Here is a 144,179-nt window from a genome sequence, read left to right as displayed (position 1 = left end):
CTAAACACATACTAAAAACTGGAGTAGCTGTAAAATATCGACATCACACGATAGGTAAATAATGGATTTTAGTACTGCAGAAAAATAATGTCAAAAGGTACTGGTTTAAAAAATTAAGATTAAAGTTAATTAATCAACCTGTGAGGTATAAAATTTGGTAAGTGTTATTATTAATAAAATAGTTTGTTTTATTTATGTTGTTTTATTTATTCCTGCGGAATATTACAAATTTGTATGTTATATTGATAAATATAATCATAAATGCGGGAAGTTTCATAAAGCTTGAAAGTAAGAAATAATTCTTTTTTATATTTTTTGGTATGTGGTGTCTTGTTTTTGTTTGTTTTGTATTAACACATACCGTTTTTTATTAAATAAAATAACTCGATTACATTTTTTTAGTTTTATACAGTTTTTTTCACAATATTTTGAAGTTACTTGCGTTCCAGTTATACCAACTTATTTCTTTGTAAAATAAAATAAACTACTTTGAAATTAAAATGACAGACACATTTATCACTGTCAAGAATCTTCTCGTTGGACAGACTATACCACTTTTCGTCCCTCTTTTTATATAAGTTCATGTGTCACGGCCTTGAATATTTACTCCCAGCGCGCGTAAAGAAGTTTCACTTTAAACAATCCATCTTCTACCCGGAACTACAGCAATATGCCAAAACACCAAAGTAAAATATTGACAAGAAAAGCTTGTTTTGATCCCGAAAGTCATTGGCATGAAACTATAGTGGACTTGACCTACTAAACTGGTTTCTATAGGGCCCACCCACGCGTTCCCTGACGAGAATCTAGAGAAAGTAGGGGAAACGGGGGTTACGTGGACCCTTTGTGTATTGATTTTTCATCATTTTCAGAAAAGGAAGTTGAATTTGTAAGAGTAGCTCAAAGAAGGGTACTTTTATAAAACACAAACATCTATATTCTAATTGTTCTCTTTTAAATATGTTTAATAATGATACGAATTCTGATTCACAATGGTGTGTTGACTTTCTTGAAAAAATATGGGTTTTTTACCACTAGAAAAATATTTACAAAATAAAAAAAGTAATTTTTATAAACACCATAAAACCAACTTGTCAGTGGTATATTACTAGTAAAACAAATTAGTTTCAGGAGGTATATCATCTCTGGTCAGCAGAAGCAAAAATAAAGAAAAAGAAAAAAATATATCTAAATACAACTATTCAAGAACTTTTTCGTTTTTAGCAGATATATTTATTATAAACCGATGATATTTTGTTAAAATAACACTATATGAAGTCTAAATTCAGTTAACAATTACTACCTAATCACAATTAATTAAAAAAAAAACGCAAAAATGCAAAATAAATTTGATGTCTATACACAAAGGTATATATGTATACCAACTCTGAAATTCAGTACAGAATTCAGCAGCGCCTCAAGAGCATTCTGAAAATTAAAAGACAGGCTTTTCTACAATCATGACTTGAGCACAAAAACGAAACTTGTGTACAAGCCAATAATAATCCCCACCATTTTATATGGAAGCGAAACATGGGTGTCGTACCGCAGGCATATGAACGCATTAAACAAGTTGCAACAGAGACACCTGAGACAACTGTTAAGAATGGTACCACCATGTCTCAAACGTATCGGTCCTTGAAAAAAACTAGCTGCGAGAGTGCTGAAGTCATAATTACTAAAATCCCACTTAAGATGGGCTGGTCACGTATGCAGAATGCAAGAAAACCGCCTACCGAAATCTCTTCTTTACGGTGAGCTTGTAGACGGTAAGAGAAAACCGGTGGACAAAAGGTACAGGGATATTTTTCATGAAAATTTAAAGATAAGCATGCAAAATCAGTGGGAGGAAGCAACGAACAATAGAACGCAATGGAGAAGAATTGTAAACTCAGTTAACCACGACAATCAAAAAGTAAAAAAGCAAAAAAACAATGAGATTTTCGAATGTCCGGAGTGCGGAAGAAAGATAACATTACCTATCGGACTTTTCAATCACAGAAAAGCTCATAAAAGAAAACGCCTTGCGTAACCATCTTCTGATGCGTGTCTAATACTCGTCAGCGAGTAATGGCAGTGAAGTGGATACCACTTCTGTATTATATACATATTATTTTATGCTAAAATCAATTAGAAACAAAATAACGAACATTTATTAAAACGATAAAAATACTCTGGAACGTTTAAAATTTATGTATTATTTAAATTAACCCTTTCTTTTGTACAACTTTTCTTTTTTCCTTTTTTCCTTTAGAAAAAGATTCCTGAATTTTCCGACAGAAATATATTTAAATTCTACCGAAAAACTTAATCTTTATTCATTTCGTTCTTTGCATGATAAAGTTTGAAAAGTCACTTTCGTCCGTCGCGGAAGAACTGTTTTATTTTAATTTTAAAATTTCATCTAATTGTATTTAACAAGCTGTAACCGAGCTCTATCTAACAACGATCTGAAATTCTAAAGTTTTTCGACTCTAGAAACTCTAGGTTTCGGAATTAATAAAGAGAATTGGGACGGTTTTCGTTCTGTTACAAGCTGACACGGCAGACTTTTTTCTATTCAAAATTCCATAACTTCCATTTATCATTTTTTATCTTTTGCATGCAATTTTTTTATTATTTGGATTTTTTTGAGAAAAAATCAATTGAAGGATTCATAAAAAAATGTTGATATAGTCTATAAAATGAATAACTTTGAATTTTGACCGTTATTTTTTACCAACGCCAACGTGGCAAATATAAAATCCCTCTGTCAAAAAAGTTACTGATATTCTTTAAAGTGAGCGCCTGAACGAATCAGATCGGTAAGTCTTTTTACTTTCGTGAAATAGAAAAGGAAAATAATACAACAAGTGACAGTTAAACTCTTCTTGCAAAAATCAACACGAAATGTCGTAATTATCAATATTAAAATGTCATCAGATTTTGACATTTCTAAATATCAGACATTGCCGTCTCTAAAAGAACAGCCTTAAGATTAATATTAAATTATTAATGATAAGAAATTAATAAATATGTTGTAGAATACATGGAAAACATATTAGAGAACAACGGCACAGACTACAAACACGTAAACGTTTACGTACGCACGCGCATTTCTTATATTTTTACATGTCTGAGTATATGATCTAATTTAACAAAAAAACATTCTAATTTAACAAAAAACAAACAAAAATCATAGAAAAAAGGCGTCAGAGGTGGCTATAAAATAAAGACCGCTGTCATTTCATATGTAAAATTATTCTAATTTTTTTTATTTTCTTAAGATTTAGGTTCAGGAAAAACGCTGATTAAGTTTTCATTTGGTTTTTCATTATTTTTTTTTGGTTTAAAAAAAACGTTTCGGCTAACATTATAGCCTTCATCAGTGTTGTGTCATATGAAAAAAATAGTGTCAAATATAATCCAAAAAATTACTTATAAAATATTCACACCACACACCACATAATGTTTACTGCAATTAATAAATTAATATAAACTTGTCAAAAGATGGCCACATATTTTTTAAAATTATTATTCTTAACACTAAAATTATCTACATTGACTATGGAGTACGATTTTAGTCATAGTCAAATATAAGGAATAATTATGTTAGCGTGACGTCATAAATCTCGCTCCGAGGCTGTTCTATTAGAAACGGCAATGCGTCAGCATGGCCAAGGTATGGCCGCAAGTTGCTAACCTAATAAAATTAACACTAGAAAAGCCCGCGGGAACTGTCAAATTCAAAGTTATTCGTTTCACAGACTATATGCTCCTTCCTTAAGAGTCTATTACGCTGTACTTTCGGGGTCGCCCTCAGGGGTCGGGTAAAGCGGGTGTGTGGCAGAAGGAAATATATATTATATTTCAAAAATCTGCCTAGGGTTTAGCCCGATCCTGTCGTGTTAAGCCACACCTAAAATTCCAAATACACATTCTTTGATTAAGGCTTGATTAAGGTTTGCAGAGCTTCAGCATTTGCCACAAAATAGCGAGAGATTTGTTACAAACCCATATAAATTATATATCACTGTAATCAGAAAACTTCAATCTATTTCCGTATTGTAACAGAATTTTAAATTATGGCTTTATTTCCGAGAAAATTTAGTCCAAACATAAGGAATATTTTGTTGATGTTTGACCATCAAAATCTCAAAAATATAGAAGTTGTTTAAGTGCTACAATACGGATATAGTATAATCCTTTATCTTTAATTTCCTTCTCCATTTGTGTAAAAATACCTAGCCAGTTTTACATAAAACGTTAAATGCCGAACGCTTATTTTTCCACTTTTTCGGACTAGTGAAATGGACCCTTAATATTTTTATTCAAAGGCTGTAAATAGAAATATTAAATAAATAAATACGTCACAATTATAAATGCGGTCGAAGAAGGCGTGTGTGGGTGAGATTTACGTGTTAATTTAACTAATTGCATAAGTCATTAGCGTAAAACAAGCTACGATCGAGGAATTATTGCTGGTTGCACGCACCCCGAGCTAGATTGAAAATCGTTGCAATATTTTAGATGTAAATGCTTCGGGGAGTTGGGAAAAAACGCAATTCCATTTAATATAATACCGTGGCATGCGATGGTACTGCGATACGGATTTATTTTGATTATTATGTATGTCGTTAAAGGATTACGAGCTTTCTTGTGATTGATGAATGTAGTAGGAAGTAGAACACCTAACAATCATTCATGAAAAAAAATATTAAATTTATTTTCCATTGAATGACATTTATGTTCCATTAAATGCTGTCTGTGTTCCATCGAATTAAACTTAGATGCCATTGAATGATACGTATGTTCCATTGAATGGTTCTCATTCCATTGAATGGCACTCATATCCCATTGAATATTGTATATATTCCATTGAATGCTTTCAATGTCAATTTGACTTGGGTGTTTCAGTAGCGTTTTTAGTGTTTATGTGATTAGAGCTTTTTGATATGCCCCTTCCTTAATATTTTTATTCACAGATTGAATGACATACACATATTCCACACCTAAAATTCCAAACACACGTGCTTTGATTAAGGGTTGATTAAGATTTGCAGAGATTCAGCATTTGCCATAAAATAGCGAGCAATTTATTACAAAAAAATACAACATTATATATCAATGTAATCAAAAACTTCAATCATCAAAATCTTAAAAATAAAGAAGTTGTCTAAAAATGTCCAACCAAACCCTTTATCGTTAATTTCCTTCTTCATTTGTGTAAAAATACCTAGCTAGTTTTACATAAAACTTTTTGTTAAATGCTTATTTTACTACTTTTCTAGACTAGCGAAATAGGGCATCTATTCCATTGAATGATGAATGCATTACATTGAATGATGCATATATTCCATTGAATGCTAAATTTGATAAGAAAAAAATAACACAAGTTGGTTTTCTAGACAACAACCTGTAATTTTAAATTCCCAATATATTGATCTAAACAAAAACCAGCACAGTGATAGGCGAATCCCACAAAATAAATTCTGGGTATTATAAAACTTTTATCAGTCATTTTCTATAGCCACCATCACGCAAAGTTCCTTGATATATATAAAATTTATATGATCGAACTCGAAAACAAATTTAAGACAACGAGATATATTTTTAAAAAAGGACTCTTTAATTCCTTAATTTTCTTTGATATTTGGGTTAGGGTATTTTCAAGTCTTTTATTTTCCCCCAGTTTGATGAGAGAGGGAGTTTCCAGCCATAGCAAATCAATTGGACATAAATAACTTATCCGCTTTAGCGGTTCAATACCGTTTTATATTCGCGGTTGGTTTTGATTTTAAATTCTTCGTTTCTGTAAAGTTTCTTCATTGACGATATCTTTTTAAATAAAATTTATTGTTTTATTTGTAATAAAAATATCAGGTGTATAAAAGATATCTCATATTCTTTTATAAAAAAACGAGAGTTGAATATCCTGGAAAGTTGAATTATTGAATGTTATTGTACCCAACAACGCCTTAATTATGCTCTCCTTAACGCCTTAACATTTTTTCGGCAATTTTATTATTATTTAAAATTGTCACAACAAAACACGATGCCTAGTTCGGATTCTTTTTCACTTATTAGGTATACTATATGTATATGTATATGTATATGTACAACCACATATTAGGTATACTATATGTATAGAGATAAAAATATTGTCCCTAATTCGTGGTACGAAAATTGTTTTTTATGACAATGAGCAAACGAGTAAAATTTCCTGTGCGCAAAAACCGTTTGCGCATTTCTCGTGTTTAAACAGTGTAATAACTGGGCCGGTCAGGCGCTGTGCACAATTTTAGAGGCCATAAGTGGGCGTGCTATGTGCGCAAACTAGTAACGTTGATTGAAGGAAATACGTTTGGTTGATTGAGTCCCCCTGTTCTTTCAATGAACGCTAGTAACCTAACTAGTGCGCGACTCCGAAAATTGGAACCAGGAAAAACAATGCTTTTGACGATAAGTTTATAATCTGTATAATCTGTGGCCCAACATAGCTGCACGCGTGGAGCAGAGCGGAACGGACAATAGAAAAAATACGCCTCAATCCGCCAGTATGTGGGGCCACTTCAAGAACCACAAGAATCAAACTCTGCTGTTCTGAACTTTAATAAAAGAGAAATAATAATAATATAGAAACTGTCCTCATACCAAGGTTTGTAGTATCATACACAAAAAACATGCCACATTTATATCGTTCAAAACTGAAGAGGTTTTTGTTAGTTTAGCAGGACCCCACCCGTAGGTACTAAGGTCTCTTGTTGCAAGTCTCGAAGCTAAAGTTGAAAGTTTGATGCCAATATACTTAGATTATAAGTTATTCTATGAGTTATTCTATTTATTGTTTTTGTTTGCTCTTTTGCGAGTAAAGGGGCGTCCAGACCAGATGAGCGAGCAGGAGCTAGCAAGAATTCGGGTATGTTCTATGGGAACGCTTAACTGGTGTGGACGGCTCTGCGAACGAGCGAATGGTTGCTTGCTCGCACTCGACGCTGTTCCACGCCGCCGCCGCGCCGTTTCGGTACATTCGTCGTCGAAAATTCACGCTATTGCACGTTCGGTTTGGACGGGATTTTGTTTACCACGTTTGCGATCGAATATCAAAAATGGAATGGCCGAATGAAGTTGCTTTAGAACTAATAAAGAAGTACAAAAATCGCTAAGACCCGTAAGGTTATAGCTAGCCTTTCTCTAGGTGAAATTGCTTTTAGGTAATTCGTATCACTTTTCATTATTTTTGTCAATTAAATCTAATAAGGTATTAAAATCTGTAAGTGACCCCCGACAAAAGTTCTTAAATTTTCCCGAATCTTCTGTTTCAACATCGTTTAGTAAACTGTTACCACCATGAGAAACTCGATTTTTAAAAAGAGTTATGTTCCACCATCTCCTCTGCAGTCGTTTTCTCTTTTGACGTTTCAACAATTTATAAAATACAATGAAAGACGCACAAGCAATAATTTTTTCCGACATTATAAACATGAAGTGCCACACACCGATCAACGCCGAACATACAAATAATCGCTAGGTCTGGACGGAAGCTGATTATATAGAGAGCAGCAGAAATCACGAGCGAATTTGAATACATGTTTGCTCGCGCTCGTTACTGCTCGCTCATCTGGTCTGGATGCCCCTTAAGATATTCGCCTGCGTGCACGGTCGAAAAATGTTAGTACACTCAACAAGGTAAGTATACTCACAACTCCCTTATTCTCACACTGAACCACAAGGATCGGCACGAATGGACAGAAGCGATTATATTTAGATTACTTTTAAACTAAAATTATTCACAGCATAATCGATTCCATTAAATACATACACAACATGTTATATGATATAATTCGCAGATGAAATAAATAAGGAAAATCTTTAGCACAGAATATTACAACAGGCAAACAAAATAATATTATGCTTTAATTAACACTAGTTAAATAATGAGGAAACATTTACTTTACCTTTAATACATTCTTTGTCACAAAACTTACGAACTAAAATAACATCAATGCGTCTCAAAGCTATTACTTAACAACTATATTATCCCGGGTCGTCGCCTGATTTCCCTCTCCTGGTTTTGGGAGAACAATATTTTATTTATGTATACAGAGTGTCCTAAAATTGAATGTTTTGAATTTAAAGAAATATGTTTATTTTCAAAATAGGTGGTTCATCTCAGCTTATAAAACTTTTTGTTTTTTTAATTTATTACTTTTTCACCATTTCAAATTACACTTTTTCAAAATGTCCTTCAAATCCTTCAATTTAATAGCTGTTAGTAAGAAGTTTCACTTCAAATATGCGTACATAGTGCCCACACAATTTTTTTGGATATAAAAGTGATATGAACTAAAATTTTAAGAATTTCCTTGTTTTATTACAAAAAAATATTTCTAACCATATTCTACTTGGAATAAAACTCTCTTCGACAAGACAAATATAAATTCTCCCCCAAAGAAACACTACTAAACCTTTTGTTTAATGTTTGCGCCATACAGAATTCCCCTGGAGGAACAATTCTGCCTCTACGCGGTTAAAACCGGTATTTTTCTCTTGAAAAGAAAAATGTTTTTCCTCGGTTTACTTTCCGACATTTCTACTTCTATAACTCCAACTCCATAGCCCGCTCTGACTTTTTTCCTGTCTTGCTAAAACTTTTAATTACCGCACTAAGAGAAACTATTAATCGGGAAAACTTTGAAAAATCCGATTAAAAAACGCTCCCGTAGCTTCAACTTCTCTCTCTCTCTCCTGGAAAGTTCATACGGAAAAAGGATAAAAAAATCTGGAGAAAACTTACCGGAGTTTTTGTTTGACTGGTGAAATTAAAAGTTGTGGAAAGTTGGAGATTTTTCAGGAGTTAAAAGAAGAGTTGGTTGGTACTGTGTTTAAATACAAACAACATCTATCATGTATGAATGTTCACTACAGGGATCTTGTTAAACAGGAGGAGATACAAGTTAGTTAAAAAATAAAATAAAAGAAAGTCGGATTAGTTACTGTTACACCATTTATATCTCAAGAACTCTCTCTCTCTGTCTTTATTCCTACAAGAGGAATGTAGTGGTCAGGTGATGTGTGAGATTTGTCTCCATAATTCCCTGTCTTGTGCTTCATGCACAAGCGTGTGCAGTAGCTTGTGGGTGATCTTTGATAGCTGGTCTATGGTCTATCCATCGGGAGGGAAAAAATATCTCGTGTTTAACATGCCTCTCATATGTATTGGTAGGAAATTGAATTCTCTACAAAAAAGGTCTTTACAATTTTTTTGTAAACCTCACCGTTCGAAAGTTATTAAAGGCTGAAGTTTCATTATTTTAAGGCACTTTTCTTTTTTCTTATGAATTTTATAATTCGTGAACAAAAAATCATTATGATACGCGCAACTCATAGTAATAAATTCACTGCTCTATAAAAACGATTTCTTATATACAGGGTTGTTCACCACATACGACACGGAGTATTGTAGCTAAACGACTAGATTTTTACAAATTGTAAGTTTTGGGTTCGTTGAAGGACTATTAGAGCTACAATTTCAAAATGTTTTTACAAGATACAGAGTGTCCCAAATAAATCAATGTTTAAAGCTAGTAATTATTTAAAATCAATTTTTAGGCACTCTGTATAAGGTAGTATAATTTTAATTATTGCAACACAATAACTAATCAATAAATAAACTTCAGTAAATATTTTGTATTAAAAACTTTGATATCCTCGGAGAAATGAAGCCTTAAAATTTATACTGCAATTTCGCAAAATTGAAAATATTTCAAAAACGGTAAGGTTTAAGTATAATAAACCTTAATCAAATTTACCTTTATTTTAATCGTAGAAACTAAAAATGCAATAATATACAGGGTGTTCCATTTAAAAAAATAAAACTTTGATATTTTTTATTTATTTGGGACACTCTGTATCTTGTAAAAATATTTATAAATTGTAGTTCTAATAGTCCTTCAACGAACCCAAAACTTACAATTTGTAAAAATCTAATCGTTTAGCTACAATACTCCGTGTCGTATGTGGTGAACAACCCGGTATAGTCGATTAAATTAACCCTTTAAAAGATATTTATCATCAAACTTCAACACCAATAATTTTAACAATTTTTGAAATAAAACAATTAACAATTCGAACAATTTCAATTTAATTTATGAGCTAGGGGAAAATTGGAAAAAAAGTAAAAAAGTTCGTATTGTATACAGGGTGTAGAAGTTTCATATTTATTTTGATTTTTTCCTGAAGTAACGTCAATATTTGGATGAAAATTTGTATCTGGGAGTTTTATAGAGGGCACCACCTACCTGTTTTTAACTGGTTTGAAGAGTAATAACTTTTCGTCCGTACCTGTATAAAACTACTGAGTAAAAAATATACATTTACCGCGTTTTTTATGTAAAAAAGGTATCTTGGTAAAAATCGCTATGAGTAATATGGTTCTCCAGATATTTGGAATCTAAATTATCAATACTTGTCGTCCTTGACATAAATTTTAAACATGTTGACCAAATAGTTATTAGACAGAAATCATAAATTTCAAATGTTTTAGTGACAAAAGTTCAACAGAAACTGTTTTATAATCATTTGTTCGAAGATAAATTTATGATTAATTTAAAAAAATAAAAATTTCTCAAATTTATCATTTTAGTGAAATAACTATCTACTCAACACGTTTCTTTTTTGTCAATAATGATATGTATTGACTATTCCCATCCTAAATATCTTGAGAACGGTTGCCAAACCAAACCAAACCAAGACACATCTTTTACGAAAAAAAAAACACGGAAATATATATTTTTTCACTCAGTAGTTTTATACAGGTACGGACAAAAAGTTATTACTCTTCAAAACAATTCAAATACATGTAGGTGGCGCCCCCTACAAATAAGACTCATATTGACAACAAAATCAAATTTCTCATGCCAAAAAACTCCCTGACACAAACTTTCATCCAAATATTGACATTACTTCAGAAATTATTTGGAAAAAAATGAAACTTCTACACCCTGTATCTTCAAAACTAAGCATTTTAGGACAAACATTTATACGAATTTTTTACATATTTTTATCTGCAGAATATGTTGCCCAAGTTTTCGGAATACAGTTCGGGCCACCCTGTATACAAAAAATCATTTTTTTCTGTGTTCTATTTTATGTTCTATAGAATTTATAAATCCTTCTCAACCATTTTCCTAACCCCCATATAGGCACATATAAACGTTTTTCTCTTTTTTCGGTTCCCCCTTCAGAACTTTTTCCCTCGCAATTTCTGAAACAAAAGTAAAATCCTTTTCGCCTGGTTAACTTCCATTCTTCTCCTCGATGGAAAGTATACTTTTCTTACTTCAGCTCGCACGATTTACTAAAAATCTATATAGGTCACCCTCCATTACTTTTTTCACCCGTTTCAATAAAACTCCCTCTAGAAAGCGATTCATTCGATCTAAAAAACCGCTAGCCGGATTTTTTTTAGAACCGATTTAGGAGTTAGCGTTTGAAAGTTTAATTGAAAGTGAGATAACCAAATTTTAAATTTTTTGTTCAGGCGTCTGAAGAAGTTAGTAATGTATGGCTATCGCTTCTTTGATTTTAATGAACATAACATAAATAAAAATTAAAAACAAATAAAAAATAATCATATACAGAAAGTTTAAGGCCCACTTGCACCGTATGTATAAACATTGTTTAAAAGCTAAACAGTGATTAACTATAATATTTTATTTGCGCCATTACATGAACATTGTTTATAGTTATTTATCTACGTCAGTGAGTTAAGAAGCTCTTAACTCACGCATTTTCATTACCGCAAATCCTTGTTTAGATGACTACCAACTACCAAAGAGAAAAACATATTTTGTAAAACATTTATTTTGCACTAAATTGTTATAAGTACCTTTTCATTTCAATAGTTGTGTATTTTTTTCGGGGCACCATTTTTCATATTTAGAGTATGTATATTCATACTTCTGTTTCGATCTTGCTGGAAGCAATCCAGAAATGGCTCTGAATGCCTCTTCTTCAGTGTCAGAGGGAATACTTTCCGAATCGCTCATTTTTTAAACTAGTGACATAAATATTATTTACTGTCATATTGACATTGCCATGCATGGTCTTATTTGAGCAAAGGTATTAAGGTAATTGATTTTTAAGATAGGTATATAGTTAAGTACAATAATTTTTAAAATTCATTGTGTGTTTTTATAGTTAGACGTAGATAAAATATTGTACAATACACGCGAGTTAACACCATGAAGATACTTGTGTGGTTACTTGCGACTTTCACACGCTTATCTTAATGATGCTGTTAACTCACTTGTATTGTAAATATCTATTAATCAATGTTTAATCTTAAACGGTCACATTTGGAGTTTAAATTTTAAACGTAGATTATCTAACTTCATTATTCTGTGTTATGTTGTCATATTCTTTGACCCTTTTGCTTTTAGTACTTTTTTAAGCTTAGTTTTTATTTAAAAAAAATATATAACGTGGATTTTGATGAAAATTACATTTTGGAAGATGATTTGGATATCTCGAAATTATGGATTATGGATCCTCGAAACATTTATTTGAAGACTACCTTTAACTATAACTATTTTGACGAAATGGACGAATCTAAATTTTAGCACTTCACTTTCTTTCTTATACGGACACATGGTCAAGTTTTCTTATTTTCTTATTTTTCGTCTGGGCTAAAACTAACACAACTGCCTCTCTTCTTTTTAATTTCATCGCAATCCATGCTTTGAACTTATTGTTCCAGGATTGAAGTTCCAAGTTTCCAATTTTTTTTTCGCAAAACATAGAAATTTACAAAAATGTTTCAATAATTCCACTCATTATGTGGAATGCTACCCATCAGCTTAATAACTCTTTTTGAGTTGATTATGTTTCTAATCGTCGTAAAAAATGAAGCAAAAACGGAAACAGTTATCTAGTTTTAATCATCTGCTGATGATTATAACTAAATGATTAAGGAAACGCGCGTCCAGTATTAAAAGAATGATTTGGTTTACTGTGTTGAATTCGTGTATCATTTCGCTGTATTGTGTAGGTAACGAGAACCTATTTATTATTTTTTATTTATTTTGGGTTCTTTCCTGTTAGGTCTGATAATGCTCCTATGAGCAATGTTGAATTAATTGAAATCAAATGTTGAACCGGGAAAAGAACCGGGAAATCCCGGTACCGAATGTACCGGGAATTCCCGGTTCTTTCGAGACATCAAAGAACCGGGACTCGAAATTATTAATAACTAAACGTATTAGTTATATTTTTTTCTGTTGTGTTTTATAAGCATTTGCATCTTTAATTGAAAACCTTATTGTTTTTTCAAATTTAGTTAAGTTGGTTTCGAGGTTGGTTGATGTTTTTTGATGTAATTTTTAAGCTACTTATGTATTTTCGTTTTTTTTTGCTTGTGTTAATTATTTGTGTTCATGTTTACTTTCTCACGACTTAATAATTTGATATTATTTTCGTTTGAAACTCAATTTTTTATCGGTTTTACTTTTTAGAACCACCCCTTGCTTGCCAATTGACGAAGTCCACAATCGTTCAACGAAAATATTTTAGTACGGTTCCGTAAATTCTAATTGATACTACCAATTATATAGGGTTCAGATCTTTTTGGCTATCACAGAACCGGGCCTAGATAACAATAATTAAAAGAATATTTTTTGTTACATGAGAAAGTCCTTTGATACTTTCTATCGGTCGAAATCAGACTCTTCTAAATAAGTAATGTTGATATTTCTAATTGTTCTTGCTTCTTTTCTCTTTTGATGTTCTTATAATATTTTTATGTGTTAATAGATATTTACATTTTTAATTCAATATTTTAGGGCTTTTGTCTCAAATTCATTTAAGTTGGTTTATGTTGTTTGATGTGAAATTTAAATTACCTATACCTTTTTTCTTTACTCGCGTTCATGTTAATTTTTTCATGACTGATTGCTTAATAATTTGATATTATTTTTATTAAACATTTTAATTTGTTATCCATTTTAATTTGAAAAACCATCCCTTGCTTTCTGATTGATGAACTGCACCACCATTGAAAAAAAGTTAGTCATTACCGAAAGAACCGAAAAAAAACTGGAAATCTCGTTTCCTAAGAGAGGCGCGATACCAAAATTCCCGGTTCCGGAAACCTTATCTGCGGGTGATGTTAACTAAGCACTGGGGTGAATTAGCGTTTTATTTTGCGGCTAAACCAAAAATTCAAGGCCCTAACTGTGTATTTTCATTGAATAAAATAATAAGACTTCTTTCAGCTCAGTCAACTTACGTTTCCTTCCGAAATTTTGGCAGCCGCCGTCTTGTCTTGTGCTGCGATCTGAGCAGAAACCTGAGCTGCTGCGGGCTGCACGAGCACGGCCGCGGCGGGCAACCCCACGAACCTTTCCCCGAAATACGACGTCGTTGCGAGATTTTACCCCGACGTCCACAGGAGTCCAAAGGTAGCCTAATCCACACCTTCGAGACGACACAACCGCGACAATACAATATTCTACTACACACGAACGGCGCCGCTCGTTGTTGCAAGATTTGGTGAACGCTGTGCGTTGACGGGTTAGTCCACGTGACGCGTGAGTTGAGAGGACAACGGCGACGAGCGACTGGCAACGTTGCGCTCGAGTCGGTGGCGGTTCGGGCACTGTGAAGAAGCGCCGCGCCGGCCGACGTCGTTCTGCGCGCGTCGCCATGGAGACGCCGCCGGCGGTGGCGCCGTGAAGCGGCGTCCCTTGCAGCAGGAACGACGACGTAAAGGGTGGAGGGGGAGTGGGGTGGGGGACACGCACCGCTACGCACTTCTTCTTCTTCTTCGGGCTGGGAGAGGGTGAGAGTGAGGAGAGATCCGGATCGGGCGTTGGAGTGATGCAAGTCTGGAAAGAGAAGGATTTCGGGACTGATGATGGACTGTATGTTAATTTGTACCTAATTGGAGGTTTTGTAATATTACAAGGACCTTTTACCTTGATTTACAAAATGATTCAATGAGAAGAATCTCAGTCTGCGGTTTCTAGATGTTTTTGTCAGTAGAAATCTTTTGATACTACTGTATATACATGGTGAGTTTTCTACGATATTCTCTCTGGGGATCTTGGAAACCACTGGAGGTAGAGAGTCGGGTAAACGGTGAAATAATTGCAGGCTTGTGGGGTCATAAATATGCACCTTTCAGATTTTTGAAAAAGTTCGTGGCTTACTAGATATTTCGAAAAAAACAAATTTCGGTTATTTTAAAAATTGTCTCTAATTCCATTATAATCCATTTTAGACAAAAAGTTTTCAGATAAAAGTTGTAGATAATTACATCCTTAATGGGATTGTGTCTCCATTTTTTTCAAAAGCCTGTCATTTTTGACGTAGGACACAAACATATGTTTTTTTAAATGGAAACCATAGTTGGCCATGACTTCATAAAAGCGCCATTTTTTAAGCTTTTCAGCGATATTTAATTTCCCCTCTTCCTGGAAGAAGAAGTAAGGAAACAAGCCAATAAAGCTGCCGCAATATCAGGACATCTTAAATATCCCATATGGAAAAACAAACATTTGAGTACAGAATGTAAGTCAAGAATATACAAAACCTGCATACGACCAGTGATGACATATGGTGCGGAAACCAGAGCTGAAACATCAGTAACAAAGAGAATCCTACGAACTACTGAAATGAAGACCTTAAGAATGATAACTTGATACACATTGAGGGACAGACAGAGAAATGTAGACATAAGAGAAAAGTGCCAAACAAACGACGTTGTCAGATGGATAAGGCAGAGAAGAAGAGAATGGAACCAGCTGCAGCATGTCAATAGAATGGGCCCCGACAGAATGGCCATAATAATTCGCAACAACGTACCCCATGGCAGAAGACCTACTGGACGACCACCTAAACGTTGGCAAGACAGTTGGCAGTCAACCTCGCAAGAGTTGCTTAGACGAGGAAACAGGCGATACGCCTTCTAAAAGAAGAAGAAGAAGAAGAAGAAAAAGTTATCGAGTTCTAACCCTGTAAATATTTGCACTTATTTAAGACTCATCCTGTATAGACTTAACTCTAAACGACTGATAATTCCTCAAGGAATAAAACGTTTAGCTTTCCGAAAACTGAAAGTGTGAGATCCCGAGTTTCCCATACCCTCCAGTCGCTTCGTCGCGAACTAACTCGAAATTGTAATGAACACACTCGAGTTTCTCTCTCCGTGCAAAATGACAGTAATTTACATAAAAGACAGATTTAAACTACTGTTGTTCGTCGGGTCTAATGGCGGCAATCTAAAAACACTAAATCTGCCTAAGCACTGTGCGCCGCGCTCAGCTAATGAACAGTAGCTATATAGCTTCCAGCCAGTTGCTGCAACAAGACAACAGGGTCAGACTTAATAGCTCCTTTTTATTTTCAACTTCTAGTCCGATTTTCTGTCTTTTATTCAATCTTTTACAGTTTCAGAAGTAACAAACTTCTTTTATTTAAGTTTAAAAGCTCATTACACCAACACAAGTCGTTTAGAATTGGAAAAAATATAAATTTTAGTGATATACCGGGTGCTTTTCAAAAGTGACACCACTATAACTTTTTTATTTCTTGAGATAGAAAAACGTTATATAATTAAATAACAGTTATAATAAACATTGTTTGTCACCAAGGAATAAAAGGTAATGAAAAACCAAACGATCTAGCTAAAAGAGGAGCTAACACTCCACTAACTTGACCAGAGACGTTCTGCTTTCCAACTGGAAAACAACTTAAAGCAGAACTCAAGAACCTGGAAGACTCCATCCACAACCTGGAATAGGAATCCTCCAACGGCCAAAGATCAGGGCCGGCGGAAGGCAAATGTTGAGACCGGGCAAATACCCTATCTGGCGCCCCCCCCCAATAGTTATTATAATTCTCTTTTTTTTCAATACTATCCTTGAACTACAATTAAGCATATTTATGCTACTTTAAAAATATATTTTCACTTAAAGATACTTCAAAATTCTTCTCTTCTTTCAATCTTAGTCTGCGGTTGTTGTTTTTTTTTAATTAATAATATACTTTTGCAATGTTTACCACAAAAAAAGAGTAATAGTTTTGGCAGAAAGTTTCCAAAATGGTTCTCTAAAGAGTTTGTTCACAAATTAAAACAAAAGGAACACTTCTTTAGAATGTTCAAGAAGCATACTACCGAAAAAAGTACTGTGCTCTGAGATCAGAAACAAAACAACTAATCAAAAAGTGTCGTTCGGAATACTTGGGGGGATTGAGACTGGCATTCAATCCAATCCTACTGAGTTTTGGAAATTTATTAGGGATAAACGGCAAAACAGCGCTGTAAATTACAATTTTAAGTATGAACAAAACGAATTTAAAGACGAACAATCTATAGCTGAAGCATTTGCAAAATTTTTTCAGGACGTGTATGGTGATAGTAGCAATAATTATCAATTAGATCCTGATAGTACAAGTATGCTGCCAGATTACGGATTGGATCTCCTGTGTATTGGTGAGGTCAGTGATGGTGATTTTGGGGAGGCAATCGCGAGTCTCAAACCGAAAGCCTGGGTGGGACTGGATGGTATATCCGCATACTTTTTCAAGACCTACAGTGAAATACTTACGGAACCATTAAAGATAGTAAATAAATCATTGCAGAATAACTATTGTCCTGATCGATTGATACAGGGTTGTATAACTCCGATACATAAAAGTGGTAATACAGGTCTTATCAATAATTATCTATATCAAATTAAATATAGCTAAATGCAAATAGTGGATCACCAATTTTGTCAAAATATTCGGTTGACAATTGTGAACTGGAACTGCTGGAAGAAATAACAGACTTGGGTGTGCTTTTTTCAAAGAAATTTACCTTCAATAAACACATTGAGAAATTGTATTCTGAGGGAATGAGAAAGCTGGGACTTGTATTGCGCTGCAGCAGTGAGTTCAGCGATATTAACACCAGAATATTGCTATTTAACTCATTTGTTGGGTCTAAACTAGAATATGCCTCTATAATCTTCAACTATTTTATTAAGTATCGTTGTTAATGTTATTGAGAGTTCTTCTTTTTTATTGTATATTTATTTTTGTATTTTTTTAATTTGTATTTACTGTACTGTTGTCATGGGAATATTTTTTCTGTTATAAATGCAGTCTAAATAAATGATTTTGATTTTGATTTGATTTTTTTTGTATACTGGGTGCATTTCGAAATTGACTCACACCCCGATAACTTTTTTATTTTTTCTACATAAAAAACGAGATTTGGTATGTTAGTATATGGACATAAATTAGGATTGATTGACTATTCAATTGTTTTTGGCCACTTCCTGTTTCACCGGAAATGACTAAAACTTGACACTCTGAGTAGAATGACATCATATGTCAACTTTTGACATTTTCGTTCAAAAAACATTATATTTTAAATTTCAATATAGAGTGCCATGGATCTGTTAAAAACACTAATTTTTAAACAAGGAACCTTGGAAAAATAGATTTGATCTAATGTTTCTTGTCTAATGTTTTTCGTGTCTTGTCCTGGCCGGTCCAAAAGATGCCAAAATCGTATTTTTAATCAAAAATATCAAAAGATGACATATGTCATAAAGTAGAAATATACCGAGGGTGCCATTTAAAAATCGAAAGTTGTAGTAATTTCCGGTGAAACAGGAAGTGATCAAAAACAATTGAATACGCCAATTAATCCTAATTTATGTTGTATATTAACATACCAAATTTCAAATTTCGTTTAGTTATAGGAGTGACCCACTTTTGAGACGCACCCGGTATATAGAGTTATGAGAAATAGAATTCCAACTTCGGTAGTCTCGCTCTGGTATAAGTGATCTTTGAAAATATTAGTACATATTTAGTTTCAAGCAGTTGCATTATTTTTCTATTAGAATTTAAGAGAATTTTCTTTTCTTTTTCACAATCAATTATTTCGTGCAGAATCAGTTTACGATCAGATGAGGTTCAGCCAGTGGTTGAGATGCATTCCTTTATCTTGCTCTAATGAGAAAATTCTACGATTCTGCTACCATTTTCGATGTATTAATTGGGAAAATCAAAATCACCAAAAGATGGATATATTTTCCGACCACCGTTAATAAATTAATTTAACTAATGAGGCAAACTTCTAAGCTTTTTTTTGGATAATAATTTGTGATAATAAGGATATCGAAATCCTCTTCAGCTTCTTGCGAATGAATATTTACCACATATGTACCTATAATGTTAGGGTACATCAGCCATTAATAACAAATAAAAGGGTAGTAGAAAAAGTGCGATTTTGCGCACTCAGTCTAAAACTGTCAATTTTGCTGGCTCTTGACCCAAAACAGTTTGTTTAGAGAAAATTTATAAAAACAAGAATTATAGAAAGAAAGGTTATTTACAAAAAGTTGATAGCTTTTGAATTATAAGTAAAAGACCACGAATAAATCAGATTTATATTTTTTTATTTTATTTTGTTTAAGATTTTTCCACGAAAATGAATTTGCAAATCCTAGTTTCGAATAAAGCACCCAAAAAACATATAGAATGGAAGAAATTAAAACTATCACAAAGTTTTCGTGCAAAGGATTTTTTGAGCCTAATTTCAGTAAACTATAATAGGATACGTCTAGGATATAGTAGTGTTTATAATATTTCGTCAGATATTCTTCCCGATGTGGTGTGGTAATAGGTAATATTTTATTGGGAAAATTGATAGTACCGATTAATTATTGATCTGGCCATTCGTTACTTTGTTTAGATTACTGTTTTTAAATATTTTAGTTGCCGTCGTGGCGCCCCTCGTACAAGGCGCCCCGGGCAAGAACGAGGGGAATACCAGAACACCTTATCACTGAGTGCGCCGGACAGCAACCATTGATGCTATAAACTTTGGTACGACTGATATCGGAGATGGAGAACCTCCGTAAAACCGTCTCAGATACTGGCTTTTGAGCTCTGAGACTGTATGATAAATTATAACTCAAGAATATATAAGGTCGCGGTGATTACCTTCCCCACTCCCCATACAATCTACATCTACATCTCTACACAAAAACTCTTATTTTTTTCATTATATCTAATCTAGTTTTAACCTTAATCTGGCCTATCAATGTAGATTAAACCATTTTATCAGGTCTGACCAAGAAAGAAAAAATCGAACCGAAATAAATAAATAGATTGTCCTGGATTTTTCCTGAACCCTTATAGCAGCTTACGGTCCTGTCCCTAGGGATAACTGTTATAATTATAGGGATAATATTTCGTTTCTATTCATTATTAAATAGGAGAGCCCGAGGCGAAACCATAGCTCCCTTGGTCAGACTAAGCTAATATGGATTAGGTCTTGTAAATAATTGAGGTATAGGATCAGATTCAGGTGGCCTCTGTATTTATTTATCTTACTAATCGAGTAGATCATGTAATTTTAGTGCGATGTGGAGGGTTTTATAAATTGTTTTATTTAAAAGATAATATAATAAGTTTCTTTTGAATGAATTAAAACTATGAATTAAAATCACAGGCAAGCATAAATTCGATAGGGGCTTTTTCATTGGAGATTCATGGAGGATCTTATCAGTCTAAAGGGGGCCCTACACCCAACGATTTGGTCTGCATACCAAATTAATGGCACAATTTAGATGTTAAAACCAATTTGTCACTCTATAGTCTAGTACAGTTCCAGACAAATCTGTGGCCTGTGCAATAAAAAATATCCAGCATATTTAAAGATTAACTAAAAGATCAAAGACTAACTAAAAAAGTTGAAACAAAAGCAATCAAATCTCTTTCTTGCAATTTCATATCAACAGGATAGTGAGTTGCAGGTAGTGGCTAGATGCTTGATTAAATAATAATTATGTTTCGTTTATTAAACAATAAAATATCGGGATTTTTCACTTTTTCCTGCCATTAAAGGCTAAACACTAAATAAACTTGAAATTTTGAAATTTGTGATACTTCTAGAAGTATCTTTGAAGATCGGTGAGTTAACCACTGTCAAAATAAAAGAATTTTGACTAGCGCTAATTCATAAACTATCAGATATAATTATTAGATAAATTGGCAACATATGGTATGTTTTCTTAATGACTAAAATTAAGATTCTTACTTTATATACAACAAAGTTACAGGGTAGGGTAAAAGAGCCGTGAGTTGCTTCTTCGAGAAGAGGGCGGTACATCAAATATTATCTATTCATATAGATAATATTTATTCTGTATCATTACAGACGCAATTATTATCAAAATATTATATCCAAACTAAACTAAAGTACTCCGTTGTGTGAACTAACTTGTGAAAAATTATGTTTTTATATTTGCTGGACATTCCACAAGTATTGATGTAAAAAGTAATATTACCACGGTAATATTACCGCAACCTAACCTGCTCATCTTTCTGCCTACATATTATAACAAAATCTACGTACCAAAACTAAAGCTGAAAATGTAACTGCAACAGTTAGAGACATCTATACAGTCAGAGTTCATCTATGAAACTACAAGGCATCATCCAAAGTATTTATAGTCTATCCCAAAGAATATACCTAGCTAGAAAAAGAATGGACTCTGCCATACTGAAAAATCGTCCTACATAAGTGGCGCCATCTATTCAGTAGGGCTTGTTTTAAATGGATCGAAGCGCGGGCTTTTTAAATGAGCGTATTTATTAAATTTTACTCTAAAATAATTAAATTTGATTATTAAATCTTATTTTTTACACAAATTCAACAATACTAATAACAAGTATCTTTGTGATGTGTAAAAAATAAGATGTAACAGTATAATTTATACAACTATTAAATAAAATTAAAGCCAAACATGTTTAAATATTATTTATTATTTAAAGTTTTTATTTATAAGTTAAATATTTAAACATCGTTTATTATAATAAAACAAGACCAACGTAATACGCCCAAAGTTTTGTAAATGGAGTAAATATAAATAGGTACTTAAATGATGGCAAAAATAAAAGACTTACATTATATTTTTAGGGCCACAAACAAAAGGAATTGTCTAATAAAAACAAATATAACAAATTATAGTTTGAAAAACGTTTTGATAATGATTTTTGATAATATTATGATTGGCGCTATGACAACGACAATATTTTTTGAGAATTTGACAATAGTATGACAATGGCCGTTGGAAACTATGGAAACTACAAAAAAAAAATCTGATTGAACGCCATCTGGCAATAACTAGTAGCAACTTCTTAACCTAAAAATTAATTGCACTACCACCTAGCGCCCGAGGCTGGAACTATTTTATTTGAAACTTCCGTGGAAACGGTGGAACCGCTTTTGCTATTTCACTTTCCGGCCCCTGAGTGTATCCATCGACAAGATCCTTGACAGTGATAGATGTGTCTGTCATTTTATTTTCAAAGTAGTTTATTTTATTTTACAAGGAAATAAGTTGGTACAATTGGAACGCATAGCAGAAAATTAATATATTTAAAATTTGAGTGACAAGTGATTACTTCAAAATATTGTGAAAAAAAACTGTATAAAATTGAAAAAATCTAATCAAGTGATTTTATTAAAAACAATTACACTATGTGTTAATACAAAACAAGCAAGGGTGTATTTTAAAAAACACCACATACCAAAAAAAGATATAAAAAATATTTCCTGCTTTCAAGCTGTTTTTCAAGCTCAAGCAACTTCCTACATTTATCAATATAATTATTCAATATGATATTATTTACCTATTGTGTGCTGCTATTTTACAGACACTTCAGTTTTTGGTATCATATACAAGATAGTATATACAAACTTTATTTTTGGCTAATACAAATCTCTGGCAAACTGTCTCTGCACACCGAATATTAAATGTAAACTATGGTCTGACTCTGACTAGCTTAAAAAATGTTCTTGTCTTTTTTGTAAAGTTCTTACATTTTGAAATAAAAAAATAACATTTTTTTAAAAGCCGTTTTTTATAAATTACCAATGTTACCATAATAATACCGGTAATTTTACCAATTTATAAATTACCGGTAATTCTACATTACTATCTGTAGATAGTGTACTGTAGATACTGTAGTGTACTGTATCTGTAGATAGTACTTGCACAGGACTGCAATGTATTGCAGTCCTCTGCAAGTCATCCACATTACACGTCCCATCGCAAAAGAATATTGTCTTACATATTAAAATCATATACGATCGAAATTTTGACTATTTACATTGAGTCTGTATTAAAAAGCAGCCAAAACAAAAATTTTTGAACCACCCTCCCTCCAAAAAGTAAAAAGTGCCAATTTCCTGAAGAATTGAAGGTAAAAAGTAAATTTTTAATTCCAAAACCTGAAAAGATAAAAAGCCTAAATTATTTTCCCCCCGTTACGTAATACCAAGCCTGCCTTACCAACGAAAAGGAAGAAAAAGTAATGGAAATGACAAAAAAAATGGAGAAAAAATTAACCCAAACCGGGATATTAAAATGACGCGAATCGAAGGAAATTCCCCTGCTGAAACACGAAACTGGGCCCTTCATTATCGTTTGCTGATGACGTCATTGGTCGGTTTTTGTTACCGAAAAGCTTGCGGAAAAGTTGATTGTTAATTATTAATTTCGGCTCCCCAGCGGAATAAGACGTAAATTTTTCTGCGTTGCAGAAATCGCAACCGGAAGATTTCATTTTTTCTTGTGGAATGTTTTGGAGGGTGAATCGGAAATTGTAATGTCCCAAGCAGTATAATTAAAACTCATGTCCAAAATCTCAACTCCCGTCAAATTACCCCCGCTCTCATACTTTGCCAGTCGTAAATGGTCCACTGGAAAAACTTAAATTCGAAAATTCGTATAATAACCTAGCCCGACCGTTTTTGAGAGATAAATATGACAGTATCCTCCAATGAAAATGCGAGTTACGAACTCTAAATTCTAATTCTGAGCTGGCAAATGAGTTAGATGCTTTACTTAGACCAGGGTTTCTTAAACTTTTGCAGTCACGGACCACTTTAGCAATTTGTACAATTCCACGGACCCCTATCAGAAATAATAGAGGAAAATAAAAAAGTGTAATTTACATAAAAAGAAAAGGTTTATTAGTAGATTTATTACACGTAGACTAGTAAATTAGTGAGAAGGATCGTGCTGTTTAGCCTCAATGAGAACGTTAAATTGTGGGGTTATCTTCGACAAGGCAAGGCGCATATCAACTACGTTCAATCGGTTGCGACTTTTTGTTTTTATTGAGACCAGAACCGAGAACCCTGCCCCGGCAAAGGTACGTAATAGCAAATGGTATCAGAACGGACATAGCTCGCTTAACAAGAAGAGGGTAAGCTTGACGTAAAGAACATCAAAACTCGCCTAGATCTTTTGCATGAAATTCAGCTTTCAAAACTTCTATTGATCTCATGTCAATTAAGTCATCTTTAATAAGATCTTCATCGCTGATATTATCCTTGTCGATTATAAATGGACTCCGCACCCACGTTTCATTTTCAAGCGATTCTAAGTTAAACTAGCCTTCAAAAGAAGTTTGCAATGTATCCGAATGCTTAGACACCTCTTTCTGTAGCATTATTGATATCGTGTTGCCGTCACATTGTGTTATTAACTCTTCAAACATCGGAAAATTTGCAAAGTTATCAAATTCCACCCTCCTTATCCAAAGTGGCAGTTTACATATGAAACCTTTCAACCGTTCAGATGCATCCACGATGGTCACCGCAGAGCCCTGAAAAGACAAGTTAATTTCATTCAATTGAGTAAATATATCTGCCAAATACGCCAAATATCTGCCAAATATCTGCGCAAATCTTCACTCTCAATATATTCAGAAAGTGAATTTCGTTTATCTTTTAGAAAAATTAACACTTCTGTCCTCAACACTTCTGTCCCTTTGACAGCCAACGAACTTCTGTGTACTAAAGGAGTACTTTATAATCTGATCCCATTTCTTGACAAAGTCTTTTAAACAGGCGGTGACGCGGTGGTCTAAGGCTCTTGCTCTGATGAAGTTAGTTATTTTGACACATGTAGACATAACTTCCTTCAGAAATGTAGGTAAAGTCCGTGAAGTCAAGACATGTCGATGTAAGACACAATGAGTTATTATGACATGAGGAATCACTTTCTTGACCAAAGCCGCGAAACCAAACGTATTTCCAAGCATTGCGAGAGCTCCATCGGTGCAGATACTACCAAGTTTAGTCTTCCAATCTATATGTTGTTCGTTGAAAAACCATTTTGTCATTTAAAAAACATCTGAAGATTTTGTAGTCTCCAAAAGTGAATTGCAAAAAAGAAACTCTTCTTTAATACTACGTGTGTCTTGTACGTAACGGACAAATACCAAGAGTTATCTAGATTGTGATACATCGATGATTTCATCCAATTGAATGCTGAATGGAAACAGTGAAGCAATTAATTCTTCAACAACTTGTAAAACATTTGACGACATTTCAACAATATTTACAGTTAACTGACGTAATGCGGAGCGCGGAGCCCCTGATACACATGCTATGGGCCCCTAAGGGATCCGTGGACCCCACTTTAAGAAACCCTGACCTAGACCGTTATTCAGAAGCTAAAAACCTATCGATGAAAATATGTATGAAAACAAGGTTGGTACAGTTTCAAGTTTATTATAGTGATTTTCTTAGCCGCGTATTGTACAGATCGTTACCCAGTGTTGCCACAAGCTTATTTTTCATCGGGATAGATTATCACGAGATAACGGGGTTAAATTGTTTTACAAAGAGGTAGATCTACCCCGAATGGTGTATCTGTGGCAACACTGCCGCTATCACTTTTCCTCTCGCTAGCTCGCGCGGCACGGCCATTCCGCGTGAATCTCGCGACCGTCATTCAAGGCCGTGTGTCACTAAATAATGAAGTTTCACTTTAAAAACACCTAAGTTGAACCTTAAAAATATACAGGGTGGTCCGAATTGTATTCGGAAAAAATCGGCAGTTATTCTGCAGATAAAAATAAGTAAAAAAGCTCGTATAAATTATGCCCTAAAATGCTTTTCTTTTTACTTTATGTCCTAAAAAGTTTCATTTTTATTTCGATTTATTCCAAATAATTTCTGAGCTTACTCATATCTCTTACTTATATCTGCATGAAAATTGGTGTCTGAGTAAATAGATTACTAATACTTAAAGAGGGCGCCACCAACATATTTTTAGCTGTTTTGAAGAGTAATAAATTTTTGTGCGTACCTGTATTATACTACTGAGTTTAAAAGTATACATTTTCGATATTTTCTAAGGACTTCTAAAGGTCTCTTGGTAAAAATTGTTATGCGTAACCCTTTTCAAGATATTTGGGATGGAAATAAGCAATGCATGTCATTATTAACAAAAATAAATATGTTGACTGGATATTGATCAATAATGAGTCTCAAATAATCAATTTGAAATATTTTTGTGCCAAAGATTCAACAAAAACTACTGAAAAATTCATGATTAGCTTAAAAAAAATAAAAAGATCCCAAATTTGTCATGTCAATCAAATAACTATCTAGTCAACATGTTTATTTTTTTGTCAATAATGACATGCATTGACTATTCCCATTCCAAATATCTCAAAAGCGGTTGCTCGTAGCGATTTTTACCAAGAGACATTTTTTACGTAGAAGGTTACGGAAATGTATATATATTTTACTCAGTAGTTTTATACAGGTACGGACGAAAAGTTATTACTCCTTAGATTAGTTAAAAAACATATAGGTGGTAGGAGTCATATTGATATCGAAATCAAATTTCTCATGTCAAAAAATGCTCAGACATGATTTTTTATCGAAATATCGAGATTACTTCAGAAATTATTTGAAAAAAAAAACGAAATAAAAATGAAACGTCTATAGTGTGACCAACGGATCTGTAGCTACGGGGTATCGGCAGGGGAACGCAGTTGTAAACAAAACACGCCCAATTTCATTCATAAAATAGGCATGGGTGTTATATGAAAATAATGTGTATCATAAATATAATACTCAGATTAATATTTTTTTTTCAAAAAACTTTATGCTGTTTGAATCGTTACTGTTGAGTTAGCAGATAAACACTAGAAGCTTTTATTAAAGCTCCCTTAAATATTTTGAATCATTTTATTATTGTGTTGTTAATATAATAGAAGAAAAATTACAGCTGGGGGTTGGAACCTTTGGTGTTACACAGCAAAATAAAACACTAAATCAGTACAATACACCAAAACACTTTTAATTTTACACTGGACGCACGTTTCGCTAACCATGTCTGCCATCAGCAGATGATCAAGACTGAGTCTTGAGGTATATTTATTTATATATCTGTACTAACTATATTTTTTTCTATAATACATAATTTTAGATATAACTATTTCCAGCAAAAAAATCTTGAAAATAGTTAACTTTGGAAGCGCAAACAAAACATAATTTTACTCACCAATAGATCCAATATTGCCTATTACACCAGATATGGTATCGCTCCGCCAGCAGTTTTTAAAGGTTAGGTCATTATCTACCCATATGTTTCATCCAAATAGATAATACTTGGCTATATTCTCGAATTTCGCGTATATATTTATATCTCTCTCTGCAATATAATGGGCCGCTCCATTAATATTTATCAGTTATTTTGACATTTACGCCAAAAAAATTCATTTGATTTTAATAACCCCCTAAGCATTTCCCTGCAAAAGGAAAATTCGATTCTTCCTGCAATTTTTGCAAAAGCTTTCTAATTGTGGGGACGAGTTTGAAGAAATATCCGCTCAAATTTACGTTTAAGCGGCAACTTAAGCGAACTCTCTGTAGCTTCTTCATCGCAAACCCTATTATGAACACAAGGAAATAAACCAAATGAGATCAAACTTGATATTAATAATTAAAAACTACGAACGAAAAACATTATAACAAGATAACAAAACAATAAAACACAACTTAACTATCAACTATACGAAAAATATAGGAATAAAGTTTAGGATAACCGGTATAAAATAATGAAATAAAGCAATAATGATCAAAAAATGACACCGCCACTGGATATTTCAATAGTATTCAATATTCCTACTCTTTTCAGAAGAGACCGTGAAGTTGGGGATAAAGCAAGCGAATAGGAAAGGCGTAAAAGCCATGGCAACCGCCTGGTAACAAATCCTGTGACGTACTCTCGCCAATCATGTTCGATGAATAGGCGGCCATGCGCGGCGATGCCGGTTTGCCAATGATATCGTTGAAAAATCTTCAACTTTCATAATAAGCAGATTATACAGAATGAAAGAAATAAGTTATTAAATAAAACATATCGAACAATATGAACTGCGTTAAAATTCCTTAGTAATATACGTCAGAATATATGCTAAACACATTATATATAATAAAAATATATTAAATTTATAGTTTATGTCTGGCAATTTTGCAATTTTATAGATAAACGTGGCAATATCGATTTTTTTTTCTCGCATTCCTTCCGTAGCTTCAGATCCGCTGGTGAAACAGTACACCCTCTATGTCCGGAACGAAGCATTTTAGGACATAAATTTATACGAACCTTTTTACTTACTTTTATCTGCAGAACATGCTGCTGAAGTTTCCTGAATACAATTCGGACCATCCTGTATACAAAAATATGAGCTACGAAGTATATATCACAGACAGAACAAAATGCATCCTAATCTATATTCTGATAATCTAACTAGACATTGAACAAAATTAACGTTTGTGTTCTTTTTTTTTGTAAAATGTAAGTAGTTAAAAAAATAACTTTTAAGATAAAATCTACAGGATGCATCTAAATAACTTGATGTGCCGGTAATTTCAATATGAATTTTCCTTTTTGAAGTAAATGTCAGCCCATTTTTTCTTTAACAAATATATCATTATTTAATTAAAAACCTCACTAAATTCGAAATTTTAATCTTTTTGAACACTGATTTATATACATGCATGAGAATTCTAAATAAGGGAATTGCTATTACAGCTAATGGATATAAAAAAAAACATACATGCAATTTTTTAATTTATGTTTTATTTCAAAAATCGTTTAAGCAGTGTGGTCATAACCTCAAAAGTAAATAAGTCAGTGTTAAAACCCTACTAACAATTTTGAATAATATTTAATCGGTAAAAGTTCAATGCAAATTTATACAAGCGCATATAAGATTGATGTACTACACCTAACACAATACAAAATTAGGTCTATTTGAATACATACAAATAAAAAAAAAAGAAACATGAAACAGTGTATTTACAAAATATAATAATATAAGAAAGAATGTGATTGAGAGATAAAAATGTTTTGGAGATAGAAATATAATGATATTAAGTAATAGTTCAGAAATTGACTTGCTCTGTGTGATATTCTTGTCTTCTTACCCAAACTACTGGTATGACAGGTACCAAATAGGTGGGTCTTGGTTGTGCAGGGGACGGATGATCACTAATGCTTACCTATAACAAGCCAGAAAAAAATATGTTAATAAAAATGTAATCAACAAAAAAAATACATAAAATAAATATCAAAATTAAACAATTACGTACAAGCAGAGATCATAAAGAATATAACCGATACCAAATAAACTTTTAGATACGTCATCGAAGGCGCATTTATTAAATTAATTGGTGTCAACACATATTCGGCACCGGGCTGACTAACCGGAATTTAAATTTCCCGCTGGGAAATCAGGTGGTAGCCCTGAAAAAAATTAAAATTTAAAAAAAAATCATCCATTTACTTTTAGTGTATTGCCATTTTCACCAATCGTGTAACTTTTTTATTTATAAAGATTTTCACATACTGTCTGCGAAGAAAACATAGCAGAAATATGTTTTGAAAATTTCTAATGGATTTCGAGATATCGATTTTTGATTTAAGAGTTCTAATAGCGCGACCACTGTCGAACACGAACTCAATTCCACTTATTTTTACCAAAAGTACAAGTGTTTCTAACTTGCACTTAGAAATTTACAAGCTATAGGAAAAATTACAACGACTCGTTAATAAATAAACAAATAATGTATCACTAGACGTAATTAAATCGTGAAGCTGAATATATGATGTACACTATCTATAATTTTAAGTACTGATTTGGTACTGATTGGGACGACCGGTCGACCGCGACGAATCTGCTATATCCGCTTCCACGTCTCTTGCAATGTGCACAGTTTCTCGGTTTATTTCATACGTTTGGCAACGTTTTTACTGTTCTCTCTTTGTTCAATACATTATAAAAGCATTGTACTCTTCTTACATACGGAAATCTCGACCCAAGACCTCTTAGTATATTATTCTGTCTAATAAAATAATTCTCATAACCTTCAGCAATAAAATATGAAAAAACTACTGACAAAGAAATAAAAAACACAATTTTATTTATTTCTTTAACTATAACACTACAAAAGATCACTTTGTTATACTCTTCAGTTAAACACTTGCGGGCGAGATAAGAGACCCCGAACAATAATTTAAAATTAGCCTTTTTTCGTCAGGCACGAATAAAAAAGATGGTGGCAGAGGTCACAGTCCGGCCACGTCCATTAATCTTTCCGAGATATTTACGAAATATCCGATATCGGAGCATGTTTTTGATCGGCGGGGTAGTTTTTGCCATCGAAACGTAGCAAAGGCCCAAGCGCAAGACGTTAGCAGATACGCCCTTATTTAATTCTGGGGATGATTAATTTGATCCGCTACTGTTTTTCTTTAATTTTTTTAATAAGTAAAAATTGAGAAGATTATCCGTTCTACAGCAGCAGTCCGATTGCTTCAGTGAGACTGACAGGTAAGAGGACGTGTTGATAAGTAGTTGCAATATTATGAAAAATTTTCTACTTGGATTGCTAATTACTAGAAAAGAAATTCCCCCAGCAAATAAAAGTTCTAGTAATTTGTTCCTTGCAACAATTTCCTGTCAATTTTTTTCTAGAATCTTTTTAATAGCAATTTTTTCCTAGTAACTTTTCTTTAGTATTTTTTTGAGTACCTAATTATTATCCTTGTGATTTTTTCCTAGGATTTTTTTCTAGCAATTTTTTTCTTAGCCATTTTTCCTAGTAATTTTCCCCAGCAATTTTTTCTTGACATTTTTTCCTACTCTACTTGGATTGCTAAAAGTTGCCAAGAAAAAAAATGCTAGGAAGAAAGTTGCCAGGAAAGAATTGCTAGAAAAAAATGCTAGGCAAAGAATTACTGGGAAAAACTTACTAGAAAAAAAATACTAAGAAGAATGCTAAAAAAATCGCCAGAAAAAATTGCTAGGCGGAAAATGATAAGAAAAATGCTAGAAAGAAATTGCTAGGAAAAATTGTTAAAAAAATTACTAGAAAAAAATTTGGCAAAAAAAAATTGCTCGAAAAATTGCTAGAAAAAATGCTAGGCTAAGAATTACTGAGAAAAAATCACTAGAAAAAATTGCCTAGAAAAAATATCTAGGTAAAAAAATTGTTGGGAAAAAATTGCTAGGAAAGAGTACTGGGAAAAAATTGCTAAAAAATCCTTAGGAAAAATTGTCTAGAAAGAATATCTAGGCAAAAAAATGCTAAAAAAATTGTTGGAAAAAAATTGCTAGGAAAGAGTACTTGAAGAAAAAAATTGCTAAAAAAAATCACTCGGAAAATTTGCCTAGAAAGAATATCTATGCAAAAAAAATGCTAAAAAAATTGGGAAAAAATGGCTAGGAAACAGTACTGCGAAAAAAATGCTAAAAAAATTCCTAGGAAAAATTGCCTAGAAAGAATATCTAGGCAAAAAAATGCTAAAAAAATTGTTGGAAAAAAATTACTAGGAAAGAGTACTTGAAGAAAAAAATTGCTAAAAAAATCACTAGAAAAATTTGCCTAGAAAGAATATCTAGACAAAAAAATGCTAAAAAAATTGTTGGAAAAAAATTACTAGAAAAGAGTACTCGAAGATAAAATTGCTAAAAAAATCACTAGGAAAATTTGCCTAGAAAGAATATCTAGGCAAAAAAATGCAAAAAAAATTGTTGGGAAAAAATTGCTAGGAAAGAGTATTGGGAAAAAATTGCTAAAAAATCCCTAGGAAAAATTGCCTAGAAAGAATATCTAGGCAAAAAATTCTTGGGAAAAAAATGCTAGGAAAAAGACTACTTGAAGGAAATTACATTATTAAGATTATTAAGTGATACTTTCATATAAGTAATAGTATTTTGGTGGCATGAGAATGATTCAACTGGGAACTTCCTATCCCATTTATAGGAACCATATTCAAATATCCTATCCCGTGTGGGTTCGTTTTCTATTAGTTCGCATTTAAAAAAGGACAATAATTCATATGACCGAAACGCTGTGTAAATATTTCAAGTTAAAAAAAAGTATCAGTCTCGGTGTTAGCGAAAAATTCTTGTTATATTTTTCTTTGTTACTTACAGTTTTATTAACAAGCTACTAAGGTCTGTTCTACACTATTTTCACTCTTTGAATTTTTCAAGAATTCCCTAATCATTTTTTCTAAACCCATAAACATTTCTACAATATTTTTTCAAAACCCTGTCCAAAGCACGTTACATTTTAATTTTTATCTGAAAAACTCCATCAAGCTTAACTAAAAAAAACGAATCCTGTCACAGCCTAAAACCGAAACTCTTCATCCCTTTATTTCATGTCTCGAGTGCCCCACGCACTCGACACCGAAAAAAGGGTTATTAGCGGAATAGCAACCCCCCTTCCTACCATGCAAACGCATACAGAACGTATAACACCACCACCGGCGCCCCAAGGGCTGACAAAAGATGATGACGGGAGTGGAAAAAAATCCGTAACGTCGCGTCGCGTCTTTTGAATTTTTATGCACACGTTTCATCCCATTGTTTCCGGCCGTGTGAGAATGTGTGCGTGCGTCTGCAAGGGCTGTAGGTGCAGGCAGAATAGGCCCTTTGATTTCTCTGAAGCAGATGAAGGGAGAGGGAGGAGGATTTTAGGCGAAAAATACTAGACTGGAGTGTTTTGGCTGGTTGGAAACAGGAAGGAGATGCGAGGAAAGGGAGTACTTAAGGGAGAAAGCAAATAGACGCTAATCACGTCGATCCTTTTGATGAGGAAGTTGAACGGGGATGTAAAAAAGGGGAGTTTTATATAGCGAGACATCTGTCAACTAAATACACTGAGAAGAAGAAAAGCGGTCTTTTACGCTGGGGTTATTTCAAACCATTTTCAAACATCAAAGTTCAAAATTGGGAAATAATACCTTAAAACATTAAAACACAAACATAATTTACACTTTCACATCACAAATAAACTTTTAACATGGAATATCTCAGAGCACTTCATATTCAGTTGCCATCATCATTGATTTTCTAGTGGGTCAATTCTATATTAGTATGGGATGATGTGCGTGCTCTAAATACATTTGGAGAATGTTACGTTAGCCTGCCTAATGGCTAAACTTCTACAGTGCTGCAAAAGTAGTTTCAGAAATGGCCACAGAACAGTGTGTGTCCAAAAAAATCCTTATGGGTTTTTCGCCACTGCACTGCAAGAAAAATCTACAAAATAAAATAGTTATTTTTTTTGTAAACACTTCTGGCGTTAAACCTAAACGGACGCTGCTTGTCAGAAGTTGTGTTTACAGTAATAAAAATTTGCCTAACAAAGAAAAAAATGCTTAACGTTTCGGAAAGTTTTCTCTTTCCGTCGTCGGAAGCAAAAAAATATAAAGAATCAAGAAAAAAAACTATTTAAAATATTTAAATTGAACTATTCGAGAACACTTTACTTTTTAAAACAGATACGTCTACAAGAAATCGTTGACGTTCTGTTAAAATGACATTATATTAAGTTAAACTTCAAAATTAACAATTACTACCTGATAATTACTTAATAAGGTAAAACCAAAGAGCCCAAATTTTCTGTATGATTATTTTTAAATTTCACGTATGTTATGTTTATTTATGTAATGTTCTTTAAAATCAAAGAAGCGATTGCCATACATTACTAACATCTAACATCTACAGATGCATGAGTAATACATTTATTTTTATTAGATTGAATTAAAAAAGGCTCTTTTCTTTTTCTTTTAGAGGCTATCGCTTCTTTCATTATAATTTTGGCGTTATTAAAATTTATTCTGTGCCCTGTGTCCCATGAATGCTGACAAATCTTAGATTTGTGAAAATCTCCCTTTCTTAAATAATCTTTATGTTCTTTAATTCTAACATTTAAGGGTCTAGATGTTTCACCAATGTAAAATTTATCGCATTCGCAGGGTATTTGGTATATTACATTTTTTTGTATTATTTCCCAATTTTGCACTTTGATGTTTGAAAATGGTTTAAAATAGCGTAAAAATGTACTATACCAAATACCCTGCCAATGCGATAAATTTTACATTGGTGAAACATCTAGACCCTTAAATGTTAGAATTAAAGAACATAAAGATTATTTAAGAAAGGGAGATTTTCACAAATCTAAGATTTGTCAGCATTCATGGGACACAGGGCTCAGAATAAATTTTAATAACGCCAAAATTATAATGAAAGAAGCGATAGCCTCTAAAAGAAAAATAAAAGAGGCTTTTTTAATTCAATCTAATAAAAATAAATGTATTGCTCATGCATCTGTAGATGTTAGATGTTAGTAATGTATGGCAATCGCTTCTTTGATTTTAAAGAACATTACATAAATAAACATAACATACGTGAAATTTAAAAATAATCATACAGAAAATTTGGGCTCTTTGGTTTTACCTTATTAAGTAATTATCAGGTAGTAATTGTTAATTTTGAAGTTTAACTTAATATAATGTCATTTTAACAGAACGTCAACGATTTCTTGTAGACGTATCTGTTTTAAAAAGTAAAGTGTTCTCGAATAGTTCAATTTAAATATTTTAAATAGTTTTTTTTTTCTTGATTCTTTATATTTTTTTTGCTTCCGACGACGGAAAGAAAAAACTTTTCGAAACGTTAAGCATTTTTTTCTTTGTTAGGCAAATTTTTATTACTGTAAACACATCTTCTGACAAGCAGCGTCCGTTTAGGTTTAATGCAAAAGTGTTTACAAAAAAATAACTATTTTATTTTGTAGATTTTTCTTGCAGTGCAGTGGCGAAAAACCCATAAGGATTTTTTTGAATAGATGAATCCGCCACATAGGTATAGACATTTTTTAACAGTGTGTGGCTAACCAATCTCGTGGATGATGGCAAAATTTATCAGGTTAGTTCGAGGCTGGAAAAACATTTTAAGTTAGTAGGACAAACTACTTCATAATCGGATCATAAGGTAGGAAAACTGTCGAAACTTTAAAGGAAGTACTAACAGGGAATGCCAATTTTTTTCCTACCAATTTTTTCTTAACAACTTTTTTCTTAGGGATTTTTTCTTAGCAATTTTTTTCCTAGCAATTTTTTTTCTAGCAATTTTTTCCTAACAATGTTTTTCCCGGAAATTTTTAGTAATTTTTTCTGATTTTTTTCTAGCAATTTATTTCAGCAATTTTTTTCATAGCAATTTGTTTCCTAGTGATTTTTTGCTAGCAATTTTTTCCTGACAATATTTTTCCCGGCAATTTTTAGAAATTTTTTTCTATCTATTTTTTCTTACCAGTTTTTTCTTCCAAAAGAGGACCACAATAGAACTGTAAAAGTCGCAGGACTTACGACCGAGAAAAATGAAAGATTTTTCTTGATTTAAGTAAGAACAGTCAGATTGTCACGGGTTTTTAACAGGGACCGTCTCCTCAATGAACACCTCTTTATACTGAAGCCAAGAAACAACGACGAATGCAGATTCTGTGGAGAAAATGGGAAAATACCAGAACACCTCATCACTGAGTATCCCGAGACGACAACCAATCGTGCTATAGACTTTAGTACGACTAATATCTGAGACAGAGAACTAACCTCTGTAAAAATGTCTCAGAGAGTGGCTTTTGTCAACTCAAGAAAGGGGTACACAATAGATCTATACGGTCGCGGTGGTTAACTTTACCTGTCTTATATTACAGTTGAGGATTGAACGTTTGGTGTTACAACAGCAAAATTAAACACTAATTCACCACAATACACCAAAACACTTTACTGACACTGGACGCGCGTTTCGCTAACCATGTTAGCATCATCAGCAGATGATTAAAACTTTTAGTTAGCATTTAGTAAAAAATAGCAAAAGCCACCTCAAAGGAAATCTAATCTACACCACTTCTACAACATTTTAATTTTCGCCATCTTCAAGAAATAATTCTCACCAAAAGCACGCGTGGACTTGAATAAAATACACTCTACAAACAGCCACGTTTTATTGTTTTCGAAAATCTACCCTCCCCCAAGATTGTATGGCCCTCTGCCCTTTACAGAAAGGTCAATATTCTTATTAGGGGTTTCTTAAGGTCCTCCGTAGGCCGATTTATAGGGGAGGAAATTCGAGACCCAAACTGGCGGTTTTATTGACAAAAAGTTCGCCACCCCCTCGCCCCCAAAACCTTTATTCCTTATAAGTCGCTAAGCAAGGGTGCGGGATCGAAATAGAATGTTGGCAAATTATGGAGGTCATTTGTCGTGGGTCTATTTTTGGCTCTATATTGACTCGTAAAAAAAAGAAAAATTTAGGTGGGGATATTTTCTGGATATATATTAAATTTGAATATTATAGGCTCACAATTTTGATATAATTATTTATGATTTGTTATTAAAAAATGTAAAAGTAAAGTAACTTATTTTCTGTTAACGTCTCCTAATCTGGACTGAGCCTACTTTGTTTACGCGGAATCCGAACCATCATGGTCGTCCGCCATGTCATTGTCAATGGTGAGTGTCTAAGTCGACTCTTACGAGATATGCGTTATCATCCGGCGTGAATGAGCAGTATGTATGTGCCAATGCAGAATGTAGAATGAGTAAGAGGGAGGGGGTAATCACTGCGACCTTAAACGTCTGCTCCCTTTCCTTGAGTCATCACACAGTCTATATTCCATCATGCCCCTGTTGTAGAGGGGACAGGGTATTTCCCATCCTCCTCTGACAACAGTTCTTCCTCCGAGGGTACACACCCTTCCACGGTTAGAGTTGGAGTCATCACACAGTCGAGGAGCTTGGAACTCGTGAGGTTAGGTTAGAGAATAGGAGGCTGGAGAATCTGTCTCCATTTTCTCCACCTCTTTAATTTGGTCTCTCCTTAGACCTGATACCGGTGTGTATGTGCCAATAGATTTTACATTCTTGCCATGGAAAAACAGCCCAACAAAGTTTCTAGACGGTCACCCGCCCATCTAGTCGCATCGTTTAACGTCGCTTCACTTCGGTGATCTATCGGGAATCCGTGCCAAGAAAAGAGTATTCAAGCGGTTATGGTATTTCAATAGCCAACTAGTATAACTGTAACACTGATGTTGGATTCTATCCGAGCTATTTTTTAACAGCAATTTGTTCATAGCAACTGTTTCTTGGCAAATATTTTTCTACCTGCAAAATTTTTTTCTATTACTTTTTCCTAGCAGATTTTTCCTAGCTAATTTTTCTATAAGCCTTTTTTGAGAATTATTACCTTAGCAATTTTTTTCATGGAGTTTTTTCCTATTAATTTTTTTTAATAATCTTTTTCTAAGCAATTTTTTCCTAGCAACTTTTTCCTGATTTTTTTCGAGAATTTGTTATCAACTTTTTCCCAGAAATTTTTTCCTAGCATTTTTTGAGTAATTATCATATCGGCGTCATATTTTCTAGCAATCTTTTTCTTAGAAATTGTCTTACAAATTTCCCAAGCAATTTTTTTCCTAGTAATTTTTTCTTTGTATTTTTTTCTAGCAATTTTTTCTTTAGTAATTTGTTCTAGCAATTTTTGTTCCTACCACCTTTTTTTCGCCAGTTTTGTAACGCCCAATGCTACATCTGACCGAAACGTTTTGTAAAATTTCAGTCAAAAAAATATACTCTATTGATATATATAAATTGATTATTTTCTATTACAAATCAAATGCTAATAACGAACTTTCCCAGATAAAAAAACACAAACAAATCTCTAATGAGAATTAGGCTTATTGCAGAAAAATCTCGGACGAATAAAAAAGAGCCAGAGCTATATAGCAAGCGATTCGCCATTGCCTTATTAAACGGCATGGGATATAAAGTGCAAACCTCATCAGCGTATGCAACCCGCCGAATCCATTGTCACCGCGTTCACACGCATTCACGCAGCCGGCAGCGCCAAGTCAGCGAAGCATTACAGCATTGTTATTAGCGAAAATGCTGCTAATATTTCATCGGAGCGTATATGAAGGAGGAAATGCTTGAAAAGGGCTTGCTCGTTGTTTTTCGTATATTCGTTCGTAGGTGCATAATGCATTGTTCGGTGTTTTTCGGATCAGGCGTTTCTGAAGCAGGTTTGACAAGTAAAAAAGGTTGGAGAGGGGGTAAGAGACGTGATTTTGTTTTGTTTTTTTCCATGTCGAGTTTGATGGAACATATTTTTGGTGCCTGTCTATTCTGTATTAATTCAGTAATGAATTATTCTCCTCCTGCAACGAATTTTTGATTATTATTTTTCAATTACCAAGCTCTTTTATTTTTATTTTTCATGCAATATGTATTAAAAATAAAAGTGCAAGGGGATTATTCCTCTATAGTACTGGAGATTGTCGATTGTATGGGAGGTATATTGTATTGTATTTCTTGAGTTATAACTCATCATACAGTCTTAGGGCTTTAAAAAAACAATATCTGAGACGGTTTTACAGGGTTATTTTCCAATAACAAGGCCATGCTCTAAAGGAAACACTGCGACCTGTGAAGCCTATCGTGTTTATCCTCTTTCTATATCTTCACCCATTCTCCTATCTCTGTGCTCTGCACTAACTTATGCAGGTCTGTGATAGGATGGGAGCATAGTTCCTCCGGTTCTAGCCTAGCTTTCCCAAATAAAAATTATCGCTTACGATCCAGAGCCTCGCAATGGCATATTATGTGCTCCGCTGTTTAAGGATCTTTATGGCAGAGTCTTCAGCAAAGACTTTATTCATACAGGTTGAGCTTCTTCACGTAACACTTGATAGCCGTGTGTCCTGTCAAGAGGCCTGTTCTAATCCGCACTTTATTCCTGCTAAGCATTAGCAGTTCTTTTGTGGTTTTAGAGCTAGGTCCTTGGATAAAGGCCTTGCTGTTCCTGTGCCCCTGTCTATTTTTCCAGTGGACATTCTACTTTTCCCTGATCCAAAGTTTTAGTGAACTACGGGCCATACATTTGCGTGTTCCCAGTACTAGCTCTGGAACAAGATAGGATGCCGATAATCCTTGCCTAGCTAACTCATCGGCTTTTTCGTTGCCTTGGATGCCGCTGTAGCCCGGCACCCAGAATAATTTAATTCTGCTCCTTCGTGCCAGAGCTTTCAGTTCACCTAGGAATTGTGCCAAAGCCTTTGTTTCATAAGCGTCCCAAGTATCGCATGGCTGTCTGAGCATACATTGATGAGTTTACCTGAATAAGCTCTTTTATTTTTTTCTCTCGCACATTGTAGAATGGCGAAGACTTCTGCCTGGAATACAGTCGAGTAATTACCCGAGGAAAAGGATAAGCTTACCCTTGGTCTTTCCCCAAATACTCCAGCTCCTGTTCCTTCAGCGGTCTTTGGCCCGTCTGTATACCAGGTTAGTCATCCTGAAGGAATGCTATATCTGTCCACATTCTTCGATCCCTTTTTTTTACCTCGAATGGTTTTTGGTAGTGATAAAGAGGGTCATTTGGTCCGATATCTATTTTTTCTTATTTTTCTTTTTTTTCCATCCCCGATATCAGTCGTACCAAAGTTTATGGCACGAATGGTTGTCGTCTCGGCGCACTCACTGATGAGATGTTCTGGTGTTTCCCCATGTTCCCCACAGAATCTGAATTCGCCGTTGTTTCTTAGCTTCAATCTACTGAGGTGTTTATTGGGGAAACAGTGTCCTGTTAAAAACACCGTGACAATCCGAAGATTGTTCTTACTTAAATCAAGAAAAATCTTTTTGGTTCTAAGAAATTTCTTCGAGTGTCTTAGACCGCTAGAGGATTCTCATTCTAGGTTACGAAGAGTCTTCCAGATTCTTGCATGAGTTCCACTTTAAATTGGTTTCCACTTGGGAAGCAAAAAGTTTGTATTCTAGTTAATGTAAACCTTTTGCTTTTTCATTGCTTTTTATCCTATTATGAGCTGGCACCTAAAGTAGGAAGACCTTATTTTTTTGCTTAAAATTGTTATTTCTTTGGCCAACTTCGAAATGATGGTTACCGAGTTGATCGCTTTTAATGCTGCTTGGAAATAGGATAAGAGGGTTATTTCTTGATTAATATACATAAAACAATTAAAATACACATTTTCGACTTTAAAATTATTAAATTATAAACCACATATTATATAAAGTTATATAAATCTATATTAAATTAGAGGCTGTGTCTTTAGAGCAAACATAACGAACGAATAGTGCACACGAACGCGGAAACTAATATAGGAAAAGCGCATATATTATCGATATTACCATATAATTTCGTCCGTTAACTAATTCTGATTGCTCGCCATACATATTAGAACATTAATTTCATGCTTATTGCAGAAATTTGCCGGGGTTTGCACTAACCGATGTTAAATAGAGTCGATTTATTTTGATTTGCTCGATTCAAATTCATCAAAAATCTTTTTTCCGATAAATGATATGATCGACACGAGAATCAACATTTTTTGCAGCTCGTGAAATCAGAAGTACTCCATCAAACGCAGATAATTCCAATCGCAAGCTGCAAGTGCACCGATTACATGTGATTACATTAACCGACTTAGTACATGAAACTTCGCTAGAGTAAATTGTATAGGAGTTAATCACCGCGGCCTTATAGATATATTGTGTCCCCCGTTTTCATACCCCCCTCATCATACAGTCTCAGAACTTTGAGAAAAAGCGAGTATCTGAGACGATTTTACAGAGGTTAATTCCCCGATATCAGCCGTGCCAAAACCATAAACATACATTAAAAATTCGTAAAAGATAAATTCTATAACTAAACTAAGCCTTGGGTTCAGCCAAGTAATACAATATTATTAATTTCCTTAATCACAAACGACTATAGAGGGAGCGAGGGAGGGAGTATGTACTTTGAGTAAAGTCAAGTTCCCCCCCCCCTTTCCAAATCTCGGATCCGCCCCTGCCGTTTTGTCGATTGAAAAGTTTCCATAATTTATTTGACATTCTGTGTCAAATATTATGAGAACATAACCTTACTTTATTGTTTGGATTTTGTTCTGTAGTTTTTGCATTTAAGCATTCTTCAAGTTTTTATAGTACCATAATTAAAAAGGCAGAAGAAAGGACATAATATGGTGAGTACAAATACAGTATTTTTCTCATGCGATTTTATAATAATTTATTATAAGCATTACAGAGACGATTTGTTTTAGGAATAAATGTAATAACAACCATACCCAACAGGAGACCAAAAGGAGAAGAAAAATGTAACCAGCATACGTTTTTTCTCTTTTTTTCACAATGGAATACATGCTTTTTTTATGTTTTAATAATTGTATTATATTAAGTAAATATTTTTTAAATTATTTTGACCAGAAGTTTTGATTGGCGTTGTTGAAAGGTGACTAGTTCCAAATTTTTACACAGATAGCGCCAAATCGAAACATTTTGGAAACAAGGTTTCCATTTATTGTCGATTCATTTTCGAAACACGAGTTTCTTTCTTTTTTTCTTTCGGCACAAATATGATATAATGTAGATGTTTTCTGACCGACTCCATGTCAATTTTATAAAATAATGAATTAAAATTCCGCCATATTGGCAGTTGATAGCGTTTTTAACTAAAATATATGTTTTTATCGGCTGTTGAGCTTTTAAACTCATAAGAACGCGTTCTACTTACGTTAAATTATATATTTTTATTTTCAGAACCATGATATAAAAATAAAAATCTATATTTCAAACAGAAGTATTTTGTAGCAACAAATAGATTGATATATAAAAGGGGCATTACAAATATGAAAGTGCATTATTAAATTAAACGATGAATTTGCTTTTTTACAAACATTTTTTGTGCTAGAAAACCTAAAAACAAGGATTTTAAGACAAAAAAATTATGGCGGACATCGACATTGTTGATGGTTGTTTTCATTTTGAAATCCACACACAGAAATGTGTGTGGACTATTTTAGTTTGGTATTTTATTTCTTCACATTTAGAAACAGTGGCTGCTAAAAACGGGAACATCTTGGACATAAATTGCGGAAAATATTTCGAAACATTTCCTAAAAGTTTTGATTCCGCATCGAAACATTTCAGGAAACGACAAGTGCCAAAACATTGGAAACACATGTAATGAAGTCATAAAATATATAGGTTTCAAAAATGTTTCCTATTTGTGGCATACCGTTTCCATTTTGTATCAAGAAACAGACACGATTATTAGAAACATTATCTAAAATGTGTCCAAAAATGCTACGTAGGTGATCAATTCACTTTGACTCGTGTAAACGCATATTTACAAATAAAATTAGCGTTAAAGGCATTAATTCATTGAAATTTCTCCGAAAGACGCCAGCTATAAAATTAGACTTTAACTGCCTGTCGCTTGGCGCTAATTAATAATGATAAAAAGCCAGGTAGTTTCTAGTAGTCTATCTATTGGCGCCCCGCATTAGCCGTGCGTAATTGGGTAATTTCGGGTGCGGCGACCAATTAACGGTTAACGCTTGCATCCGACTTTATGGGCAATAATTATGCCCCGACTTTATACCCATACGTTGTGCCGGGCTAAGCCAGGGTAATTACCGACTCTAGTTTACCTTGAGGTTATATTAAGTTAGGGCATTCTGAGCCGATAGTCCCGATCAATGCGACGGCAATCAATGGAATCGTTAAATAATGTCTGGATGTGCCATTCTAGATACTTTATTACTATGGTAAAATAATAAATCTTAACAATAATTAGTGCGGATTCTTCTCCATGTTACGTAATTTCAATCAAGTTGAATGTACATTTTCTTGTCCATGTGGCAGCACAGAGCGTCGAATAAGCTGAGAATAAGCTAATCGACGAAGAGCAAGCTAATTAATTATTGATTTTGAATTATTCAAAATATAAGCATTATTTTTTTAAATTTAGAAAGTTAAATAACTCTGATATTTACAGTTTATTTTAGAAATTATATTTTTTTTGTTCTGATCTACCACCTCTTAAAACATTTGGTCTTATTTAACATTCTATTACGCTGTACTGTTCGGGTCGCTCTCGGGGTCGGGTAAAGCGGATGTATGGCCGAAAGTTATATTTCAGAAATCTGCCTAAGGTTTAGCCCGATCCTGTCGTGTTAAGCCACACCCAAAATTCCAAACACACGTGCTTTGATTAAGGCTTGATTAAGGTTTGCAGAGCTTCAGCATTTGCCATAAAATAGAGAGCATAATTTGTTACAGAACCATATAAATTTAATATCACTGTAATCACAAAACTTCAATATATTTCCGTATTGTAACGGAATCTTAAATTATGTCTTTATTTTCGAAAAAATTTAATCCAAACATAAGGAATATTCTGTTGATGTTTGACCATCAAAATCTTAAAAATGAAGAAGTTGTCTAAAAATGTGCTACAATACTGATATAGTATAATCCTTTATCTTTAATTTCCTTCTTCATTTGTGTAAAAATACCTAGCCAGTTTTACATAAAACGTTAAATGCCGAACGCTTATTTTGCTACTTTTTCGGACTAGTGAAATAGATTCTTAAGATATACCCTGTATATTCCCGTATCCTGAATGCTTTTGTTGTATTCGTTCGTGCCACGAAATCGCCCATAGGGTTGCGTACTTCTTCAATGAACGATATTGCACTAATTTACCAAATATCCTGTATATTCCTCGTATGATGTATCTCTAGCAAAACCCAACGCGAAAAAAAAATACAGACCAAGTATCAAATTAGAGAGACTTCACGTCCATTAGAGTATAATTCTGCTCTGGAAACTTGTCTGGAAATTGCGGAATCGTCAAGTTTCCAACCAGAAACGCTATGCTAGTTTCACAATTTGGAACGCTCTTCTGGATAATACGTCGCGTCGCGGACACATGTCGCGACTAGAGACGAAAACCGCAGCAAAAACGTCTCGTTAGAGGGCGCGGAAACAGCTCAGCGAATTATAATATGCAGCGCAAATGGGCTTAAAATGGGTTTGCGTTAGGTTTGCGCCATCTTATAGAATTATGCGGAATATCGATGCGTAAAATATTTTTATCGATGTTTTCCACACTCACTATTCAAAGCTATAAATGCTTTAATAAAATATCTTCTTGGAATAGCATTGACTTTAATTTTGAACTTTTACGCAAGAAAGATAAAAACGTCTTCTTTAAATTTACGAGGTTCCTTGTGTACAACCCGGGCATCCGACCATTTCATGTTGTGCTGTTTTTCACCTATGCACTGATAAAAAAGATAGACTTGAACTAAAGTCGTTCTTGCAAAAAAAAATTAGTGGCAAGAGAATTAATTTTAGCGTAAAAGAAAATATTTTGCCTGAAGAAAAACTCTTTTAACTCAAGAAAACTTGTCCTCTTGAAAAATTCGAAAATTTCTCTTGAATCTATTTTCATTCAACCAAGTGCAAGTTACTTTGTTTTAAGATAATAAAAAAAATACGCTAGGAAGTACTTCATTCAAGAAACATGGCCATTTTTTCAATAGCTAAATACTCTTTTGATAAAAAATAATAACGACACGCAAAGACGATGACGAAGGACGGTATTGGGTATATACAATCAGTCGGCAGTCCGATCAGTCGTACGTCGCATTTCATAGGTCGCACATCATAGTACGCTCGGGTTTTGTTGCTTGGAATTTTCCACTTGGAATTTTGCATAATTTGCTTTTTAAACGCATATCGTATAACAAATTAGTGATCGTTATTAACATGCATTTGTAATTTTTTATGGACAAATTTTAGGATATATGGATTCTTTAAAGGAGTTTCTGAAAAAATGAAAATTAGAGCATTTATTTGCTATATTTGAAGGTAAGAGACATTTACCTAATGCACCTGTTTAGATAATGCATGCGTGACTATAGATAGAATAAGAATATAGGTATCGATTTTTTTATGCAAATAATTACAAAAATTTTAGAATTTCAAGTCGTCGTACTAAAAAATTCAAAATGTGATCAAAGTTATAATTTTAATAATTTATTTGCTTTACTTTTTGATTAATCGTGATGTAACATATTTTTGTAATTTGTAGAGTGATGAACCACCTTAAAAAATACCAAGGAGTGAAGAAGCAGAAATAACTACTATCGAGGAAAATAATATCACTTTACTGACTACAGACCAGGAAAACCTAAATTTATTAGAAAATAATATACCTCGTAATATGCCTGTATATGTATATGCCTGTATATGATGTATAGACTTCTCTAGATTAAAATAAATTTTAGTTGAGTCAATAGTATTCGCTGTTGGTTTAAGAAAAGTGTCTCTTTAATCAAGAAATGTCCCTTTTCAATCAAGAATTTTTGCATGAATCAAAGAGACTATTGTTCTTGCAGCAAGAACTCCTTTGCATATTCATTTTGGGTCAAGAGTGAAATACTTTGGACAGATAGATTCTTCTATTCTCTAAAATAATGTTTTAAAGCTTATGAAAAGTTAATGCTTTGGGCAAAGAAACGTCGTTCTTGGTCCTATTGAAAAGCCCCATCTTTTGGGCCAAAGTCATTTTGGACCAAGAAACAACGGCGAATGCAGATTCTGTGGAGAAAATGGGGAACACCAGAAGACCTCACCACTGAGTGCATCAAGATGATGACTATTGACGATGATGACGATTGGTACGACTGATATCGGAAATGGAGAATCATCATCATCATTTAGCTTATTCCGTCCACTGCTGAACAAAAGACTCCTTTAACTCTAGCCATTTCTTTCTATTTTCTGCAACTTGGATCCATTTTCCTCGTGTCCACCGATCCTCGTATCTTGGTCTCCATTCCACAAGTCTCTTTCTCCACCGTCCATCTGTTATCCTAGCCACATGTCCTGCCCAATTTTATTTATTATATTTTATATTTTTTATTAAAAAAATAAAAAGTTACCAAATTTATCATTTGACTCAAATATCTATCTACTCAACATGTGCTGACTACCCCGTACACCCTGTATCTCCAAAACTAAGCAATGATACACTAAGCATTGACACACATTTATACGAACTTTTTTACTTGTTTTAATCAACAGAATATGCTGCCGAAGTTTCCGGAATACAGTTCGGACCACCCTGTATATGGACTTGTTCCAAAAGTATGTTATTAATGTTTAAATTACCACTCAGTTCTAGGTTTGCCATGTCTTGTGTTTTTGATAAGTTAATTTTCAAACCGACTTTTTCCGAACAATCATTTAGCATATCCTGTGCTTCCTGTATCTTGTCTGTTATTAAAACAATATTATTTGCAAAACAGAGATGATCTACTAACAAAATAACTATAGACAAAAGAAGTCCGAGTTTCTATTTTAAAAATGATATAACGTTCTCATTTTCAATCTCTTGTTCACTGGATAATCGTATCCCAAAAAATATATCACCATTCTCAGGGATAATATTAGGGCTTATCCTCACTAATAAAAAAACGAAAGATTTTTATGATTTAGTATCTAGGACCGTCTATAAGTTCGACATAATCGAAATATAGCGAGCCGGGGACCCACGGAAATATACTTTTATCCGCCAAATTGGAGGGATTTGAGGTTTTAAAGTGATTGAGATGGAATTTGCCTTACTAGGCGGAATACTGATATGGATACGGCATCGCCAAGTAGCGCTTTTCCTCCCGGAAAAGTATGCTGCTCCGGGAAAATCCAAGCAGTTCGCTTTAATGAAATCGCGGATTAAGAGTTCGGAATTGATTTGATTTGTCGACGTGAATAAAGAAATAGAGAGGGTTTAGACCGTTCTCAGGTAAAATATAATAATTTTATACATCCTGGTTGGAAATCTTTCATGTCAAAGCAATATTGAGTTAAAAATGCAACTCTTGTAATCCTTTAACTTGTAGACTTCAATTCTTGTAATCCTTTAACTCCTAAATTGCCGTTTGTAACAACTGAAGAGTCCAGGGAAAAAACATGATAAGCATCATTTAACTAGGCATATCATCATCATCGTCATCATTTAACTTATTCCGTCCACTGCTAAACAAAAGCATCCCTTAACTCTAGCCTCTATTTTGTGCCACTTGAATCCAGTTTCCAACCACTCTCTTAATATCATCTGTCCATCGACTAGCATGTCGTCCTCTGCTTCTATAGGCCTCGTGTCTTGGTCTCCATTCCACAAGTACCTTTGTGCACCGTCCATCTGTTATCCTGCCACATGTCCTGCCCAATTCCATTTAAGATGTAAAACAGATATCACTAGGCATATATCATAGGATTTAACAACTTATTGCCCAGCAGAGTTTATACATTTTGCAGGGCCTATATAGTTAAACAAACCTACTATAATATTGTAAAATCCTAAAATTAAGAAATTGGCGCTTATGAAGTTTTTCCCCTAAACCCCTCAATTACTATCTGATAAGAATTATTACTTAATGAGGTAAAACCAAAAAGCTGAAACTTTAGAGACAGCTCTGATATTTCTTCTATATTTTATGTTATGCTATGTTTATTTCTTCATTCTTTGTATTTTTTTGCTTCCGACGACGGAAAGAGATAAACTTTCCGAAACGTTAAGCATTTTTTTCTTTGTTAGGCAAATTTGTATAACTCTAAACATAACTTCTGACAAGCAGTGTCCGTTTAGGTTTAACGCAAAAGTGTTTACAAAAATGGAGGAGCTGGAGGAGAATGCTCCGTATCCCACGGACAGCTCGAAGAACCAACCAGTCAATTCTTAATGAACTCGGCATCACAGATCGATTATCCATCATCTGCCGTAGACGCATCCTGCAATACTTCGGTCATGTCACTCGCAGAGGTGAAGACAACCTTGAAAAAATCATAGTACAAGGCAAAGTAGACGGCCGATGACCCAGAGGACGATCACCATCGAGATGGCTTGACCAAATAGCAAATATTACAGGTTATCCATTTCAATCAAATCTCCGAGAGGCGGAAGATCGCCAACGATGGAAGATCAAAATCACCAGCTGCACATAGCCATAATGTCACGATTCTTCAGACATGAAGAGACGACGAAGAAGAAGAAGAAGTTTACGAAAAATAACTATTTTTCTTGGAGTGCAGTGGCGAAATACCCATAAAGGATTTTTTTAGAGAGATGAATCTGCCACATAGGCATATACATTTTTTATGTTTATTTATGTGTTCCAAAATCACTTCAAAATCACAATTAAGACACCTCTTCTGCAAAGGTCAGGTTTATGAGACATGCAAAGATTGTAATCAAAAATATAATGGACAATCTAGATCAATATTAACTAGATTTAAGGAACAAAGTTGTTTGAACACATACGAAATTTTATGGCTCAGATAAGATCAGGCAGAGCAGAAAAATCTTGTGTTGTTACATATTTCTGGTAAAGATCATTGTATAGATGTTACCACTATATCTAAAGAAGAAAACATTCGACCAATGTGTACTACCAGACATAACCTATGCATGCAAAACCTGGCCACTTAAAACGGACATTATAAGGAAACTGCAGTTGGCACAACGCTCAATGGAACGAAACAAAGTAAAGTAAAGTAAAGATTTAGTTAACGTCTCCTTTTGCTGCCAGGGCTAATCTGGACGGGGCCTACTTTGTTTACGTGGAATCCGAACCGCGGTCCTCGGCCATATCATGGTCAATGGCCTACCGACTTGGCAAGTATCTAAATCGACTCTTACTCACGAGATATCCGATCTCATCCGGCCTCGAACCGGCGTGAATGAGTACCCACAAGGAATTAAGAGACCTAGAAGAAGATGAAACTTGAGATGGTACCATTATATTAGGAAATTAGCAGTGATAACTTGCGCCCGCATAGCCAACTATAAACAACAATGGACCCAACTACAAAGAGAGTATCTAAATATATGAAAGAGGCTACACCATAATTGGAAATGGTTGAATAAGCTGAAATTAATAATGATTGAAATAAAAATTAAACTTCTACACCCTGTATCTCCGAAACGAAGCATTTTAGGACATACGAACTTTTTTACTAAGTTTGCCTGCAGAATATATCTAAGATAAACCAGATATAAACAGCAAAAACTAGGTTACCACTTATACATGTGTGTATATATTAAAAAATCTACCGTTTATCTATATACATGGTATACTGTCGAAATTTCCCAAATACAATTCGGACCACCCTGTATACTAAATCCTCCTTAAATTGACCAAAAAGTCCAATTAACTCCTGTAACAGGCTCCCCCTATCTTTTCGACAGTTTCCAGTGGCACCTCCACGTCCTCCCGTCCCCTAAAACACAGATATCCAGGACGTACGACCTCAATCCGGTACGTGATCGGCATCCAAAGATTCCAAACCCCGTCATAGCGGGACCTTGAACGGGAAAAGCGTTTTTCCCGGTTGTTTTGCCTCGGGGAAAATCGAGTTTTCGTCTCGCTTTGCCCGGCTTTCCCCTACCGTTCCGCTACGCGCCTTGTTTGAGGTTTTGTTTCGCGGGGTTTGAGATGAAATCGAGCGCTATTTCGATATGAATGTGTTAGATGGGAGCGGTAATAGTGTTTGTTTCCGGGATTTAATAATACAAATAAGATTAAATAAAATAATTTGTTCATAAATTCTGATAGAGATATGAAAAAGGATTTTTTTAAATCTCGAAATTAGTGGAATAAATTAGTGACTTCAATTAGCCGAGAAGCTTGTTTCTCTAATTTCAATGTAAGCATTCAGAACGTCAAAATTAGTGGTAGTAATTTTCAATTAGTGGAAAAAGTTAACAAACTTTTAACTTTGGCGACTAATTATACTTTTGACCTTTGATTATTATCCGCCAAGAAAAGTTCTGGTTAGAAATGGAAAGTTTATTGTTTCATAAGCTAATTATTAGGTTTTTCCATGATAAAAAGAAAACAAGGTATGATCGATATCGGCTCCAATTTCGTTCAGTTTGCGCATATCACATCATGAATTAGGACATAACCTCAAAAGTTATGTCAAATCGATGACTAAAGAATACAAGGACTAATAAGACCCGAGACCAAATTGTTACCATACCACCAAACAGTGTCGTGGCACATCTTTTTCTTAACTTAGCTGCTTAAAGAGCTATTTTTTTGCTAAATGTTAATTATTAATATCATACCTTTTTTTCTTTGTATCGTGGCATTTTTTTTCTCTATGCAACAACATAACAATAAGATCATAGATAAATGAAACAAGTTTAGATTGGAAAGTGCCCATAAGGACAATGTAAATACTATTTGGCGCTATTCTTGCAACGGTCGCAATCCAAACCTTTTGATAATTTCGGAGTGGTTCGGCTTTTTCCGGAATAATTATGTCGACAAATATAGTATTTGTTCAAATTTATTATTATTTTGTTTAAATTTTGTAAATAAAATACAGTGTGTTGCATATAAAAAAGTTTATTTTATATAAGGACATGTATGAAATATCTATGGAAAATTGGAAACCGACGTTTATATGCCACGATGGTTTTTGCAGTTCAGAGTTCATACAGTTTTTTAAGTTTTTTCTAATGCCACTTTTTCACAATTATCACGGGTTTAAGTAAATAAAATTTAAATTACACTCACAAAATAGTAATAACTACTTTGAAAATGGAAGCTTTAAACATTTTTCGGTATTTTTTCAGTGAGGGCGGTTTAAATTTTAAAATTAGTACTATATTTATAACATTTTAAAAATCGCAATCGCAATTTCAATTGCGAGTGGAAAATCGCAGTTTTGCTCATCTCTAGTTCTTAATGAAGTCGAAAAAATTCCTTGGTTTTTCTCGGTTGCAAGTCCTCCGAATTTCTTCGAGTGTCTTAGACCACTGGAGGTTACGGATGGAACCTTCCAGTTCTGCTTGAGTTTTCGTTTAACATGTCATTATTGACGAAATACATGTCATTATTGACGAAAAATAAACACGTTGAGTAGATAGTTATTTCACTGAAATAATAAATTTCGGAAATTTTTATTTTTTTTAATAAATGATAATTTTTTCTGCAAAAATGATGATAAAACAGTTTCTATTGAACTTTTGGCACAAAAAAATTTCAAATTTATGATTTCAGTCTAATAACTATTTAGTCAACATGTTTAATTTATGCCAATGATGACAGGTATTTATAATTTCGATTCCAAATCTCTTGAAAACTATTACTCGTGGCGATTTTTACCAAGAGATCTTTTTTACGTAAAAAATGTCGTAAATGTATATTTTTTTACTCAGTAGTTTTATACAGGTACGGACGAAAAGTTGTTACTCTTCAAACCAGTTAAAAATATGTAGGTGGCGCCCTCTACTAGTAGGAGTCATATTGACATCAAAATCAAATTTCTCATATCAAAAAACTCCCAGACACCAATTTTCATCGAAATATTGACGTTACTTCAGAAATTATTTGGAAAAAATCGAAATAAAAATGAAATTTCTACACCCTGTATCTCTGAAACTAAGCATTTTAGGACATACATTTATACGAACTTTCTTAACTATTTTTATCTGCAGAATATGCTGCCGAAGTTTCCGGAATACAATTCGGACCACCCTGTATATGCTCAGTAGTTTTAAGTTCACACTTCATAACTACAGTGATAAAACCGAAAAATTCGAAACACCCTCTATATAATAACCCCATTAACGGAAATAATATAAATAAAATTACCGCAAAATAACGATTGGCCACACTAATGAATCATTCTGGTCTGACTGGTCGACGTAAAGCGCCACGTTGCCTATTATTGTGAACGCACCTTAACAAAAGACAACCGCTGAAACAATGGCGGACTAATTACGGAAGCGGCGCGGCGCCATTATACACCTTAATCTGTTTTGCGGGTTCACCGGATTAAGGGAAATTCTTATTTAGGGTCTGGACTAGGCGAGCGAGCTAGGATTATTATAAACACAAATTCAGGCATAGATTAGGAGAGGAAGAAAAAATATGATAGTAGAAAACAGTTTTTGGTCCCAAATCATGGTCAAATAATATAAATACACAAACCTTGTAGACTGGAGATTATATGGGAGGAGAGAAGTTAATCACCTCGCTTTTTCTTGAATTTTAACTTATCATACAGTGTCAGGGCTTTGACAAAAACCAGTATCTAAGACAGCTTTATAGGAGCACTCAGTATGACGTGTTCTGGTGTCTCCCCATTTTCCCCACAGAATCTGCATTCGCCGTTGTTTCTTAAGGACGGTCCACACTTGCTATATAACACTGCTATATAGCAAAGTTATATAACATGTTACATATTTTTTAGTTATATTTAGCAAATTTCGATGCTATATAACTTGCTAGATGTTATATCCATTAGTAGTCGGTAAAGATCAAAAGATGTTGTGCAACATTGCTATTGTAACATGAAACAACGCGTCCACACTTGCTAAATTTCTAGTTTAGCCGCTCATATTTTCAGGGACGTGCGCGACAGAATCTTAGTGTAGTGAGCTGATATTGGTTTGTTTATTTACTGGTCAATAATTCCGTACGATCGAAAAAAAACTGCGTCCCGTCGGCCTCCCGTCCAGTTGGCTTGGACATGACGATCGATGACATTCCCCATATAATTTTCCATATAAAATGACAGCGATCTTCATTTCATAGTATGTATTTGGAAAGAGAAAAAGTTGAGAAAAAAATGCGTTATCTATAATAGGCCAGTTCCAGAGGGAACAAAAGAAATGCAAATCAGGTACTGCATGGTTTAGATGAAGTGGATAATTCAAAATGGTTTGCTTTTGCTTTTAAGTTATTAATGTTTTTAAAAGACAGAAACACACCACAAGAAACAGCCGAGGCAAGTATTGAAAAGATAAGCTAATTGAGTTCAAGTGTATCTAGATGTTGCTGGTAGGCTATGGCGGACTCAAAAACGCTTTTTTTCTCGACTTTCTTTCTCTTTGTTCAAAAATAATTACGCATGCCGCTGATTAGCTGATTTAAGTAAAAACAATCTTCGGATTTTTACGGAGTTTCTAACAGGACACTGTCTCCTCAACGAACACCTCAGTAGGCTGAAGCTGAGAAACAACGGCGAATGCAGATTCTGTGGGGAAAATGAGGAAACACCAGAACCCCTTATCACTAGTGCGCCGAGACAACGACTATTCGTGCCATGAACTTTGATACGCCTGATGTCGAGGATGGAGAGCTGGCCTCTGTGGGGCCGTCTCAGATACTGGCTTTTGTTAAATGTATGATGAGTTATAACTCAAGAAAGGGGAACACACAATAGAGATCTGTAAGGTCGCGGTGATTAACTCTAAACATTCTACATTCTACATGTGATAATTCTGAATCTAATTTTTCTTTTAATAACTTTGTATATCTTCAAAAAATTCGAGAAGATTAAAGATAACATTGAGGATTTTTTTTGCTGTTGTTATTGTGGAGAGTTTTTAATAAATTACTGAAACACACACAATTAAGCAATATTTTACGACAAAATTACTGTGTACGTTTGGAAAGCCACTGGCGCAGCGTCCTGATTTTTATTTTTGAAAGTCTTCCCATTTCGGGCTTGATAATTTGTCACGAAGACTGACGTTGGTGCATTCATACCGGAACAAGATGCACTTCCGGTCTGATTTTTCCCGAAATGACAGTTCCATCGGGATTTCCGGAGTGTTCCCGACTATCACCGAGTAACCGAGAAGGAATTGCAAACCATGTGATAAGGCAGATTTGGAAAATATTATCTATAAGTAGAGAATATCTTGAAAAAATTATTTTTTAAAATAAAAATTATTATTTAAGTTTGTTTAGAAACATATCAATAAATTTAAGGAGAGCGCGAGTGGATTAATATGGCTGACATAAATTCCAGTTTATCAGTGCCGTTCTGATTTTATTTAAAACGCCTAAAAATATAATGTAGAGTATACTCAATAATTTGTTGGTTTTGGTTTACGTTGTTAATAAATGTTATTAGTTACTAAATTTGTTAAAATATTTCTAATAAAGATAGATAAGTTTTAATAATTATTTAATAACAAAAATATCAAATGAGCTTCTGAAACAACTCAGCGCCAAATTGGCGTGTCCGAATTATTTGTAACAAATAGTAAATAATAGCAAAAATATACAGAGTCTTTCAAAAAACATATGCCATCTCTCGTGGGAAGATTCCTCACGTAAAAATAAGATTTATTTTTCATATCAACATAGGTCCGATTCTACTTTGTTTCATAGCTACAGAGTGTTAAAATCTTAATAATCTTTCGATTTATTATAATTTTCTTCTAAGTACTTTTAGTGATTCGACTGAAATTTTGAGGGTAAATGTTACTATAAGTGATACATATTTTAATGCTATAAAAGTGTCGATAAATACATCAGGGACGTGCATACGGGTTATCACTAGAATATTTTTCAAAAAAAAAACATGTGCGCCACTGACTTTTTTCTTTCGATATCAAAATTTTGTAGGCCGTTTAATGCCAATAAAAAATTATCTCTAGATATTTTGTCGAATTCGGCCGTTTAATGCCAATAAAAAATGATCTCTTGATATTTTGTCGAATTCGGCCTTCGCAATTTTATTAATCAGAATTAATAAAATTAAAATAAAAATTAAATTAATAAATTGTATATTTTACCTAATTTATTATTAAATATTATTACTATTAGTCCAACCTACAGCAATTTAAAATAGCAAAATAATGGTATCTAAGTTAATTACCAAAAAACAAATTTAAAAAGTCTAAACATCCTGTAACACAAAAACTATGCATTTCCATACCTATATATGTTTATAGGAACTTTTTTACATATTTTTGTAAAAACTGTATAAAATTGCTTGAGCAAACCAATTTGCACAAATTGCTTCAGAGTCTAAACTGCCCCTTTAAGAAAAATTTCAGAATTTTAGGCAAAGAAAAAAAAATCCGCACAGAATTTTCCTGTTCGACTATTTTAAATTTAACCTAAAAAATGTTGAGAACTTTCCAACTAAAAATTAGTGTGAAATGTATCTCATTATATTTAATGAATCCGGGTGTCGAACTGGATTGGGCAGTTTATTTAATATTTTCGCTCCATCAAACTGCGACAAATCGGTCGTTTAATTAGCGCTTTCCACTAATAATCCGCAAATTATATACGACGCTGCCAAACATCCAATTAAATTGGTAATAGTCGGACAGAGACAAAGTCTGTTCCATAGAAAAAATGTCCTAAAATCTAAATAAGTTTTTTGATAAGTAATAAACGGTAGGTAATAAAAATATATTATAGTCTATAAAATGAATAATTTTCAATTTTGACCGTTATTTTTTATCAGCATGGCAAATATAAAATCCCTCTATCAAAAAAGTTACAGATATTCTTTAAATTGAGACCTGAACGAATCAGATAGGTAACTCTTTTTACTTTCGTGAAATAGAAAAGGAAAATAATAAAACAAGTGACAGACTTGCAAAAATCAACACAAAATGTCATAATTGTCAAAAGTAAAATATCATAAGCTTTTGACATTTCTAAATATCAGACACGTATTGAAGGTTAATTGCCGCATTTTGCAGTGTTTTTATTAGTGTTTTTGGTATTTTTCTTACGTTTTCCCCAATTTATGGACCTAACTAATTGTATTTTCTTGATTTTATAGCGTTTACAGTGTTCTCTTGGATTAAGTTTGTGGTGTTTGTGGTATATTGTTTTTGAACTTTGTTAAGACTTTCATTTGTTGAGAGTTTCGTTACATTCATACGTAAGTAGAATTTTACGAATGCTATTACATGTTAGTATAATGTAGTCGTTATAAATTTTAGCTTTAATAATGTCAGCATGGCCGCAAGTTGCTAACCTAATAAAATTAACACTAGAACAGAGAGAACACTAATAACTAAAGTGAGAGAGACCGATCAACGTTAATTTTTGAAGACTGTGTTAGTGGCGCGGCCTTTGGCGTCTAACCCGAACTATGAGCGCATTATCGATAGAGTAGGTTGCATTCATACCTATATACTGGCGCCAAAAATTTAAAATTTGTATATTTGAACCGAATCTTAATCTTTCAAGTTTATAATAAGAAATCTTCGTAGTTTTTTTAGATTATTTTGTTGACAACGAAAATTTATTATTAGACTTTAATGTTTTAATACTTTAAAGCATTAAAACCTGTAAATAAAATTCTGTGTAGGAACACAATAATTTATTTAACTCCATATTCCAACTCAAGGCTGCAATCTTCAGTATCATTTTTTATCTAACTTGGTTGGGAGTGAACAGGGAAGCACGGTTGGGAGCTCGCACAGAGTGTCAGTAGGTATCCCGTAGGTATTCAATGTTTTTGATAGTCTTTATTCTATAACAAGAACCTAGCAGTTAAAGAAAATAATTTGTATTACTGGAAATAATACTAGGTATAATACCTAGTATTTCCATAGGTATCAGAAAAGAATGTGATGTTTTAAATTAAAAAAAATAAATTAGCAATGTACGATTATTATGTGCACTCACTATTACTATTAGGTATGTTAAAATAATTACCGAGATAAAACTTACCTTTAAAGGAAACGTTTTGTCTGGGTCTCAACCACAAAACAAAAATGCCGAATAATCGTGGAATCTGAAATAATCTCTTCTCACAAGCTAAAAGAACAGGCACATTCAATTAAAAACAATTTATTACTCCGATTTGCTCCGATTATCAACAGATTTTAGTTATTTCCTTCTAGAACTAAGAAATAGAAAAAGCTACTGACAATCTAATTAATCCTGTCAAATGTTTAACTTGCAAAGTTGAAAATTTCCTTTTTGACCGCCTAAACGCTATGCGCGTCTGGGATGTGCGGTGACAAAATAAACTTGTCTACGAAATGCCCTATTCCACAAACCCTCTCACTTTAGTTATTAGTTTCTCTCTGTACTAGAAAAGCCAGCGGGAACTGTCAAATTTAAAGTTATTCGTTTCACAGACTATACCAATATTTCCTCCCATTCATCATCATCATTTCCAGCTTCAGGTTGATTCTCACTATACCTTCCGTTTTCATTCCATATCCGTTCCGTATTCTTTATTGTATTGACGCTATACGTAAGCTTCCATTCTGTATCAGTTCCATACTTTTTATTGTACAATTTATAGCATTACGAAAGTTTTGTTTTAAAAATTTGTATCTTTTGAAAAAGGTAATAGATTTAATTAAGAGGTGAATGAATAAATAAATATCAGCAAAATGTTAACGGAGCTGGCACCAATGGAAGAACTTGACAGCGCTGTTTCCGATACGCTTCAGTCCGTTCGCCAAAAAAAATTATGGAAGGAAGGGATATGGAACAGAAGGGAAACGGAACGGATAGTGAGCATTGTCCTATTCATTTACATGATATAATATTTTATGTAAATGGAAGGGAAACGAAAGGGAGCTGATATGGAAGGTATAGTGAGAATCAACCTTAAATTGGTAATAGCCAATCCAAGTTATGTCCTAAAACGTAAATAAGATTAGTAACAAACGGTAATAAAAATATACCAATATTTCCTCAGTCATCATCATCATTTCCAGCAAATCAACCATTTCCAGTTATGGTGTAGCCTCACTCACATAAAATAGTTCGATCATTTCTTTTTAACCAAGCGCGTTTTTGTTGTTTATTGTTGGCTATGTGGGTTCAAGTTATCCCAGCTAATTTCCTAATATCCTGGTCACATCTTAGGTTTGTTCTTCTTCTAGGCCTCCTGATGCATATATTTTATTTTTCGCTAGAAACTGTTCAATTTATTAGAATAAATATGTGTAAATACAAAAAAAAAATTTCTTGAAAGCAGTACCACAATTTTATAAAACGGGCCATTAAAATACTATGGATAACGCAAACGACGCGACGCCTCGCGAATTGAAACGGTATTCTATTGGTCTGACGTCACCCGCCGTTCTCGTCGACGCGCGATGGCCAGCAGCAGCTAGACGTGTTCCGTTTATGTACGTATTTAGGTAGCGTACTAAGACATTTTTGTTGCTTTTAGCGTTGATTGAAGGAGCTTTTTATGATGCTTTTTTGTGCAGTTATTATTTGTATGTGTTGTGTGTTCTGAGAATTTTTTAAGTAATGGCAGATTCCGGGTTTGTAAAAGCACAATCAGATAAATTGCCGAAAGTCGATGCTTTTATGTTGGCTGCTTTTATAAATACAAATTCTCAATTTATTGGTGCTGAATTGCTAGGAAAAAAACAGAGAGGTATGTAACATTTATTCTTTGTAGTACTGAGGCTGAGATATTTCAGTATAAGTAGGTACCTACTGTTACGAACTTTTATATAGTTATAAATATTAATGTTATAAACTTATTTTTCAGATCAGGTAGGGAGACGTATGGAGATAATGCTGTAGGTTATGTAGAAGTGAAAAGAGACAAAAATATTTGTTTAGTACGTGGAAAAATAGCTCCAGAGCATAGCGTGAAAAAGACAGTTTTTTTTATATATTGACACCCCCTTACCCTTGTTATTTTTAAAGATTGTTTTTTTTTTACGAAAAATACCTACTATTTTCTGGACCACCTTTTTTGAGACACCCTGTATAACTAGAATTAATTTTAAAAGAGAGTATATGAAAAACCATGCAACTTTTTTATTTAATGTTTTCTTCTAAAACTTGCAGTTAAGGCTGTATGTGGGTGTCAAAATATAATGAATAACCCTGTACATTCAAATTTCATATACCTATATAAGACAATATACATAAATATATGAACTTACATCAAAATGATCTTCACAATAATAAATCGTAAAAATAGAGGATAATTTAACGTTTTTCTTTTCATCTCTTCTCATGGCCTTGGACCTTCTTTTTCTGTGTTCGCTTATCCATTACTACTTATAAATATCACTAATTACTAATTATGTATTAATTAACACAAATAACTAAAATTTTGACTCGGATTCAACGGCGTTTAAAAGCAAACTGTGTAAAATAAACATGCGTCTGGCTCCACTCAACCAGAAGAACGGCGGGTGACGTCACAGCGGCAAGGCGCGGTAGAGAGCGTTGCTCGGCCATTTAAATTAACAATATTTATTATTTTATATTAGAGGTATTTCTTAACCGATTTCAACGATTTTTTTTTGTTCAATTTGTAATTATATGAACTATTTTTTAAAACCATTATTTAAAAACATGCATTTTCCTCATTCCTCGTGTTATAGTACTATGCTATAATTTTTGTGATCGATCTGTTGTCACTCCTTTTGGCCAGGTGTCCTGCTCATTGCCACTTGAGGATTTTGATTCTGTAAATGACATCTATTACCTGGGTCTTTTGAGCTATCCACTCTATTCTTTTACGGTATCTCTTGGTTATTCCCAGCAAATTTCGTCCCATCGAGCATTGTGCGACCTGCAGTTTCCTTCTGATGTCAGTTATAAGTGTACAGGTTTCGCATGCATAGGTCATGACTGGTTGTACACATTGATCAAATGTTTCCTTCTTTAGATAAAGTAATATTCCAGATTTGAATATGACTGAGTTTCTTCCGGATTGCTAACTTAATTCTTTTGTCAGGGAGATCCTGAGCCGTGTATTAGTTATCCCAAATATGTATATTCCTTTACTATTTAAAGTGTTGTGATATTTATTAGAATGTGTTTTCTTCCTAACAGTTCGTTGTATGTACGTTACTTTATTTTAAGCTACTAAATTTATTTTTTGGGACCTACTTTATTGGTGGCTGTATTTAATTCGTAAATTTTGCTTGTCGTTCTTCAGGATCACTGGCAATTAGGACAATGTCATCAGCGAATTAGATGGTTAAGATATACTCCATTTATTTTTAATCCTTTGTTAGTCTAGTCTAGTTGACGGAAGATTTCTTCTAGTAATTTAGATAGTCTTATCGTCAGACATTTATTTACCCAGACACGCCTCTGACAATACACTGATTTTACCAATACTCTAAAATCTCGCAAACTCTACTAAAACCTTTTTCCGCTGACATCTAAAGGGTAAAATACCTCTAAATGCATTTTCTGAGGGTTGCTGTCGCTTACACAACTCCATTTTCTCGCAGAAATCCATCATTCTCGGCGAATAAAAGGCTGCGGCGTCTCTTAAGGGAAGCAGTGGTTGTCTTTCCCCTTCGACAGTGCCTCGCTGCTCTAAATATTTGATGAGACAGGTGATAGAGGGTGAAAATTGAGACTGGTGAAGCGTTTAATGTCTTGAGAGCGATGTTTTTTTGTATTGATAATTGTGTTAATGATGTTTTGGACAGTTAATATAATAAAAGAAGTTGTTTCTGGATGAATGAAAATAAGAATTAAAATATAAACAGTTTACCTGTGTAAGGTACGTACAGTAGAAATGTATAGTTCGTGAACTATATGAAATGTATAGTTAGTTCCAATGAACTATTCCGACTAGGGAATGAAAGGAACTGGTTCCCGGTTTCTCAAAGAACTAGTTCCTCAGGACCTATTCCGGGATCGAAACTATGACCGATATATGATAATATGCGACGGCGACGGATCGGCCAACGCGATCGTAGCCCGATGCTAGACGGGAGTGGAGAGTGCCAGCCGTATGTTACCTGTACCGGAGTGAAAGGACTGAGAGGAACTAGAGGAACTAATTAAAAGACTAGTTCACGGGAATTTATTCAGTCGGCAGATCCGAGATATAATAGTCTATTGCCACAGCCGGCGTAATTACCACAGAAAATTGTCATGGATACTGTTTTTGATTTTTAGTTTGTTCTTTGAATATTTTATGGGATGTTTAACTTTAGGTACCTAAAATTAAGAAATATCTTATAAAACGAAGTAGATATATATCTTCAAATGTTTACGAAATATTGACAGTTGAAAAGCGAAAAATACCTACTATTTTCTGGACCACCTTTTTTGAGACACCCTGTATAACTAGAATTAATTTTAAAAGAGAGTATATGAAAAACCATGCAACTTTTCTATTTAATGTTTTCTTCTAAAACTTGCAGTTAAGGCTGTATGTGGGCGTCAAAATATAATGAATAACCCTGTACATTCAAATTTCATATACCTATATAAGACAATATACATAAATTAATGAACTTACATCAAAATGATCTTCACAACAATAAATCGTAAAAATAGAGGATAATTTAACGTTTTTCTTTTCATGTCTTCTCATGGCCTTGGACCTTTTTTTTCTGTTTTCGCTTATCCATTACTACTTATAAATATCACTAATTACTAATTATGTATTAATTAACACAAATAACTAAAATTTTGACTCGGATTCAACGGCGTTTAAAAGCAAACTGTGTATAACCGGGATCGAAACTATGACCGATATATGATAATATGCGACGGCGACGGATCGGCCAACGCGATCGTAGCCCGATGCTAGACGGGAGTGGAGAGTGCCAGTCGTATGTTACCTGTACCGGAGCGAAAGGACTGAGAGGAACTAGAGGAACTAATTAAAAGATTAGTTCACGGGAATTTATTCAGTCGGCAGATCCGAGATATAATAGTCTATTGCCACAGCCGGCGTAATTACCACAGAAAATTGTCATGGATACTGTTTTTGATTTTTAGTTTGTTCTTTGAATATTTTATGGGATGTTTAACTTTAGGTACCTAAAATTAAGAAATATCTTATAAAACGAAGTAGATATTCTGAATTTTTAGACAAAAACAAAAAGTTTGAAGTGAGGAAAAATGCAATTTTTCGTAAAATTTTCGTATTATTTGCTCCAATTGATTTGTGATATATTTTTTTAAACACTGACTTGAGTTACTTTTTTAATATTTTCTATCTGCAATAAAACTTAAACCTATATAGTTTTAACATACGCAATAACACGTCTCGTTATATTTCGTACATTATAAAAATTATACAGATCATACTGTGAATAGTTCTGACTGACAACGAAACCCATTAGCAAGCAAAGGGGATGTCAATGTTAGTCGGGAACTATTTTGAACTAAAGACCGAGTTCAAAGAACCATTCCTCTGGAGGAACTAGAACTAAGGAACTAGTTCCTCCCAAGGAACTGGAATTCCCACCTCCAACGTACAGTGTAACACAGTACCGAGAGTTCCTCACAAACACTATTTTTTATGATCTAATTAAAAATGTAAAATTTTCAGATTTTTCCCTATACCTACTTGTAGTATAAGACTGTATTACTTGCCAAATATCACAGTTCTGGGTCAACGGACAATAACCTATAAATTCTGATTCCCTTGAAAATGTCGAAATAAACGATTTTTTTGCGGCAAAAATGGCCGTATCTTTCTTGGAAGTTTCATTATTTCACATTTTCAAGGAACTGTAGACCTGAGTATATGGTTTTAATTTCAACTCGATACCTCTACGCGTTTCCCAAATAATGGGTCTTGACAGACAGACGGACAGGCAGACAACAATATGATCCTAAAAGGGTAAGAAACTCTAAAAATTAAACAAAAAAATATTACAAACTATCCAGTAACATTTCGTGATATCTGAACATATTTCCCATATTAACTACACTAAATTACAGTGAAATGCTGGATTAAAAAACGGAAAAGATATTCTGCAGTAAATTCTTACGATTCGGCTAATCATAAGCTATTAAATAGCCGCAAAATTCCGCGATTTTGCAAACGATGTGCTGTAAAACAAACTGCTTCCGCACTACTATCATTTCGATGCTCTATTTAACCGATATCTCTACGATTTAAATCCTCATGCGTCTTTTTAAGCGTTCAAACACGAGTATTTCATCCTGGAAAATGCTAAAATTATATTGTACATTTTCTCGGCAGTGGCAGTAGAGGTAGCAGTTTAAATTTAAACTCGAATAAGGGGATGAAAATTACGACGGAAGATATGAGGACGCACGAAGATGAGATTTTGAATTACTGTTGAGACAAAAATAACACTACAGATTTTACCATACGGTATATCAAGCAACTTTTTTATATTTGTTATAAAGAATTGTAAATAAACGTAAAATTTTTTATTACAGTCTTTCTGTCTACCCATTTTATCCTGATGGTCCCGTTAAGTACTCTATCCAGCCTTGTTATTCGTGCTGATTTCCTTATCGGGTCCATTTCGACCGCCAGTAATTTTCTTTTGTTATTCTCAGTTAACCTTCATGTTTCCACCTCAAATGACAGATTGCTCTTGATTATCGTATCATAAATCCTTAGTTTTCTATCTTTACCTATTTCGTTACTCCAGAGTATTTTATTCATGCATTTTATTTCATTTCTGGCCTTGACTATTCTCGAGTTTATTTCGTTGTAGTTTTTCCAGGATTTATTGAAAGTAACGCCTAAGTATTTGTATTCGTTACATATTGTATATATTCGTTATCAAATTTTATTGCTGTTTGTTTCACTCAAATGCAGAGATACTTAGTTTTTGTGATATTCATATCCAGTCCCCAAACTTGGTATTCCTCTTTAAGTTTGCATGTCATATATTCCAAGTCATCTTTGTCTCCTGCACAAATAACCTGGTCGTCAGCGAATTGCAAAGTGTATAAGCAAGAATCTTCACTAATTGGTATAGCTATACCGATTAGTCACACCAATTAGACACCTGCTGTTCCACTGTTTTATAACTTTGTTGGCGTATATTTTGAATTGAGTTAATGAGAAGCAACACCCTTGCCTTAATCCTTTTCATATTTTAAATGATTTTGATATTTTATTTTCGGTTTTTATTAAGGAACAAGAATTTTTGGTAAACTTTTGTATTGCTGATATAAGTGTGTGATTTAATCTGGTTAGTTTAAGAGGTTCCCACAGTTTAGTGATAGGTACGCTATGGTAAGCTTTCTAGAGATCAACAAACATTGGGTGTATTATTTAGCAAATGAGTTACGGTATTCTGATGTATCAGAAACGATAAAAAGCCATACAAGGCCCCAAGAGCCAAACATCAATGCCATCCATAGGCCCAGAATCCTTCTGCGGCGTTGCAAGAGCAGTCATGGGGGTGACCACAAAAACTTTGGGAGGTCAGCAAATCTCTAGAATTGTAAAGAAATTCACAAAGGTATAGACAGCTGAAAAAGTTCGAAAGCTATGCGAAGAATATTCGCCAAAATTCAGAGCGGGCCTAATAAGCAAAGACAGAAAGAGGCTCAAAGACGTACTGGGTCTACTAACAAGGCATTGTAAGTTAAATAAGTATGTGCAGCTTCTGTCAATCTAAAGAAGAAAAACCGAACACATTTTATGTCAATGCATCAGCCTAGCAAATGTGCAGTTCTCTGTACATAGCATAATAGGGCATTGATAATGAGCTGTATGGAGGGTCAATGAGCTATATGGAGGGTCAGTTTCCAAGTTAGTTGCTAAATTTTTGAAAAGGATAGGACTAAAGAATGTAACCTAAGGATGAGAAGAGGACCATAATAGATCTAAAAAATCGAATAATCTGGATCAAACAGAGGTGACTGTTATTCGCAGAAATAAATAACATTTTAGTGTAACTATATAGAAAGAATTAGTTTTGGAAGCCAATATCTTGATATTTCCTCAAAACTGGCAAGCACTGACAAAAAAAACTACTTCCTAGCACTTCAATTATTCTCTTAGTGAAAGTATTAAACATACTGATACTGATAAAACTGTGTACTCACATTCCATTATTCGGGATAAGAATCTCTAATAGAGACCAATACAGATTTGAACAAAATCTGTGGAATTGTAAGCCTCGAATACTTTGAAACAACTTAATGTCTGACATGTCGTACGGTGTGTGGCCCGTTTTAATTGTGTTTTCCCGTCGAATTAATTGAAATTATAACGTCAAAAATAGAACAAACATCTTTATAGGTATTTCAATTTGGATCTACATGCTCGGCGAGCTTTTGAAGCGGCCGGGAAAATTTCATCGCTCGTTAAAGCTCCCCTTTTCAGAGTCCTTTTTATGCGCACCGTTGCCGTATATTCAGACGAACCTCCTCTATCAATTACGGTGCTTATTAAATTAGATAAAAAGTTCCGCAACGCGGCTCATACAACGGAATAAAGGGGTTGTTGGTTTTAAATTTGCTCGATGATTTCTCGATCGGCTCGACGACCGTTTCCCGGTAGCAGCATCGAAACACTGGATTAAATTTAAATTTTTGGGAATATAACTTATTATCTAAAAATGTAAGTTTATCTTTTATTTGTTTACTGTGACTATACATTCTCCATTTGTAACAAAGCGGAACTCAAGAACCTAGATAACTCCATCCGTAACATGGAATGGTCAAAATCGAAACAAAATCTCCGCTGAGAAACATTGCAAAACAGTTTCGTCACATTTTTTATACATATGTTTCGTAACATAAATCGCCGTTTGTTTCGAAACATTTTACCAAAATATGGTTTCGCTACATGAGCTATAACAATAAAGATCTTAGTGCCGCAAATATTTCGAAAGTTTTAAGAATCAGATGTGGCTCACATTTACAGATTTCGTACCCGTTTTGTGCCTGAGAAGTTTCCATAATTTATTTGATATTCTGTCAAATATGAGAATATAACCTTACTTTATTGTTTGGGTTTAAGCATTCTTCAAGTTTTTACAGTACCATAATTAAAAAAGCCAAAGGAAGAACATATGGTGACTATAAATACATAATACAGATATTTTTCTTATGCGATTTTATAATAATTTATTATAAGCATTACAAAGATGATTTGTTTTAGGAATAAATGTAATAACAGCCATTACTCATACCTAACAGAAGACTGAAGAAAAATGTTGCCAGCAAACGTTTTTTTCTCTTTTTTTCCATAACGGAATACATGTTTTTATGTTTTAATTGTGCCATAATAAGTAAATAAAAAAAATTAACCAGAGAATTTAACCAGAAGTTTAGATTGGCGTTCTTGACAGGTGACTAGTTCGAAATCTCTACACATATAGCACTAAATCGAAACATTTTATATTATATATAAATATTTATTGTCGATTCTTTTTCGAAACACGAGAACGTTTCCCTCTTTTTAGACACAAATATGATTTATGTATAATAATGTAGAGTAGTATGATAATGTAGATGATTTGTGTCCGACTCCATGTCAATTTTATAAAATAATGAATTAAAATTCTGCCATGTTGGCTAGTGATAGCGTTTAAAAAATATATGTTTTTATTGGCTGTTGAGCTTTTAAACTCATAAGAATGCGTTTTACTTACATTAATTTATATATTTTTATTTTCAGAACCATGATATAGAAATAAAAATAAAAATCTTTATTTCAAACAAAACTATTTTGTAGCAACAAATAATGATATATAGAAGGGACATGAGAAATATGAAAGTACGTTATTAAATTAAACGGTGAATTTGCGTTTACCAGACATTTTTTGTGCGAGAAAACCTAAAAACAAACATTCTAAGACAAAAAAAATATGGCGGAGGTCAATATTGTTGATGGTTGTTTTCATTTTTAAATCCACACACAGACATAGACTATATTTTAGTTTGATATTTTGTTTCTTCACATTTAGAAACAGTGGCTGCTGAAAACGGGAACACTTTAGACACAAATTGCAGAAAATGTTTCGAAATATTTCCTCTAAAAGTTTTGATTCAGCATTGAAAACTATACACTTGTAATTAAATCATAAAAAATATAATGTTTATACGGAACTCTTGGTGGGCGAGTCCGACTCGCACTTGTAATTTTTTTAACTTTAAATCATTCATAATATAGTTAACTAAGTATTAATTAATGAATTAATCGTTTTTAAAACCTGTTTAATGTACACACTTTCCAAATTCTATTCCTTTATACGTATATATGTTTTGTCTTAAACTATACAAGTTTCCCCTAAATCCAAACGTAATCTTCCCCATCTTCAGACTACGGTCTTATTCATCTCCAATCAAATTACAATTCGGATTTGGAGCTCATTAAGTCCAGAGCAAGCCGAAATGCTAACTAAGAATCCCTGGAAACCTTTAATATACGTGCTTATTATACCTCTACACCTAAGAGGCGAGACCCGAAGTCCTTAGGGATCCCTTTGAGGGGCCTGCCTCGGTCTCTCCAGCCCTTTATTGATGACTTTCAAATTAGGAGGCGTGCGTATGAGGAGGGTGTAAAATTTGATAAAACATTCGTAGAGAACATGTAGAAGACCTTAGAAAATTGGAATGAAATTCTATTATACCGAGCAGTAGAGTAAAGTAATTTAATTAAGTATTCTTGGAAATGAAATTTGTTCAATACGATTTTGTGAGTGAACTAGTTAAAAATTCATTAGAGAAAATTTTATCAAAAAAAAATCTTATTAAGGAATTCGTAGAAGCTATTGAAAATGAATAATTTGCGTCATTTTGCGATTTTCAAGTTCTTTAAAAAGTTTCAAATACATTTTTTTGTAAAATAAAATGGGGAAAACGTATTCATCATTTTTTAACTTTAATTCGTAAACTCCGTTTTTATCTTAAACTTTACTTATTTCGTGTATAAATTTTCCTAAAACATCATTTTCCGGCCAGAACCATTTCTGCTGAGCATTTTATTTATTGTCTCATGTTAACATATGCCTTGGTTAATTTTTAAGAACGAAATGAACTTGGCACCAACGATTTGCAATTTTTTAATTACCATTACTTTTTCATGTTATTTTTCAATATGACGAGGTGGTTTTGCATGGAGACTATAGTCTTAATGTTATATAACGCTACACCTATACTAAATTTAAAAAAAAACGTTAGAGTAATGATGCAGTTCTGGTTTTAATAAACATTAATAACGATAACAAAAACAACGATATTAAAGAAAACATCTGTAATAATGAAGTATACAAACAGAAAAAAAACTTTGACACAGAAAAATTACACACACTGCTCATTCACGCTTGTTATAGAGGCCACAGGGCCCGAATTCTAGAAATTTGGCATAAAAACGTTACGGTTTCAAAGCGGTAAGCGAAAGTATTCTATTAGCGGAACGCCAAGCAGCCGATTTTGGTATTCTCATTCCCGTGCGAATCGTTTTCTGGATAGCCTTGAGCACATATTGGCACCATCGCAATTTCTCAGGTATCTAATAGTCAAATGTGGATAAAGCGATGAAAAATGTCAATGTTACGTGAATTTCGTACCTTTAGGGTGTATTCCGTTGCTTACCATGGTTATGGTTTTATGTTTTATGTTCCGTTTCAATCGGTTTCCTGAAAGTTTTCTTATTACGGAACACGGTTAATTCGATTAAAACTGTCACCATAACTGTCACCAAACTAACCAGCACGAGAAGGCTGGTTTTTCTGGTTTTGTTTGTCAATTAATGTCATTTATGTGACAGAAATCAAGCAAATATTGGAAGTTCGAATGAACTTCTCATTTAATTTCTAAAGATTGTAATAATATTTTGTATTTACATCCAAAAGCAATGGAGGTAGGCAGTAAAGGTAAATAAATCCCAAGTAGCAAATTTTATTTTATAAAGGTTGTATAAACAGCTATGTGATAATTTTTATAGGATACCTCAATTCATATAACGTGCTATATGATCGTAATATGATAGCTTTACAACCAAAAAAGGCCCATTTTTATACAACCGTTTAGTAGTATAGAAGTTCTATAAAAAAGGTATACAACTATTATGCAACTATTTTACACAGCATTGACTATATAAAATATGACTATTATAAAACTAGTTTTACTGTGTATTACGTGGTCACATCTAAGAAACAGAACAATAAAAACATTACATACAAGAGTATTTTATTTTTTACCGAAGAATATTAGGAGCAAATTATATTTTAAGCGTGTCGTAAACTGAATCTAGAGGCTGTGGATTGTTAAAAAGGAGACTTTACTCGACAATGAAAATGGCGGGTAGAGCCAGAAGGTACAACAAATATGTAATCTAAAAAATCATTAATAGGGTTTGAAAAGTAGGGACAATTTTTGTTGCGCCGAAAATTTTACTGGTAGATTATAAGTATGTATTTGGCAAAAAATTAAAACGCTTTAATTTCGATTAAGGTTTACATATAAATTTAAACAATAAAATAAAATAAAATTTTCAAAAATTCTTGTTTTAATTTAATTAAACACTTTATTACTGTATGTGGGAATCTTATCACAAAATAGTTCTCAAAAATAACATTTTACAATGTATTTTGATGTTTTTAATTTTGCTTCATATAATGGCGGCCATAGGCCATACAAAAATTCTGCCTTAAACATGGAGAATTATAATGCAACCATTTTATTATAAATTAATCCCTTAAATAAGTCTTTGTTGTAAAATAAAACGGTATAGGATAAATATTTATCATTACGCAGAATTTCCAGGCACTATAGAACTATTTTGGACATATTGAGATTTGTGACAAACAGATGTTGCCAAATCTCATTTGATTAGTATTTAAACTAACAAACATGATCAGATTTTCATGGATTCATGCACGCGATGCATTTCATGCGTGCCCGACGAGTGAGCGGCAACCTTAGGACTTGGAAAAACAACAAAACAATACAAACATTACTACAGTAAAACTTTTACACCAACGTGGCAACAATGCTTTGAAGAAGCCAGATAACCCGAGAGATTTTGGCTTTTGAGAACCTAGGGAATTCTCGGGATTATTTACCGTAATTTCGAGGAGTTTTTTCTTACATGCTCTTTTTAACTACACTGCGTTTGTTAAGTTTTTTCCAACTTTGTCCAGAATTCATAATAGCTGTGATTGATTATACTCATGCGTAGATATTACTTTTGCAACAACAACAATAACAAAATAAATAACTAGGTATACCATTTAAATTAAAATGAGGTTATATTATACATTACCAGTTTTATAATGCAGATATTACAGCGAATTTATTTTGTTAATCACAATCTTATCATATAAGGCTATATAACTGTGTTGTATACAGCACCGTAGTTTAACGCAGTAAAACGTTCTATCATACAACGTAATACAACTTTAATAAGACAAGTTTAAGTAACTATTATATATGATCTTGTGACTACTAGTTATATGAATATTATAGAACTCTTACATGGTGGGTATAAGAGTCTAATAAAATAATATGTTTGTTATCATATAGCATTGTCTTATTAAGTGTTATATCATACTAAAAGAAATTATCGTTTAATGCGTTATAGGATACGTTGTAAAAACCACTAGAAAATAGTATAATATGACAACTTTTATTAAAAAACAGAATGGTCGAAACCAAACGCTTAATAAAATCAAGCAGTCCTTAAGACAAAGCTATTCGACTGTTATAAAATAATTCAATCCTTTTAGAATTTCTTTTTGCTACTTGGGATTTCATTAATTAAATAGAATGACTTTTTAGAACCATTTAAACTTATCATGCAGCCATTGTTTCTTAAAGTCAGGAACATTTAAAGAAAACATGAACAAGACAACAAGTAATCGTGAATGTTTTGTAAGCTATAAAAATAAAAATATTGATTAGATTTGTTTATTTAGTATTGATCTATTTTATTATTGGACCTGCAAATTTTCACTTAAGCTGTCTAACGAGTTCAACAGTTTATTATTAAAGTACTTTTCAATATTAAACTCCATTGAAAAGAAGAAGCAAACGTAAAAGCAGAGAACAGGTACATTAAAAATGCATAAAAGATACATTTTATAATAGAAATATTGAAGTTTAGAAAACGTCAACATTTGACGTTTCCAGCTGTTTCTAATATTTTATCAAAGCGTTCCGTATCAAACCGATGTTTTTCAGGAACAGCTCTTTACCGTAGTTTACCGGTCTGGTTCGCCTGGTTTTGCAACGGAATACAGTTTGAACAATATTTATAGCTGCTAAGTCGTAAATTATTAATTGCTTATTGAGAAATTTATAGAAGAAGTAGTTTTCACTAGAGAGCAAGAGAACGCACACAATCACAATTTTTTCTATTTTTACTGACAGTTCGACAAGCAAAACGATCCTTTAAGGAAGCCGTTTTTAAATCGCTTAGCGCAATGGGTAAAGACGCTAAGCGCGTCAGATGGGAATAGCCAAATCGGTAGTTAAGTGCGCGCTCAGCGAAAATTAACGGTCATATAACCTGCACGCTGAGCGTCTAAAAACGCTCAGCGTTATCTAAGTTACAGAATTCAAGCCCAGGTGAGATATCTCGTTAGTAAGAGTCGATTTAGACACTCACCAAGTCGATAGGCCATTGACAATGATATGGTCGAAAACCGTGGTTCGAATTCCGCTTAAACAAAGTAGGTCCATTAACGTAAGACTAAAAATACTTTTTTTTTATTTTCTCGTTAGAAGCCGCACTGATTTTACAAGGAAAATACTAATAATTCCACTGCAAAAAATCAGCGTAAACCTTAAAAACGCCTCGCTTAAGCTGCTCAATTCCGTCGTTTCTCGGCTGTCGTCGTGAGCGAAAGCATTCCGGAATTTCGCGCGCCAGGAGAAGATTCTGGCTCCGCTTCATTAGAAAGTTCTTAATGAAAATTACGTTTTCCCGTGAGAACGGCTGCGGGATAGACAGAGCGAGCACCACCGACTGGTCCTTTTTAAATTAAACACGGCCAAGTTTATTTGTTCATAATTATTTCCCTTCTGCAAGTCTCTTCCTCTCTCCGCACTTGTGTAATTTACCGAAATGTATTTTGCATTTTGTCATGCTCTTTTATTAGCGAAGCTTTTCTAATCTTTGGAGAAAACGAGGAAACTCAAAACAGGTTTTCTGTTGGTGTTGATATAAAATATCGACTTGCAGACAACATCAACAGATAAATTTTAAAGCATGTTATAGGAATAACGTTATACGTTATAGGACGAAACAAGTGAGTAAACATAATCAAAAAGATAAATAGACATATACTATGAGAGGATAAAATATAATTTGTAATATTAATGGCATACTTTTTTTAATCAACTAGTGATTAAATGTTTTCTGAACATCTTCTAAAATTATAATTATGTACCTTTAAGAAATTTCGTTATAGCCGAAATATTCCCAATTATGCCCCACTAGCAAAACCGGTGATTAAAACTATGCTAGCTACCGTAGTCGAACTCACCTAAAAAGTTTTTTTTTAACTGGAATAATAAATTATAATACAAGTTAGACCTTCTGAAGATATCAAAATATTTACTTTTTTATTTTTAGAACTTTCACAAAGTATACTTCCTAACACTTAGAATAATTATATAATAACTTTTTCGTATTCTCGCTGTACTAGTTGTTTACGATATTCTCCAGAAGTGTCTAGCACTAGCAGTCAACTTTTAAGCTTGACCAATCAGGTTGGTTAGCGTGGTTATTTGAAGTGTGTTAATTCATTTGTATTTGTCAAAAACTCTAACGTGATTGGTCGGGCTTAATAGTTGCCTGCTAGGGCTAGACACAAGTATATTCTCCGATGGTCGGCGGTAACTAGAGGATGACTAGAGGAAGCAGCAGCAGCAGCAGACAAGATCAGCGATATCGGAAATTTTGCAAAGAGCTGGAAATGCTTTAACGCAAAGAAAGAATGAGAGGAAGGTTTGGTGTACAATAATACAAGGATATCGCAATGGGTTCAAGGCCTCCGAGTGAGGGATCAAACATGATTCCAAATTCCAGCAATCTAACCTAACCTATAGCTAGTTCATATTTACACCTACCTCCTTTGTTATTCAACATATTTGAAATTCGAAACAATATATCTCTTAATTTTTGTACAATATTTGTTTTGTATTTCGCTTAGATTTGATTAGCAAAGACAGAAAGACAGTCAAAGCTGTAATGGGTCTACTAACATTATAAGCTCAATATATATCTGAAGATCAGATGGGATTCACGGACGAAGCCAAGACATGTGTAGGTTTTGTCAATCTGAAGAAGAAGAAGAAACGACAGGATACATTTTGTACAGCCTGGAAAATATGGGGGTCTTTGTACTAGACAATGATAGGCTATTTGCAAAGAACTATATGGAGGGTTCAGTCTCCAAGTTGCTAGAATTTTTGAACAGTATAGGACTGGAGAATGTAGCCTGTAGAATTCACAATTGATCGGAAAAGGTCGCAGTAAATAGGGCCGATAGTCACTTCAAAAATATAATCTTATTTTATTTCGCTTGTGTATAAATTCTCAAAAATAAACATTCCAACTTCACTTGGTTACTTTTGACATTTTTCTTTATTTTTTTCGCAAAAGTTTTAAGCAATATGTACAAGTAGGATTACATGTATATTAAAAATATTTCATTATCCAGTCAAAACAGTATTGAAATTTTACTTTATTATACCCTAAAACTTAATTTTAAATTTTGAACTATTTTGAAGTTACAGATGTCATTCTGTGACATCTATCTATAGGGGATACAAAAGTAATTATTATATAATTTCCGAGATAATAAAGAAAATATACTTTAGATATGATTTGTTCACAATAAGGAGTAGTTAGGTATTCCAAATTTCAGAGTTCGCTATATTGGTAAGTGAATAAATGGCATTATTTCGATATTTATATAAAAATCTAATTTATTTTTTTGATTAGAGAGATGTCAATGTAAAGTTTACCTGAAAAATACACTTCATAACCTTTGTTCATAACCCTTATTTACCACGTCAGTGTGCCATGAAAATAGCTGAATCTCATCCAAACAAATCTGACATTAGTATTATTTCCAGTTTTTTTGTCAAAAACATTTTGTCAAAAATTAAAAGTTGAGATAATGTGGTAAAGCGTTAACATTGAATCCATTGCGGCACCAAATGAACGTGTACCATGACCAAGCAACGAGCCTCGAGTAAAGCGAAGAACGTGGACAGTACGGTGAAGATCAAACGCGATGGTAAAGGTATATCCAGGACCGGCCGCATCACCAACAACCCCTTCCTGAATTTCCTGCGCGAGATGCGCAAGAAAACGATGGGCCTGTCCCCCACTGAGCTCTCATCCAAAGGGGCGGAAATCTGGAGGAACATGACCAAGTCCGAGAAGGAGCCGTACTGCCTGCTGGCCAGGCAGGCCCGCAGGCGCAGGAAGTCGCGCAGGAGGCGCAGGAGACGCGGCAGAGGTCGCAGCCGCACCAGGTCCGTGTCCTCTGATAGTCAGGCGGACAGCTTCGTCGAGGCGAGGCGCGGCAGGAAGAGGTCCAGACGCAGGAGGGGGCGCTCCAGGAGGCGCAGGAGATAAAGACGGAAACGTTGCAGGATTTGTGTGAAAATTTTCGTGTATTTTGTAAATAGAACATTTGAAAAGTAAAGTATTATGTTTCATCCTGATGTTCTCGTTTTTATTATCCTAGTACAGTAAGGTTTAGACAAATATTGGAGATATTTCTTTTATTTCACATCTATTTATCAACAAAAAGACAAATTTAAATATGAAAAAAAAATAATTTTAAAGTTTTAACAATATTTTACAGTCAAAATACAAGTCAAAGCTGTCAAGTGCTCTGCGATAAAGATCCTGAAACATCAGAGACCATATGTCACTGTGAGGCTCTGGATCGCAAGCGATACTTTCTATTTGTGAAAGCAAGGCTAGAACCCGAGCTAGAACTGGAGAAACTATGCTCCCATCCTATCAAGGACCCGTACAAGCTGGTGCAGGGCACAGGGATAGGAGATTGGGTGCAAACACATTAAGCATTATAGTTCACAGTGATTCTGACATAAGACGGCCACTTAATATAAAGAAAAGAAAGGTAAAAATTAGTTTAAATAGTTGTTCTCCTGATTTATTCAATAATAATAACCAAAATTCACAAGTCAGTCTCAACTTCTCTAGAATAGACTGATTAACGAAAGGACTGAAAAGCCACATAGCACATGTTGAACTGTCTAGTTTTGTCACAACTACCTCGCCAAGTAAAGTTCGAATGCTACGAGTATTTCCTACAAACTTAATGCTCAATCCTCAGGATATGTAATTAACATGGAGGCCAGTTATACTATCAAATTTCTTTGTCAAAATTTTTATTTTATCAGAGTTTGACCAGAAGATTTTATAAAATATTTAATATTAACACTGTCAAATTGTTCATAAAATATCTTTTATAAGAGATCTTTAACAAAGAAATTTGGTAGTGTAATACTGGCCTAATAGTGGCCTAAGAACATACTCTTTTATAAATATTTTTATTTCTTCGGTATTATCGGTATTATTTCAAATTCTACTCGCTAGGCAACTTTGACTAAATCTGAGAAAATGTCGCTCTCAACAAGGGTGTGAGAAATTTCGTATTTTTTGGTGTATATTTTTTGGTAAAATATAAAGCCGCTTTGGGATTTAAGGACTAGACGAGCGGTTGTGTAAAACTAACTACAGCAATAATTTCTGCGTTTTATTTCGTGTTTAGTTATATATTTTAGAGAAAAATTCTTTCTAGATCCTGACGTAAATTATATTTAAGATTTAATCGCGTAACATGATTTAAAATGAAGTGACAAATATTACGTTTTTCTGTAAAAAATATAAAAGCCTTTTATACCAGTCTGTAAGATCGTACAAACAAAAAAAAATAGAACACATGCCAAACTAATCTATGAAGATCTAGAAATTCGAACTAACAATAGAACAAAAGACCAATGAGCATGGTTGAAAACTGGGCCAACCTATAGAAGTTAAAATATTTTCCTGAAACACATCCTCATACATATTTTAGGTTTTCACTTAAACAAAATCTCTGGTTTTTATTTTAGAAGTTACATATGCTCCCAGTACTATTACCGAACCCTGTACAGGGTGCTACAAATTGGAGGTACGAGCATTGGTAGGTATCTCGATAACCGTAATAGATACGAACATGGTTAAATTGGGACAAAGTTGCGTTTTGGGATGTTCACCAAGTTGCTATCAATTTTTTTTTAAAAATTTCAACGATTGCTGAGTTTTTTTGAAAAAAAATGAACTTTTTTGAAAATCAATTTTATTTTTTCCTGGCGTTACTTTTTAGGAAATCAAAAAACTAATTGCACATTCTCATTGCCACTTTATTAGCGCCATCCGATAGTATTTTTAAATTTTCAAATTAGCCGATAGTTTGTGAGATACAGACGCCAACTTAATTTTTTTAAATACGGACCTGCATTTTTTATTTCAGATTTTGAAAGAACTCGGTCTCCTGAGTACAATGATATGCCACACTTTATATTTTTTTTTGTTTCGGATATTTGAACATAATTTATATACAACTAATTTCAAGTCCAGCTCTGTTTTTTTAAATATTTAATCTATTCATCGTTACAATAATGATTCGTTTTCAAACTTAACAATGACGTAAAGGGGTACTTTACGACAAGTCGTGTTTATATACTCTGCACTATGCTCGACATATTGTGGAAACGACCCAAGCTCACCTGATGATGGGGTAGGGCCCCGAAACCGGTAGTGAGAGCAGGTTGATCCACATTATGTCGAACACCGCGTAGAATTAATTTCTATATTAGAAGTTCAAGGCAAGAAACTCTTATATAATTTTATTATATACCTAAAAACTGCAAGAAATTTATTTTCCATTATTAATATGATGTATATTATTAGATCGTACACTGAGATTTTAAATTCACAATAAAAACAAATAAAAATAATATCTTTAAATTGCTGACCTGGATATTTATTTGAATCAAAGATTTGAATCTTTCAATTGGCTCCATTTTCATTGTTCAATGTTAATTAGCGCTGCTCAATATTGTTGGGATGAATATAATCAGATTAAATAATTTGAAAAACCAGAGTCGGACTTGAAATTATTTTAAATAATAATTAAATAGTTACCTATACGTACCCAAAACAAAAAAAAGTACAAAGTGTGGCATATCATTGTAATAGGGAGACCGAGTTCTTTAAAAGCCTGAAATAAAAAATGCAGGTCCGTATTTAAAAAAATTAAGTTGGCCCCTGTACCTCACAAATTATCAGCTAATTTGAAAATCTAAAAATACTATCAGTTTGCCCTAATAAAGTGGCTATGAAAATATGCAATTAGTTTTTTGATTTTCTAAAAAGTAACGATAGGAAAAAATAAAATTGATTTTCAAAAAAAAACAATTTTTCCAAAAAACTCAGCAATTCTTGAAATTTTTAAAACTTTTTTGATGGCATCTTGGTGAACATCCCAAAGCGCAACTTTGTCCCAGTTTAACCATCTTCGTATCTATTACGGTTTCCGAGATAGCAATGCCCGTACCCCGAAATTGTAGCACCCTGTATATCTCTGGGATTATCTTATAATACTAACTGCTTGAAACTCTTCTTTTTTCATCTTCCAACGTCACACGGCTTTTAATTTAAAAACTCCTTGGTAACAAGGAACGGGGCAAGTTTGCCAAGCCGAGAAATTTTATAACACCATTCCAACAGACTCGCTTACCTTAAAATCTATGTATTTATGTATTAAAAAAGTTTTAATAAAACCGTACTCGAGCGGCACTGAAGGCACAACAGCCAAGAGAATGCTTTATAACGTTTATTGTGTTCGAGTTTGTTTTTCGAAGAAGGCGTCTCCAAAAAGTTAGCGCCAACGCTCGGCAGGCTGCGTGTAGGAAACTTTGTAGAATAATTTGCACATTGAAATTTAGAGAAAAATCTTTTTTTCTTTTACCTATATAGGTCTCTTGTGTGTTCTTTTTTTTACTTAAAAAATGTTTAAGAGGTCTGAATGCTGTTAATAGAAAGATTTTGTATTTTGAGTATAAACGCGTTGAATTTATTTAAAAAAAAATTGTGTGTGCACTATGTGTGCATATTTGAAGTGAAACTTCTTACTAACAGCTATTAAACTGAAGGATTTGAAGGATATATATTTTTTTATGAATGCTTTTTATGAAGTTCTTTACTGTCACAAAAATTAAATTATATAAAAAATACATTTAGCCGCTCCGTACGAATATCAATATTCTTAGGAAATCTAATAAAAAAGGGGTTTTGCCATATTTCGAAGTATTATGGTCACTTTCAACAGTAAACTAATCTTCGTTGATTAGATTAGATTCTTAGAGGTGGCTTTCGGCCTGATCCACTGCGATCTTCTCAGATCTATTGTGGTCATCTTCTGATCCTTAGATTACATTCTCCAGTCCTATCCTTTTCACAAAGTTTAGCAACTTGGAGACTGAACCCTCCATGTAGCTCCTTGGCAATGGCATATCATTGCCTATTACCGAAGACCACACATTTGCCAGGCTGTCACACCGACATAAAATGTGTTCTGACGTTTCTTCTTCAGATTGGCAGAACCTACACATAGCTTCGTCTGTCAATCCCATCAGCTTTAGATGCCTATTTAGCTTACAATGCCCTGTTAGTAGACCTACTACAGCTTTGACGGTCTTTCTGTCCTTGCTTATCAAGTCTACCGTGAATTTTGGCGAATGTTCTACAATGAACCTTTTCGCCTGTCTCTGCCCTGATGAGTTTCTCCACCATTTTAGAGATTTGTTGGCCACCCATCATTTCGTGGCCATTCTCGTAACCGCCTTTGCAACGCCGCAGAAGGGTTCTGGGCCTATGAATGGTATTGATGAGCCTTGCTTGGCTCTTTCATCTGCCTTTTCGTTGCCCTTGTGACCCTTGTGCCCTGGCACCCAGGCCAACGTAACAGTGCTACGTTCGCCCAAAGTATTCAGAGCACGCACACAGTCCCACACTAGTCTAGAATTGACCTCCGCGGAGCTGAGTGCCTTTATTATTTCTTCTACACAATAGTGGATTGCCGTTATTTCTGCATGGAAAATTGTGACATCCTTGGATAGGCTTACGTGGAAGGATCTCCCTTGTTTCGGCCCTACTATCCCAGCTCCTACGCCTTCTGACGTTTTTGAGCCGTCTGTATACCAGGTTGCCTCAGCTTGAATAGGTACACCTTTACTCCAGTCTTCCCTTCCTGGTATGGTTATATTAAATTTGTTGTTGAAGCTATACCTATCTTCGTTGATGAATTTCGATTATCGACATCTCAAAACTTTGTAGATTTGTCGAAGTTAAATTCACCTAGTTATTTCTTAATGGAGCATAATATATTTAATTTCTAATTCATACACAAATACGTTTAAAATAAAGTATACGGAGGGTACCGCTTAAATTCCTGTACCGATGTTGAAGGATGGCTATAGAATTTCAATGCATTTCCTACATAAGTCTATCCTTGTGTTGTAGGAGGTTTAAGGATGAACCTATGTCTTGAAACCATTCGACTCGATTTTCTGTCCTGCTTCAATACTGGGACGTAAATCCTCTCATTGCTCTTATGGAGAGGCCGTCGTATATTTTATTTAAACGTATTTGTTCATACATCATCAGCCATCACCAAGTTAATCGAAATCAATGAATGGTTTCCCTATGGTTGAATATAGTAATATTTGACGACGAATATTTTTAACTCTAATCTCAAAATATCGCGAACCGGCATGAAAAGCAATTTTTAGCACACAACGTACTACGTCGGTCGCCTCAAACTACGTCACCAACGTTGGCGACGTTGTAGCGACCCTAAAAACATCCACCATTTTGGTGCAAATATGGGTCGCTTAGACGTCGCTTCGACGTTGTCCAGCAAAGTTGGGTTGCTCCTGGCGACCGACGTTGTGATTACGTTAAACAACGTAATTTTGCTACTTGGGTTTATAAAATAAAAAACGCAAAAAACAATCGTCGTTACACAACAGAAAAAGAAAAAGATTATGATATATGATTATGACAATACGATGACAATGAAAAGTTGGTTTCCATAACAATGTATAATTTGAACTTTCTAAACCGTATAAAATTGTGATTATTTTTGAAATACGTGCAACTTTTAATACGCATGCGTAAAGTAAGGTCCACGAGAAAGACAAAACCTATTGAACGCTTCATAAGTGCAATAAAGAAACTTATGACGTTGATTTATCCACGTAAGTATATTATTAGAGGTGCCCGGTGGCGTAGAGGTACAGGCTCTCGTCTACCAATCTCAAGGTGTGGGTTCGATTCCCACACCCGGCATCTCATCAGCCGACTATTTTTATTAAAATAAAAATAGTTTGGGTACCTAGGTCGACTCAGCCTTAAATGAGTACTTGGGATTCACAATCCTGAGGTAATAATAGGCGGTTGAAGCGTTGTGCTAGCCACATTACCTTCCTTGTATACCGAACGGCTCTAGTATAGCAAGCTGTACCTTGCTACTCGCGAGGCGTTAAACGCTATATACGGGAGCTATTATTATTATTATTATAAGTATAATATTATGATCTAGGGTTAGGAATTAATTCTTTTAAATTAATGTTAATCGTTAGGCAGCCAGTATTTTTTTTGAATAATCAAAATTTTCACTCTAAAAAAAATCGCTGTCTTTTTTAGAAAGATGTGAGGTCACTTGTCTTGTTATTATTCAATTCATTATTCGAATTCTCAGAATGTTGTTAACAAAAGTTTCATCTTAAAATAAAATGTTAATCAATCACAGTTATTTATCTCCATCATTTACAAGATTAATAATACAGAAATTACAGGTCCATTGCAAACAATTCATTATTTATAGTGATTTAGAGTAACTTTATTAAATTATACGAATATTCTCGTTGATTATTGGTATGAAATAAATATGACAGTGTCCTCAAATGAAAATGCGAGTTACTAACTCTAAATTCTAATTCTGAGCCTTGCAAATGAGCTCGATGCTTTACCTAGACCGATATTCAGAAGCTACAAACCTATCGATGAAAATACGCATGAATTCAAGGTTGGTACGATTAGAAACATGTTTTACTTTACACTAATCTGATTTTGTCACATTTTTTCGTGATAAAATTAGATGATATATTCCTAACCCCCTCCCATCCTTGTAGTGTTGCCAACTTTCTGAAATATAATTTCCCACAAAGACGGTTAAAATTTCCTGTTTTTTTTTCTAAAAATTCCCACGAGTTCTCAAATCTAATGGTGCGTTTAGACTTGAGCACGCACGCACTAATCCTCCGCGAATGCTGAAGTGTAAACGGCTGTGCGCGCACGCTCACTCTGAATCTGTCTGTGCGCGAGCAGCCGCGAACGTGAGCCGTCTGGTGTCGGTTTTTGGTCCGTGCTCAAAGGAATTTTATGTGTGCGCGAAGGCTTAGTTTGCACCGGCAATTTGTTTTGTCTGCGTTCGTGCGTGCGTTTTGCATTTTTTTTCGTTTTCTTTGTTAAAATTATGGAGTGGATCAATGAATCTTCGTTATTATTAATTGAAGAATATGAAAAGTTGCCTTTATAATGGGATGTTAAACATTCTTTGTATTATTAAAAAATCAAAAAAAAACGCATGGCAAGATCTTGTAAACAAAATTAATATTGAATATGTCGATATTAATGAAATTGCTATTCTAAAATTCGTATTTTTGTTCGTAATTTTTGGTGTTATTAAATTTTGTAAATATTCAAAGTCGGGTCTGGTCATTCTTGTAAAGTTTTTGAACTTATCATAGCCCTCCTTAGACACTACGTTGTTGCAGTAAATTATATCAATTTCTAAAAATTTGGGTTTGCCACCAGCGACGATGTTTTCAATTTTTGTTCTTTTTAATAATTAAGCTGTGCATAACAATGACTGCAGCCTCGACTATTTCTTGGTCGTCCATTATTTTCGCCAACACAACTCTGCTGTGCGCGCACAAATGGATCACTTCATTAGTCGAAAAATAAGTTTTTAATTTGAACAGAGCCGAGAGCGCGAACGAATGCCGTGCGCGCACGCTCAGCTCGTGCGTGCTCAAGTCTAAACGCACCATAAAATGTATCTTTTGTTCGAAATTTTTGGTGTTATTAAATTTTGTAAATATTCAAAGTTGGGTCTGGTCATTCCTGTAAAGTTTTTGAACTTATCATAGCCCTCCTTAGACATTACGTTATTGCAGTAAATTATATCGATTTATAAAAAGTTGGGTTTGCCACCAGCGACGATGTTTTCGATTTTTCTCCGTTTTAATAATTAAGCTGTGCATGGCTTGGTCGTCCATTATTTTCGCCAACACAACTCTGCTGTGCGCGCACAAATGGATCACTTCATTCGTCGAAAAATAAGTTTTTAATTTGAACGGAGCCCAGAGCGCGAACGAATGCCGTGCGCGCACGCTCAGCTCGTGCGTGCTCAACTCTAAACGCACCATAATACAGGGTGACCCAGAAATAAGTGCAAATATTTTAAGGGGTGGTAAATCTCGATAAAAGAAACTTATTTTCTCGTTTTTCAAATAACTCCAAAAAAAACGGCAATTTTGCTAAAATGTTGAGACTCACTGTATCTTTTCTGGAATTTCTTTCTTGTAAATTTAATCTAATACCTATGTTGCCATACTATCAAGAAATTATGTTTTTTACCTAAAAACGAAAAAAATTTCCAAAAAATTTTTCAAAAAATTTCGAACTTTCAATTTTTTTTTCGCGAAAAAAACCTCATAGGCGTGTTTCTGTGCTTGAACTATACTACCAGTTAAAATACTTGCACTTATTTCTGGGACACCCTGTATGCAACACAATCAGATATTATGTTTTTTAAATGAAAATTTTAAAATTTTCTATACAAATTTCGAAACACATATGTATACAATTTTTTTTTGCGCGAAAAAACCTCATAGGCGTATTCCTGGGATCGAAATATACCACCCCTGAAAATATTTGCACTTCTTTAAAAAAAATCACCATGTATTCGAGGGGAGAGGGTACAGGAATAAATCTGATGTCAACCGAAAATGTGTATTTATGTAGTTGCGTTAATGCTGGTATGAATTTACTCACTTTGCTGAGAAATGTATACCTATACGATAACTATTTTTTTACGAATAATACATGAAATTAGAATTTCCTACGAATATGGTGTTTTGGGTTAAAATTTCCCTTTTCAATCTGGATCTCGAAATTTCCCACAAATCGGGAAATTCCCCACGAGATGGCATCTCTGCATCCTTGATATCTAAATGGTGTAATGTAATTAAACATTTTTGACAATGCCATTTAATATGATTAAATTAAATCGATCAAAAATTGCCGATCTATAACCTAATTAAATCTATAATCCGGCTGATTTAATGAGCACGCATCAGATCTCACATTCCGTTTAGCATATAAACGAATCTGCTTAGTTTAAGCTTTATTTATATTGGCGCTAATATTTAAAATTAATCCAGTAAAAGGCAGGAAAGCCGTAGAATTTCCGGCATCAAACAGATTAAACTGTTTTAATCAGTATAGGTACTCGTTGTTTTAAATATTTATTTACAGAATAGGTTAAAATCGTTCGTTAAAATTAAAAACATTAAATCAAATTAAATGATTTAGAAACAAAAAAAAACTGAATAGAAAATAAAATATTATATATTAGGAGTAAAAATGATAATTTTGTGGCAAGCCTGTACGTTTGACATACAGGCGAGGCTGAAAAAGTCATTTTTACTCCGAATAGAAAATGCTATTTTTTTGCAAACTTCACAAAAGTATTAATTTTTGCGACGTGATTGACAATATAAAAAAGTCGTTTTAACCTAGGCATAAAAGTAAAGCACTTATTAAACTGACATAAAGTGTCAAATTCAACGAGCGAAACCATAGTTTCTCGATATATAATTACATACAAGGTACGACTTTTAAATATTTTTCGTCATACTATATTGTTATATTATTATAACATAAGCAAAATCAGAATGGAAAAGATGCATATAACGTCCGCCGGACGTTATCATAACGGCCGGCGGCCGTTAAGTTTCTAAGGTAATCGTAACGTCTGTCACCTGCAACAATGACTATTTATTGTCAGTTGGACTTTTCAAAAATTGGGAAAATAGACCATAGCGAGATGTCGCGAGAAATTCCGTTGGAAATACAGGAGGAAGCGGCTGCGGCTACTCAAAATTATACTTCCGACTATAACCAGAGAGAGATATCAGCAGGAATATGACAATTTTTTGAAGTGGCGGCAGGATAGAAGTATAAACAGCGTAAATGAAGCGGTATTGCTGGCTTATGCTAAAAGAATGTCTGAAATGTATTCTCCTACATCACTGTGGACAAAGATATCCATGCTGAAGCTTTGCGTTGAGAGTATATGAAAACATCGACATATCAAGGTAAAAAGCCATTATATTCTTCGATATTTAATCATACTCATCTAAATTATATTTGTTCATAGATTTGGTAAACTGTTCATGTTTCTGAGGCGCAAAACGAAGGTTATTCACCAAAAAGCCAAAGTTCTGTCGGAGAATGACATAAATAATTTCTACTGGATGCCGATGATTACACCTGGTTACTCGAAAAAATTGTATTGGTGCTTGGTATTCTTGAGCTTGTAGGCGCAGCGAGCTTTGGTCACTCACAGTTGATGATTTCGAAGATTCGGAGAAAATATTCTTGTCTCATTAAGAAATACTAAAAATAAGAAAAGATAGAAATTTCTTATTCCAAAACGGGCCTTCCGTTTGATGCCTATGGTTTATACAAAAAATACATCAACCTGCGTCCTCGTAACTTTGACAATCCAAAATTTTTCATTGGTTACAAGAAAGGCAAGTGTGTTAAGCAAATCGTCGGTATACATACCATCGGGAGCGTACCGCAGAAAATTGCAAAATTTTTGAACTTGGAGAATCCAGAACGTTATACAGGGCATTCATTTCGTAGATCATCAGCAACCATGCTCGCCGAAAATGGTGGGTGATTTACTATCGCTAAAGGGAGCTAGGAGGATGGGAGTCTTCAACGAGTGGCAGAAACTTACATAGAAAAATCAGTTTCAAAAAAGAATGAAAATAACAAATCAACTTTTTCATGATAGCTCCAAAATAATGTGTCTTTAGTGGATACAAATATTTGCCATTCTTCAGTAGCATCATCTTCTTCTATAAAATCTGTAATCCCTGGGAAGGATTACACAGATTTCTAAGAACAACAAGTGCACTTTTAATTTCCATGTTCATTATCATGAAAAATGAATTTTAGTATAAGACATTATGTATTTTTATCCTTACTTGTGTTATTGTTCAATAAAATTTGTTATTAAATAGTAGTGTTTATTGCTCTAAAAAATCTGCAGTATGACGAAAAATCTAGAACGCAACACGGCCGATAACAAATAACGGCCTTGGCTGCTTATGATCCTCGGCTATCGCCTCGGATCACAAACTTCAGCCCGGCCGTTATTTGTTGTTTATCGGCCTTATTACGTTAATAACTATTTATAGTATTTGGAACGTTATAATAAATAATGTGTATCTATTTATTTCCTACTCTTTTAAAACACTTGATAAAAATACTAGATAAAGAAAAACGAATACAAAACTTATTGGCGTATTTTACAAGACTTCCTGTTATATATTATACGGCGGAATTCTATGCATCCGCCTGTGCTCGAAAATCCAATTAGATTCTTACCTTATAAATAAAGGTCAAGCGTGGAAGAAGGGCCAATGAATAAGAATGAAGGGTGAGTTGGCGTTTTTGGCCACGTTACCCCCGCCCTCCAATTTCACTTTTTTACCCCCCGAGTAATCAATCTTTTTCGAAGGACTACAGTTCGACTATTAAAGGCTATAAATAAACAACAGTATTTCGTGTTGATGAAATAGGTATAAAAAGTAGTTATTATCTTATACAAAATAAGAATAATATAAGTTAACCTATCACCCTTTCCGATAACTTGTATCACCCTTTCAATAACATTGAACTGAATAATGCCGAGACCCCATTAGCCAACACGCCACGCCACGCCACGCTACGTCATGCCACCCCACATCATGAAGATCTGTGCTTATGTTTTTTCATTTAATTAAATGTATTGCGTACACACTAGGCAACACGCCACCCCGCGTCACGCCATCCCACGCTATCACACGTCTGTCCTCTGACCCAGACCTCATGTGTACACTCTTTCGCAAGTCGCAACACATGGGCTCACGTGGAATAGCGTGGCGTCGCGTGGCGTGTGAACTAATGGGGTCCCGGCTTAATTGTTGGGCTTCTTTAACATTATACAACAAAAAATATGACGTTATATAAAAAGAATAATCACCATCTATGAAAGAATGAAAACGATATGATATTACCATAGAAACGCGTTTTGATTTTTAGGATATAGAAAACATTCAACCGTATTCTTTTATTTTTCTACAAAATCGTATTCAAATTTTGAAAATGATAAAACGGATTAACCATTTTACAGGAAGCAAATTTTCTTATAAAGGATACATTTTTCTCAAAATGTTAATAAAAAAATCGTTTCTCTTGTAAAGACAATCCGGGACACAACAAAAAAATAGTACACAGTATAGTATTTTTTTCTGTTAATTAATAATAAAAAATGCTAACTTACCTTTGGATGTGCTCTTCTAGGGAATGCTACTTTGGGGTCAATCTGTAACAAAAAAAAAATTAGGTTAGAACATAATATCCAATACTCAGTTCTGTTCAAAAAGTTTCATAGTATTAAAAAAAAAAGAAACTAAATAAAGAATAAACTAATATATTCTAAATCACTTATAAACTGATTATATTTTTATTTAGTTTAGTCAATGGCATAATTTTGTTTGGGGAAAATGATTCTATTTTTGTTTAGTTTAGTCACTGCTGGCATAATTTGGTTTGGAGGAAATTTCCCCCAAATTATTCATAGCACATATATGTTCAAAGGCTAAACTGGGAGAAAGTGGGTATTAAGAGTCTATTACGCTGTACTTTCGGGTCGCTCTAAGGGGTCGGGTAAAGTGTGGCCGAAGGAAATATATATTATATTTCAGAAATCTGCCTAAGGCTTAGCCCGATCTTGTCGTGTTGAGCCACACCCAAAATTCCAAACACACGTGCTTTGATTAAGGCTTAATTAAAGTTTTCAGGGCTTCAGCATTTACCATAAAATAGCGAGCAATTTGTTACACCATATAAATTATATATCACTGTAATCACGAAACTTCAATCTATTTCCGTATTGTAACGGAATTTTAAATTTTTAAATTATGTATTTATTTTCGAGAAAATTAAGTCCAAACATAAGGAATATTTTGTTGATGTTTGACCATCAATATCTTTGTCTAAAAATGTACTACAATACGGATATAGTATAATCCTTTATCTTTAATTTCCTTCTTCATTTATGTAAAAATACCTAGCCAGTTTTACATAAAACGTTAAATGCCGAACGCTTATTTTGCTACTTTTCGGACTAGTGAAATGGACTCTTAATATTAACGGAGAAATTGCGCAATAACTAGCGTTTTGCTGATGAATTAGTGCTAATTACAGATAAAAAATACACGAAGCACAAAATATGCTAGAAACACTTAAACGGGCGTCAGATCAAATTGGACTATACATAAATTATTCAAAAACAAAACTAATGACCAATTTTGTTATTAGTGGAAATGTCTCGGTGGACGAAGCAAAATATAGAACAAGTATGTTCATATAAATATCTGGACTGACACGAAATAACAATTGGTCGCGACAACCAGACACACGAGATACAAAGAAGTATAGGACTAACATGGGCAGCATTCGACAAACTAAGATATGTATTAAAATCAGATCTACCAATGTGCTTAAAGAGGAAGGTGTTCCATCAGTGCGTTATGTCAGTACTTAAAAAATCCATGTAGCCCAACGAGCTATAGAAAGAACAATGCTTGGTATATCTCTAAGAGACAAGATACCAAATACAGTTGTAAAAAACTCAAATGGAACTGGGCTCGGCATGTTGCCGGAAGAACGGACGATAGATGGACCAACCTAAGACTAGAATGGCGGCCAAGACAGGATGCTTTCAGAAGCAGAGGCCTCTGAAAAGATGGTCAGATGACTTAAAGATATTTAGAGGAAACTGGATCCAAGTGGCACAGGGCCGAGAAGAGTGGAAAGAATTCAGGGAAATTTGGAATAGGAAAGAATCTACGTCTAGCAGTGGACACATCAGGCTGGTTGATGATGATGATAATTTTGTTACTGACTGGGCATCATTACATCGATAACATATACTTAGCTAAATAAATGAGTTTAAAAAAAAACGGAAAAACTGTTTGTGATGTTTTCCTTATATGAGGTTTTTATTATACTGGTGGGATAAAAATACCCTTTTTATTATATAAGTCTTGTTGTGATAAGGTTTATTTTAACAATATACAGGGTGAAAGTGTGGCAAGCCTGAAGTGGCAAAAATATACACGATATTTTGCCCAAAATATTTTTGATATTTTTTTAATTGATTTGAAACCAAGAAAAAAATAAATTTATTTTTTCTTTTACTTTATGTATTTTTTCTTTTACTTACTAATATTAATATATCAAGTATTTCATAACAGAAAAAATGCCTAAAATAAAGCCTTTACAATTCCAAGCTTCAAGCCTGTCGAGATATTGTATTTTTATACACCGACCGACAAAATAAAAAATTCGCTGTAGCCCCTTAAAAGCGTATAAAACTTTTTTTCGACTTTTCGCTAGCGGCTACGCACAAAACAAATTAAAAAGGTATGAAAATTTCACGTTTTTATCCGTAATTTACTGTGGGAAAGACTTGCCTGACTGGCAGTGGCGTGCTGTGCAAATCAAAACAGGATAGGCAAAAATTGACAAAACAATAAAATAAAAATAGCGTAAGTAATGAATACAATTATTTTTTAATTTAAATTTAGAGAAAAATTAGATTTGGCATCACTGCGCAGGACAGCGGTCGACGCCGACTAAACTAAGACCCGTATTTATAGTAGGGCGTCTCGAACTGGGTCTCGTTTGAGACTCGACTATAAATACAGGCCTAAATTACACATTACTTCCTTATTCCATCTCTTTCTTGCACATTGGCCTTATAGAATATGGGAAGGGGGAAGTTAATCACCGCGACGCGACGTTATAAATCTATATTCCCCTTTCTTGAGTTATAACTCATCATACAGTCTCAGGACTTTTTACAGAGGTTAGTTCTCCAACTCCAGCATCAGCATCAGCATCAGCCGTATCAAAGTTTATGGTACGAATGGTTGTCGTTTGGTGTTTCCCCATTTTCCCCACAGAATCTGCATTCGCCGTTTTTCCTTAGCTTCAATCTGCTGAGGTGTCCATTGAGGAGAAGGTGTCCTGTTAAAAAAACCTGTGACAGTCCGAAGATTGTTCTAAAATGAATCAAGGAAAATCTTTGATTTTTATCGACCGTAAGTTCTAAGAAATTTCTTCGAGTGTCTTAGACCGTTGGAAGGTTCTCATGCCAGGTTACCGATAGAGTCTTCCAGATTCTTGAGTTCCGCTTTAAGTTGTCAAAAAACTTGGAAAACAGAATGGCTCTGGTCCAGTCAGTGAGTGTCGCTGTTTTTGTAGCTTGATTGTTTGCTTTTTCATTAGTAAGAGGTCATTCGCTTTCCAGTTATTGCAGTATATAATAAATATTAGATAAAAATGCTTATTGCTTTAAGGCAACGCCTTTTTGCCTACATTATATGCACGTCGCTGGTGGCAGGTTCAGCGTACAGCAAAACTGAAAAGAAAGGGGTAGGTAAATAGAAATGTAAATTTTTAAACTCCAATTTCTTCGAGCTGAAAAGTTTTTTTATTGTCGCTTTTTCGAGTTTTTTTCCCAACTCTTTTTTCGCTTCATTTTCCTATAATTTGTATTCGTAGGCGTATTGTTGTTTTTGTTTCGTTTTTGTTTTGTGAATATTAAGTGAATGAAGTCTGAATACCAAGTCTGGGCAACCAAATTTAAGAAAGAAAAAAAATAATCAAAATTTTGTCGAAAAAAAGTCATAGTAAAAATAACAACCTATTTTAGAATCTCTTGTATATTATCTACTTCAATTGCTGGAATACATGGCTGGCACTTTGAATAAAAATATTAAGAAAAGAGTATGATCGACGTTTAAAATGACACAATGACTGCAAAGTAAAAAAGTTCTATTTTTTTTAAATAGCGCTGCGTTGAATCTATATACGAAAACCAATTTTTCAGTGGTATTTTTCTAGTAAAACAAAATGATTAACGTTACTTTAAATGTGGTAGACCAAGTATTGGATCTAAAAGAATTTCGGACTTCCATTGTCTTTATTTATTTTGCTTACACAACTTTTCGGTTAGCAATACCATTGGCAGTTATCAAGTGTGAACTAATCTAAATCCTAAAATTTAGAGCCGAGCATTCACCATTGAGGAAGTTGAGTGCAGTCAAGCATAAGTTTGTCCACTGAGAATACCTGCATTGGAGCGTTGTTGAATTTTCCATACTTGGATTGCCAAAGATTTTGTTATTGTTAAAAATAAATACGGCCTCTTTAAATTTGCGCTTTTTCCTATGAGGGTTTTTGTCTCTCCTATATACGATTCACCGCACTCGCAAGGTAGATGCACTCTTTCTCTTATTTTGATGATTCCAGTTTTGTTTTTGTTAGGATACTTCTTAGAGTATAACCCCAGATCTAAAAACAGTTTAATTTCATACTGTTTGGCTATTGCCTGATCTTTCCCGATGTTCCTTTCACATAGGGAATCGTCCAGAGAGAGGGAGAGAGCATCCTTCTCAGACTGGTGCACCAATGAGTCAGACTTGAAATTGGATATAATATTGTCGAGAGATTTTGCAGACTAACCATTCTGAAGCAAATCGGTTTTAATATTACTTAATTCAGAATTCAGAGATTCTTCTCTGAATTAATCTCGTCATTTCATTGCTCGATGACATAATGTTTCAACGATAAATCTCTTTTGGTTGGCGCAGTCGTTGACATCAGTCGATTATAATTATATGGCAAATATAGGCAGTCTTCATCGCAGTCATTGTAATGATATTGTAGCAGTACAAGCACATTTTTTGTTCCCCAGTGAGACACCCCTCGAGCAAAAAGAAGACGTAAACTTAAAATACTTTGCTTACTTAGTATGAAATTAATAAAACCGCGTATAAGTGAGCAGTCAGTAGTGTCAAAAATGCGAAACGACGTTATAAACGAGGGTCTCCCGTATTTTTTAATTAAAAATATTAATAGATATAACAAGGCGCCACACACATATGTCATCACCACGCCATGCGCCAGGCCGAAGGAGAAAAACCTATATCCATTTCTCAGGAATTCCCCGCTACGATAACTAATCAGTGGCGTCGCACCTCCCCTCCCCCACAGGGCGCTAACGACACCCATTTATTCCCGATCTAATTTCGGTAATCAAGTGGCATATGGGCTCGGCGGCGGTGTGAACGCGCCATTAACTCGTCGAATTAATATTTTCCATTGCCGATATGAAATTTCCACATTTCCACCGGCATCACGTGAAATATTTCAGGGTGGGCTTCGCACTATAGGCGAATGCCGACGAGGCTTAATTGCCTTAATATTTGAACGAATTAAAACAGAATTATAAATCACTTTCGATTTGGCAACGGCGCCTGGGAATGGGCTGGAGGAATTACATACAGGCTATATACGAGTATAGCGGGTTATGAATGGGCTCAGGCTAAATTTTAAGGGTGTCGTTACCCCTATAGATTTTAGAAGAAATATATAAAGAGCAAAATAAATAAAGATTGTATAGAAGAACAATTTAACTTGCGTATTTTTTTTATCACAGGTTTCTCTAGAACAATCCTTGTATCAAGTCGTATATCAAGATACAAAGCGTGCTGTTCATTATGGAGACATAACTTTTCGTAGAAGCGATGTTGTGCCGAGTACATGTTGGCCCTTTGCATCGCCAAAATTGTGCTGGTCGGGATTTGAAGACTTTTTAGGTGGCTTTGCATATTTCTATGTACTAGTGTGTTAGCTGATATAATAATTGGTAGAATCTCAACTTTAGCTAGATTCCATAACTTTTTGATTTCTGTTGCCAGTTCCTGGTATTTAGATATTTTTTGTCATACATCCGTGTCATATTGGAGTCTAATGGAACTGCAAAGTCTACTATTGTGACTTTTTTCCCTGCTATGTTTTAAAAAACAATGTCTGGGCGATTATGATGCACTGGCTTATCAGTAATGATATCAATGTTCCATAACATTTTGTAGCTGGTATTTTGTAGTATTGCCAAAGGTGTGTATTTGTAGTCCGGTGTGTCGGTTTGTAGCAGTTTGTGTTTAAGACATAGTGCTTGATGTAAAGTTTTCCCCATGATATCGTATCTGCTAAGGTATGTGGTTGATGCTAGTGAAATGCAGCCTGATATGATATGCTGTATACTTTCTTGAGCAGGGCAACCTAACCGACATGTCGTTGAAGGTACGTCTTCTTTTACTATGTATTTTCTGTATGTTCTTGTAGGTTGTAGGTTGCTTGATCTTGTATCGCCGCCAATGCTCCTTCTGTTTCTGGGAAGAGTTATCCGCGCTTCAGGCAGGTGACTGACATGGTCTTGTATATATTCTGCTGTTCAATACTGGCAGCGAACCTCCCATGGAGTGCTTTTTGCGCCCAATCTGACTTTAGTTGTTGACTCCTTGCTTTGTATATTTCTACTAATTGTTGCGATAAATTTAGTGCACTCAGATTTTGTCTACTTGTATGTAGTAGAGCGTTTCGTATGAAAATATTTGATGAGGATTTCTTTCTGCTGCAGGTGTGCAAGTTCAAGATTTATAAGAGATCTTCCTCCGTCGCCTTTTGGTAAGTATAACCTTTCCAAGGCAGATTTTGGATGGTGCATCCTGTATTCAGTGAGTGTTGTTCTGACTTTTTGATCCAGATGTTTAAGCTCAGTGGTAGACCACTGTGTAATTATTATTATTAATAAAAATGTATTTTGTTAATAGGTATTTTACTGTGGAAAATGCCATGTGGAATATAGAACCGGGAATATCTGCGAAACCGTTAAAAATTTTGAAATACTCTAAATACAAAAAATGTTCATTTTTTAATTGTCCATCTATTGATCCAATAATACAATAATATACAGGGTGTTCCGTTTAAAAAAAAACGAAGAAAAATTATTTTATATTTTAGAAAGTTTGGCATAGAATTTTGAACATCCTGTATGATTTACGATTTCCATATTTATAGCAAAGTGCGAACAGACCATCTAAAGTAAATACCTAATATAGTTTTGATTCCAGAACAGTTCTTGTATTATTAATATTTTTTTTAAAAAAGGCTGAAAAATATATAATTTTTATTTATTTATAAATCTCTGAAATTATCGAAAAATATTTACTCATGTTTTAAGGTAAGTAAGTATCCACGATGAAAATTTGTCACGAAATTTTTGTGTCATGAGTCAAAAATTTCAAGTTTCACAATGGAAACACATTTGAGATGCATGACATATTGTTAAAAATCTCATGACACAATATTTCATGAGATGAGATATTTGTTGATGAAGTTTCAACATGTATATGTTATGGTTAAGGTCCGATGTCCAGTTAATGTCGACATTACCCGGTTAATCTCAAGAATAACACACAACAAAACAATCAAAAACATAAACAAACCCAAACATTAACCTGCTTATGTCGACATTAACCAGACATCGGACTTTAACCGTAATATATAGAATACATGATATGCGTCGTGTTTCATTTGAAATATTTGTGTCACTTGCTGCACGTGAGTTTTATCCTTATAGCACTCACTTTACTTCGTGTCTCATGAACCAAAAATTTCAAACAATCGCGAGTGAAGAAATTTTTCTCCATGTGAAAACCCACCACGAAACAGATGTTTCAAGAAATAAAAATTTCATGACATTTTAACTTCATTGTGGACACCTACCTTGGATTATGTAAAGTGCTCTGAAAGGAAGCCAAGAATTCAATAATATACAGGGTGTTACATTTAAAAAAATCTTCCTGGTCCACTCACATTTCTTTGTCCCATCCTATTTAAAATATTTTCCTGAACCATGCTCATATAATGCCAGTAAATGACATCCTAGTATATACCTTAGGTTTGCACTTAAACAAAATTCACAAGTTTTTTTATTCTAGGAGCTACAGATGCCCGACCACTAGTGCCGGACCCTGTATAAACAATTATTTTGTAAAAAAGTTAACTATTACTTTTTATCTTTCCATCAAATTTTAAAAGTAAAATACTGGTGACTGGAGTGTTTTACCGTTGTAAACGTTACTTTTTTTTGGGGACCTAATTCGGCAAATAATTTTAAAACAGCTAGCAGAACAGGTTCAAACTTTTAAAAATTCTGTATTTCGAAAGGGACTTGAACAAAATATCAAGTGTTCTATATTTTTGGAAAGGTAAAAATGGTAAAACTTTTCTGTTGATAACTCTTAAATTATTAATTTTAAAAAACTATACTTACACTCCCAAACGATAACAGAATATCGATGTGCGGTTTTTACCATAATGTTTTTAATAAAAATTGAGCTCGAGACACTGATATTAGTTTTTGTCTGATTGATATCTTCTATAGAAAAGGACGATTTCTTTTAAAAGTGTCCAATTTGACCTACCCCGTACATATATTTCCCTGATGGCTAAGAATATTGCAATTTCATGAAATAAATACGGAAAAATGACATGCTCTTTCACTCTATCTCGTTAGCTCTTCTAATTTAAAGCTTTTCCTCACAATTAGTCGAAACAAATTCGCTGGAAAATCCCGGGCCCCCCCAAAACATACATCGTTTTTAAAAATTCCATCGGCGCTGCTTAAAAATATAATTAAATATCTGCGTCCTCCCTCGGCTGCAAAGGCCAATTTGAGCGGAACGACAAACACATAATGCGACGTACGCTGGCGCTTTTAATGTGGCCTTTTTACATGTCACTGCGAAATTTATACGCGCTCGCGAGGCCGAATTTTCCCGAATAATTCGCTTATTTGCGCTTGAAGCTTCCAAATTTCATATAGTCTTTGAACAAGAGACGGTATATTATTAAAAAATCTAAGGTATTTTCGCCATTTAATTCGAATGGTATCAATTTTATTTAACACAGGGTTGCTGGCATCATATTTGTAACTCAACAACATTACATTACTAGACAAACATTACTAGAATTTACCGGAGCAATACCTATGTTTCGGTACTGTTCTTGAAAAAAATGTATTAACTTTACATTAATTATATCACCTAACGTGATTTAATTGTCGTAATATCCATATCTATTGAAACAAAGATAATAAAATCACTTTAATGCTCCATTTTGCACCAAGTAAATTGTATTTTTCCAGCCCCACGAAAACGGTCTTCCCACAAAAGTGTTTATGATGAATAGCAGAAATATTTAGAATCTGGAAAAACAATCTGAAACCTTAATCAAAATTTAACGACTTGTTTATCTGGGCGAGATGATTTATTGGGCTTTATTTCACAGGGCTGGGCTGCTTCCTTGCTAGCCTGCTTGCTCTTATCAAAGTGGCAAAAAATTACGGATACGCAGCGAATTAGGAAATGAGTTTTTTCTTGGCTCTAGAAAATCTGTTGTTCGTGTCACTGAAAAAAATCAGGTTTTTCAAGAAATTGATTAATACTCAGGGGAGTTTTTTTTGCTTTAATAATAGTTATTTATGTATCAAGGGAATTATAAGGGTGTCAATTAGCGAGAGTAACGTTAGTGTCCCGAGGGGCAATAATTGCCCAAGTTTATTCACACTTGATAGTTCCCGTAGTGCATGGATAATTTTATTTCTTATTAGCTTTTCTTGGATATTTTTGTGCTAAAAAGTCTTCTTTGTTGGATACTATTTTAGTTACCAGCTGCTTTTGGTTCTTTATTACATTGTGTCTAAGGTGGTATACACTGAAGAACTTTTTGTGTTGGTCCAATAGAATAAATACTACTAAATTAATATCATGATCCCGTTTAAAATGTTCATGTAAGTCATCTTTAAACCTACTGACAAAATCAGGTACAGGGATAGATTTGTATTGGTTGATATTATTTAAACCATCACCCAAAACAGTTCTATTATTTTACATCAATCAAGGATATTAAGATCAAATTTTCCATTTTTAAAGAGGACAAAGCAAGACACAGTCAATGTCTATGCACTATCATTATTAATATCCTGGATGACAACAGGAATACTGGTATTCATTTTACTTATTTATTAACCAAATAAATTATATGGGGAATGCCATCGATGTTCATTTCCAAGATCATAATATGGTATATGCATTGTATATGTAAACCGTTCATAAAATAAGGCGACAGCAAACGGCAACATTGTTGAGTATGCGAGTTGACGTAGAGGCTAGTTATTTTTCTCCCATAGAATGATTTTCAAACAATTTTTTATATATGTACGTATTTTTTAAATCCCTTTCTCTAACTTTTTATCAATCACACCAACTTCGATTCCTAGATGGAGGGGAAGGGGTAGGAAATAGGGAAACCTCCTAACTTTCTCTGCTCAATTAAACCGTTCTGACGTAGCGGCTGCATTTAAAAATGGCGTCGCTGGAGCAGCGGGGCTTCGAAATTGTGTAATGAAAAAAGTTTTAATGGCAAAAAACGCGGGTTTCGTTTTAAAACTCCTTCGTCAGTCGTCAGTCGATAGGGTCGAGCTTTGACGGCTAGGGATGGGCTATTCTTAAGGAAGAATATCGATATACACATTGTCCCATATAAGAATCCATATATAGTGTCTCATATAAGGTTACGATTCTAAAAATATTACCATTACTATCCCCAAAGCTGTTACAAACAAAACGACAAAACTAGAAAGAATCTTCCGTCAACTAGTCTGGACCAACAACTGGATTCGCTGATGACATTATCCTAATTCCCAATAGTCCAGAAGAACTACAAACACAAATTAACGAACTAAGTGGAACTAGCAATAAAGTAGGTGTCAAAATTAACTTAGCAAAAACTGATTTAATGCATAAAAAACTGGTAGATAGAAAGGGCATTCTAAAAAATAACACAACAATATACAGGGTGCGTCTCAAAAGTGGCTCACCCCTATAACATTTTCAAAACTTTTCAGATAACAAAACGAGATTTGATATTTTAGTATATGACATAAATTAGGATTGACTGACTTATTCAATTGTTTTTAGTCATTTCCTGTGAAACAGGAAATATGATTACAACTTGTGATTTTTAAATCACACCCCCGGTATTTTTTTACTCTATTCGATAGAAAATGACACTCTGAATAGAATGACATATCATATGTCAACTTTTGACATTTTCGCTTAGGGTTTATCTGAAATTGTAACATGTTCATAACGACAATTTGACTCGAAATACCAAGTGTGCTAACTGAACCAAATTATTCGTAGAAAAATGCTTTTTCCAAATATATTAACGAGTCACCCTTGTTCCATTTGAAAAAAAATGAGATATGATTAAAAAGATGATTTCAGCATCTTTTAACCGGCCAGGACAAGACACGAAAACCATTAGATGATCAAATCTATTTATCCAAGGCTCCTTGATTAAAAGATAGTGCTTTTAACGTAGCCATGGCACTCTAGATTGAAATTTAAAATACGATTTGTCTTTGAGAGAAAATGTCAAAAGTTGACATATAATATGTCATTCTATTTAGAGTGTCATTTTCTATCGAATAAAGTAAAAATATACACATTTAAAAATCAAAAGTTGTAGTCATTTCCGGTGAAACAGGAAGTGGCCAAAAACAATTGAGTAAGTCAATCAATCCTAATTTATGTCATATACTAAAATAGCAAATTTCGTTTTGCTATTTGAAAAAATAAAAAAGTTATAGGGGGTGAGCCACTTTTGAGACGCACCCAGTATAGGTATATTTGGGAAAATTGCTACACTGATCAAGATTTTTACTAGCAGAAATCAAAAGAAGAATTAAGTAACATAAGGAAGATATAAACTCAGTCATATTCAAATCTAGATTGCCACTTTATCTCAAATAGAAAACGTTTGAAAACTCATGACCTATGTATGCGAAATCATAAAGAAAGTGTACCATCATCATAAGGCAGTTCACACAACGCTCGATGGAACAAAATATGCTGGGAATAACAAAAATGTAAAACTAGAAATCATGTAAACCTAGTCAGGAATACCCTGGAACGATATTTTTTTGAAAAAAATCGATATTACAAATTATCGATATGTTTCGAACATTTTTATTACAAATTAGCCGCCCCAAGTTGATTCCCTTTTCTACAATCTATGAATCTATAATGTAAACTTAGCCAGGAACATTCTAGATAGATTTTTTTGAAAAAATCGGGTATTAAAAATTATCGATATTTTTAGAACATTCCTATTAGAAATTGACCGCCCTACTGTTGCCAGCGCCTTTAATGTTTTTTCTGTGGCGATTTTTTCAGATCCGTGAATAAATTAACAAAAGAAAAAAAGGAAAAAAACGAGTTTGGGTCGTATATTTTCGGTGAAATTTATCGATAACAATTTTTTAAAAGGGTCGAATTTCCTTTTATGGAAACCTTCGTTTTGTTTGAAAAGGGATTGACCTAAATATTAACTCCATACGCTTTAAAAACTGTTCTATTCAGAAAAAAATACTAAAACTTTTTAATATATTACTTGGAATAAGAATTCTCTAACGAACTAAGACACAAATTTCTCAGAACTTACGACCAAGAAAAATCAAAGATTTTCCTTAATATAAACTCAAAAACAAGGTAACAACAATCTTCTGATTGTTACGAAGTTTTTAACAAGACACTGTCTCTTCAATGATCACCTCAGGAGATTGAAGTTAGGAAATAACGGCGAATGCAGATTCTGTGAGGAAACTGGAGAAACATCAGAACACCTCATTAACTTTGGTACGATTGATATCGGAGATAAACAAACCTCTGTAAACCCATCAGATACAGACTTTTGTCAAAGCTCAGACTGTATTAGATTAGATTACATTAGATTCCTAGAGGTGGCTCTCGGCCTGATCCACTGCGACCTTCTCAGATCTATTATGGTCCTCTTCTGATCTTTAGGTTGCATTGTCCAATCCTATCCTCTTCACAAAGTTTCACAACTTGGAGACTGAACCCTCCATGTAGCTCTCTGGCAATGGCCTATCACTGTCTATTATCCGAGAACCACACATTTGCCAGGCTGTCGCACAGACATAAAATGTATTCTGTCGTTTTTTCTTCAGATTGGCAAAACCTACACATAGCTTCGTTCGTCAATCCCATTAGCTTTAGATGCTTATTCAGCTTACAATGCCATATTAGTAGACCCACTGCAGCTTTGACTGTCTTTCTATCCTTGTTTATCAGGTATACCGTAAATTTTGCCAAATGTTCTACAATGAACTTTTTCGCATGTCTCCGCCCTGGTGACCTTCTCCACCATTCTAGAGATTTGCTGACCACCCATCGTTCCGTGGCCATTATCGTGACTGCCTTTGCAATGCAGCAGAAGGGCCTATGAATGGCATTGATGAGCCTTGCTTGGCTCTTTCATCTGCCTTTTCGTTGCCCTTGTGATAACGTAACAATACTTTTCGGTACCCCAGGCCAACGTAACAGTGCTACGTTGATCCAAAGTATTCAGAGCAGGCACACAGTCCCACACTAGTCTAGAATTGACTTCCGCGGAGCCGAGTGTTTTTAGCGCTGCTTGGCTGTGAAGATGGCCACAGAATGATGTATGAGACTGAATAATGACCTATATAGACCTAATATAGACCTACACAGGGTGTATCAGAAATAAGTGCAAGTATTTTAACTGGTAGTATAGTTCAACCCCAAAAACAAGCTTGAGGTTTTTTTCGCGAAAAAAAAAATAAAATTAATTTTCTAAAAAAAATGTTGATTTTATTTTTAGTTTTATTTAAAAAACACGATTTACAAGAAAGAAAATCCAGAAAAGATCCAGTGGTTCTCAAAATGTTAGTAAAAAATATATTTTTTGGAAATTTTCAAAGTAAAATAACTCCGTTATTTTAGACTTATTACTTTATCACTCCTTAAAATACTTGCACTTATTTCTGGGCAGTGTGTCCCCGGTGTATACGAACTGAGACCGTATAATGATCTATGGGTATTTCGCGACTTGGACTCTAAGAAATTCTATAAAATAAAATAGTTATTTTGTGTAAACACTGCTACGTTAATTCAACGGAGACCAACTTGCCAGCAGTTATTTACTAATAAACAAATTTGCCTAACCGACAAAAAAATGTTAACGTTTCGGAAAGTATATGTCTTGCCATCGCCGGAAGCAAAAACGCGGAATTGTGGAATATATTATATCAACATAAAATGAGATGTAATTAACGAAATATCATCGTAACATCAGCTACTTTAGAAACGTCTAGGTTTACTTATTTCACTGAGATTTTTGAAAAAAAAGTCCTTTGCCTCTGGTACAGATACCTCCCCATTTTGGAAATAGCTCAAAACGAAAAAAAATTGAACGAGGCAAGAGGAAACGCCAGATAAAGTCCTCCACACCCTCCTCACGAGTAGTTTTCAAGCGCTTTAAAGACTCAAAAGTAGGTCGAGGCAAACCGAAGTGGGTCAAGACAACTGGAAATAAATCGAAAAGCGACAACTTGACCTGCTTCGAAGAGTTCTCCGCATAGTGTAGAGTATGTTTTAGAGTGCAAGTTGCGAAATATCTATAAGACTTTTTTGAAGAGAGGAATTCGCCACGGATATATAGACATTTTATACTGTACGCTCAGTCAAGAAAGAGGGACACAATATATCTATGAGGTCGCGGTGATTAACTTCCCCCGCTCCCATACAATCTGCGATCTACCTCACACCCCCTCGTATATCAGGGGGTGGGTTGCAACGGACACAATATAACAATAAGGCTGTAACCCCCGAACGCCATGAATCTTGGCCATCTTGGCCCGGGTCGCGTCTGCAAATGATGGCCCTTAACCGACGGTCGATGGTCGTATATTAGCGCAGCCCTATGGATCGATGGAATAAGGGTGGATTGCTTGCCGCCTGGTGTTCTTTGGTCTGCTACAACAACGCCGTTTTACTGCGAAGTTCGATAAATTGTTGGAGCGTTGTCGAACGCAATCGTTGAGGGCCCTGATTTATTTAAGTAGGTGACTGGTTCAGTCGGTCTGTGTATAGGTGTAAATTACGCTTTATTTTAACTTTTCTGGTCTAAAAATAAAATTATAGATGTAGGTTCTTGTTTAATACAATATAATCGAAGAAAAAACTGCGTCAGTTGCTGTCGTTTATTATCATTATATGTAAAATTATATGCGGAATGTCATCGATCATCATGTCCTAGCCAACTGGACGCCGTTTTTTTCGATCATAAGATATTTTTATTTTTATACTAGCTGACCAGTTACCGCCTAACATTGAAAGGAAGTGAAGTGACAGTTTTTTTGCCAATGTTGTGATGGGTTACCAAAAAATATTTTTTTGGAAGTACACTTAGATGCAAAAAAAATAAGGAGAAAATTTTGGTCTTTGAAGCGTTATATTTTTGTTATTTTTAGTCCTATTTTCATGAATTTTTTAGCAAGCTGTACACAGGGTGACGCACCTCATACGCCTTCGGTTGATTATACGAAAACGGAAAGATGTAGAAACAAAATATTTTATGAATGTATGTGAGGAGGCAATGTGCATCATTTAAAATTATTTTCAAATGTACAGGGTATGTCAGAGCTAAGATCCATACCAAAGTTATATTTTTTCTTATGGAACACCCGGTATTTTATGTAATTTTCGGATTTTTGGGCATAAAATAAGGCATTTATTGTAAGTAAGGGTTTAATATGTTTAAAAGCTTTGATTTTTGAGATATTTAAAGATATTTAAATATGCATGCTATAATAAAAAACTTTGTCAATACCCTGTATATGACTTTTCAGAATTAATTCTTGTGCTAACTATTAAGCCAGAAAAAATAAACTTTACTAAAAAATTTGATTGCTTCCTAAAATGTATACAGGTTATCAAAAATTGCTGGTCTATTCTAAATATTTATTTTAAATAAGTCGAAGCAGATTCTCTTTCAAACTATATTAGGGTTTCCTATACCTATCTGGCTCAGATTTCGAATAAAAAGCGATTTTTCAATAAAATGGCAATCAAGATGGCTGGTGTCGCCATGGCAATTTTGTAATGACACTTAGTAGCTATTTTCAAAATCGACATTAGTTTATGGACTTTATTTAAATTTATAACAGTTTACTTTGAAGAGATGACAATGAGTATCTTACATACATAAATTCTGTTTTGTGACTTTTTATAAACCTTTAAAATAAATATTATAATTATTATAAACATGTGTTTTATTGAATTTATTAATATTTACTAACGCTTTGTGAATTTACTTAAGTAATAATAATATTCACTATAATAAAATGTTTTAATTTGTTGTTACTCTATAGTAATATTACAAGAAGTTGTAATATTACATGCATAATAAGAATAATGACATACCCATAGAAAAATAGCTTGACATAAATCAACAATGGGTTATGAAATTCACGTAACATTGACATTTTTCATTGTTACATCCGTCAGTTATCAACTTTTGATCATTAGCTACATTAGAAATTGTGATGTTGCCAATATGTGCTCAACGCGTATCCAGAACACGATTCGCATGGCAACGAGAATACCAAAATCGACTGCCTTGCGTTTCGCTGATCGAATACTTGCGCTCACCGCTTTGAAAGCGTAACGTTTTTATGTCAAAGTTACAGAATACGGGCCCAGGAACTGGCGTGTTAGAAACGCGATTTATACTCTTATAAAAAAGTTATACACAAGGAAACAAGTTTTTTTTTCTCTCCCTTAAGTCTGTCTACCAAGCTCGGCCTCGCGTTGTTTGGCAGTTCCGCTCAAACAGTCAAAAACTCTCTCGGCAATTATCGACATTTAAACGAAGTTTGGCGGAACGCAACGCACTTCAAGAACTTCCTTCCGGCGGCGGCAACTCCTCGAAATATTTCGTTTCGGGACGAAGGGAGACGAACGAATTTTGCCGAAGCCGTTAATGAAGCAGGAAAATCATCAAGTGGAACGCTTTTCCATTTTCAGCCCACCCGTTTTTAAGTCGTTCTCGCAACAAAAAAGTGAATGAGTGACGGGTCTGGCACTTAATTGCTTTTTTTCCTCGAGATAAGTTTTAGCTGTATTTCCTATCACCATTTTTTTCATCGATGAATATTGGGGAATGGAGAGTGTAATTCCAATAAGCCGCTTCGAATTCCCCCAAAAATATATCGTCAATTTCAACCCTCTAAATTTATTTTTTGTAATTTTTTTTATGGGTTCAATGTTTTTCAATATAATTGATTATTGGAGAATACTTCTAAAAATTAAAGTATTTTTTTAGTACTTCTAAAAATTAAAGTCTCCTTTTTGCTGCTAAGGCTAATCTTGATAAGGACTACTATGTTTACACGAATTCCGAAACGTTTCCTCGGCCATATCATTGGCATTGGATTGTATGGAAGAGGAAAGTTAATCACCGCGGCCTTATACATCTATTGTGTCCCCCTTTCTTGAGTTATAAAGGTACATTCAGGCTGGGAGCGTCGCGTATAGCGTTGCGCTAGCCTCCGCTGGGCGTCCTGCGTCGAGTTCAACCTGAATCACCGAAGTCGAGACGAGACCGAAAAAGTCCGATATCGTCTGTCGTCACAAGACCTGCATTTTGGGACACAAAATTGTAATAATTAGAAATATGAACGTAATCGACTATTTAAAGAAATTATAAATAAATAAATAAATGCTTTTATTGTCAAAAAATTTTTCAATTTGTAGACAAAGGTAAACTAACAAACAAAGTAAAAAAAACAAGGTACATAAACAAACAAACAAAAGTTAATACAAAACATCATACAAATAATATTGTCAGTCTTATTGTTAAAATAAACATTTATAAATGTTCACAATGTCAAAGAACAAAAAAAATTAAAATAATATTCAAAAATATTTAGCCAGTTTATAGCAAAATATCAATGACCTCTAAATAAATTAATTTCGATGTCATTAGTAAATATAGCAATAGCAAACATTAGACCAGTGTTTTCAAGATCAAATTCGATTTTCAATTCAAATATAATTCATTTACGGCGTAGAAAGCCTTGTCTAGTAAATAAGAGTTCAATGCTCTGCGAAATGAAAAAAATGATGTTATGGATTTGATTTCAAATGGCAGGTGATTGTGCATTTTTTCGAGTTGTATAATATCTTGCTCCGCGTTCCTGAGTGGATAAGTGTGAGATGGCCTTTCTTGAGAAGCTGATACATGTTTACGTATTAGGCAAACGGATTCAAATATAAATAAGGAAGGAAGAGTCAATATTTTTAATTCTTTAAAAAAGCCCCGGCAATGAGTTCTGCTGTTTAGTCCCAGTGAATATCAAACAGCTCTCTTCTGGAGCTTGAAAATGCGGTCAAATTGAGCCGCACAACACGTTCCCCAGAATGGAAGGGCATACCTGAGGTGCGACTCAAAAAGTGCATAATAAACAGTTCTAGCCACTGACAAGTTAAGCTCCTTAGAAACAGACCTTAATGCAAAACAGGCAGAGCTCAATTTTTTCGAGAAAGCTTCGATATGTATGTCCCATTTCAGAGAATTGTCCACAACAAGCCCTAAGAATTTTACAGATTTTACGACGTCAATGGTGGTGTTGTGAACACCACAACGCGACGCTCGACGCTCTAAGCCTGAACGTACCTTAACTCATCATACAGTTTCAGGGTTTTCACAAATGCCAGTATCTGAGACGGTTTTACAGAGGTTAATTCTCCACCTCCGATATCAGTCGTCCCGATATGGCATGAATGGTTTCTGAAACATTAGAATGAGGTATTCTGATGTTTCCTCATTTTCCCCATAATCTGCATTCACAGTAAGATGTTCACTGAATCTGCTGAAGTGTTCACTGGTAAAATTTTTGACTTTCACAATCCCTGAGAAAGTTCTTTACGTGCCTTAGACCATTGAAGAATTCCCAGTCTAGGTTATGGATAGTGTTTTCCAGGTTCTTGAGTTCCGCTTTCTATATTTCTGGTCCAGTTAGTGGAATGTTCGCTCCTTTTATAGCTAGATTGTTTGCTTTCTGTTACCTTCTATCCCTTGATGGGCTGGCACCCAGAGTAGGAGGTTGGAGGTATATATCCATGGTTGGTTGTTTAGGAGATTAGTTGTTACAACGTGATACATTATCTCATATGAAGTTAGTGCAAAAATTAAGAACTAGTGTAACAGATGACCTTAAAAACTATCTCCGAATGGATTACACATGTTTTAATAAACTTTTAAAGATGATTAATCTTTAATATCAAAGAAAAATATAAAAATGGGGAAAGCAATCACCACCAAAAATTATTTTTTCTTTGCAAAATATTAGCATTACAATAGTAGCATTTGTATCAGCAGTTTTATAAAATTCCAGCATTTTTTCACAAGCTTTAGTTTTTTCTTCCCTGTTTGAATAACCTTTACTTTTAGTTTTCTACAGACAAGGCAATTGCCTATACAAATCAATAAAATCGGTTAAACAAGTCGTATTATTACTTAAATCGCTCATCTTAGTAGTACAAAACTTCCAACTTGTCAAAAGATGAGAACGTACGATTAGAACTATCGATTTTTTGCCATACACTTCAGTCGACCGTGAGATTTAAGTACATAATCTGCAGATTCAGACCTGTCGACGGCCTATATGTGTGTGAAGAAAATATGTATATGAGAAATTTTAACTGACGATATACAAATCGTCAGTTCTGAACTGCCGGCGAACTGTATGTGAATAGGCATCTTTATTCACGGGACATCCGATCTCATCCGGCCTCAAACCAACGCGATTGAGCAGTGAGTGTAAATAGATTTTACACTTTTGCCAAGGAATAACAGTACGACAGAGTTTTCACTCGCATCGTCTAAGTCAGTTACAGTTGAAAAACTTCTAGATTATTAAAAATTTGATATTTGTTACTAAATTCTGTAATTCCAGAATACATAAATTCGTAAAAAGAATTAATTAAGAACTGTAATAATCTAAATTAACTACTATTAAAACAACAGCTGCTACATAAGTAACTGAACCGAATAAAAACGTACTTTGTAACATATTTTACATTTTAGTCGTTTTGCAGAGCGGTGGATGGTAGAGCTTTTAACTCAGGATGTTCCCTCTCTCTTTCTCTAAGACAGCTGACGCCGTTCAGCCGAAAATTAAACACGAAACTAGGAAAACTCTCTCTACCTAGAGTTCGTAAAATGCTTAGTACAATAGCGGAGTGTTTCATCTTTTTGTTTTCGAGCGAATCTTCGGCCTGGATATTAGTATTTTCGTTTTCTGCTGTTGCGATTGTTTATCTTTCACTGTGTAACGGCTTTTAAGGAAGGAAGAGAATAAAACGGGGTATAATGGAGTTATTGTAAATGTTTCCATAGCTCTATTTAATCGTTTAATGTTAGTTTAAAATACGTTCTCTGTTTAGATTTACGTTAAGGTATAATCTTTTTTTTCCAAATAAAACTGTCTTAAACTCTTTAACTATTAAAAGTTTATTCTTTTCTCTGGGTAAATACACTAACGGGCACGAAAAACGGCCACCTTAAAATTTTGATGTATCTTAACGTTTAATATATATTTTTTCCATAGCAACTGTTAAAATTACTTTATATCCATCTTTATATCTATCAAAAAGAGTAGATAAGATAGTACTTTAACCGTAAGGGTAGATTAAATGATCTTTAAGAGCGAGGATAGGTTAAAAACTTTATTTCTTCTAGCACGTTTTTTAATTGCTTCCATTTTTGAAAATTTTTGTATTCCTTTTCATAAGTTATTCGGGATTTAAATGGAAGTAGTTTGGATAAGGCGTTTGTCGCCTCAGCCTGAATATATGTTGGTAATTTACTTATTTCGTTTTGAGCTCGGTTCTGAGCCATTTCCGGCTCCAATTCAATCAGCAATCGACACGAAAGAGAATTAAAAAATATTAACTCAAAACTGACAACTAAAGAGACAGCTTTATGTATTTGTCAACTTACATAGAAACCAACGCCAACTCAGCACAATATTTTTTTCTACTCGTAATAAATTCCTTATCTTGCTATGGAAAAAAAAATATTGTTTTATTCACGACGATAAAATTGCATTATCGTCTCCCGAAATTAATTTACGAGCGATGAAAGAATTCCATCCAGAATTCACGAGCGAAAAAATACCATTAGCGAGTTACGCTTTAAAAAATATTCAGAAATTATTATTTCAAGGAATTTATTACGAGTAGAAAAAATATTGTGCTGGGTTGGCATTGGTTTCTATGTAATTTGACAAATAAATAAAGCTGTCTTTTTAGTTGTCAGTTTTGAGTGGTTTTGAGTCAATATTTTTTAATTCTCTTTCGTGTCGATTGCTGATTGAATTGGAGCCAGAAATGGCTAAAAACGAAATAAGTAAATTACCAACAGATATTCAGGCTGAGGCGACAAACGCCATATCCAAACTACTTCCATTTAAATCCCGAATAACTTATGAAAAGGAATACAAAAAGTTTCAAAAATGGAAGCAATTAAAGACGTGCGAGAAGAAATAAAGTTTTTAACCTATCCTCGCTGTTAAAGTATCATTTAATCTACCCTTGCGGTTAAAGTACTATTTTATCTATTATTTTTGATAGATATTAGGCAATTTTAACAGTTGCTATAGAAAAAAGGGCATAAAAAGCGCCGTTCGAAGTCTAAATAGAAGTCCAGAAATTATACTATTGCCATTTATACTTAGAAAAATAATACTTTGTTACTCTTAGACTACCTTTATACCATTAAATTAGAAAGAATAGTAAAACGTAAGCTATAACGTCTATGTGTCACTATAGTTAACTCGCGCGTTTCCTAAACAAGTATTTTTCTGTTTTCAGGCTGTTCTAAGTTTTCGGAAAGAAGTGGAAACGTTTGTTCCAGCTGTCTGGATCAGCTTTCCTTTAGTCTAGCACGCGTGTCTACCCATAAACGGTTTACGAGCTCCTCAGAATCGTTTCAGTTTGTATCGATTATTCTGTTCGACGTACTTGCACATATGAAGGTCTTAAAATGCTCGACGTAGATAAACCAACTATCACCTTCTATCCCAACCATTTTAAATTTTTTTCATCAAAAAAAATTAGAAAGTCAGAACTTTTGACGCAGTTCCATTTGACAAGTAGATTGCATATACTTGATATTGGAAGTGACCATTTTGGATTTTCAGTTTTTTGCGGTTTGCATTTTTCGACAAAAAAGGTTGGAGCAAATTGTGGAGAATGTAAATTATCTACAACTTATGTATAATTTTTTTTTCAAACTTTACAAAAGTATTAATTTTTGCGACGTGATTGACAAGCTATGTTTGGTGCATTCTCTGCCGGTGCTGCCTCTATCGGACCATATCGTAAACAACTGATATATACACGTGTTTAACTAGCGAGTATATAGTAAGTAGTACTAGCGAGTATATAGTAGTATATAGCGAGTACTATACGAAAAATTTAATATATAATTATTCTAAAAGTGTTAGGAAGTATAATTTGTGAAAATTCTAAAAATAAAAATAAAAAAGTAAATATTTTGATATATTATTCAGTATTATAATTTATTATATCAGCTAAAAAAACTTCTTAGATGGGTACAACTACGGTAGCGAGCATAGTTTTGCTAGTGTGGTCATAATTGGGGCTATTTCGCTATAACAAAATTCTTTAAACGCACATAATTATAATTTTAGAAGATGTCCATAAAACATTTAATCACTAGTTGATTAAAAAAAGTATCCATTAATATTTTTTTGATTATGTAACAACCATTTTGTTTACCCGTCGAACTGCTTCAATCCAATTTTTGCTTTTGATCAAATCGGTGTGAGAAACTATGAAGCTATAAAATATTTCGGAAGAGTTGAATATCCGAGAAATATACAGGGAGTTCCAATATTCCGTGGACATAGAACAACTACATATTTTTTGAATAAAAATAAGTTAATTGCACCTAATTTACCTTTGTACAAAAGTGCTTCGCTTTTTCGTTAGAGGGCAACATTCAAAAATAAACCCGAACGTTAATTAATTTAAAAAATTATTTTTGTAAACTTTTTATGAAGTTTATTGTCATATATAATTTCTAATACTAATACTAACATATTACCATTACTAATACTAACATAAAATTCCATATTTTTGCCAAGTAGATTATTAGAGCCTACTAGATCTGATGCGCCACTATACCGTGGTGTGACAAAAGAAAAATTTGGAAGTGAGCTTTGGATAAATATTTTTCTTTACTGAAAAGGTCTGCACGCTGGCATTTACAAGAGACAAAAAAATGTAGTTTAGTTAATTATAATATATATACGATAAATTATTATTATACTAAATATTTATAATATCCAAAATCTCATTCAAATCGGAATAACGGTTCTTCAATATCTGAAAAAAATGTGTTTATTTTTTTACAGTTTGATATCGCCTAGCGGACAAACGAAGCATTTTTATATAGAGGTAAATTGTGTCCAATGAACTTATTTTGATTCCAAAAATACGTAGTAATTCTATGTTCACGGAATATTAGGCCACCCTGTATACAGGGTGTCCCAGTCTGAGCGTGCATTAGAAGTTTCTAGAGAACCACAATATCTAGACCGGAAATTTTTTGCACATCATTGTTTTACAACGAGATCTATCGAATAATAATATTTTCAATATGGCGGCACTTCCGGAAATACCGGAAGTTGACGACAACTTTCTTATTTTAAATAGGTGCCCCCATTTTTTATTACATACTTAAATTCTCTGTAAAATTTTATGAATTTTGATATCAAACACTCTATATCTAACATTAACCGTTTTTGAGAAAAAAAAATATTTCAAATTTTTGGACGAAAAAAACTGCCAGTCAAAAATATGTGTATAGTCTAAACGTCACATTTAGTAATTACCACAGCCACTGTGCTATACAGAGAAGACATGTGGCTATCTATTTCAAAACTGAAATTGGTTCAATATCATATAATAATGGCTGCAGCTGTCATGGAATTGAGAGATTAAAAAAGTATCATAAATCATTTTTTTCAAATGGCAACCCACGTTTTTTATTTCACTAGTGAAAAGGATTTTACATTCGTTACTTTTTGACTATACATGTTGCTATACCTGAAATAAATCGTTTTTAAGTTATTTAAAATTTAGTTTTAAAGCGTATATTTTTCTTGATTTTAACAAGTAGCCTATGACTTTAAACGTCAAGTGATGTAAAACAATAGATCTGGCCATGTCGTATTGTGACACTTTGTTCAAAAAGCAGTATGTTATTGATCATCATTTGCAAGCCAACTTTGCGTTGTTTTTTTTCAGGGTTGATACAGTACATTATTAATATAATTAATAATATCAACTATTAGATATCACTAAGGAGCGAAAATACGAGATATTTTTATAAATACACTTTTTAAACTTTTAAGCAACAGTATTTACAATATAGAAAATTCAAATAATTTGTTTTCTGACAGATGGAAATAAATTGTCTGACTTTTTGACACTTAATGTCAAAGGAAGCTAGATAAAATCAAGAAAAACTTCCGCTTTAAAACTAAATCTTAAATAACTTAAAAATGATTTATTTTAGGTATAGGAACATGTACGGTTAAAAAGTAACGAATTGTAAAATCTTTTCACTAGTGAAATAAAAAAAGTAGGTTTCAATTTGAAAACAATGATTTACGATAACTTTTTAATCGCTCAATTCCATGACAGCTACCCCCATTATCATATGACATTTGAACAATTTAATTTTTGAAATAGATAGCTACATGTCTTCTCTTTATGTCACAATAGCTGTAGCAATCACTAAATTTGACTTTCGATGTACTTAAACAGCCGTTAAACGGTAGCCTACTAAAATGCCGTTCATAGATATTGTGACGTCGTTCATGTCGGCGGAAAGTAATGCCTAGCCATAAGCGTATTGCAAGAGCACCCGTGGCTCCGTGGCTGAGGCTATCGGTTCGTGAGCGAATGATCCGGGGTTCAAAACTCACGCTGACCAAGACTTTTTTATATTTTTTAACATTGAAAATGTTTCTGTTATCCTATATAAGGGAGCCCAAATCGAATTAAAATGCTACATTTGCCACACCATGACGTCATATATACAAGGGTATAGGAAATCTCGGCGCAGCGGCGGCAGTCGGCCAGCGCGCGCAAAACCATTACATCGCTAATTGTTTATTGATATATCTTTATTAGTTTAAAAGCAAAAAATATGGGGTTTGCTTTGATACCTTGTCAAGACATGAGCGAAACTTTTAAATTGTTTCTTTTTTTCATTTAGGCCTTCGTTTTTCGTTAAATGAAAGTTATATTAAAAAAAAATCTCTATTTTTAAACCAAATTTTCGCATGATTGAAATGATTATTCATGTTTAAAGTTTTTTTTTGGTCATAAGCGCTAATGGAAATGTTTTTTTGTAAATAATTATAAAAAATTACTCCCTACGAAGACTTTATTCTGTACTGGATCAAAAAATAAGTATTTGTTTTCTCTATACGGTGGTATTAATATATCGATTTTTGATGATAGTGCCTTTTTACCCTGTTTAATTTTGTACTACTTTCGGAATAAGGGTCCCCATATCATGTACTGTGATGTACTGTACTTCCATCCCTGAAAAATTCAGCTTGTGACACCGAAGTGAGAGGTAACGTCAAAATAAGCTTTAATCTACCTACATCATCATAGGTAGGTGTAGGTACTCTAGGTAAATTCTACCTAGACAGTAGCTGAACTAGCTGACAGTAGTAATTAATTTGTTATCCGATAAGTAGTTGTCATTATATAAGTTTAATCGTCTTATACCTCCTATAACGGTAGGTTTTGGATTTTTCCTGATTGGTTTGTTAAACAAAAATATACTGGGCATATAAATGTCTGTTACAGGTTAATTCGTTAAAGAAATATGTTACACACATATTATTTTAATAATAATAGTATAATAGTAATGGCTATATTATGTTATAACACATTATTGAATTAACAATTGAAAACAGTATTGAATGTACTTATTTTAACCAATGCATTGTTTTGTTTTTTTAATCTCACAAATAAGAAATATTTTATAGTTTTTATTATAAAAAACAGTGATTATACAATTTATTTACACCCCTTACACTGTTTTCTGTAAGGGGTGTAACCAGGAGTATATTTCGTAACCTTTTACGATATAAGAGGGCACAAAGTGTTTTATTACTTAATGCTTAAAATTTAATAATATATTTGTACATAAAATAAAATAGACTAGAAAGTCAATTAATTAATATTGACGTAATTACTAAATAAGTACAAGATTTTTTTTCTAATTATTTTAGTGTATTTTTAGTCACCGAATTATAAAGGAGAGATATCCAACCATTGCATTATTTTACTCACAAATAAATGTTTTATGGTTTTTATTATAAAACAACGATTAATTTATTATACACCCCTTAACCCAAACACTCCAAGGAGGATATTTCGTGACCCCGTATTTAAAGTGGACAAGGTTTATTAGTCAATGTTTTAATTACCCAGCGTCTTTAATAAAAATCTAATGTAATTTTTCATAGAAATGATCTGACATGAAAAGCAAATTTTATCAAAAAACTTTTTGATTATCTACAAGGAGTAAACCGCTGACAAATGTCTGTATACTAATGCCAAAGTAATGCCAAAAATACAAATTAAATACCAAAATTTCTCATATAATGCCCCACTAATGCCAAGCTGATTCCAATATAATACCACTAATACCACGAATAATATGTAACACATTTGTTTCACGAATTAACCTGTAACAATACTGGTAGGTACGTGCACAGATTTTTTCCTAGGTAACTTAAAAGTCGTTAAAAAGTCTAATTATATTTAAAGAAGATATAATTCCAACAAATTACATTATAAGGCCAATAATGCACAAGTAATACCATTAAAATTTTAGCGTTTTTAACTTGTGTAACATATTTCTTTAACGAATTAACCTGTAACAATAGTGGTAGGTACGCGCACAGATTTTTTCGCTAGGTAACTTATTAAGTCGTTAAACAGGCCTATAAAAGCTATAACAACATAGGTAACTAATATTTATAATTTAATTCGAGTTTTAATCTCAAATAATAAATGTTTTTACTGGTGTATTTCTGAAGTGTTCATTATTAAAAGTAGATATTCTTCAAGTTATGCGAAGTAATAAGTAATGTTTCCGGTGAGACCGCGTATATGTCACCGGATTCTGGTTAGTATAAAGACTTTTTCTATAGAAAGAGTTTTTTCTATATTTTCCTTTCAAAATAAGACTAATTTCTTCTTATTCTTTTAAATATTACAGTGTTTCTTTTTCCTAAAATGTTATACTTAATTTTCGCTTAAAATTAAAAAATCACAAATGGAGGAAAATATACGTTATTGAATAAAGTTTATACAAATCACTTTACCATAACAAAAAAGTAAAAACATGTCATGGCGGAAGATATTCAGGTGGCATTTCACACATTTATCTATTAAAATCGAGATTAAAATAATAAACTTGCGTAACATGTTATACACGAGATAGAAAGTTTCAGAATCGATTAATACGCAATACGCTACGCAGTCAACTTATTCCTATGCGCGGATGAGCGTCTTCAAGACTCTTCCTTCGGCCAGGGTCACGACGCCGCCGAAGAGGAATCGGCCTACGTTTGGCTAAACAGGCTGGACACGGTGGAGTACGATATTGGCGAGTCTGAATATTTATAAAAATTTGCAAAGTAAAATATGTTGGAAAAATAATTAATCCATACATATATAAAAGCTCAAAGGGTTTTTTTGTTGCATCCATCCCGCCGAAACCGCTTTACCAATCTTGATGATTCTTTTTTTAAATGAAAGGTATATATGTGTAGATTTGTTATGAAGTATTTTTATAGTGCTTAATGGCTATTTCTTTGTGTAAAACGACTAAATACTAAAACATACCTGAAAAACACCTACACACAATACCTCCAGAAATAAATTATTTGTCATTGTCAGTGGTGTGTCAGTTAGATTATATATTACGTTTTTAGATATTTTAGAGTGAGTTCATGCCGCCAGCTTTAGATACATAAATATTAGCACAAAGGTTCGTTTAAACGACATTAGTGAATTAGCTACACAAAGCGATTTTAGGAAATTCATCCTCTTAGAGAGTAAAATTATGTCGGAACAGTTTGTTGTATGAAAATTCCTTACTATTTGGTCTAGAAGAATGAAATCCTACAAGAAGAATTAGAAGAAATTTTTGAAATTCATCAACCAAATAGGTAAAGTTAGTAAAAATTTATATGAAACTTGGTGACCTCACTACTTTTAACATTACTACTTTTTCAGTGAATCTTTAAATCTGTTGTTTTTTGTTAAGTTCGTTATTTAAACATATGTATATAATACACTCATATTAACATAGTGATGGGTTGTTATTTAACTATCTGTTATTTTATAACAATTATTTAGAAATAACATAACGCAACCGTTACTGCTTTTAAAAAATAACAGATATAAAATAACGACACGCAGAGATCGAGTGTTCGTGAAACGAAGTCGGCGCTCTGCACCGCCACGAAATTCGATGCTGCTCGAAGCAATTCCAAAAAACAACTAGTATGGATGGAAAACCTATTATTTCGACAACCATCGATACAGGCGGCGAGATACAACGGACAACGGAGTGGGGTATGCGCTACGGCGCGGCGCGTCGTGTTGGGCTGACAACAGCTTAAAAATAATAGGATATAAAAGAAGCAGCTTTTTTGAAACAGTTGCGGGCATAACGCCTGGCTGTCGAGATAACAGGAGTGGGAAAGGAGCGCTGCTGCATCGGTCGATTGTCGATGGAGGCTCGCAACGGGTTGGAGAATAACGCATCAGTTGTTTTAGCTATGTTGTTTTTTTACCTGTTACGAGCATAACAGAACGGCGTTCGAGATAATCGGAGGTTTGAAACAGGTTGGAGAATAACGCATCAGTTGTTTTAGATACATATTGTTTTTCAACCTGTTACGAGCATAACGGGCGGAGGTCGAGATATTATGGCGCTGTATGTTTCAATACTTTGTTATTAAGTTTCAATATTTAAGTATTTATTTATTCTGAAAAATTTTCAGAATAATATTTTAAGATTTTTTAAAAATGTATACAGGGTGTTTTGAAAAATCTGGTCATTGATTAATCACGATCCTGCTTAAAGCCCTTGACGTAAAAAGCTGATTTTTGGAAAACGGATTGACTTTAGGGTGTAGAGGTGCGATAAGAAGGGATTTTTCGAAACTCAAATTCTAAGGGGGTGAAACCACCCTCAAATATTAGAATATTTTTTATTTAAAAACTGGTGAGTTTTTCGAAAAAACTCTTAAACACGTATATTTTATTTTGTTGTTTTACATATTTTGAGATTTTTACAAAATATATACAGGGTGTTTCATAAAATATGACCACTGAGTAATCACTATTCTGCTTAAACTGCTTGACGTTTAAAGCTGATTTTTGGTAAACGGATTGACTGTGGGGTGTAGAGGTGCGATAAGGAGGGGTTTCTCGAATCTCAAATTCCAAGAGGGTGAAAACGCCCCTCAAATATTACAATATTTATTATTTAAAAAACGGTTAGTCTTTCGGGAAAACGATTGGACACGCATAATTTATTTTGTTTTTTTACATATTTTGAAATTTTTTAAAAAATAATACAGGGTGTTCCAAAAAGTTGAGTAATTGATTAACCACGATTCTGCTTAAACTGCTCGACGTTTAAAGCATATTTTTGGCAAATGTGAGAAAATTTTATCCAGTTTGTATGTTAATGGAAATTCTTGCTTTGCTTTATCATCACCATTACAAATTAATAATTCGATGCGAACGAAGTCGCGGGTACAACTTAACAAGTATAGCTAGAGACGTGAGAAATATAAAATAAGAGACGCCCCCCGATGCGCAGTGGACATCCCACAAATTTGCTTCAATCAGATTTTTCGTAGCGTAACTGCATCTCTCTTCCGCCGAATGCGTTCTCTCTCTATCGTGTGCGCGACCGGTGCTATCCCCAAGTCTCTTCCTATATTTGTCAAACTGTACATGCTAGTTTAAGTGTAAAATTAATTCGAACTCTAGTGTGTAGTTGGTTTACTTATGAAGAATATACTACACATTTTCTTATATTGCTATTTTTTGACCGCAAATGGTAAAATCATAACGAAGAGCTTCTCGCCCGTCGAGTGAGATGCACCCTGTACACTGCTACGCAATTCAGAATCTACGCGGATCGAGGGGTAGGGCGTAGGTAGATCGGAATTTATAGATATAGACGAGTGGCGGCATTTTGGCTTTTTTATATCGCAATTTGTAAACAGCGCTTATTTGTAAACAACCCCCGTTTTTAGAGAGGTATTTTAGATAACAATCGATATTTAGAAATGTTATGACACCCTGGAAATACTACCACCGAGCACGTCATTGTTGCAACTGCGTTAATACGCCTGGCGGTGACCGCCTCATATTCTTTCAGATATTTAGCAATAAAATAAAGAAACCTGTTATTTTTAAGCTGTTATTTTAAGCTGTTTTTTATAAATAACTATAACAGTTTCAACTGTTATCTAAAAATAACAGTTTTGCCCATCACTATATTAACACTAATCATATTTTTACGTTTTTATTCATCATTTTCAATGCCCCCCCGGTTGCATCTTTGTAAAGGACTGTGATTTTTTTTGCTTATAGCGTGATCTTATTGCATTGGTTTCACTCTTTTTGGTTGGATTGCTTTAGTTATTTGGCGGGTTGGTTAGCGTGATTATTTGGAGGGTGTTAATTCATTGGTTAGTTGGTTATTTGGTAGGGTTGGTTGGTTTTTACTAATTCATATTTGTTTATTAAATTTTTTTATCAGTGTCGAGGTTAGTTGCGTTGGTTAAGTTGGTTATTTGGTGGGGTGGATAGCGTAAATAGCGTTGGTTAGTCCTTATAAAATTCCTATATTTCATAAAGCCGTCAAGTGCGTCACACCAACGACGTCATACCTATTAACGGCATTTTAGTAAGCTACCGTTTAACGGCAGTTTAAGTACAGCCTTTGACTTTTAGGCTATACAAAATTTTTTGACAGGTAGTTTTTTCGGTCAAAAATCTTAAATATTTTTTTTCTCAAAAACGGTTAATGTTAGATATAGAGTGTTTAACATCAATATTCATAGAATTTTACAGAGAATGTAAGTTTGTAATAACAAATAGGGGCGGCCATTTAAAATAAGAAAGTTGTAGTCAACTTCCGGTATTTCCGAAACTGCCGCCATATTGAAAATATTTTTAATCGATAGATCTCGTTGTAAAACAATGATGTGCAAAAAATCTCCGATCTAGATATTGTGGTTCTCTAGAAACTTCTAATGCACGCTCAACCTGGGACACCCTGTATATGGATTATTTTATCAAAGTATCGAAAATCGGTCTGCTTTAAAGGAATTTCAATGCTGTTACGAAAAAATAATCGTATATTTTTTACCGAAATTCAATAAGAAAGCGTGACTGATAATAGAATAATTCTGTCTGATTCGAAATCCTATTTATATATAAAGCCATTAATCGAAAATGGCGCGTGTATATCGCGCGAAATTCGATTAATTTTTATCGTGTAATCGTCGGATTCTCGGCTGGCAAAACCGCCGATAAATATTAAAATCTATTTTTCGACGCCTGTACCGAGCACGGGCTCTGAAATCTTCTCCGAAAGAAACGTAGCCGTGGAATAACGAAATCGGATAATTGAAATAATATCCTGTTCAAACAGAGCAAAAGAATTTAATTTGGCCAGAGACAATAAAAAAACGGTGTTTTTTTTTTCGAAATTTTTTGGGGTTTGGGAATATCCCAGGAATAACGAACGGTAGCATTTTTCTTTTTAAATAAGCTATACAGGGTCCGGCAATAGTGCGTCGGGCATCTGTAGCTCCTAGAATAAAAAACTTGGGAATTTTAGTTTAAGTGTAAACCTCCAGTATGTAGTAAAGCATATGCTTTCAGAAAATATTTTAATCTTCTATAGGGTGGCTCAAAGTGTGAGTGGTCCTGGATGATTTTTAAATGAAACACCCTGTAGTTATTCCATTTTGGTTTTTTCAGATCATTTAAACTTAAGATATGAATAAATATATTTCGATAGTTTCAGAGATATTGTAAATAAATCAAAATATATATTTTTCAGCCTTCTTAAAAAATATATTGTACCAAGAATCTGTTCTGGAAATCAAAATATGAGTATTTAATTTTAGATGGTCTGTTTGTTTTTGCTATAAATATGGTAATCGTAATCATACAGGATGTTCATTATTCAACGCCAAACTTTCTAAAATATAAAATAATCTTTTCTTTGTTTTTAATGGAACACCCTGTATATTATTTTTATTAAATGGAGAGTTTAAAGATGAACATTTTTGTATTTAGAGCTTCAAACCTTTTAACGGTTTCGCAGATACACGCAGTATTATTTCATATGGCGCTTCAATGGTAAAATACGAGAGAAAAAATCATTGGGTGGCTTTGATAAAAATTTACTGTGGAAAATGCCATATGAAATATAAAAACCGCAAATATCTGCGAAATCGTTAAAATTTTGAAATACTCTAAATACAAAAAATGTTCATTTTTAATTCTCCATCTATTGAAAAATAATATACAGGGTGTTCCATTTAAAAACGAAGAAAAATATTTTATATTTTAGAAAGTTTGGCGTGGAATTTTGAACATCCTGTATAATTTAAGATTTTCATATTTATAGCAAAGTAAGTACAGACCATCTAAAGTAAATACTTAGTATAGTTTTGATTTCAGAACAGTTCTTGTATTTCTAATATTTTTTTATAAGAAGGACTGAAAAATATATATTTTTGATTTATTTTTTAATATCTCTGAAACTATCGAAATGTATTTATTCATATCTTAGAGTTATGTAAAGTGATCTGAAAGGAAGCCAAAAATGCAATAATATATAGGGTGTTCCATTAAAAAAAATCATCCAGATCCACTTACACTTTTTTGAGCCACCCTATAGAAGTTAAAATATTTTCCTGAAATACATCCTGGTACATACTTTAGATTTGCACTTAAATATGTACACATACCGCAACAGTCTTGCGGTATGTGTACATATTTTGAGGGGTGAATCGATTTTTTTTCAGTTAAAGAAATACACACAATTTTTGCCTGTTTATGTGAATTATTGGCAATAAATACTATTTTTTACTATAGTATATTGTTTTATCAGGAGTAAAAATGATACTGTTGACAAGCCATAAATAGTACATGTTTACTCCGAATAGGTATGGTGCATTCTCCGCCGGTGCTGGCACCATCGAAGAATATCGTAAACATCTAGTATACCGTGCTGGCAACTGTTACTTTTGGGTCGGCATTTACATGTGTGGAAGTAAATCGCATAGGGATCTTATTAAGTCGGGGTGAGAGAAATGCGACGGTGTGCTGATGCGGCGTTGCCGGTACGCCTTTCCCTATCAAGTAAAGTAAAATAACGATCGCAAACGGCTTATTTTTAAAAAAACTTTTTTTTCAAGAGATAACTAGTTAAAATCATTAGGTTTTTAATGTTTCTGAGCATCTGAAATGGAATTATAAGGATATCGTTAGGGTGTCATTTTTTCATAACGAGAAAACGTCAGTAATCGCGATAATTTAAAAACTCAATTTTTTAACATATAACAGACACTTTAGATATTGAAACTTTTTTTTATTTTTAAGATCGGATATTTTACAATATGTTTACATAAGAAAAAACCGATAAGATTGTTTTTTCCATTCAAAAATTGTAAACAATCCATCCATTTACATTTAGAGCATAGCAATTTTCAGCAATCGTGTAATTTTTGTTATTGATAAATATTTTCACATACTGTCTACAAAAAAAATACAGCAGAGATAATAAAAAAGTTCTTGAAAAAACTACAATCTATTATTTCTAATAGATTTCGAGATATCGATTTTTGAATTCAGAGTTCTAATAGCGCGACCACTATCGAACACCCACTCAATTCCACTTATTTTTACCAAAAATGCAAGTATTTCTAGCTTGCACTTAAAAAAGTTCAAGCTATAGGGAAAATTACAACGACTCGTTAATAAATAAACAAATTAAGTATCACGAGACGTAATTAAATCGTGAAGCTGAACGCATGACGTACACCTTTCCCTAGAACTTGAACCTAAGTACTGAGAGAGGTATTGATTGGGTCGACCGGTCAACTGCGACAAATCTGCTTATCACCTTCCACGTCTCTTAGCGATGTGCACAGTTACTCGGTTTATTTCCTACGTTTGGCAACGTGTTTACTGTCCTCTCTTTGTTCATTACATTATAAACGCATTGTATTCTTCTTACATACGGAAATCTCGACCCAAGACTAACCTTTGCCAGCCCTTAGTATACAGATACACGGGTTTAAATTGCATGTATACGAAAAATTTATTATATAATAATTACTCGTAACGATTTTCTCAAAGAGATCATTTTTAAGTAAAAAAACGGCAAAAATGTATATTTATTCACACAGTAGTGTAATACAGGTACGGAAAAAAGTTTTTACTCTTCAAAGCAGTTAAAAAATATGTAGGTGGCATCTCCTATATCTAGGAACCATATTGGCATCGAAACTAAATTTCTAATATTAAAAAATTTTCGTTAGTTTGTTAGTTAGTTAGAAATTATTTAGAAACATTCGAAATAAAAATGAAAAAGTATTTTATAACATTAATTTATACAAACTTTTTTACTTATTTTTATCTGCAGAAGCTTCCCGAATACAATTTGGACCACCGTGTATTATTATTAGTAATATTTTTACCCGACCGAGATTGGTATTACATTGTGGATCTCCCTTAAAAAGAAACATTGCTTCGCGCTCCAGAAAGCGTGATGTTTCCAACTCGAAAGCCGAAGAAAAATCTCAACTGTCAGAAAAGTCAGAGCCGTTGTCGTTTTTTTTTCTCGTCTTCCCTCTCTCGACTCGAGTAAGCACTAAATTTTATTATTATTTTAATTTCGCGATGCAACCGCGTGGAAAACTCAGATAACTTAAATTACATTTATTCGGGCTGCTTCTCCCTTAAAAAACTGCTTCCGTTCGTCTTCCGCGACTCTGGAGAGTGAGGCTAGAGCCGTCTCTAGATGCTGTGTGCATTTTTAATTCAATTTGGACTCTTTTCAATTATTCCTATGTTACATTTTAGTTCTCGCTCCGCCTTATCTTTTGCCTCGCAAACTTTAATTACTTTGTTTTTAATGGGGCTAGTGCCAACTTAGAGAAAGAACTCTATCGCTCTATTTAAGAGGAGCGGCTGTTTTGTGGGCGGGAGAAATATACAGGGTCCTGCATTATCTGTAGGCCCTAGAAAAAAAACTTAATTATTTTGTTTAAGCGCATAGCTAAAGTACACAAATGCTTCTGTGACCTCAAAAGGCCTCGATTTTCGAAAGAAATCAGAACATGTATATTATTTCGTATATTCTTCATTTTATTGATTTTATGGAAAGCACTGTTCATTGAAATGTTGTATCCTATGTTATAGGGCTTGTTTCTCTCTACAATTTCCTGTCTCACAATGTACCGTTTGTGACCCGGAAGGGTTCATAGTTTCATAGATGTCGATTTTCGAAAGAAATCAGAACATGTATATTATATCGTATATTCTTCATTTTATTGATTTTATGGATAGCACTGTCCATTAAAATGTTGTATCCTATTTTATAGGGCTTGTTTCTCTCTACAATATCCTGTCTCACAATGTACCGTTTGTGTCCAGGACGGGTTCATAGTTTCATAGATGTCGATTTTCGAAAGAAATCAGAACATGTATTATATTTCGTATATTCTTCATTTTATTGATTTTATGGAAAGCACTTTTCATTAAAATGTTGTATCATATGTAATAGGGCTTGTTTCTCTCTACAATTTCCTGTCTCACAATGTACCGTTTGTGACCAGGAAGGGTTCATAGTCTCATAGATGTCGATTTTCGAAAGAAATCAGAACATGTATATTATTTCGTATATTCTTCATTTTATTGATTTTATGGAAAGCACTGTTCATTGAAATGTTGTATCCTATGTTATAGGGCTTGTTTCTCTCTACAATTTCCTGTCTCACAATGTACCGTTTGTGACCAGGAAGGGTTCATAGTTTCATAGATGTCGATTTTCGAAAGAAATCAGAACATGTATATTATTTCGTATATTCTTCATTTTATTGATTTTATGGAAAGCACTGTTCATTGAAACGTTGTATCATATGTTATAGGGCTTGTTTCTCTCTACAATTTCCTGTCTCACAATGTACCGTTTGTGACCAGGAAGGGTTCATAATTTCATAGATGTCGATTTTCGAAAGAAATCAGAACATGTATATTATTTCGTATATTCTTCATTTTATTGATTTTATGGAAAGCACTGTTCATTAAAATATTGTATCCTATGTTATAGGGCTTGTTTCTCTCTACAATTTCCTGTCTCACAATGTACCGTTTGTGACCAGGAAGGGTTCATAGTTTCATAGATGTCAATTTTCGAAAGAAATCAGAACATGTATTTTATTTCGTATATTCTTCATTTTATTGATTTTATGGAAAGCACTGTTCATTGAAATGTTGTATCCTATGTTATAGGGCTTGTTTCTCTCTACAATTTCCTGTCTCAGAATGTACCGTTTGTGACCCGGAAGGGTTCATAGTTTCATAGATGTCAATTTTCGAAAGAAATCAGAACATGTATATTATTTCGTATATTCTTCATTTTATTGATTTTATGGAAAGAACTCTTCAATAAAATGTTGTATCCTATGTTATAGGGCTTGTTTTTCTCTACAATTTCCTGTCTCACAATATACCGTTTGTGACTCGGAAGGGTTCATAGTTTCATAGATGTCAATTTTCGAAAGAAATCAGAACATGTATATTATTTCGTATATTCTTCATTTTATTGATTTTATGGAAAGCACTGTTCATTGAAATGCTGTATCCTATGTTATAGGGCTTCATAATTTCATAGATGTCGATTTTTGAAAGAATCAGAACATGTATAAGCATATTCTCAGTGGAACTAGATATTCGACGATTTTTGGGATGGCTGTAATGGCATAGGGGCAGAGGTTTACGCTATAAAGAAAGCGCTCAGTTGTATACGAGGGAAAATCGTTGATAGATAAATAGGAGATATCGTGATATACTCTGACAGCTTGGACGCTTTAAACAGCATCACCATGCAACCAGTGAGATCGAAAACTGTGAAGGACTACCGAGAAGCATTGTCCTGGCTGCTTCAAGGCGGAGCCACTCTATGCTGGGTAAGCCACAGTAATATGGTGGGTAACCAAGAAGCGGACAGACGCGCCAAAGAGGGAGCCAGGGGAGAGTCCGTGGCAGATGAGCCACCACTTTTGACGATCAGCACACTGAAGGAACTTTGACGATCAACACACTCAAGGCATAGAGCACTTGCTGTCCGGCACTGGAAAACCGACGCTTTAAAGCTTTAGGACATGATTTTTTGTAGGGACTAGAGAAAGTACCAGAAGTCAACATCAGAGAGAGCAGGAACTGAGCTTGAAATGCTTTAACGCAAAGAATGAGAAGAGTTTGGTACAATAATACCGGGGTATCGCAATCCCCAATATCCCAAAGCCTCCGTGTGAGGGATCCAACATGATCCCATACCCCAGCAACCTAACCTAACCTAGCATAGCTAAAGTATGTGCTAATAATTATTTTAGGAAATATTTTAACCTCTACAGGGTGGCTCGAAAAAGTGTCAGTGGATCAGGCTGCTTTTTTGTGTATACCGCACATTCTAGATACGATTCGGAGACATATTGTACATTTTTTGAAAGAAAAAGTTTAAGTTTTATTTGCGTTTGGAGTTGAGAGATTTTTGTAAAATGTAGAGATTTTTAAAAGGAACGGCAAATCATGATGTAACCAATTATAATAAAAATTTGATTATGTTTAAAATTGTTAGGCGATATTCAAAACACGTCTCTAACGTATGTTAAACCCTTGTAAAAAATTTAATGTAGAATTCTAAATTAATTTTTGACCTCTTTTTATATTTATTACTAGTTTTTTTCCAACGACTTCGTCCGCATAAAATTCGATTTTTTTTAATATATAAAGGGTAATATTTATTATAGCACCTAGTGGCAATATTTGAAAGTAGGTACCTATTACATGTGTCTACTTGGAATTGATAGTCCATAACTAAAGATAGTCGTTTGGCACTTTGACAGAGTTTAACCTGACCGTGTGTTATTTTATGGCTCTCCTGGTATTTATGTATTTATTTTTTATAATATCTTTATAAATTATAGCTCATATGTTATTCTGATGCATAAGCTATATTATTGTTAAGTTTCATTAAAATCCATTAAATAGTTTTTGCGCAAAAGAGTATCAAAGATCTATACATTCATACATCCATCCATTTGCATCCATTCATCCAAACAAACTTTCGCGTTCGCGTTTATAATATTTGTAAGGACGTATTTTTCTTTATTGAACCGTTGCTATATCAGCTGCTATATTTACAGGAAACAATGGAAATTCGTTACAAATCTATTTCAGGAATTAGAAAACATTGTCGTTCCATTAAATATTTATGGTCGGCTGTCCTGTCCTGATTAGGGTTGGCGCCTTGCCTAATTCACTCCTGAATTATTCACACAATTAATTGGTTAAATGGATTTTCCCAGAAAGAAAAAACGACAATATTTATGTAGAACGTTTATATAAACCCACTGAAACTGCTGTGAATTTCCTTTCTTATATTTAAATATATTTTATTTTGATAAAAAGATAGTCTCACCACTTTCAAGCATAGAATTTTCACAAAAAATCACATAGGTAAAAAAATCCAAGGTCTAAACAGTATATAGTGGTAAAAAGTTATTTCAATCATTGTTTATCATGAATAAAATTTAATATAATTTAATTTTATCTCTGTCTGGATCTTTCTTGAATACCCAATTAATTGGTTAAATGGATTTTCCCAGAAAGAAAAAACGACAATATTTATGTAGAACGTTTATATAAACCCACTGAAACTGCTGTGAAATTCCTTTCTTATATTTAAATATATTTTATTTTGATAAAAAGATAGTCTCACCACTTTCAAGCATAGAATTTTCACAAAAAATCACATAGGTAAAAAAATCCAAGGTCTAAACAGTATATAGTGGTAAAAAGTTATTTCAATCATTGTTTATCATGAATAAAATTTAATATAATTTAATTTTATCTCTGTCTGGATCTTTCTTGAATACCCTCCAAAAAAATCCGCCCTCATCAAATCCCGAATCTTTTTTCTTCTTACTTTTCCACCCCCAAAAACACTTTACCAGCGATTTCTTTAACAAGGACTCGAAGCCCTTATAGGTCGAGCCTCTTTCGTGACAAAACAGGCGACTTTACAAAATAATTAGCAAGAGCTCGACGTTCCGCTGACACTACACTAATCACGAGTCTCTCTCTCCTTTATCTTTGCAGACTCGAGCGGGAGAAAAATCCCCCCAGAAGGCGAAAAGAGACGCTGGGGGCCAAAGGATACACTTTTGATTAAGACAATCGCGGGTTAGAGCGGCTCTGGATCTCTGTCCGCGTCTTCTTATCTCATCTAGGAGGAATTATTGCCATTCGTCTTTGTCTGTTCGGGAGAGGTTGTCTTTGTATCGTCGCAGATACGCTAATTATGCTTGATAAGGCTTAAGAAACGACGGGGAATCATTTAAACTATGCTGACTGGTGCGATAAATCGTGCTCGTTGAAGCATTATTGATCTAAAGCATAAAATAAGCTTTTTTTTAAGTTTAATCGACATTGAAACAATCGAGGAATATATTAACAAAGTTTCATAGGTACTTAGTACAAAGAACTGCATATTTGCGGGGCTGTCATACCGACAATAAGTGTGTTTTGTCATTTCTTCTTCAGATTGACAAAACCTGCAAATGACTTCGTCCGTCAATACCATCAGCTTTAGATGTCTATTAAGTATACAATGCCATGTTTGTAGACCCACTACAGCTTTGACAGTCTTTCTGTCTTTACTTACAAGATTTAAATGTTAAACATATATCTCTGTCCTGAAGAATTTCTCCGCCATTCTACGGATTTGTTGTCCACCCAACACTGTTTTTTGGCTGTGACTGCTTTGACATTCTTGTGACTATAAAATGGCGTTAGCAGGTTTAGAACCAGGAAATAAAAAAAATATATTTAAAAAATTGCCGTTGTTTCGTCATGTATTCTCATCTTTTTCAAGGCTATTTTCAGCTAAAAGGTTCTTTTAAAAGGTTTTTTATTTCCTGGTCTTAAACCTGCCAACGCCATTTCATATACAGGGTGCAAACCAAAGTGGCTCATTCCTATAACTTTTTTTATATTTTCATATAGAGACGCAAGATTTGGTGTGTAAATAGGATTAGGATAAATTAGGATTGATTGACACATTTAATTGTTTTTGGCCACTTCCTGTTTCACCGGAAATTACTACAACTTTTGATTTTTAAATGACATCCTCGGTATTTTTTTACATTATTCGACAGAAAATGTCACTCTGAATAGAATGACATATCATACGTCAACTTTTGACATTTTCGCATATGGTTTATTTGTAATGTATTTGTAAATATGCTAATGAGTCACACTTCTTTCATTTAAAAAAATTGAATTATGATTAAAAATATGATTTGGGAATCTTTTAACCGGCCAAGATAAAACACGAAAAACATTATACGATCAAATGTATTTTTTCAACAATCCTTGATTAAAAATTAGTGTTTTTAATACAGTCATGGCACCCTTTATTGAACTTTAAAAATCGATTTTTTTAAGCGAAAATGTCAAAAGTTGGCATATAATATGTCATTCTATTTAGAGTGTAATTTTCTATCGAATAAAGTAAAAATATACCGATGGTGCCATTTAAAAATCAAAAATTGTAGCCATTTCCGGTGAAACAGAAAATGAAACAATTGAATACGTCAATCAATCATAATTTATGTCATATACTAACATATCAAATCTCGTTTTTTTAAATTAATATAATAATATATTAATTTTCATACTATCATCGGTAGAGGTAATATTAATACTAATAATACTGTTCGTTTTCAAATTGTCACCCTCAGCACAAAATCTCGTTTTTTTATCCGATAATATAAAAAGCTATATGGGTGAGCCACTTTTTAGACGCACCCGGTATAAGGACGCAAATCTACCACATTATTCTTGTGACTGCTTTTGGCAGAGCCACATAATGGTTCTGGGCCTATGAATGGCATTGATGAGCCTTGTTTGGACATTTATTTTACCTTATCATTACCCTTGAGACCCCAGTGCACTGGTATCCAGGCTAATGTAACACTACTACGCTCACCCAATATGTTTAGAGCATTCACAGCGGCCTTACGACCAAAAAAAATCCAAAAGTTTCCTTGATTTAACTAAGAACAATAGCCGTACTTACGGGGTTTTTAACAGGACAGTGTCTCCTCAATGAACTTCAGTAGATTGACGCTAAGAAACAACGATGAATGCAGATTCTGTGGGGAAAATGAGAAAACACCAGAACACCTCATCACTGAGTGCACCGACCGTAAACTTCTACATTCTACATGCACAAAATCTCACGCTAATCTGTAAAACTTACTTTAATTAGAAGAGTTTTTGAATTGGTAGTATACAAAATTTATTTCCATATTTTACCTTAAATTTTAACTCAAAGTGTCTCTATATAATTACGAAACGATTCACCTAAATTGACTTGTAACTTAATTTAATAATTTCCTTTAATATATTTCCCCTCAAAGTCTCTTCTCGTCAATATAAGCCGCTGTGTTATCTCAAACCGAATTTTCCGAAGCTTTTCCGCTTTAAGTAACTTCAACATGACGCAACTAAAGCGCTTATTTATTATAATATTATTCAAATGGAGAGATAACACTGACAAACCTCATTATGTAGATTTACCTTTAAGGAAAATGTATTCGTACACAAATAAATTATGTAAATAAACTTAAGGGATTGGCTTGAGAATAACAAAGTATTTGTGTGGAAGAACTTGGAACGTTTTTTGTTACATATATATTATCATAGGCGCTTATTTTTATAATTTTGTAGATTCTCCTTTCAGTGGCAAAAAACAGAATTCTTTTCAAGAAATGAAGCTGCTACAAAGGTATATATATATAGGGTGTCCCAGGCTGAGCGCGCATTAGAAGTTTCTAGAACTACAATATCTAGATCGGAGATTTTTTGCACATCACTATCTCACAACGAGATCTATCGATTAAAAATAATTTCAATATGGTGGGGGTTTCCGGAAATACCGGAAGTTGATAGCAACTTTCTTATTTTAAATGGGTACCCCCATTTTTTATTACATACTTCTCTGCAAAATTTTATGAATTTTGATATCAAACACTCTATATCTAAGATTAACCGTTTTTGAGAAACTACTGGTTAAAAAACAAAAGTACATACCCTTTAAAACTATATGTAAACATAAACTGTAAACATACCCTTTAAAACTAAATCTTAAATAACTTAAAAATGATTTGCTTTAGGTATAGGACAATGTATAATCAAAAAGAGTAACGAATTAAAAAATCTTTTCACTGGTGAAATAAAAAAAGTGGGTTTTCTTTTGAAAAAAATGATTTATGATGATTTTTTTAACGCTCAATTCCAAACAATTTAAATTTTGAAATAGTTTGCCACATGTCTTCACTTTATGCTGCAGTGGCTGTTGGAATCACTAAATTTATCGTTTAGGCTATACCGATTTTTTTGACAGGTAGTTTTTTTCCTCCAAAAATTTTAAATATTTTTTTTTCTCGAAAACTGTTAATATTAGGTATAGAGTGTTTAATATCAAAATTCATAAAATTTTACAGACAATTTAACTATGTATTAAAAAATGGGGTTACGCATTTAAAATAAGGAAGTTGTATTTCCGGAAGTGCCGCTATATGGAAAATATTTTTAATCGATAGATCTCGTTGTGAAACAATATTGTGCAAAAAATCTCCGATCTAGATATTGTAGTTCTCTAATGCACGCTCAGCCTGGGACACTCTGTATATACTATGTAAAATAGGTATTAGCAAATAAATCGTAATATCGATACTTCAGCCCTATAGAACATTCCTAGCAAAACAAAGAGTTTGAACGCTGAGCTGAATTGGTCATTATGTCACTGACCTTTCGGCAGTTTTCGCTAAAAGTCGGGCTCTCCATTAAAAGTCCTTTTCCGAGCATGTTTTGTTCGAATAAATTCCATCGTTCCGAATCAAATGTTGTTTTAGCACAGTGAACTTCATACACGCTGCTAGAATCGATTAGATAAAAGTCGTCGAGGTGGTATTTGCGAACTACCCAAACCAGAGGCGTACGATTTACCTATATTTTAGAATACATAAGTTAAGAGACCTCCGATCTCTTTAATTTAATTATATGCATATATTTCTAGAGAACTGTTTATTTGTATTTTATTCTATAAAAATATTGGGTGATTCACGGTGATGATTTTTTGTAAAAATTTGGATTTTTACAAAAAGGCACCTGCTCCATCTATAGAGGTATTTGTAGCGTTGTAGCATCATTTGAAAAGCGGTAGCTTCTTTGTTAGTTTAAATGGAACAACCCGAATATTATTACAATTTTGGAAAATGCTTTCATATAACATATTAGTGATCGGAATACCGGTTCCACATGAGTCGCGTTTCAATAGTGACCGTTCCAGAAAAATACCGCGACTTTGTAATCGAAGTTCCGGCTTCCAAAATGTCGCCTATGCAGTATTTCTGGTGGCTGCATTAGTACCTACCTACTCCCAACCAGCGTTGTCAGGTTCTTACAATTGTACCAGCTCTGTTAACATTTTGCTGAGATTTAAGGAGTTTTTTACCACTTTTTTTTTCACAAACTGCAAATTTTAAAAATAAAACTTTCCTATAATATAAATTGTATTTTTAAATTTATTATAAGAAATGCCATTATCTCCATCTCGTGTAAATTCATAAACGAAATAAAGCACGAATAGATTGACTCAAAATATGTACATGCATTTATTGGTAATTCAATACTTTTTATTCGCCATCTATTTTATTTTTTCAATGATATTTAGATTTTTGGATTATTCTTATTATCCACCTTATAACCGCTTAAGAAAATACTTTTGTAAGATAATTACATTTTTATTTTGTTCTTAAAATATGTATGCTTTAGTAAAATTTTAGCTTAAACAATAAAAAAATAACATAATTAGAATCATTATTCAAGATACCTACATATGCTAAAAATTTATGAGACAGCTGGAGAGCCCCTAGGGTAAGCTCTCCAACAGTCGCGCGACGCTAAGTAGTTACCAGTTCCAGTTACTACTGTTCGCGACAAACAAAACCACGACTATAGGAACGCGACTGCTGGAACGAAATAGGTCGCGGGCGAAATCGCGCTACTTAGTCACCAGTTCCAGTTCCAATTACTACTGTTCGCGACAGACAAAGCCACGACTCTAGGAGCACCCCCACGGCTGGGGCGAAATACGTCGCTATGCGGTTACTGCTGTTCGAGTCAACTTCAAGAGCGATTATAAATAACTTATTCGCAAATTATAAATAATTTATAATTTCGTCGTTATTATGATCGTCGTTCTTCAGTAACAGGTTCCTGATTCGATGTGGAGCGCCGACACGCTGTTATAAAAATACCGCTCCAAAATCGCTTTACTCAAATACCGATACATCACTATAATATATACTTATCTCTAATAGTTTCCGAGATAAAAATCTCAAAAATTGTTAGAGATAGGGATAGGTTAGTATTATAGAAATGAAAGTAGTTAGAAAAGTGTAGTAATATACCAGTTGTTCCATTTAAAATAACAAATATTCTAACACTATACCCCTAAAAAAATTAAACAGATGAAGCAGGTGCTTCTATGCAAAAACTCAAATTTTCGAAGAAAATCCTATCACCGGTTCTCCATAAACGTCTAACGTACCATGGCCGTGAATCACCCTGTATACTGTTATTAAACGTATCTCTATTTCTCGCTCTATCTATATTCTCTAAAACCATCTTACCTTTTTGCCATCCAATTCGTGTGATCCCTGGGCTAATACCTTATCCACGCTGGATGGATCGCTGAACGTGATAAATCCAAATCCCCTAAAAGCAGACAGAAAACATAAAAATTTACAGGGCTCTATTTTATCGGCCGAAATGAAGATATCTACTGCGAGCGAGCGGGTGAGCCGACTATCATTTTTTAAACAGTCGGCTAGGGTGCCAGAGAGATAAAAACTATAAATATAACTCGTGAGGTAGGTTATTTTTGAGGAGGGTGAATTACGTCAATTGTTTTATTAAGGTAATGATATTTTCTCATAAATGTGCACCTTGTTTCTTTCAAGAATTGTGTTGAAATTCATGTGGGTAATATGGAATTATTATAAAAACTACATTTTTAGAGTTTTTGTTCATTAAATATTAGTAGTATACTTGAGTCTCCTTAAGTCAAGTGACATACAAACTGCAACAATATAAAAATGAGGGAAAACTTAAAAAAAATAAAAAACATAATTTGGTGCTTAAATTGGGACAAAGTTGCCTACTAGTGACTTCATTGGTAATTCGTTTGTACGTTTAGTAAACTTATCTTTTTCATTTTTTGGAAATTTGGCGGAAAACTGAAATTTCCGACTTTTGTTTTTATTTAAGTTTACTTTGACAGAAAAAGTCTACAGATACATATTCAAAGAATAGTATATTGTTTTATTAGGAGTAAAAATGACACTTTTTGCGGCAAAGCTGTACGTTTGACATAGAGCCCAGGCACAAAGTCATTTTTACTCCGAATAGAACATGTTATTTTATTTCAAAGGCCACAAATAATTCCAAGCGTTCCAAATAATATAAAAATATTTAAAAGTCATACCTTGTAATTATATATCGAGAAACTGTGGTTACGCTCGTTGAATCTGACACTTAATGTCAGTTTAATAATATATTTTCGTACTTTTATGCTTAGGCGTAAAAAAAATTAAATGACTTTTTTATATTGTCAATCACATCGCAAAAATTAATATTTGTGTGACGTTTAAAAAAAAATAATTATTAATTCTTCGTTAGCTTCGTTCTTTGATAACGTGAAAAATTACTTAGGATGTTTCGTTTTTCTGGAACCATCATCAAATTTATTTTTTTAAATACGGATATGTGTTCCTATTTCAATTTTGAGACTTTTATGGCCTCCCATATAAAATTATGTAGCACACTACTTGCCCAAGAAATGTACCGTATTATCGAAAAAAAAAACGGCGTCCAGTTGGCTTGGAAATGAACATCGATGACATTCCCCATATTTTTACATATAAAATGACAGTGATATTCATTTCGTAGCCATCGCTGACGCCGTTTTGTTTTCGATCATATGGTATAATGAATTGGTAACTACACTAACCGTACTTTCTTACAGGATATAATGTGTTGGAAAGAGAGGGTATAAAGGTCACTTTCGTTATGTGCATGTGAGAAACAAGCAACATTTTACACCATTGCATTTTGAAAGCTATAAGGTTCTAAAAAATGAAATAAAAAATTCAAGTCTTTATTCAAAAAATAAAATTGATGAGGTTTCATAAAATAGAAAAGTCTTTAGTGATTTTTGACGCCACCAAGGGATAAAGCTAAGTAAGTTTCATTCAGAATTGCCTCAGTTTAAGCCACCAAGTATTTCTTACCGTTTCCGAAATCCCAATTTGAAACACCCTGTACATGAATAATATAATTATTCATGTACAGTACAGGTACAGGTACAATCATTCATTAATACACCCTGAACTTTAAAGAAAATAAACTACCTAACATGTTATATCCCTACAAATGTCTACTTATTTTATATTTACTTGATATAATTTAAACTAAAAATGTTCTAAATTCATCTAACAGTTCCACAGAAAAAAATAATTTCTAAATATACATTACAAAATTTATTTTTTATACATAGTCTAACTAAAATTTACCAATTGATCGACTGCATTATTCTATGCCTCGGGAATAAATATCAATACAGGACACAGTTAACAAGTGTTAAAATCTACTAAAAATGGATGGTTAGTGAAAAGGAACTAAGATAGAGAGTCTACTGTTCATCTACACCCGGCCAATGAAGAATGAATTGCAGATATCTTCTTAAAAATTAAGTCTCGTATTTGGAAGGTTGAAGTTGATCAAGAAATATTTTATGTTACTTTGAATGCGGTAGACAATGATTCAGTTTATCAAGTGTGAACTAATCTAAATACTAGAACTACTAAACTTATATACTAGAGCCGAGCATTCACCCGTGAAGAAGTTGGGTGCAGTCAAGCATGAGGTTGTCCACTGAGAATGACTGGTTGTCCACGTTTTATGAAGTGGTTGCCTTGTTGTTCAAATTTCCATACTTGGATTGCTAAAGATTTTATTATTGCTAGATATAAATACCTCTTTAAATTTGCGCTTTTTCCAATGGAGTTCTTTGCTGACAATGTGGAAATTTATAACAAAATAGCAACCACTCGTAAAACGCTCCAGTGCAGGTATTCTCAGTGGAGTACCTCATGCTGGGGTAAAATCGGCTCAGTAGTTTTAGGATTTGGATTAGTTGATACATAATAACGATCAGAGTGGAAGTTATCAATGGAAATCCGAAATTCTTTTAGTTTTAAGAAATATTTTTATAATCTATACCTTTTGATTTTTAAATGGTATCCTGGGTACTTTTTTTCTTTATGCTTATTATATGACAAATTTTGGCATTTTTCTTAAAAAAATAGTATTTTAAATTTCATAGAGTGCAATGATTGTGTTCATAACGATAATTTGTCTTGAAATACCTTGAAATAAGTATGTGGGACCAAATTTTTCGTTAAAAAATGCTTTTTCCAAATATGCAATTGAGCTACCCTCGTTCCATTTGAAAAACAAAATGAGTTATGATTTGGGCATGTTTTAAACGGCCAGGAAAAGTCAGGGAAAACATTAGACGATGAAATAATTTTTTTCAGGACTCCTTGATTAAAAATTAGTGATTTTAACACAGCCTGGATACCATTTAAAAATTAAAATCTAATAACATAATTAAAAAAAATAATAACATCAATCAATCCCTGATCGATGTCATATACCAAATCTCGTTTTTTGATCTAAAAAAATTATAAGAATGAGCCACTTTTGATAAACACCCAGTATATATTATAACAAAAATACCATAACATTAACCTAGTTGTCAAGGAAACAAAAAAGCTTTTTTGGATGTTATACTTCTATAAAGAGTGCCAAAAAATAGTATACCAAATTTCAGTGAGTCACTACTCGCTGACGAGTATTTTGACACGCATCAGAAGATGGCTACGCAAGGCGTTTTCTTTCATGAGCTTTTCTGTGACTGAAAAGCCCGATACGTGATGTTACCTCTCTTCCGCACTCCAGACAAAAATCTCATTGCTTTGTTGCCTCTTTACTTTTTGATTGTTGCTATTAACTATTTTAGTTAACAATTCTTCTCCATTACGTTCCATTGTGCGCTGCTTCTTCCCACTCATTCTGCATGTTAATCCTCTTTAATGTTTCGTGAAAAATGTCCTTGTACCTTTTGAGTTAACCGCCTGGGTTCTTCTTACCGTCTACAAGCTCACCGGAAAGCAGAGATTTTGGTAGGCTGTTTCTTGCATTCTGCATACGTGACCAGCCCATCTTAAACGGGATTTTGTAATCATAACATAAAAGCAGTTAGCTTTTTCAAGAACCGATGCGTTTGAGACATGGTGGAACTAATTCTTAAGGGTTGTCTAAGCTGTCTCTGTTGCAACTTGTTTAATGCGTTCATGTGTCGGAGGTAGGGCACCCAGGTTCACCATCCTTCCATTTAACATGGGGGGGGGGGGATTATTATTGCTCGGCACACTGCAAGTTTCGTTTTTCTGCTCAAATCATGATTGTAGAAAACCCTGTCTTTCAATTTCCAAAATGTTCTTGAGGCCCTGCTAATCCTGTGCTGAATTTGATATTGGCCTTTTCCTAAATCAAACTCCCCAGGTAATTGAATTCCGCTACATATTCCAATAGTTTTTCTCTGATTTTTATAGCATTGTTGTGATCTTCCGGGGGAGTGTACAAGCCAGCTTAAGGCCCACAGCCTCATATGCCCAGGTATATGTATTCAACATTTTATGTAACTGCTGTAACATTTTTGCAACTAGAGCGCAGTCATCAGCATAATGAAGTTATTCTACACATAAGAATAAAACAAAAATTTCCTAGTCGATTTTAGTATTGGCGAAATCGTTAGATGTAAGAAAATTTTGGATAAGTAATTAATGAAAATTTTAACGGATCTCAAAACAATTAACAATATAGTTACATACCAGACATATGACCTATCAAATTGAGATAATGATAACAAGATGTTACAAGTGAGAACTGTAAGAGCTGTAAATACTATCAGAGGCTGTAATTTTCTCAGGAAGCATTTTAGGGCATATGTCCATGAATGCTTTCTTTTATTTTTATTTGTAGAATCGGCCACTGAAGTTTTTTACACTATTTTTTGTCACCCTGTATACAACAGATACACACATTATACACCGATGTTCCCTCTCATATAAAAAAAATAAAAATAAACGTAAAATAAAAAAAAAATACGTAAATTTGAAGAATTAGTATTAAACCAAAAAAAAAGTGACGTAACCTCCAATTTGAAATTCTAAAACTGGTTTTTTATATCAACTCCAACCCGTCCAAACCGAGCAGAGTGTTTTACATCTAGCACAAACACACACTGAGTCCTCGGTGGTGACCTTGTGGTGAAACGTACCTGGGTGTGCACACCAGGCCTGGTCCGCCGTCTTGCACGCCCGCAGAGTAACCGGCGCAGGCGACGCCGCTGAAAGAGACCAACTCACTGTTCACAACAACCCCCTCATTCGTTTATTAACGAGATATATCACATGTGCGCAACTACTATGGATCAAGATCAAGGTCTAATCTAATATCTGTGTGGGTGTCACTACTAAGCGAGCTACTCTAAACGGGCTGAGAGCGGGTGGGTGGTAGGTGGTAGTTTGGGTGGTGGGTTTAGGTGGAAAGGTAAAGGCTCAGTATAAATTTTCATCTCTTTTTTTGTTCGTCAGGTAGTTTACAAATGTTTTCCAAAGATATGTAGAGGTATAAGTCTACCGCGACACAGAAAGCGACTAAGGCTGTTTTAAACACACTTGTTTTTTTACAGTGGAGTATACCAACATGCGTATTGTAGAACTCGCGTTAAGGTGCGTATTTGCGCGACCAATTCAAACTACTTATTTTCAATGAAAGTCCTCACAGTAGCTGTAGTATGTTCGCCCGTATACTTGTTTACATTTGCGATATGAAACAACTCTGACTACTACTAACTGCTACTAACCAACAATTTGTTTTATGTGATCTGTGGTCTCCTTTCTTTTAAATGTTGATTTATTTTTAAATTGATGTTAATCATTAGGCAACCAGTAAACTCACAGAATATGTATTTCTTTTGCATAACCAAAATTGTAACTCTAAATTTTACATAACCAAATTGCCATTCAAAATCGTTGTCTTTTTTAGACAGATGTCACTTGTCTTGTCATTATTCAATTCATTATTCGAATTCTCAGATTGTTGTTAACAAAAGTTTCATCTTAAAATAAAATTTAAATCAATCACAATTATTTATCTCCATCATTTACCGCATTAATAGTACAGAAATTATAGCTCAATTACAAATTATTCAATATTTATAGTGATTTACAGTAATTTTATTAAATTATACGAATATTCTCGTTGATTATTGGTTTGAAATAAATATGACAGTGTCCTCCTATAAAAATGCGAGTTACTAACTCTAAATTCTAATTCTGAGCTGGCAAATAAGCTGGATACTTTACCCAGACCGGTATTCAGAAGCTACAAACTTGTCGATGAAATTATGCATGAAAATTTACTATGCATTAAGGTTCGTACAGTATCAAGTTTATTATAGTGATTTTCTTAGCCACGTATAGCACAGATCGTTACCCAGTGTTGCCACAAGCTTATTTTTCATCGGAGTAGATTATCACAAGATAGCGGGGTTAAATTGTTTTACAAAAAGGTAGATCTACCCCGAATGGGGTAGCTGTGGCAACATTGCCGCTATCAGTTTTCCTCTCGCTAGCTCGCGTGTCACGGCTGTCTCGCGGCCGTCATTCAAGCCTGTGTGTTACGGCATCGTAGGGAAACCCTAATTGATTTAGTACGTGGGTGGAAATATTTATGGAATCAGCAAGAACCGAATGATCACTATCGCAATTTACAAAGGTCCTTGTAGAAAGAAGCATCTTCCAAAAGATGCCAAAGATCACCAAATTTATTTCCTTTTTTAATATTACATTTATACATTTCTTCTTCTTTTGCAAATGATCCGCCATCATCAGAAGGTTTTTTGTAGAAAAAATAAATCCCAAACTGACACAACATAAACTTCTTTCGCGTCTGTCGCTTAGGAAGCACCAAACGCCACACGCTTTTGGTGGGGCCACTCGTATATATTAGTGATATTTTGTTTCTAATAATAACGCTTCATAAAAGCTTTAGTCGCTTCTGTGTGGCCGTAGACTAAGTAATGAAAGGCTAGAAAAAAAAATGATGTAAAACTATATAGAGCTCAGGATATATACATACTGGAGTGACTTGGCTAGTCATTTGAAGTCAGTTTTGTCTCAGTCTATTGTTGGTTAACTTGATATAGTCATATTTTAGAATGGGTTAATCAGTAGATTATTAAAATATAGATAAAAAAATGTATTGCTTAGGCATCTGCAAAAGGTTAGTAATATTTGGTTATCGTCTTTTTGATTCAAATACATCATAAGTAAAAATTACAACAAACAAAAATAATTGAGTTACTGGTGATTACATGAAGTCAAATTCAACTTCATGTCATCTTAACAAGAACAGCAACAATTTTTAATAGACCTGGTAAAAATTAAAATGTTTTTGAATTATTAGGATATTTTAAATATATTTTTATTTTTTTACTCTTTGTTTTTTAGTCGTACATTTAAAGGACGTTTTGCCTCTCCAAAGTACCACACACTCCATTCACAAAGTACCTGGAAGCACTCTTTCTCTTGTTTCCACGTGTCCGGTTTTGTTTTGTTCAATCAGCTTCTTAGAATAGAGAGAAGTTTCAAAACCCGCGTACTTTTTATGGAAATTCAGATTTTCAAAGAAATGCACAACAATATGTGCATCATGATTTTGCATATTATGCAAATTTTTCTATAAAATCTTTGTAAGACCTGTCAAAAGAATATACAACGGAGAAAAATCAAAGATATTCCTTGATTTAATTAAGAACAATCTTTGGATGATCACGGATCTTTTAATAGGAGACTGTCTCAATGAATGCCTCAGTAAATTGAAGCTAAGGAACAACGGCGATTGCAGATTCTGTAGGGAAAATGGTAAAACACCAGATCACCTCACCACTGAGTGCACCGAAACGACAACCACTCTCGACCGTGCCATAAACTTTGGTACGACTGATATCGGAGATGGCGAACTAGCCTGTGTAAAAGCGCCTCAAATACTGACTTTTAATAAATAATAACAATAATAACTTAATTGCCTTAGAGGATTACAGGATCCCAATTATCAGACAATTATAAATAGTAAAGAAACACATAGTAAATAGTTTAAACAAAGAAAAATTCGCTAGATCTACAAGACCTCTCAAACAATATTTTTTTTTTGTTTTGTGTAGTAGAAAATAGCAGATAACGCGTCTTGAATATTCTTACCATCGGCATTCACCCTCAGACAAACTAACAACAATTTGGCACCAGAACTGTAGGCGATCTAAGACCGTCTTCTGACGGAATTCTAGTCTTGTGCGGCTTAAAACGCAATTATAAGTTTGCGGCGATCGATTCGGATGCGGGCGGAAGGGAAAAGCTCTTCTCGCGCGCGCCATTTAAATTATTGCACTCTTAGGAAAAGCACTGATTAACTTTTCTAAAATTAAATTTCTCCAAGGCTCGTTCCTTAATCGCGAATTATCCCACTTTTTACCATTCCTTGCCCGATAATAATCTTTTCTTGGCTTTGATCCGATGGCTTTATTGCGGATTTTGTATTAATTTTGGCAGTTAAAAGGAAACTTTTCTTCAACAATCGGCATCAATAAAAGATTAAATGGTTTTAAAGCTCTGGTAAATAATTCAAATTGCACGTTATAAATAATACTAAAATTTTTTAATAAAATTTATTTTATACAGGGTGATTCCCGGCCATCGCAAGTTAGACCTTTATAAAGGCACCTGCTCCATCTGTCTAAATAATTTTCAGCATTGCAGTGTTGCCGAACAACTTCATACTAAAAGTGGCAGAATCTTTGTTATTTTAAGCGGAATACCTAGTATCTTATTACATTTTTCGAAACTACTTTCATATCTGATAACTTTTCTATTATACAAACTTAAACCAATCTCTAATAGTTTTTGAAATAAAAAAAAAATATTTGTAAAATTGACAAAAACATGTTATTGAATAAGCATAAATCGTAAATTCGGCATATTGAAAGCTAAAATTGGGTTTATAGGTTAAGGAAAATCGACATATTCGATCTGTGTAAATCAACTTATTCGATATTAAACAGAACGGTCAGAAAAAAAATATTATTTCCGATTGTTATAAAATCGTTCAAATTATTGTTATTTTAAACTCAAGCCTATGTATATTATTTAAAAAATAGAAACCCAAGTAAAATTGCTTCTCAACCATATATCATGTTTCTATATCACCTTCTGATTTCTTCAGTAAAGCCGTTTAAAAGAAAATAATTCTATAACAATTGTTTCGTTTAAAGAAAATCATTCCATGACAAATATTCAAACTTTATAAGTATCAGAGTTTAGGTGCTAAATTCCTAAAACTGTCATGGTAACGAAATTCTTGAAATGAAACTAGGTATAGGAACATGATTATATATCGCTGAAAAGAAATTTTATTAGTCTTTTGATTTTTTAAATAATATACATAGGGTTAAATTTAAAATACCAAAAGCAATTTTATAACAAAGGGAAATAAATAATATTTTTACTCTACCTGTGCAATATCCAGTCAGTTTATTTAGACAGATCGAATATATGTATTGGCTTTCGTTAACTTACAACCGAAATTTCAACTTTAAAAATATGTAATTCATGATTTTACCAATACTTATTCAAGATCATGTTTTTGTCAATTTTACACATGCTTTATTTTTTATCTCAAAATTACTATTAAAGACAGTACAATAGTATAATAGAAAAATTATGAGATATGAAAGTAGAATTAAAACATGTCATTAACTTTAAAACAAGTCACATACTGGGTGTTCCATTTAAAATAAGAATGATGCTACTACTTTTCAAATTATGCGTCAACAATGAAACGCAGAAAATATTTTAGAAAGATAGAGCAGAAGCAATTTTTATAAAAATTCTATAACCAGTTCTCCATAAACGTCTAACGTGCCATCACCTTGAATCACCCTTTATATTCCACAATTGAATCCATTCGGAGGTAGTAAATCGAGAAGGATATTGTGTCAGAACTTAAATTAACAATGAAATTCTTGCGAATTCCAGAAAAAGAATATAAGATAGATCTCGGTCAAAAAACAAAAACAAATATATAACTATCATCATCATTTCCAGCTCATTTAACCATTTCCAATTATGGTATAATCTCCTTTACATATTCACATAATCTCCTCTTTGTAATTGGGTTCCTTGTTGTCTATTGTTGGCTACGTGGGTCCAAGTTATCGCTGTAATTTCCTAAAATCCTAGTCCCATCTCAGGTTTGGTCTTCTTCTAGGTCCCTTAATTCCTCGTGGGCACCATGCTGTAATTTTTGTGGTCCATCTGTTGCTCGTCCTTCTTGCCAGATGTCCTGCCCATTACTACTTGAGGGATTTGATTCTGTTGATGACATATACGACCTAGGCCTTTTGTCTTATTTTTTATAGCCTTTTGTCTATGCTTTTATAGCCTTTCTTTGTTTTTCGACTTGCAGTTTACTTATAATGTCGGTTTTGTAGGTTTAAATAACTGTATGTCAAATATAGAAAACCATACTAACCATATTTTTTTGCATTTTCGTTTTTATTTAAAATTTATCAAAAATAATTAGGATCCGTCAAATTGACTTGACTGTTTCAGCAGCGTATCTGATTTTATTTTATTAAATAATCATTATTGAGCAGATTTGATATTCCTATCGCAAATTTTAAAATACGCGTACCTATAATTATTGAAAAAAAGTTAAATGTTTGTTAACTTGCTCTACTAATTGAACAATTACTACAACTAATTTTTATGTTCTGAATGCCTTACATAGAAATTACAAGAACAAAGTTCTTCGCTAATTGAAACCACTAATTTTTTCCACTAATTACGAGGTTCTGAATAAAGCATAAATAACTAGAACAAAATCTATATTATTACAATCACAAATAATGTTCTTTCTAAAACAATATCGAGTATTTTATTAGTAAAAGGGAGTCTTCCATGCAAAAATCTCTATAGCCATCGAACGATAATGATTATAGGGAAACAAAGGGAGCAACTGAACCGGACTTAATGCTCTGCCCGGCTGAAAATCTGCACACGACAAGTATTGCAGTATTAAGCATTTTATTGGAAATAACTGAGCTGCTGCGCCGGACACACCACACAATAAACCAAACGGATAACAGTTAGAATTCAATAGAATATAGAAATTCTCGGTTTAGTTGGAGATTTCCGGAGAATTTTCTCGATTTACTCCAATAATAACATTAGTTTTTGTTGTAATACGTATTATGTTATTGAGTTTCATTGTATACTTGTTTCTATTCATAAAAAAGTATATAGGGTGAGTTTTCTACGATGTTCTCTATGGGTATCTCGGAAACTACTGTAGATAGTGAGTCGGTTAAATAGGGAAAGAATTACAGTTTTGTGGGATCATAAATATGCGCCTTTCAGATTTTTGAAAAAGTTCATGGCTTACTAGATATTTCGAAAAAAAAACAATTTCGGCTATTTTAAAAATTGTTCCTAATTCCATAATAATCTATTTTAGACAAAAAAAATTATGCCTAGGCGTTAAAATGACTTTATAGTATTATCAATCAGGTCGCAAAAATTGATACTTTTGTGACGTTTAAAAAAAAGACCTTTGAAACTAGTAGTAAGAAGTTCTAGCCTAAGAGCAACTAGCAATGTTTTTGGGGAAAGTATTTTAAGAAAGCTGGTTCTTTAATATATCTTGCTATGCTCTCTGGAACTGCGTGCGAGTCGCCTGGCTGCCGATAGACGTTGTGTTCACTACTGCGCATTGAAAGAAGATACTATTTCTTAATTTAGTCCGTTAAATTCTAGTATTAAATATAAATCGAACAAGTCTCCATAGCGCGGCGCGAAAACGTTCCATCTATAAAGCGAGAAGTCCCGAGTTGGAAACCAGCTCGGGGTAAACTTTTCTATTTTATTATCGTTTACATTCTGATAGTAAAGTATTACAAAATTGTTTTTTTTAATCACCAGAATTATTTATTACTTTACTATCAGAATATAAACGAAAATAAAATAAAAAAAGTTTACCCCGAACCGGTATTCAACTCGGGACTTCTCGCTTTATAGGCAAAACGTTTTCAACGCCGTGCTATGGAGACTTGTTCGATTTATATTCAATACTAGAATTTAATGGATTAAATTAAAAAAAAATAGTATCTTCTTTCAATGCGCAGAAGTGAACGCAACGTGTATCGGCAGACAGACAACCTGCCCGCTGTTAGGTTTCTTAAAATACTTGTTTTCCAGACGTTGCTAGCTCTCGTACTATTCTACATATTTTTATAAATTGAAAATGCAAAATGTACTTTAAATATACTTATCATACTGTTCCATCTTCGTTGCTTACTTCCTGGTTAATAATATTTTGAAATAGTCCAAGTTTATATTTCTGATATTTATTAAATAATTAAACGATGCTCAAAATTCCAATTCTGAATTGATTGAAAGTTACTTCGCCGATTACGTTCAATTTCTAACACTGTTTTGAACGCCGAAATGAACCGTGGTTATGTAACTTAGACAAGTTTTAAGAATGGTTCCGCCATGTCTCAAACGTATCGGTCCTTGAGAAAGCTAGATGCGAGAGAGTTGAAGTCATGATTACTAAATCACGCTTAGGAAGGTCTGGTCACATATGCAGGATGAAGAAAACCGCCTACCAAAATCTCTTCTTTACGGTGAGCTTGTAGACGGTAAGAGGAAACCGGGTGGAGAACTCAAAAGATACACGGATATTTTCCACGAAAACTTAAAGAGGATGCATGCAGACATGCAGAATGAGTGGGAAACAGCGCACAATAGAACACAATGGAGAAGATTTGTAAACTCAGTTAACAACGAAAACCAAAAAGAAAAGAGGCAACAAAGCAATGAGATATTTGAATGACCGGAGTGCGGAAGAGAAATAACATCACTTATCGGCTTTTCAGTCACAGAAAAGCTCAGAAGAAAGAAAATACCTTGTTCAACTATCTGATGCGTATCAAGTACTCGCGTATGTTATGTAAAATGAGAATGTAAATTGTATGGGAGCCATGTCCTGAGCCGAAACATAACCCGTCATATTATTCAATTAATTACAAAAAATAAAATTAAATCAGTAATGTTTTAAAGGGATTTTTAATAGAGAATGTTTTGAAAGATTAAGCTGAAAGATTCTACATTTTTAAAGATTTATCAGAGACATTCCGTATACATTGCGGTTTTTCCAAAACGCTGTTTTTCTAATCGATATATATCTTTAAGTCTTGCTTCCGGAAACAAAAGGAATAAGAAGGGCCATTCTTCACGAAGGTTGGCGCAAGGATACGTGCTTACCTGAGCATGAATCTTACGGGGATATGCGAAAAGTAAGGGGGAGAAGAGGGAGGGGGGGGGGCAAGGTGAACAGCGAGTCGACAAAATTTATAGTCCATATATTAACATTACCATCCAATGTTATACAAATTTTCAGTTATCTTTATAAGCATGAATTATGCATACAAGCCAAGAGACATAATTTATTTTTTGCCGGGTCAGCTATTAAATTTCTTACGTTAACGTATCTACTTGTTACGATAAATCGCGGAAATGTCTTTATGGTATTGAAAATATCGGGTATGTCTGCTTAAAAATAAATTTCTGTTTTCCAATTTTTATATGTACAAAAGGTTTCCCATTTTCGCGTGTTTTACATTACT

At 33.7% G+C, this 144,179-nt stretch overlaps 2 protein-coding genes across 2 annotated transcripts; one reads left to right on the top strand and one right to left on the bottom strand.

Moving 5' to 3' along the window:
- Positions 1-28,942: 28,942 nt before the first annotated feature.
- On the bottom strand, positions 28,943-135,779 carry LOC115880128 (the record flags this gene model as incomplete). The annotated part of the gene is made up of 4 exons (XM_030897258.1): positions 28,943-29,362; positions 86,242-86,283; positions 130,936-131,020; positions 135,711-135,779. Coding segments are annotated over 4 exons (313 nt in total), but the record flags the coding sequence as incomplete, so codon positions are not given.
- LOC115880124 (protamine-like) lies at positions 73,566-74,200 on the top strand. The gene has a single exon (XM_030897254.1). It carries the CDS (start codon positions 73,701-73,703, stop codon positions 74,109-74,111), a length of 411 nt encoding a protein of 136 aa, XP_030753114.1. The 5' UTR covers positions 73,566-73,700; the 3' UTR covers positions 74,112-74,200.
- Positions 135,780-144,179: the final 8,400 nt, after the last annotated feature.

Source organism: Sitophilus oryzae, unplaced genomic scaffold (assembly GCF_002938485.1).
Source record: "Sitophilus oryzae breed Bouriz unplaced genomic scaffold, Soryzae_2.0 scaffold_1615_pilon_pilon, whole genome shotgun sequence".
In the NCBI taxonomy this organism is placed as follows: Eukaryota; Metazoa; Arthropoda; class Insecta; order Coleoptera; family Curculionidae; genus Sitophilus; species Sitophilus oryzae.
Note: the sequence above shows the minus strand (reverse complement) of the source record. Positions and strands in the feature narration are given on the sequence as shown.

Excerpts from the sequence above, each read along its gene's own strand:
- LOC115880124 (XM_030897254.1), top strand. The coding sequence starts at position 73,701 with ATGACCAAGCAACGAGCCTCGAGTAAAGCGAAGAACGTGGACAGTACG.